At 39.5% G+C, this 144179-nt stretch overlaps 2 protein-coding genes and 1 pseudogene across 4 annotated transcripts; 1 reads left to right on the plus strand and 2 right to left on the minus strand.

Annotated features, from left to right (window-relative positions):
- The first annotated feature begins 345 nt into the window (after positions 1-345).
- VGLL2 (vestigial like family member 2) lies at positions 346-7409 on the plus strand. 2 transcript variants are annotated; one of them, XM_028510080.2, is made up of 4 exons: positions 346-573; positions 2901-3213; positions 5262-5810; positions 7063-7409. In XM_028510080.2, the coding sequence occupies exons 1-4, from the start codon at positions 493-495 to the stop codon at positions 7101-7103; spliced, it is 984 nt and encodes a 327-aa protein (XP_028365881.1). In that variant the 5' UTR covers positions 346-492; the 3' UTR covers positions 7104-7409. The 2 variants fall into 2 exon arrangements, with proteins under 2 accessions (XP_028365881.1, XP_035880506.1); XM_036024613.1 differs by lacking the exon at positions 7063-7409 and adding an exon at positions 6921-7054.
- Positions 7410-18541: 11132 nt separating this feature from the next.
- Positions 18542-118549, minus strand: ROS1 (ROS proto-oncogene 1, receptor tyrosine kinase). 2 transcript variants are annotated; one of them, XM_036024616.1, is made up of 45 exons: positions 118057-118549; positions 112028-112072; positions 108755-108814; positions 107108-107134; positions 102068-102128; positions 98359-98507; positions 97545-97683; positions 94614-94815; positions 93885-93961; positions 92310-92432; positions 91967-92151; positions 91134-91231; positions 87504-88000; positions 85936-86148; positions 85069-85179; positions 83603-83781; positions 81362-81553; positions 78233-78333; positions 76851-77068; positions 76369-76529; positions 75843-75987; positions 73391-73653; positions 71439-71502; positions 70922-71124; positions 69090-69295; positions 67954-68240; positions 67584-67586; positions 63724-63900; positions 62154-62356; positions 59998-60142; positions 58987-59219; positions 58712-58888; positions 55487-55655; positions 54692-54809; positions 51439-51629; positions 49677-49760; positions 46366-46501; positions 44999-45161; positions 43222-43286; positions 42169-42298; positions 36696-36793; positions 36252-36455; positions 34678-34812; positions 27131-27294; positions 18542-18958 (listed from the first exon to the last, which is right to left on the minus strand). In XM_036024616.1, exons 1-45 carry the CDS (start codon positions 118177-118179, stop codon positions 18648-18650), a joined length of 7035 nt encoding a protein of 2344 aa, XP_035880509.1. In that variant the 5' UTR covers positions 118180-118549; the 3' UTR covers positions 18542-18647. The 2 variants fall into 2 exon arrangements, with proteins under 2 accessions (XP_035880509.1, XP_035880507.1); XM_036024614.1 differs by lacking the exon at positions 67584-67586 and having other exon boundaries at positions 76851-77065.
- On the minus strand, positions 33306-34407 carry LOC114494072 (annotated as a pseudogene).
- Positions 118550-144179: the final 25630 nt, after the last annotated feature.

Consider the following 144179-nt stretch of genomic DNA (forward strand, 5'->3'; position numbering starts at 1 on the left):
TCTCTCAGTCCCTTGTTCTCTTGCTTTAGCCTGGGGGTAGCCCTACGTCTCCAGGTGCGGAGCCTCAAGGCTCAATCCCTGTGTTGTGCAGTTCGCTGAACACTCGACCACGGGGTAGCCCGGAGAAACACACCTGCATCTCCGCGGTTCCCTTCCTTTGCTCTCTATTGCACCCCGTCCCCGCCCCCCACTTCCCCTCCCCACCCCTCCCTTCTGCTGCCTCGGAGTGGCGTCAGCACGCCCGCCCCGCGTGGGGTTTAAATGCCCACTAGCCGGAGCCCAGCGCTTCTGTCCCGGAGCGCGGTCGGGGCTGGAACTGCAGGGTGGGAGGGGAGCGTGCGAACGGGATTCCCGGCCGCGGAGCACGCTGCCCCTCTCTCCGTCGCTGATGACGCGAGAGCTGGGGTCCAAGCGCCGCCCATGCAGCATCCCTGCACTCCCCCGACCTAGAGTTTATGATAAAACTCTAAACCGTCTCCGCTGAGGGGAGCCATGAGCTGTCTGGATGTTATGTACCAAGTCTATGGTCCTCACCAGCCGTATTTTGCAGCCGCCTACACTCCCTATCACCAGGTACGTGCCTTCTCCAGGCCGGGACCCTGGAGACGGGTGGCGCGCCTGGGCTTCTCAGAGGACCGCCTGTACCCCGCCGAGGTCCAGGGCCAGAGGCGGGCGCCGCCCGGTTGCCGGGATTGCCTGCTCTGCCGCCCTGTAGATTGAGCTAACCACTTTAGTTTGCTCTCTCGGAAGGCTACTAAGCCCTGCTAATGCGTGTCCGGGTTTTGCTGGGAATAATGAGACGAGGATCGCGCCTGTTGGACTGTTTTCTTAGTGTCTGTCGGACGCCGGATATGTCCGAACCTGAGCTCAGCGAGGGTGCAGGGAGATGGGAGCGAAGCTCATGCATGAAAACCAAACTTTGGTCCCAACAAAAGCAAAGGCCTCTTTCAGTTTGAGATGGAAAGACCCGCGTTCTCATCCCTGCAAACTTATCTATGGCAAAACTGTTTTCTGTTTCAGTTCTCAGGCGGTCAGGACAATTAATATCAGAACCAGAGAATCCGTTACAAATAGAATCGCAGGAAGTGCATTGTTTGTTTGTTTTTTTAATTTTGGTTTCGCTCAGTTTGGGGGAGTATTGTGGGCTGGGGTACAAATGACTGGGCAGAGGCAAGCTTCAAAGATAATACTTACCTTTCAGGAGACAGAGTAGCTGAATAGGGCTGCGCTGCATCAACAAAACCACTTTCAATGAGACCACTAAACCCCGGTTCTGCAAATTCAAGTTTCGTGGAATTATTCCTATTTCTCTTTTCTCTGGGCTCTGTCTGGTGAACAGTTCTTTCTGTTTCCACAGCTAATGTAGTGAAAACTAAGGACGTAGTCCAGGAAACGAACCAAATTTCACTGGGGCAGCTCCTCTTTTTCTTAGGAGGCTAGACCAGGTCGGAAAGTGAGGGCCTGCTTTGGGGAAATTGAAAGACACTCCAACTTCCGAGTCCATGCTTTCACTGATTTTGCCTGCAAATTCAAAATATCTGTTTGGCCCCTCTCCTCCTCTTTTCACTTTCCAGCCAGGATTTTGTTTAGTATCAATGTTAATTTTAGGAGTCACCAGTGTCCCTCATTGTAAGCCAAGTGGGAATAGGGTACAAGCAGTAAAATTGCTAAATAACTCCTTTGGCTTCAGTGTCTGAGATGAACTCCTTCACAGGCTGGGACTGCTGGGATGAGGAGAGGTGGGATTGCTTTCTGTCAGTTTGGTCCTTTCTCCTCCCTGGTCCTGCACCCCATCTATTGCATTAAGATCTCTGTTCATTTTTGTATAGTCAGAACATCTTTGCCGTAATGCGTTAACACTACATTCAATCCTTTGCTCATTTCTAAGAAATGTTTTCAGCAACTGCACTTGGCTTTTTAAAATCACTATCAGAAAGTCACCATTTACTGAGCCTCAGAGCCAAGATCTTCTGCTGCTCCTTTTTGTTACTTGTGTCCTCAATGTGCACGGAAATGGTGAGGGTGGAAATTCTCATAACTCACTGGTTTTTCTTTACTCAAAAGATCTCTCTAAAAACTGAGAAAGACTCCTAAATGGACAGTGTACGGGCAACCAAACAAAATCCACTTGCCTTTATTAAAATGGTCCATGTCAGGATGTCACTCACCTTTTTACACCACACAATTCTTTCCTAAGTGGAACTATTTCAAACCTTCCACGGCGCTGCTGGGTATACAGCCTGGTTGTGTGGAGTGGGTTTCTATATTTTCATGTTCCATCATGAGGATGTGTAATCCTGCATCTTGTGCTTCTGCCATGGATTATCAGTCAGGGAACAGTCAGGCCCTAATTGGACTTGGGTGCCCTTTACCCATGGAGGTTGATTTATAAAAATACATACAGAAGTAGACAAAAGTTGCTTTACGGTTATGAGTATGTGAAACAAAGAGTTTATTCTTGTGTCATTACTCATTTATTATTTTTTGTTTTTTTATTTCTTTTCTTTATATTATTAGCTTATTTATTTGTATTATGTAAATCTACTTTTGCCCATCCTTGTATATCTATCTGCCCAGCTCTGGGTCTGCGGTGGAACGCAACCCATAACCTGGTTGCTTAGACGTCTTCTGTGACCTTCACCCTGACACCTTCCAAGAGATTTGCCTGTGGCCTGGCAGCAATTCAGGACTGACAGAGACATCAGGAAGGGCAATCTTCCCCTAAGTGACCACCCTTGTTCAGTGGTAGGTTATGCAGCCCACAATAATAAGTATTGGGCTTAGACACCAATGTCAGTTATCTCCTGGATACCTTAGGAATCAGATGAGGAAGTGTAGCCTGAACCCAATTTGCCATCTCTTTTGCAAGTGACTACTCTATTATTTCTCTCTTTGAGCAGAAACTAGCTTATTACTCCAAGATGCAGGAAGCCCAAGAGTGCAACGCCAGCCCCAGTAACAGCAGCGGCAGCGGCAGCTCCTCTTTTTCCAGCCAAACTCCGGCCAGCATAAAAGAGGAAGAAGGCAGTCCGGAGAAAGAGCGCCCACCAGAGGCGGAGTACATCAACTCCCGCTGCGTCCTCTTCACCTATTTCCAGGGGGACATCAGCTCCGTGGTGGATGAGCACTTCAGCAGGGCCCTAAGCCAGCCTAGCAGCTATTCCCCAAGTTGTACAAGTAGCAAAGCACCGAGGAGCTCCGGGCCCTGGAGGGGTGAGTATGGAGTTCCACTGGCAAGAGCGGTTAGACATCCCTCGCAGCCTGGGGCCCACCTAAAGGGGCTAAAGGAGATGCAGCTAAAAGAATGCTTACTACTGGTCAGAGAAGAAGTGAGGAAGGGCATTTGGGAACGGCATAAGGGGCATAAGAAAATCAAAGGCGTAATAGGCACAGGCATAAGTTCTCTCCTTGAAGAGGTAGAGAACAGAAGAGCAGTGACCTAGAAAAAAACATGAGCCTTGGAATCCAGAGGCCTAGGTCAGCCTGTCAGCTTCCTAGCAATATGACCTTGGGCAAGTCTCTTAACCTCTTTGAGGTCACTCTATTTACTTGTCTCTAAAATTAGAATATAATATTTGGCTTCTTAACTATCCCTGGAGATGGTGGTAAGACAAACAGAAAAATGCATGTAAATGCACTGTAGAAATTCGAGGTTTCCAACACTCTCCCAGGCCAGGGTGTGCTCACAAGGCCCTTACCCAGTTCCTGCAGATTTGCCCAGAAGAGAAAGTCCTAGGCCCCACTGCAAGCACAACCTGGTGAAGAATGTCTCTGAAGACCTACCCTGTGCTTTCTTGAAGCAGAAAATGTCTTTCAAAAAGCAAGTAAAGTAACAAAGAAAGTAAGAATGTGGGTACAGCCAAAACGTTTCATAGGGCTTTTCCCCAAACACATCCCTTTCTATTGTTTTACTCTTCCCAGCAAGCACTGCTTTATCTAGTCTGGGACAGTGATTTCTTGGACAAGTCAAGTAAATTTCCCTTCTATTCTGAAATCTCAACCTCCCTTTATGACCAAGACAAGGAGAGGGTTAACTATTTGGTAAACTTTCTAACTAAGCTTAGTTTTTGGTGTGTACCAAGCTTAGAAATGAGGAGTTCATTGTAAACAAAAAAAAAAAAAAAAAGGAAAACAAATATTATATTTTGGGGGAAATGACAATCCTTACCCTTCCTTTTTTTTTTCATGAGTTTCAGTTTGTAAAAGCCTAGACAAACTCTCCCCCCACAAAAAAATTAAATGCAGAACATTCTTTTTATTCTCCAGTTACCTAAATATTTTAATAGCAAGACTGTTCATTGCTTAGAAGCAATTTTTAAAATAATTCAAATTCTGTAGTATGTGTACAGATGCATTCCCCATACTGTTCAATAAAGACCTCTTAAATTAAATGTCTTTCTTGCTCTCCCTCCTTACTAAAGGCAACAAATTTGATCCAAATGCTGTTCTCTTCAAAATGCTTCCAGACTCTAGGGGTCAACGGTGATACTGATGATGGTGGTGGTGGTGGTGGTGGTGGTGATGATGTTAGTATTAGTGTGGCATCCACACTTTGATGCAGAAAGTGCATGTCCCTTTGTGCAAAGATTACAGCTACGCTTTTAGTGTGTCTAGTTTCACTATTTTGCTGAAGTTCTTAAAGAAAATATTTGAAAGAAAGTTTCTAGAAAGGAGGCTAATAATAGCAAGACTTTGAAACATGTTGATGGACTTCCCGTCTATCAAAGACACATTTTCTAGAGCAAGGGAGGCTGGAACGCAAGAGGGGTTAGTGAGAACGCTAGGTGGTCTCCCAAGAGTGAGTGGGAAGTGGTGTCTTTAGCTTGAGAGGCTGCGGATTGGAAAGGTGAGGCCTTGTGTCTCCTGGAGCCTTGGTGGTAGCTCAGGTGGAGTCTGGTGAAACTCCCTGTGTCTCAAAACTGGGGCTTGGCGGGGGAGGTCTCTCCGCTCTGCCTCTCCCCGCCATTTCCTGGGTTTGCTCACTGGACACATCTGCAAAATCCGAGGAAGAGAACCTACACTCTAAAGGATTCCCGCATTTTGCGATGCCCTTACCTTGAGTTCACAGGCTATAACCCCCTTAGAAAGGCATTTCCCCAAAGGTGGGGCTGCCAATTTGCCCCCAGCCTCTGCTTTTCCGCCCTTGGACAGCCCTGCGCTTTCGGCTCTCCTGAAGTGGCCTTACTGGGTCCGCACTCGCTTCTCTCGGCGGTGACGAGCTCCTGTTTTCCTTTCCTCCCCTCCGGCTCTTCCACCTGCAGATGGCTCCTTCCCGATGAGCCAACGCAGCTTCCCTGCCTCCTTCTGGAATAGCGCGTACCAGGCGCCTGTGCCCGCGCCGCTGGGCAGCCCTTTGTCCGCCGCGCACTCGGAGCTGCCCTTCGCCACCGCCGACCCCTACTCGCCCGCCGCTCTGCACGGCCACCTGCACCAGAGCGCCGCGGAACCCTGGCACCACGCGCACCCGCACCACGCGCACCCGCACCCGCACCAGGCGCACCCTCATCCGCACCATCCCTACGCACTGGGCGGCGCCCTCGGCGCCCAGGCCACAGCCTACCCGCGGCCCACGGCAGTGCACGAGGTCTACGCGCCGCATTTCGATCCGCGCTACGGCCCGCTGTTGATGCCCTCTGCCTCTGGGCGCCCAGCCCGCCTCGCGCTCGCCCCGGCACCCGCGCCAGGCAGCCCCCCCTGCGAGCTCTCGGCCAAGGGCGAGCCAACCGGCACCGCGTGGGCTGCTCCCGGTGGACCCTTCGCTAGCCCCGCGGGAGACGTGGCCCAGGGTTTGGGTCTCAGCGTGGACTCAGGTAAGCCGGAAAGCGAGCTTGGCCGACCCAGGTCCCTCCTACCCTGTGCTCCACCCTGGGCTGAGCCCTGGACCCACTTTAGTTCTCCTTGGAGACCCCAGTGACACTGTGGCCTGAAGGTCTGCATGGAGGGGGTTGTGTTTCAGGGGACAGATGACCTGGGCCGTGGGTAGGAGCAGAATGAGAAAGCAGAACCCTGCCCTACCCTAGCTGGTAAATATTACAGAGTATTTTTTTAAATAAAATTTGTTGGAAAGGTTCTAGCTCCACACTGTTCAATTCTGTAGCCACTAGCTACCTGTATCTGTTGAGCACTTAAAATGTGTCTAGGCCGAACTGGGATGTGCTTTAAGTGTATAATACAAACTAGATTTCAAAACTTTGTGCCAAAAAGGAAAGTAAAATTTACTTCACATATTTATATTGAGTCCATGTTGAATTATTTTAAACACATTGCATATAGAATATATTAGGTTAAGTAAAATACGTCACCAAGTTTTACTTGTTTCTTTTTGCTTCTTTTCAACGTGGTAGAAAATGTAGAATTATGCCTGTGGCTCCCGTGTGTTTCCATTGGACAGTGCTGGCCTAGAGTTCCTGCTGAGAGTGCAGTTTGAAGTCCTCTGTGGCTTGGGGTGGGGGTTGTCTTGTCACCTAGTGACGGTTATAAGGAAAGAAAAATATGACTCTGATATCCACGTAATTGCCATATTACAGAGATCTCTTAAAAGCAGAAAACTTAACAAGAATGTGATTTAAAGGATAATATTGTTTCTTTTAAAGAGTTGAATTGGAAAGGTACATTCAAACAAGGGTTTACATTTTCTTTCTTTAGTTTTGAGGCAAATGAAAAAGAAAGTTATAAATACAATCATTGGCGTGTAGTTTTGCCCACTCCCCCTTCCTTCAGGTGAAGATTTGACATTCTGTTGGCTTTGCTTTTACTTTCATTCATGTCCTTTGGATGAATTCTGTGACTTTCACAATAAAACAGTGGTGTTTGTCTTTCTTTCTCTTTCTTTAAATATTTTGCCCCTTCCCTCCTCCCACCCCCTTCTCTCCCCTCTCTTTCTCTTCTCCCTCTCTCTCTATTTTCTCTCTGCTTTGCAGGTTTGCAGCCTCAGGACAAAAGCAAGGATCTGTACTGGTTTTAGACAGCCCACCTTCTTCCCTGTAGGTCTCTGCCTAGCGCCCTTGCTGACACTCAGCTGAATGGAGTGGGTTTGTAATGGCTTCTGATCTTGGTTTGCAGCTCGCCGTTATTCCCTCTGTGGTGCATCCCTCCTGAGCTGACCTGCTGACCCAGGGTTCCCCTTCCCTTTCCCTTCTGACCAGCCAGAAGGCTCAGCATCTGTGCCTCTCACTGCAAGGATGAGGACACGGGGAAAGGCAGAGACTTCGAACTTCTCCGTGTGCTGGGAAAACCAAAACATACATCTCAGAAATTTCATCTAACAATTATTCCTTCTCCCAAAAGAGCAGATCTGACGACTCTTAATTACGTTTAACGACTTTTGGGCAAATCACTGGAAATATCTGTGGCGAGATCACTTAGGTGATATGATATCATACGTTTTCTTGGAAGGAGGGAAAGGAAAACAACAAGACTTTTGGTGTGAATATTTTTATGCTGATGTGAATTATTTCATTAAGTAGTGTGATCATAGCACTACTGATGTCAATATCCTCAGATTTCAAATGTACTTGTATTTGCATTGAAGACTGTGGTAGAGAAGTAAAAAGAAGCCAATCTTTCTTCCTCACCTCGGCAGCCTCCAGCTCCCTTCCTGCCCACTCCCTCCCTGCAACCCAGACTCCAGGCACAAAGACACACTTCTTCCTTTGGACTGTGAACATGGAAGCCTCAGCCTGAATGTGAGTGGCAAGTGGTTCATCTGGAGCCACCTGCCCAAGTCTTACTGAAATGCAGCTGTTGTAGGACAACTGTTTAAAACTCCAGAAATACATCGACCAAGGTGGCACTTCCCAGTGTTTGGCACAGCGATTGCAGTCGCACTGGATATATTTTATATGTGTGTGTATGTATATCATTTTTTACAAGGAACATTTTACCATGAAAGAAGAAACCCTTCTCTGCCTTCTCTCCCACAAATTCTGTCCCTCACTCTTTCCTCCCCTGGATGAATAAAGGCAAGAGACCCCAACTGTCTGTCTCCATGAAGGAGTAGGAATCACCACAAGGGAAAGGAATGCTCCATGGACTCTCCAATACCTCAAACATTTTTCTCTGTCTCTGTGGTCATGAGTGGGACATGTTAGTGTTGGGACCGGGGGATGGGTCTGTGCGTGGGCAAAGCTACAGGTGATGAGGAAGAAGAAACATTAAAGATGTCTGTTTACTACAAGGTCGCTGTGTTGTTTCATAAAAAGAAAGTAAATGTCTTAGTTTTTCTTTAGTAGAATAAAGTAATTTATAGTAGTATGACCTGATGTCAGAAAGTAATATTCCTTTATGCTGTGTGTGTGTGTATATATATATGACTTTTCATTTTTCCAATGTATTTGCTGCACTGTGAAACCGGTTAACCCCTCTACTCTCACATCAAGCCTGGAAATTAGAAGTCAGGTATCTTTCTTTTATTTTACAAATGAGAAAATCAGTCATGGCCCACAGCAGCCCAGGGCTTACCTCTTAGCATTCACGAAGTCAGAAACAGAGTTGGTGCAGAAAGTACTATTCCATATACCGTTCATTCAGATACCCATCTATACTTTTTTGGAAAAGAATTATTGTTGCTCTCTTAAGACAGCAGAGTTATTGGTTTAAAGGTGTCTTTGAAATATTGGTTATTTTTGTATTTTAGTAACTAGGCTAAGAAACCAAAGCTACCACAGGGCAAAAAAAAAAAATATTATGCAATTAATGGTTTTCTCATGATGTCAAAATTACTTGTGTATCTCTCAGATACTTTGTGTTATGCCCAAGTTGCCCTTGTAGATTGTTAAAGCATAAAAATATTAGTTCAAATCTTGACCTTCATTGTAACATGAGAGGCAATATAATTTTTATCTTCACTAATAGTCTCAAGATTTGGGGGCACTTAGGGAACTTTACTCACTGCATGGCTTAACAAAGTTGCCTGTCCCCTCTTCCGATCATGTTGGTAAGCTGGGAAGTATATTATGATCATTAGAAGGACCCATTACTGTTTTTGCTCAGGTGGAAGGTACTACATCTTATGCTATACTAGCTGTGATAACAATAGTCATAGCTAATGTTTATTGTTTTTCATATACCAGGCATAGTCTGAGGGCTTTATATATAGGTCAACTCATTGAAGCCTCACAAAAATTCTGTGTGATATTTATTATTATGATCCCCTTTTTACTGATGAGGAAATTGAGGCTCACAGAGCAGAAATAATATGCCCAGACACATAGTTTGTCAGTGGCAGAGCCCGGGTGTCAACCCAGGCAGCCGGGTGTGGAGACTGCATCATGAACCACTGCTGTGACTGCCTGTCCACTTCTGATTAACTTTGGGCTTAATTTCCCCTCCCAAGTAGATGATGAAGAAGAGAAGAGTCAGGGCAGCAAAGACTGGCCCACTGTAGAACTTACAGAACCCTAGGTCTCAAAGGAGCTACCATAGGACATTGTCCAGACCCTCCAACAGATGCCACACTACCTATAGACCAGTCAGTCAGTCAGGTGCTGATTTCCATTCTCTCCAAGAGGAAGTTATAACTGCTTCTCTTAATTCACTGCAGTATTTAATTAGCCTTCACTGCTCTGAAGTTCTTCACACCCAACTGAACCAAGGCGTGTAAGAGTTGGCCAGAGGTTTGGACATTGAAGCAATAGCTAAAATTAACTTTGGACCTCTCTGTGGATTTTTTAAATCCATGTTCCATTGGCGTGGATCGCTGCAATATACAAGCATGAATAAAATTCATTAAGTTCCAGTTTGCTTTTCAGAAGGTGCCATTGAGTATGCAATGGAAACAGGGAGCACAGCAGTGCGTTCTCCCCTAGACATCTTCTCCAAGTAGTGCTCACTGAAAGGGACTCTCTACCTGTGCTCCGTCTTCTGTAGCTCTCACAAGCTCTCTGATCAGAACCCACCGGGAGCATTTTCCCAGCCGCAGGTACTGATTCCTGAAACCTCTCTCCTGAGCTGCATCTGGCCTGAATATCAGGTTGCTGGTGAGGAGACATTCGCTGGAACTGGCCTTTGGGGCAGCCCTGAACAGGCTCTCCAAACTGCTGAGCCGGGCTCCAGCGACGGGGCGATAGGACACAGAGCAGAGCAGAGCATTTCCCTCCGTGTTATACATTCCTAAAGTAGAAATACAAGATGGCCTAAAACTATAATGATTTGTTGTAATAAGAGCCTCAAAGAGAGCCCTGGTGAGTTAATAGACCTCACTGACATTCTTTAGGCCCAACAAGTCACACAACATAATGAATTCCCATGCCTGTCTTGCTAATATTCGTGAAGCCATGAAGATTAGAGAAGGCCCTAGTAGTTGAAAAAAAGGACATTCAAGGAAATGAGACGTGAGAAACGGATGACATGAGAAAAGGCAAACATGATGTTTTTACCTACATTGTGCCTGGTGAGGGGCTTGAGAGAGATCAGATCCTCCTCTGATCATCCCCATTGGGATCTTCGGTGTCCTCCCCATGCAGTTTTTCCTCTGCACTTGGCCTAGGCCCGCAGAGAAGGGGAGGTGATGAAAAGGGGAGAGACAGCTCTCCACCACCGAATAATCCTTTTGCCGATTGCCCTCTGGCTGAGAACTCAGTGGCCCAACTACAGGGAACTCTATCTGCTCTACTCCTTCAGTTGAAAAGGAGTTGCCATCCTGTCTCATTTCCCCTTTGAAGTTTTATTTCAATGGATGGCAAGTTGTAGCAATGACTTAGAAATCACTGGGCCTGGATGGGAGGGAGGGCTGGGGTGGTGGGTGGTGGGTGGTGGGACTCAGACTCCCTGACTGGAAGCTTCTCTGGCCACTCTTTCTGGGTAAGTGCTACATTTTCTCTGCCCCTTTTCATCAGAGGGAAATGACTCTTAAGGTGACCTTAACCTCCAGATCACTTAGAATCACAAACCCTGCCTCTATGTAGGGGCACCTATCCATCTTCTAGCAAAATAAACTAAGAGCTCTTTTTTAAAAAAGCACTTAGTGATTGGTTACTTTGGAGAGAGAGGACATAAAAAAGAAAACTTAGACAAACTGCTTTCCTTTCAATATAAATGTCATTTCCATAAAATGCATTTTTAAATGTAGTTCATTAGATGGCAAACCCTGGAGGAAAATGGAAAAATGTTTGAAAAGACTTTTAAAATAAAACTGGAAAGCATATGATTCCCTTATAAAACTGCTTTAAGTCTGATTGATAATTTGCATGGAAATAATTCACATTTTGAATCATCAAAGACTTTGCTCTATATTCCATTCTTCCTTGCAAGATGTTTAGGGTTATTATAATTCACCATCTCTTACATATTTCTGAAATCTGGAGAAAAAGAATAACGTAAAGGCAGCATGGTTATTACTGTTGCTGTTTGTTCTTAACAGTTTTAATATTTATACCAGCAACAGGGTTGGACAAACATAAATTTCACATTTTCTCAACACCTGCTCTTTCTCATCTGCAATGGATGAATAAAACTCGAATAAGACAAGTACAATATCTGCACAATAAAATCTATTTACCTACAAATACCACACACACATCCACCCTGGTACAGGCCGAAGAAATGAGAGAACCGCGCCTCAGACAGGCACAGACACAAATGATTATTCTCACTTGACAGACCAACTGTACCGCTCTTTCCTTGTATTTCACTCCAGCCCCACAGGCTGGATCAGGGGAGAGACACTTGATAGCTGCTGTTTCCGTGGTTGAAATATTTGTGAAGTTAACGCATAATCTGAAAGCAGAAGCTAATAAATTATAGGGTGCTAATTGGAACTAGAGTGGAGCTGTCAATCATGTTATCCTAAACACACAGAGACCCTCATAACCTAAAAAGGCAAGGCAGCCTTCAGGAGCAAGCTCCCAGTTGTTTCAGCCTTGACCTCCACTGCAGCAGAAGCATCACGTCCAGACAGGGTGGCCACCGGCAGTCGGCAGGGGTGATTCTGCTAATCGAAGCTCACTTTAAGAAGACAGACAAATTCCCTTCTAAGAGGGACTAGTAAACTATTTTACTGAAGCATTAATGTTTAGAGAAGTATTTTGTTTGGAGAAATATATTGGGTTTATCAGAATTATTACTTTGCTAAAACATTACCCCTTATTTGGAATTTTTCACTGTAAAAAATAAGTTAAACTCAATAAGGAAAAATATCTGAAGTTCTCCACAATATAGTGTCACGTCTACATCAAATTACAGTATTTCTATGATTTGCCAATGTACTTGTATGAAACTAAGCTCCTGTAAAACCAGAACAAAATGTCCAAATTTCCTTTGCCTTATGGAATTTATTTATTTCCCCTAGAAAAGCAGCCACAGTGTATTTTCTATTTCCTTGTCTCGTTGTTCAAATCTCCTAGTGAGCTCTCATTCTGCTTTTCCACCGAGGGGTAAGCCAGAGTGGTGATGCTCGAAGTGGAGATGCTGTCCTCCACTGCCACCATTATTTCCAGTTCCTAGCAAAACTGCATAAATGAATAAATACATAATAATCACAACAAAGGAGAAATTTAGGCTGAATAATTAAGCTAAATAATTAAAAATTTCTGATTTCTAATCAATAGTTGCATGACTCTAATCTAGTTACAAATTAGAAAATTTTACCAACATTTGCTTTAAAAGCACATACTTTAGTCTCTACAAGTATTTACAACTACTAAAGTATTCAGTTAATTTTATAATTTGGAACTTTCAAATAGAAGTCGTTTTCACTTAGGAAAAGCAGATCAAGTATCTTAAAAATTTTACACACACTCTTGCTCAAAACAGCAATTGTAAATGATGGGAATGTCATGAGCTTATTTATTTTCTAGCTAATTCTCATTACTACAGCCTTGCCCTTATTTTTGGGAACAATGTTATTGGCCCTGTGCCAATAATGATATTACTGAGAAATGGGAAGGAAAACAAAACAAAAAATATTTTTTGTTATTTCTGTTTATTTTTACTAGCTACAATCTTATTTCTTTTATCTTCTTCTAGTCCACTTTACTCAATGTGTAATCTGTCCCATGAAACAATTGGATATTTTTTCCTCTAGTATCATATGACCTTTTTAATTGTACCTACTTCTATGTAGAATTTTGTGATGTCTCTGTAAGTACTACCTAAAAGTTTTGTGTTATTAGTATTATTCCACCTTGCTTTGTGGAGTGTGAAATCTCCTCTCAGGCAATTTCTCCTCCAAACTTAGAAGTCAAGAGAAGGGCACTGACAGACAGATTTTGGTTAAAAAAAGAAAGAAACAGAACAGAGCTTATGATATTTGTTCTTCCTTGTTTAAAGACTTTGTCTAAAAACACATTCTCACTTGTACTTCTTTAAAGGAGTAAGGAAAGGATCTATGGCAATGTCAGACTTATACCTTTAGGGAAAACCATAATGAAGTTGCATTTGATTAGAATTGATGAGGAGAGCCACTGCTAGAGCAATGGACCAAGCAGACACACTATAGGTTAGATTTTAGCCTGGACTTAATTTAACACCTGGCTCCCTAAATCCCACTGTCATGGGGTGTGTGTGTATAATGATGCTTCAGGTCTCTAGATACCAGAGTTAATTCAGACCCAGGTTAATAGTCTGAAATGTCTGGGAATTCCCTCCTTCTCTAGGGCACAGTCACTAGACTGAGTGGCCATGGTCCCCTGTACGGGTGACACTACAGTGTATACTGTGATGGTGTTACAGCAGCCTTCTCCTAGGACCACTTCTCCAGTCAGTGAGTGACAGATTTGAAAACTGGCTCAGATCTAGGATCTGAGCAGGGATCATAATTTTAATTGGAGTGACCACATTGGCCTCTTGCTCCTCCATTTTCACCTGATTATAGATGTTAAACTGCCCATCTGTTTTGTCTTAGAGACAACATGCTTTATTAACTATCTGCATAACTCCCTATGGTCAACCCCATTGGCTGCCTCTCCACCATTACATACATGGGGTTCCCATGGCTTCTAGTGGTCAAGTACAGCCATCTATCCCCATACCCATGGATGTTAACAAGCCCAGATCTGGGATGGTCTCTGGCCTGCGGAGCAGACCAGCACTGAGCAATAGGAAGAATGGAAGTCACCACTCATTGAGATAGAGAAGACTTGCATGAGAAGGATTCATTTTGAGAGGCAGGGTAGCAATCAGTGGTTCAGTTTGGGGTATGTTAGTTTTGAGATATTGCTAGAGATGTATAGGAGAGCTGAGTGTGCCATTGAAGAGGAATTAAGGATAGATGTTCAGGCTAAAATGTTGTCAACATCTAGATAAGGCTGAGACTAGCCATTAGACTGATTCAGCTCAACCAAGGATGTATATAAATAAAGAGAAAGTGCAAGGATGGAGGCCAGAGCCACTCCCATGTTTAGACATTAGGGTGCTGAGGAGGAACTTGCAAACAAAACTATGAAGAAGGGGTTTAAAAAGTAGTCAAAAAATCAAGAGAGATTAGAATCCTAGAAGCCAAGTGAACAAAATGTTTGAAGTATGAATTATGAACTGTGTCGGATATTATTCACGAGTAGAGTAACGCATGCCCCAGTTTGCCTGGGAGAGCCTTCATTTGTGTCATGCAGTTCATGATCCCTTTTAAGCCTGCAGCAGCCTGTATGATCTGACCTCGGGTACCACTCTCTCCTCCCCTCACTTCACTCTTGGCCTTGGTGGTGCTCCTTATGCAGGCCAAGCATGTTTCCATCTCAGGGAGGGCTTTTGAACTTGACTTTTCCTCTACTGCGTATTCTTATGACCTATTTTAAAATTTACTTGAGGTCTTTGTTAAGTATTTCTTTATCAGAGTGGCCTTCCCTGGCTACCCAACATAAAATAGCACCTACCTTCACGCTCCATCTCTCTGTCTATACCTTGTCCCTTGATTCATATTCCTACTGGCACTCAGTATCCTCTGTCATGTGATATATATAGTATGTGTCATATATATTTTTGCTTGTTTATTTATTATGTTTTCTCCACTAACTATAATTCTGGAAATAAGCTCCATCAAGGCAGACACTTTGTTTATTACTTTCTTCCTAGTGCCTATAACAATGCTTCCTGTATAGTAAGCGCTCCATAAATATTTACTGGATGAGTGCAAGGATGAATGAATGGGTAGATTTACGAGTGAACAGGAAAATACAGCTTATCCATTCTAAGGGGTTTTTTTGCAGCCATTAGAAACCTTACCAAAGAATTTTTAATGGTTAGTGGGAAAGCATATGCAATCATGTTAAGTAAAAATGCTAGGTACAACTACTCCAGCCATGCACATATGCTCACATTTGGTATGAAAGCAAACTAAGAAAAAAAAACTGGGAGAAAATGTCCTAAATATTTGCAATAGAGTTTGGGCGGAGTATTTTGACTCACTAGTTCTTCTGGTTGTAAAGACACCTCTAAGGACTGAGATAGGTCATCTAACTGGGGCATGGCCCTGGCCAACTGCAAAAAGCAAGATTGGACTGGCTTCCTTTTACCAAGAAGAGTTCAAAGAGAGAGGTCAATGGCACCTTAAAATTTATTCCATTTCCATAAAAACCATTATGCAGATCAAAGGTGGGTTTGAGACAGGGAAAAACATAATGAGAAAATAACTTTTTGCTTCTTTTAGCATATGTTCACCACCATTTCAAAGCTTCCAGAATTCCAGGCCCCACCAAAGTCTGATCCAAAGCTCAGAGAAGTCCCCCAACTTCTATCATCTCTCTGTCTAGGTTTGGGGAGACAACTCAGCATCAAAATAATCTTCTTGAGTCCCCCTTGGCATTAGACCAATTTTCTGACCTCCCTTGTGAGCTATAGGGGAAGACTTTTTGTGAAATGTGTTGGAAAGGATGACAGAAAAATCAGCCAATTAATCCATTAAACATAAATACCTACTTAGGCTTTGAGAAGATACAGAGTATTACAAGGTACCGACCACCCTCTCTTCGGAAAGCTTGTACTTTACTTAAGTAGGTATGATGCATAGAAATAGGGTGGTCACTGCCAGATGACATGCAGTCACTGCCAGATGAGATGCAAGCACAAGAAAGGCAATAGTAATTCTGAGAAGGGAAAGAGGAGGGACTTAGGGACAAGCTTTTCCAAAAAACTGGGATATGAGCCAATCCCAAAGGATGAGTGGGATTTAGATGAGCAGAGAAGAATGAGGAGAGTGCAATAGGCCAGTGAGGACCAGTGTGGATGAGCGACATAGAGTGTATCTGGGGCTGGGGGCGGGCTCTTCTCTCAAGGGTGTTCCAGGAAAGCATTTTCATCAGAATGATATCGATGTTAATTTTATGTAGGTCAATCTTTGTTCACTTGGTTGTGTTAACTTATGAGAAATAGTTTTCATTTTCAACTTAAATATTTTTCTTATGAATTATTACTTCTTGAACAATTTAAAATGAAAATTAGGTTTATCGATTGGCTTTTGTTTTGTTTTTCATTTACCAATTACAGTTTCTGCTTTTAGGGGTAATTATTTGTCCCAAGTGGAATACTCCTAAGTCATATTTTACAGATAAAAAAATTCATCGGTAAGATTTTATACTCCTGTTAAATTTTAGTGAGAAACACATTTTAATAAGTGCCATTTGGTGCCACTGCCATCATTACCCTCTTAATTACAAAATCTAACTTTTACAGAATTAACTTACATGGTTTTTAATACCAGCCATTTGCATTATATCAATTGCTACTTTCCATAATAAATTTTACCTTTGAGAGTTTAGCCACTGTCTATTTCACTTTACATTGAATATTTCTACCAATATTATTCATTATGAATTATAAAAAGGCTACTAATTTGTACCTATACTTTAGCTGAAACATGATACTTTGGGGGCTGTTTCTCTCAGATAGTCTATGCATTTATTTACTGTCCAAATTATAATGAAAATGTATTGTACTGAAAATTCAATTCTTGAATACATTTCTGACCCCTTTGCGTTTTTCAAAATAAAAGTACATGGCACTGGCAGACCACAAGTCCTGGTTGCAAGCAATGGAAACTGTCTTCAGCTGATTTAACATTTATTGACAGGTTACTGGTAGAATCCCAGACTGGGGACTATGGAGCCTGGAGCCATGGGTAGAAGCAGACAGCCGAACTGGTCAGTCTGGTTACCCCAGCTGCCAGAGGCAGCAAGCTCTAGGTTTGATCTGCCGACCCTCCTGGCCCTAGATACTGTAGTTGTGCCAGACCAACTGCACACCAGGAAAGACTCACTGTGATCCGTGCCCCTCTGCATCCTCAGCTCTCAATCAGATGCCTGTGGTGGGTGAGTCTGAGGGGTGGGGGCCAGGCCACATGCCTTCCTTCTTTCAGCAAAGGATCCTGGAGGAGCAAACGGAGCATAGCTCCCACCTGGAAGATGAAGGCAGAGGAATTCCCACACTTGGAAAGGGGTGTCAGAGGCTGGGCTATCCAAAAGAGTGATGAATGCCCATTAAAGGGTCAGCAGATCAGAGGGAACATTTTGCCTTGCTCAGCAGAATACCAGATGTGGCCACAGACCCTGACTTTTACTTGGAAGCTATTCACCATAGAATACATTGACTTCCCCATGCTGGTCACCATTCAGCTAATCATCTGTGAAGGTCGTCATACACCAGGCAAGGTCAAAAATGAACTGAAGTCTCTGAGGTGGCAGGGGATACATGATCTTCTTCCACAGCAGATTTTAGCAAATGTTATAATCAAAATGTTCTTCTCTATATCTAGCGAACATCCTGTGTACAATTTAGTAAGATGCAGAAAGTTTTCATTAGTGTTGCTATTAGAGCAGTTAAGACTTTCAGGTTTAAATGGGTAGCTACAAAAAAAATGATTGACTTTAAATCAGAGCATTTCACTGAAAAATACTTTAAATAGTTCTCATTTGGGTATTTATTATTTTATGTAGTTTCTAAAAATCACACAGCTTTAATTAGCATTGTATAATCATTTATATTTAGTTTTAAGGACATTTTGATACTAAATGGAATCTTAAGCATTTTATATGTAAAATAGATACAGCAAATAAAAACGATTATTATATTAGCTCATTTCCATGACAGTACACAAGTCACAGAGAGATGTTTATACCACTCAGTGCTCAACTGTAGGATTTAGACATCTTCATGGCCCCACTTTTATTACTTCAAAACCTTCGAAATACAAAATATTTTAGAATAGTCATTAAAGGCAGCATTTTATTATAGCAGTAGCTTTTCCAATAGTTTCTTATGACATAGGTGCTGGTTCCTTCGGGAGGTGTGGAGTTAGTTATTTCTCAGCTCCTTTCGGGATGATCTGCAGTTCCGTTGGCCCCTGAACGTGCTTCTCACCGCCTCCTCCAGGTCTCTGAACAGTCGCGTTTGTCTCTCACCGTCCGTCAGTCCTACACGTTCTGGTTCCCGCCCAAATGAAGGGTGGGCGGGTCTAAGTGTCCTCCAGGGAGAAGGAGAGCAGTTTCCCTTCCAGACTCCTGAGTCTTCCTAAACTTTCTAACTGCTCAGCGGTCCACCTCAGAGTCTTGCTGAAGGTTAGGCAGTTGGTATAGGGATTGTCAGAACTGAAACCAAGTGGTTCTCAGAACCACTGTTAATTCAGAGTCATAGACCACCACCAGATTTATCATTTTCTAGGGTTCCTTTCAGTAACTACTTCCTTGGGAGCGTTCAGCTCAACTCCGAATTTCCCAGAGCTGCTAATCAGACCCTTCCCCGTGTCCGCTGTGAGTGAGACAGGCATAGTTCAGGCCTTCCGGCTCGCCAGGAGGGCGGTGAGCCACTTGTTTTTCTTGGCAGATGCCTTTGTCTGCATGTGGTTCCTTCTCTTCTTTCCTCAGACCACAAGATTCAGATTCCTTGGATCCTAGAGGACCCTCAGCATTATCTTCACTTTGGCTGCATTCTGTAGCAAGTACCATATAGTTTAACCCTTCTTGGTTCTTGGTCTCCATTAAAGCAACTGACACACCATCATCCAAATTCAAACAAATCATGTTGCCATCTTCATCTGTGAAAAAAATACATGTTATTCTAGTATCTATTTGATTTCCTTTATTTGTAATATACAGGCTGTATGAGAATTACAACACCACCAACCATATACATCGGTTCAGCAAACACTTATGCGGTCCACGGGGGAACACAAAGACGAAGAAGACATGCTCCTCCCTGTCCTCAAGGCAGTACTGTCCACCAGCAGGGGAGCAGATATAACACCATGGGGGGATGGGTGCTGTAATAACGGGATATATACAACATAGTGAGGCGCACAGAGCTGATTCTGCCATAACAAGTAGAACAGGTCGTGGTCTTTGTGATAGAAATTAAGAAATTATGGCCCCTTTTGTCTAAAGTGCTTACCCTTCCATCCTGCCATCTCAGCTAAAATATCTATCTTTAAAGATGTGTTTCTTTAAATTAAGTAATTTAATCATTTATTAAGATAATATTTATGGGATTCCTACTACGTGCCAGGCTGTGTTCTAGGTATTGATAGCCCAGCAGTGAATGAAACAACCCTGCTTGTTCTTTAGGGTTTACATTCTCATGGGGGAGAAAGAAAATACATTCACGGACCATTAAATCTACATCAGGTGGTAATAAGCACTGTGAAGAAAAACTCAGTGGAAAAGCGGCAAGAAGATAATGGTGGGAAAGAGCCTGTTATTGTAGATGAGGTGCTAGCAAAGTCCTCTCTCATGAGGTAAAATTTAAGTAGAGACCAGAGTTAAGTGAGAGAATTCTCACAAGAATATCTCAGGAAGAAGATTCAGGGGAGAGAGAACAGTAAGGACCAGAGTCCTAAGGCAGGAGAGTGCTGGGTGTGGACTGAGGAAGGCTAGACAGCAGACGTGGCCGGCCCTCCTCAGCCATGCCCCCGGGACAAGTAACTACGAAACCATTAACAGTAGTTGGCAAATTTAAAACAAGCATGTTTCCGACCTTCAAAGGCTGATAGGAAATGGACCCAGGCTTGGCAAGTTCTGATAGCAAGATGGCAGGAGGAGGAAAATGACATGGTATACTTTATTAATAATAACAATTGTTAACTCTTACAGAGTACTTCCTATGTATTGGGCACTATTCTAAGCTATAAACATATAACAATGCATTCTTCTATTAAGTGAATACAAGTATTATCCCAATGTAACAGATAAGGCCACTGAGGCACAGAGAGGTTAAATAATTTGCCCAAAATCACACAGCTGGAATTTGAACCCAGACCGTCTGGCTCAGGTCTGTGTCCTCTTACTCACTTTCCCCAAGGGAGAGGTGAAGTTGCTGTGCTGTACAAGGGGGCCCGCGTGGGTGAGCAGTGTGCCCTATGGGAGTCCGTGAGAAACGTGTGTGTGTGATGTCAGGGTGGCAGCAGAAAAATGCACAGCCAGCGGGTAGCTGGCCTTCTTCACAATTATGCTCATGCTATTTTTGTCTTTCTCTGCTGAAAGGCCAACCTTCTTACATAGAAAAGTATAAGAATTCTTGTTGAAACCTAATGGCAGAACTTTTGAAACATTTCAAAGATCTTTTTGATTACCTAGAATACAAGAGACACAATTGTATAAGACAAATACACAAATGTATATTACCTAGAATACAAGAGTACACAATACAAGATAAATACACAAATTTATGTTGAGACTTGTTTTTTATCAATATTTTCCGATCTCTGGGTACTAGTACCTGGATAAAAAAGTATGATCAGAAATACTAGTGTCCTTTCATAAAGTATATTTGAAAAATCAGAAGTATTTCAGTAGCTAGATGATGGTCCTGCCCTTTCTCCTCCCCATCCACCCAGCATGAGAGGATCAAAGTGGAGCGAGGCCTGTGGGGCTGCCAGCCTTTAGTACTGAACCCTAACATATATCCAGGTTGAATTTACTTGAAATGAATTTAAACGGAAATATGAGAAAATGTCAAAGGACTAAGGGAAGTATCATTGTATCTATGTTTTCTCATTGGAATTTAATGGACCTTCCTATTTACCAGGTTCCATACCTGATGCAAAGCTTATTTTATTACAAGGGCATATGAACTACTGTCCCTACTCTGTATTATTATGTGCTCATTTTTTTTTCCGCAGACCCTTCCACCGAGGACGAAGAGGATGGCCAAGCTGCAGGCTCACTTGCTCTTTGGCATCATCTCATGTTCAGACAGCATCAGAGCATATTTCAAACCACATAAATAGTTGAACAGTGTTGTAAAATACCTTCCCCACAGAAATAACTTTATCAGATGCCAGGTTTGGTTAGTGCTTAAGTGATGGGAGGATCTAAATGTTATGAGTATTTTCAATATGTATTAATTGCTATTGAGAAACTCATAAGATTAGCTGTATATGATAATAGCAATAGAAACCCAAAGTGATAGAAAGAAATAGGATATTTAATTTCAAATAGTCCAATGGCCCAAGGTATTGAAGAAGTTAGGCTATTCCTAAAAAGCATATAAAGATTAGGCTAAGAAAACTTTAGAATTTCAGCAAAAACTGAAATCTGCAGTATAAGCCTAGCTACTCACTGCCATATTTTTATCCCATTAAATAGCACATTGGAAAACTTTCTAATGGAACAGAATTTCATTTTTTTTGCCTACTGGTGAGTGGAAAAAAAATTTAATATAAGGCAAATAAATGTTTTATACAAATTCTGGCACATATGTCCCAGAAAAATCATTAGCTAACTATTTCATTGGTTCATGATACTTAGAGCAATATTTAGTAACCCGACCCTGGCAGGCTTTCAGCAATCAGTACATCTTATTGCATAAAGAGACATGGGATTGGGGGGGAGGGTGTTTGTTTATTTTTCTTTAAAAACTACTGATTATAAAGCCTGCAAGTCAAATCTTAAAACAGAGATTCTGAATAAAGACAGCATGTACTCAGCAACCCTCTGTTTTAGAGGGAAATATTAAAATAAAAACTTCAACTAAGACAGGGTATTAACAGACGAGACATATGCCGGCTGACTGGCTATGTTTAGAACAGCAGAGGAGCATTTAGATTTGTTTCCTGTAGAACTCTCTGGGACTGATGAGGTGATGTTTACACAAATGTTGGGATGAAGTCACTGGGATATTTTTACTAGATGCCCAGATATGTTACTTCTCTCTCTATCCCCTCTCCACCCCATTAGGTCAGTAGGACCATGGGATAGGCATGGTATTATTGCTCCATGTAATCCTAATACCCTTTATTTTTTCCAAAAAAAGTCCTTCCATGACTTTATCTTCTTATATGTGTCCGACAATAACAATGAAAACAGACATCGTACTGCTTTGCTAAATATGCCTACCAGTTTGCAAAGCAACAAACTGTTACTAAACACATTCTCTTTCATTAAAAAGGTAATTAAGGTTAGGCTTGACTTGAAGGGACTGTTCCTTGAATTCCATCCTTTGCAAATATGCAAACTCTAGCTTTCATTCTATTTCTTCTCTCTTCTCTGCCCCTTTGGTTCAATTACTTCTCTATCAAAATTTGTAGTTATTTCCATATCTCTTACTATTCCTTACCTTCAGGAATTACATGCATTGTAAATAACAGAATGAGATTTTCCCTTTCTCCTAAAATTATGTGTCTGTGGCAGGAAATTTTTTGTTTCTATCTAAATTATCAAAGTTTGGTTACATTCCCAGTTAATCTCTTTCTGCATCATTATTCTACATATCAATGTCTGCTTCTCTATGTTTTTGAACATTATTTAGAATTTTAATTAAGTCTGCCAAAACTTGGCACTAAATAAATTTCATATCCAATTGGTGTATCTATCCCAGTAGGCCATACGTAATGATTTTTCACTCCTGCTAGCTGAGCAGCCACTATTGATACCGTATCAGGGACAGCGTGCGGGCAGAGTCCTTCCCCAGCCACGGCTCTGGGAAGGCAGAGAGCACAGGCTCTAGAACAGAACCGGACTTCAGACCCATCTCAGCGGTACGGCTGTGGGCAAGTCGCTACACTTCAGCCTTCTCATCTGTAAAATGTGGTAATAAAAATACCCACATCATAGGCCTAAGTGTGAGGACTTAACGAATTTACCTACATAGCACAGCAAGTAGCACAGGAAAAAAGGGCTAAAATAAAATTAGCTACTATTGGCATTAAAAGCCACTTCAGAAAGGGTCTTGTTCTGTCTATTTACTGTGAGTATAGTCTGTTACTTATCTCATCCTCATAGGTGAATGAGATAATGCAACGTGGTAAAAAGATTTTCTCGAGGGTGCACGGAGACTTGTGGTAGAGCCAGAGGTAGAGCTGACCTGTCAGGGCCTATGACACCCTCTATGGCAGCCTCTGTGATTTTTATAAAGGAAAGAAAGGATTTGAAAGAAGATTCAGTGAGCAAAGAGCTAGATTTTAAAATATAATACAAGTCAACTGTAAAATCCTGCATTCGTCTGGAACTTCACTTCTGCAGCATCTGATCGCTCCCTCCTCCCTGAGCCACTCTCTGGGTTTCCATGACAATGCAGTCTTACAGTTTTCCTCTTTTCCCTCTCGCTTCTCCTCTCCACGCCCCATCCCTATATTACTTCATCAGTCCTTGCTGTACTGGCAGTTCTCTGTGTCTCACTCACTGATCACTTCTCTTCTTGGTCTGTGTACTTGAAATCAATGATTTCATCCACACCTTGGACATCGATTACCTATATTTACAAGACAGACCTTTCAACTGTATACCAGGCTTCTCCACTTACCCCACACCCAGCTCAAACCAAATATGGCCATCCCGTTCCTCCTTCTATGGCCCCATCTCTGGGAAGAGCATTGCTTTTCACCGAGCTTCTCCAATCACTAGGGCTCACCATTATCTCCTCTCTCTTCTTCACCAAATTAGACACCATGTCCTATAGAGTCTAGCTCTGTGGTAACTCTGAGTCTATTTCCTTCACTCTACACCTGTGACCATTCATTCATTCAGCTTTCATTAGTTTTCATTTCCTGCCTGAACCACCTCTCCAGTTTTATCATTTGCCATCCCCCCACCATGTATGATAAGCAACATGCAGATCTGTGCACACCCCCTTCTCTATTATTGCTTGCCTTTCTACACACTGCTCCTGCTATTCTGAAATACAGTTTTTTCCTCACCTCCCTGTAGAACTCAGCCTAGAAATAACTTCCTCTCACTGGCTTTTCTTAACTCTCCCTCTGCCAAGCAGTGTGGATTCAGCATCCTTCCTCCGGACTCTTGCAGAACATGATTTCCTCTCAGTGGCAATATGGAATGTCTCCTGGCTTCTATCAGAAGATACAATATAAAATCATCTGCTCACCAAATCTTTAAAAGTGAGCTTATTTGTAAGGAAAAACATAATGAAGAACTGACCAGAGAAACTCAACTCATGTATTCCTCTAGATTACCTAAATTTTATCTCTGAATTTAGCCCATATACATACAAACATACTCAAATGTCCAAATGAACATTTCTGTGAATGGCTGTATGTGCATACAAAATACCTGGAAGCATATAACCAAATTGCAAATTGTGGCTAGCACTGGGGAGCGAAGACAGGTAGGAAGCAAGAGACTTTTACTTTTTACTCTGCTTAGGTCATCTTAGGTTTTTAAATAATAAACATAAATTACTTTATAATGGAGATCTTTAGATACAGTTATAAATAGTATGACAAGAACCATTAATGAGATTAATTACTGGCAATGTTAAAAAGAAAATCAGAAAGAAATCAGCAATCATTTTTATGATTGATGTAAAACAACATAAAATTCTTTTTTTTAAGATTTTATTTATTTTATTTTTAGAGAGGGAAAGGAGGGAGATAGAGAGAGAGAGAAGCATCAATGTGTGGTTGCTGGGGGTCATGGCCTGCAACCCAGACATGTGCCCTGACTGGGAATTGAACCTGCGATGCTTTGGTTTGCAGCCCAAGCTCAATCCACTGAGCTATGCCAGCCGGGGCCATAACATTCTTTTTACATCTTTAAAAAGATAATTGTGTCTAATTTCATGAGGCCTACAAAAATAATGTTCACAAACAAATCTGCATCGGAGTCTTATCAGTTAAGTGCTGCTTTTAGAGGTAAGAGCAGTGATTTGGTAAGAAAACTGTGCTTCCAATGCCAAGTAAGCAAAACCAGGTGCTGCTGGCCTTTCATATGCTACACATTCAGCTCAACCCAGTTACTGCAATTTATCTATCTTAGGACAAAAGACTTCATTTACATACTAGCACACCACTCCAGATCGTGGTTCCTCTAAAATTTTCACATATCAGGTTACACAAATAGGAATCAAACCAAGTGGGAACAGATTCAAATGGCTTGAGCAAAACAGTATTATTCAGTGGTGAACCAGGATACTCATCTTTCCTGTGGCTAGAGACACAGCACTATAACAGAGACAACTCAAATTCACCAGTAGAAACACAGCTCACTATGAAACTTTACATACAAAATTAAAGAAACTGACTAGTCTCTCAAGAGAAAGAAATATTCCTGCCTCTTCTTTTTCTTTAAAGTAGCCCAGTGAAACACATTGAAGTCAGGTGCTTAACACTATGCCTTCAGCAAAAATTAATAACTATTTGTTGAAATAATTTTGAAAAATTTTATCAAAAATTCCGAGAAGTGCATTAAGTAAATGCTTAGAAAATGAGATGCACTTGATAGCATCTAGAATGCTTGCAGGTATGTTTTTCCTTACTTATCTTGTGTAATCTTCACATAGGCAAGTGTATGTCCAGAACCATCCACAAGGATGGGGCTGTACAGCAGTTACAACTCCCCAGGTCTTGGGGAGTTCAGCCCCACAATGAGAAGGCACTCTCATTGAATCAGCTCAGCCGCACAATGAGAAGGCAGGCGGAGACAGTGTGAGATGGTTAGCAAGGCTTATCTGACAAGGCTATGCATGAGAATATAAAGCAGGACCTTTCCAATCTGTCACCTGGCTGTTTATGTCACAGAAGTAACATGATCAGAGACATATCTCCATTCACGTCACCTATTCAAAGTTTCTCAAAATATGTAATCAGAAACACAGCAAACAAAACAAGAGTATATCCATCCTTGAGTTTCTTATTTTTCCCTGTTATTAGTCAAGGTGAAGGTCTCACCACATGCTGCAGTAGTGAGGAGACTCCACGACAGTCACCAGCCAATCACTGCAAAGACCAAGAGGCCTAATTTCTGAGACACTCTGAGTCGTAATCCATCTTGCCAGGTTTGTGTCTAAGCTCTTGGATTTCAAAACAAAAGTGGGGTGACTGTGAACTAAAATGGGAAGAAGTTCTAAAGCAGCTGGAAGGGATCATTTTAAAATTCATTTTGCTGTAGCCAATTAAGCAATTGTATTATAAATCTGGTTTTGGAAATGAATCAAGTGACCACTGCGTTTCAAATATGTTTTGTACTCTTCATAGAACTACAAGGTCTAGTCTCTCCATCACCGTGAATGGCTCCAGAAGATTCTTCTCTTGATTATTAAAACACTGAAGTGGTGGAATCAGACCAGACTGCAGCAAGGTATGACCCACTACAATAATCATTGCAAAATTACTCAGCAGTTGGAATCAATGGGTTAGATACACGCCTATCAACATGGATGGCTGCCAGTGCTTGATGGGAAAAGAAAAGAAGCATTACATGACACATTAGCATCTGTGCATACAATGTACAATTAGCAGGAACATATACAGATAAAAAGATAGACATTGAAAACATTACGATGGTTGTCTGGCAGGGGGAGGAAGACAGTGGAACAAGAGAGGAATGTAGTGGTAAAGGGACTGAACAAACAAAATGAAAGAGAAACCCTGCATAGACCAGTGATGATAATGGACGGCAAAGTGATGATAATGGACTACAAACTGAGAGTCTACACTTAGCTCAGTTCTGCACTTGAGGTCCAAACTGCTGTGAAGGGGGAGGGAAGAGAACAGATCTCATGACAATGAAGTGTAACCTGTTAATTTTTTTCCTTACTATCTGAGATTATAAATCTATGGACCACACCTCTTTTCTTAATTTGGTGCACAAATCAAAATTATTTTTAAAAACAAGTAAAATAAACTCTTGAGCATTATGAAGATGATGCAAGTACATTATTCTTTTTACCCACTGTAAAATGTCTTCTATTTCCCATTTCAACCTTGTTCAGTCCACAATGGAGAGAAAACCAGAACATCTTGACAAATAATCAAACTTACCTTCAAAGCCTTCATTTATGATTCCACTGGGTTTCACTTCTTCTCTGCACTGAGAAATACTATTTAAGGAGAAATTTCTGAACAACTGAAGCTGGTCTTGAATTTTATGGAAAGTGGGTCTTTGGTCAGGTTCCTGAGCCCAGCACTGAGTCATTAGTTTCCACCTGGATGTGAGAGTAAAGGCAGGAAAGTGAATGGTGACTGGATGTCATTAGGCAACAATCACTGATAACAAAGCCCAGGAAAGGTCATTTTAGGAGAAAAAGATTTTGAGTTATTGCCAGTTTTCCACAATTGATATAAATGAACCAGCACAAAGTTTTTGTCCTTATTTAATAGTAACCTGCAAAATTACTACCTTTACTGGATAACAATTTTCTTTTGAAAAGCTGACAATATAACAGTTATTAATCCAGGCATATAGATAGTCAGATAGATAGATAGATAGATAGATACAAAGAATAAGTGGACAATGTTCCCTCAACACATAGGGGAGCTAAGAGCTATAAAAGTTGTTGAAGGTTATAAAGACTTTATGCTCATACCTTAATATCTAAAACAAAACCTAAGGTTACTCCAGTCCACACAGACATTTACTGGTACAACCAGAAGCAGAAACCATATTTGGATTCTAATGTTTTTACTCTTCCTTTACTCTGTCAAGAGACTCAGTTTCCCCAGACATAAACAGCTGGTTGATTAAATATTATGTTTTCCTTAACAGTTGCCTAAGAAATGTCAGTGCAGCACTCTTAACCAGTGTCCATTTGTTCATTAAGTAATTAATTAATTTATTGAACATTATTACACTAGCAGTGTATCAAGAGCTAGCAACGTGACAGTGTGGTACCTGACCTCATAGGAATACATTTGTATTGTAAACCTAAGAAGATGATAAAATCTGTCTCACTACAATCCATACAAGCAGGAAAAGAAGTGTAGCTCTTTTATATTGTTTGTAACTAATTAGTTCTTTCTCAGAGCCCCCATCTGGCAGAAGAAAATTAACTTCATTTAATGAATGCAGTTCACAACCTAGCCCAATTCAGTATTTTAAATAATCTTGGCAGACAATGCTCAATCTATTCTGGATAATAGTTCAGTTTCTCTTATTTTTAGGCTAGTTCTGCTCCCTCTGTCCTCTTCTCTAAGATAATGCCAGGACATATGTCGGGTGAAAGTCTTGTGTGATGTACAGGGGCACAGTGAGGCATCCTTTGGACCCCACTGTCCCTTGGATCTTCACAAGTCTCCGAGTGGAATGATTAGGAATTCCACAGCAACGACTGGTTTGGTCCATCCTGCTGTGGGCACCAGCTGCTGCCTGCAGTCTGTGATCTCTTTACCTTGTCTTGGGGCCCCTCCCCAGTGAACCGGTCTTCCCTTTCCTCTTTCTAGCCATAGCCCTTTCTGGCCTGAGGCTGCACTGTGCATTGTATCTGCAGACAAGGCTCAGGGAATCCATTCCTGTTTCTGCTGCGGGCCTACAGGGTGCTCCCTGGCCTAATCTCCAGCTTTCATCAAAAAGTTCACCCATGTGGGAAACAAAGGAGGCTTAAAAGTTTGAACTAGATGTTCTCTCTGTGAACATGCCATTCCACCTCCTTCATGATGCTGGGTCTCCATGTCAATGTGGGGTGTCCCTTGCTTAGTGATCTCCTTGCCATCCCCCCACACGGAGAGGAGTGGACAGTTACTCCATGCCCTGGATGTTGCCCACACCTAATCTGATTGAACCCTACAGAGAAGGTTGCCGGACCTAGACATCCAACATGTTCACCCTCCTGCCTTTATTTGTCAAGGTCTTTCCTTCCTATGCTTCTCAAGGGCTTAGCAGGAGCGGTGTTTCTACTGACCTCCTTTTTATTAGATAAACTTCCTCTTTTTATTAGATCATCCTTACATAGAATTGTAGGTCCAAGTCACCCAAACTGGCATTTAATACACTAACAAGGAGCTAAAAGCTTCTAAATAACCCTCTCTTCTCCAGGCTTGGTGTTCAAGTCTACTGCCTTACTAAAAAGGTCAACTACCTGTTCTCACTCTATTTTTCTTGCTGGCATTATAAAGCTGATTGGGAGCAGGAAGAGAAAAACTCATAAAGAAACATCAATTGAGAAGTATTTAAACATATTAGAACTACTATATCAACGGATAAATATGAAATCACAAAAAAGAAGTTACTTAAAAAGTGCTAAAGTAAACCATGTAAAATAGAACAAAGATGGAACAGTCTGGGTAAGTTGCTCACAGAAGGCCCCTGTGCAGAGGTGACATTTAAGCTAGAGACCTTTGTTGGAAAATAAGATGCTGGTCATGGGAATAGGGTGGGGATGGGAGTCAGGGAACATACTAGAAGAAGGTAAAAGCATGTGTAAATTTCTAAATTTGGAAAGAGCTTGGCACATTTTAGAATCTGAAAGAAAGCCAGTGTGGCTGAGGAGCTGTCACTGAGGAGAGCAGAGGCGATGAGGTCAGAGGAGGAGGCGAGATCACACAGGTCGCACAGACCTGGCCAGGAGCTGGACTTGTGACACTACCAGGGTAAGCTGTTGAAAGTTTTTAAATAGGCATGATTTTTATATTTTTAAAGGGTTATTCTAGCTGATAGGCATGGAAAATGGGTGGTAGAGGGGCAAGGTGGAAATTAGGACGTGATTAAAGAAGACTAGGTGAGATAATGGTGGTTTGGACTAAGGCAAAGGCCAGTGGGCTAGAGCAAGGATATATTCAGTCAAAGGTGACAATGATCTGCAAATCACTGTGGGTATTGTGTTGAAGTTAGCTAGTATCCATTATAGGAATTATAATCCCCATTTCATTTTAATGTGGTGTGCAAATTCTCCTTCCAGCTCTTTCATTTCTTGACAAGCACCTCAGGTTGGAGTTAGTACTGAATATGGAGCACTGTGAAGAAACCTGATACTGGTCTATTTCCTAGTATTGATCTGATGGGTTTTTTTTCATATTTTTGACAAGGAATTCACATTCTGGATACAGAGTGCTAAATTTGTCTTGATTCTTTTAAAAATTAGAATCACGGCTGAGAACCTAATCTTTTATAGAACCCGTGGCATTTAGGGACAGGGCTGATACAATGATCCCAATGAAGAATGATTGGATTTGAAATAAAATATTTTTAAATATTTTAAGTAATAAAGTAGAATCTTGATGACTATACTAAGTCTTGTTTTAGGAGATGTAAGGAGAAAGTAAAGTATAATTCCCCACAGGAAGCATTTCTTTCTGAAAAAAAAGGTATTAATTCAAAGATATCAGCAAAAAATAGAATCTCTCAAGACTTCTCATACTTCAATTACACAATTTTTACTTATTTTACTTACTTATGACCTGCCTCATTCTACAAAGGATTTTAAAACAGTGAAAGGAAATTATTTAGGACAGAGAGAAAGAAAAAGCAAAAAGGAAAGGGAGGAGGAGACGGCAGCCATGTTTACAGTTGCCACTTAGCCACCCCACACCTCACCCCTTCACACTGCCCTCCGAAAGGTCAGCCTCTTGTTTAATCGGTGCAATTTATTTAAGCAGGTATTCCTATTTTTTTCATTGACAGAGACTTCATCTACATTGAATCTAATGATTGTTCTTAATTATCTGATGGCAAAAACATATGACCTTGTCACCTACAAAACCTTTCTGTCCCCTGATCCAGGGACAGTGAACACTGAACTGCAACACATTAAGCAAAGAGGAACTCTACAAAGCAACAGCCATTTAAAAGTAAAGAGTACAACTTGGGCTCTCAATAGCATTAAGCTGGCAGTGGAATAAAGTGAAGAAGCTTTCAAAAATTTAATGCTGAAAATGCATTTCTTACAGCCTTCGGATAAATTAATAACAACTATTCTTTTGACATAGAAGTTTTTCCTTACAAATAGGCACTTGTCACAATTCAATATCATTCATTAGATAGTTGCACTCACTTATAGTTACAAATATTCAAACATATTACTCTAAATAAATGTACAGGTACTTTACTGTTGTTAAAATTTATCTGGGCTGGTTGTCTCAGTTCCACACATATGCATACTCATTATACTTAAAATATCTCATTTAGCTAAGTGTTCACATTCAAATTCCTTCAGTCACTATGCCAGCCCTCTACTCCTCTTTGCCTTATTTTTTCAAAATAACATGAGACTCATTAACCATGTTCACTTTTTAGTGTCTGAGAGTAAAGGCCTTGGATTCATAAATCAATTAAAATCCAACTGAAGAAAATGCCATCACATCTTTCAGTGTTAAGGGGGTGAGTGTCTATAGGTATTTAAATGACGCACATAAAATATTGATTTTAAGAACTCCCTTACTCATTATTCTAATCCTGGGGAGACTCATTAGCATCTGGGTACACATATTTTTAAGGGGTAAAAATATTTTTAAGATGGTGAACCTCATGTTCTCCCATTGTCACTTCGTCCATTTGAGGAACTCTCTGGTAATTCCGGTTGCCACCGTGATACATCTGTCAGAGAACCCCAAAGAGCCGTCATTGAAGTAGATTGCCCTTTGATCCTGTTTCTTCTTGAGAGTGGTATGGTTGTTGTGTGCACTGAAAGCCTAAGAGAACACTGAGGACTGGGCTTTCCACCATACATCCCAGGCTACGGGAAGAAGGGGGAATGCTCTGAGCTCCCACATTCCATTAATAGCTGAACACAGCGTAGACATCTATGGGCTCACCTGACCCTGAGTGCATGCAGGTGCTGAGAATTTAAGCAGTGAATAGAAGGTGCAGCATGGCTCAGTGCAGACTTTCAACCCTCTAAGCTGGGCCTGTGATCTCATAGAACTACTTCAAATAAAAATCAGTTCCCTCAGTACTCTAAGGAGAGTAGTTAATCTTTATCGTGACAACTTAAGGCCTTGGCCAGATTGAATGGCATTGCTGAGAGCTCCATTTCTTAGCGCAGCTTGTTTTCCTGGTTGGCAATGAGTTAACCCTTCCTGAGCTCTGAAAGTTACACAGCACTCCGAGAGAGCAGGGAGCATTGTTTACTATTTCATTGCTGGCGTTTGAATGGACTTCAAAACCACCATTGGAAAATTTGGCTTCATAATAACTATATTTTTATAAAATTAGAATTAATGTATCCAACTGAATAATCAAGAATATATTATGTAGAATATTATCTTTTCCTACTTATAATCATGAATGTTTTTCTAGCATGCATTCTCCCTCCTCCTTCCAGTTGCATTTTGGATACCTTTGGATTAGAGCAAAATTCAACATACCTACATTTTTCTGCTCCACAATAGACAATTAATTATCTACCTCTCTGTTCCCCAAATAATATAAATGAACACATCGATCAAAATATATACTCAGTGATTCCTAAAGTGCTTATGCCTGGTAAATTTTAGCAGCACAATGAAAATTTAATGTGACTAAAATTCTGGGAAAATTTTGTGAGTGTTTGATATATATGTAAATGATGTAAAATAATGATTAGTTTGCTTATTATTTAATAAAATGTATTTCATATTTAGGTATGCTGGTTTTTTCTCAAACCTTCATCAAAGTTTTTCAAACTGTGTATAATTTCTCATCCCTAACTTACAGGATTCTTCCCACCTCTCCCCAAAATATCTGAAGCATATTTCTAGGCACTATCATCAAACTCGTTCATGTATGTGTATAACTAATCTCCCTGTAAATATCCCAGATGCTGCAAAAACTAAATCATAAATGAGCAGTGATTCAAGTCTTCCTCTTCTAGCTGGAAGGTTTAAATAATACAGAAACATCTACCAGGAAAGCATCCAAACAAGGTGCCCAGTTCTTAATCATCTTTTGGCTCCAGTCTGCATAATCCTCTAAATAACACAGCATAGTCAAGGCAGGACAATCATGGTGTGTATCCGCATACTGCTAATTCCTTTTGCACTTGCCTGTACCACACAGTTTAGCACTTTATTACATGTTGGCTGATCATCCAGCTGCTCCATCTGAGTGACTTTTCCTTCAAAATATGTTCTGAGATGCTGAAGAAACACGACCCCGGTTTAAATGCTTCTGAGTATCACACAGTCCTCAGTATGGTACTGTGCACAGAGCAGATACATTTATACTTGTTCCTTGCATGTTCTTTCAGAAACTTCTTGGGTAAAACTCCTCTTGGGAAAAGTCTCAAGACTTAATTTTTTTTCCTCAAACCAATACATGCCTTTTGTGGCATGTTTAAAATATTGCAAATAAATCTGAGGAATCATTTGGCACCTTGTTCTTTCTATAGCTGAACAACTTAGATCTTATTCATCAGCCTGCAAACTGTTCCTTTCTCAGGAACAAGATACCACTCAAACTTTTTGTGATATCTTTGTTTTTAACTGTCGTGGCTTGCTGAATCAAAGCAGCTGAATTTGATAGAAATTCAATGTAGTTTTCTTCAAGAATCAGCTCATCTTTCTGGTCTTGAGATAATGAAAATGCAATGCCTGAACTCATCCATACCCTGTGGATATATTTTTTTACCCAAGAAATTTCTGATTTCAACCAGAGAACCATTCTCCTGAATATCCACGTTAATGGGGCAGTGGATGCACACAGATCTCATCTTGCGACGGAAGCCCGGAGTATCACCGTGGGCTGTGTTCTGTGCATGACTGCAGATAGTATGAACAGTGGCCAGTTCCCTTCCATTTCTCCACCATTTGTCACCTCTCCTTTTTCCTTCCATGGAGACTGAGTTCTACATTGGTGTGACTCCACAGGGTGCCTCCACAGGGTGCCTCTGGGGCCCTTCACAATAGCTGTGCATGCCTTCAGAGTGATGTTGACATTTGCTGGAATGTCGACAGTCTGACTGCTCAGAAGGGCCTTCATCCTCACACTGCAGCTAAGAAACTCAAGACAATATTTCTGCTGAGGTGGTTCACAAGAAGGTGGATTAGTACTCAGCAAAAATAACTTGGCTTGTCTTCTTTTATAATTAGATCTAAATCATCTACTCTTTGAGGATTACGCATTTATTAGAATTCAATAGTGACCAGAATCAATTTGATAGAGTCACTATATTCAGTCATAAACTCATGTTAAACTCATAACATGTTAAACTCATAAACAGATAACAATTTATATAATTTTTATTAGTACTATATCCTAATGTTGGCTATATCAATAAATGCAATTCAACTTTTAACAATATATTCTTACTTAAACAAATCTTTTAATTTGCAGATTAAGATATTAACTAAATCATATCTTCCAAAGTAAAACAGTATACACACCCACACAGACAGAGCTTTTATTTATTTATTAAAATTCACCTAATCAGGGATATAAATATATTCTACTCTTCCAAATTTTGTTTCTGATGGTGTATGTATGTGTATACACACACACACACATACACACATACATATAATCATATATTTAGTGAATTGTAACAATTTATATTTTATGCGGGATATATAATGTATAAATACCAGTTTTTATTTTAAAATATGATACCAATGAGTCATAGGATTGCATGTGCACATGGTTTTGCTTTTTGGGTACTTATGTTAACGTAATTATAACTTACAGATCATCAGGACAATTTCTAGGCGGCTCCAGTCTCCCTCCTGTTTGCACATAGTTTAAAACATCGAGGTTAGAATGGGCTGGATACGGCTGATGGCCAAGAGTTAAAATCTCCCAAATCAGAATTCCAAAAGACCTAGGATATTAGAGAGTTTGCTTTAATTACAGATATTACAAACCTCATGTTTACAGTAGTTTCTCCAACATAATATTGCTGTGGTTATAAGCCTGTATTTTGTGATTGGAATGATTGGTTCCATAAAAGGTAAATGGGAGACTTAAAAGCAAGTTGATCACAAGAAAAAGTAGAACAAGCAACTGCCTACCAGGAACACTGCAAAGGTGACAGGAAGGCTCAGGGGACACACACACACACACACACACACACACACACACACGCTTTGCTCCTTTTTTCTGGCTGAACCTGGACTGCAGACCTCCATTATGCAGACATACTTAGGGTGAATGAGAAAGCATTTCAGCGTTTTTCTGTTTTTGAGTTTGAGTGCTAGTAAACATGAAGAAGGAAGGCATGAATACAAACAGGCAGCACTGAAGGCCAACTTTTCCCCATCCCGGGGCCATGTCAGCCTAAAAGTTTTTGAATAAATCTTCATGTTTTGAGCAGCTGTCACCGAAAGTTTGAGGTCAACAGCAAAATTAAGGAATCTTATTCAAATGCTGAAAAAATTTTCAAACCTCCTCAAAGTCCTAATGTTTTTGAGATCTGTGATTTAAGGTTTACTTTAATGAACAAACATTTCTAAATAATAGCTGTTTAGATACATACTTACACATTAATTCATAGGTACCAGTTCCTATTAGTCAAAGTCTCTATACCTCGGGGGAGTAGTGAAATATCTGAAGTAAATGCAGCTATTGCACACACAAGAGTAAGATGAAGGGTCAACACTGACTGCAGGGAGGGATGAGACCCAGGTAGAGTCCCACCTGGGACACCAGCTTGCACTTTAGCTTAAGGCAGATTACAGCCCCTTAGGTCTTCTGTGTTCTCACATAAAAAAAAAAAGACTAGAAGACATCTTTAAAATTTATTTTATCTTTTAAAGATTTTATTTATTTATCTTTAGAGAGTGGAAGGGAGGTAGAAAGAGAGGGAGAGAAATATCAATGCGTGGTTGCCTCTCGCCCACCTTCTAATGGGGACCTGACCTGCAACTCAAGCGTGTGCCCAAGATTGGGAATTGAACCGGTGACCCCTTGGTTTGCAAGCTGGTGCCCAATCCACTGAGCCACACCAGCCAGGGCTCTTTCTTTAAAAAAAAAAACCCTCACCTGAATATATGTTTATTGATCTGAGAGAGAGAGGAAGTGTGTGGGGGGGGGAGAGAAACAGCAATATGAGAGAAACCTTGGTTGCCTCCCGTACCTACCCCAACCAGGGATCAAACCTGCAATCTAAGTATGTGGACATCGAACCCACAACCCTTTGGTGTACAGGACCATGCTCCAGCCCACTGAACCACCTGACCAGGGCTACAACACCTTTTAAGATCCCTTTGAGCTCTGACATTGGATGGTTCTGCCCACATTTTTCTGTGTCCTTAAGCTCACCACACATCCGACTGCGTAGTGAAGATTCCATCCATCAGACTTTCTGGAGCCATCCACCGAACAGGGAGCAGGCCTTCTCCTCTCTTCCTGTAGTAATCATTTTTATAGATGTCCCTCGCAAGTCCGAAGTCCCCAATCTTCACTATCCGTGATAGACTGCTATAGTCCTTCACAGAGACAAGGCAATTCCGAGCTGCCAGATCCCTATGGCAGAAGCTATATTTAATAATAATAATAATAATAATAATAATAATAATAATAATAATAAAGATCCAGAGATCAGACAAGTGACACTAGCAGGTCTGTAGAGAAGGCAGACTTTTTAAAGAACTATTGCTATTTTGAAGGAATAAAATTCTTTAATTATTTTCTTGTTTTGCCCAAACTGCAGGTGGCTATTGTGCCAGTATCCATAGGAACCTTGCATCCAGAATATCGCCATACCTGTGAATAAAGTGCAGCTGCTCCAGGTAGACACAGCCTTTTGAAATATCTACGCACAGGTCTACTAGGTCAGCCAAAGTGAGTAAAGGACCATGAAGCTGTAAGAAATGAAAGGAAGATTACAGGCACTTGTTCAGTTTGCACAAAATGCACATGTTGACATACATGTATACATGGCCACATATATGTACATGTGCATGCATACACATGATGTTTTAAAGAAATGTTTAGCTATGGTTCCAAGGATTCAAAGAGGAAAAGAACAAAGTTTATATGTTTTCTTCCCAATAAAGATAAATAAGACTACATTTAGTAAGCAGAGGCAATAACAGGACCTTTGTTGGAAACAGGGTACTGGTTCTGACAGACCAAGGTTTGAAACTTAGTTTTGCTACTTACTTGCTGTGTGAACATGATCACTTTGCCTTATTCACTCAGAAACTTTCTCATAGGTATAGTGGAAATGATAGACCTGATTTCATAGGATTTGTGATAACATATATAACCTGGCTGGCATATAAAAGCACTTAATAAATAGTAGCTGCTCTCATAGTGTTAATAATGATAGTTTAACCAGCACTCACCAATTTAATTATTGGCCCAATGTCACGCTATACTGTCAGTCATGACAATGGGATTCTTCCTCATATGAGCCCCATATAAATTGTTAGCAACACAGAATCTATTTCAAGGTCACAGATTATTCTTCTTATCTAAGACAGCCAACACAGAAACTGAGAAACTGAGAACTGAGTAACTGAGCCTGAAGTGGCTACAATGACTTCTACACTAAAAAAAAAAAAGCCAGTTCAAGTACTTATTAGTACTACATGGAAAAAAACTCAAAGTCCTGCTCAGACACTACATATGCATACCCTCTGCCCCTTGGCATCCCTGAAATTACCCTGGTCCAGACCTTTATCATCCCTATCTGACTCATCCCTAACAAGGGCTGGTCCCAAACCGGCCACGTCCCCAGCAGCCTGTGCTTTAATTAGCTCTTTCCGCTGGGACCCACTGCCTGTGGGCTTCCTGACAGACTCCTGAGCACAGCTTCCATGGCAGCCCCAGCTGCACCAGCCTCTCCATATGTCCATCCATGTCCCTAGTTTCCCCTCTCACAATCTGTGCAGTGGTCACACTAGAACACTATAGCTGTTTTGTTTTGTTTTTAAAAATATTTGTATTTATTTATTTTCAGGAAGAGGAGAAGGGAGGGTGAAAAACAGGGAGAGAAACATCAGTTGGTTGCCTCCTCTTTGCCCCCAAATGGGGACCTGACCGATGACCCAGGCATGTGACCTGACAGGGAACTAAACCCATGACCTTTGGCTCGCAGGCCGGTGCTCAATCCACTGAGCCATACCAGCCAGGGTGACACTACAGTTTTTTATACTTTCTCTGCAATTCTCAGCCTCCCTTCTATATTCCTGCTGGCACTATTGCCTGGAATGCCTTCCTCAGTCCTAATTTCCATTCACATTCTTCACTGAGCACCTATAATGGTTCCCAACCTGGAAATCCCTAAATTTCCCATAGACAGGTGTTCTTAACTGCTGCTCCCTCCACATCCCCAGCAACCTTGTGTCTTATTCCTGATAGGAAGAATCCTGATATTCTGGGACTTACCTTGCCATGGTCCCACTCAACCACACCTAGGTCTGACAACCAGGGTGGGACTTACTCCCAAGAACCAGTCCCCTGAAGTCCTGTTCAGGTCCACTAGTCGCCTCTCACGGCCTGTGGGCATCTGAGTAACCCATGTAAGTGGAGCTCTGCTCTGCACTTGGCAAAACCTGCCCTACTTGTAAAGACTATCTTCACAGAGAATCCTGCTCCTGAACTTTAGACTGATGGCTAGCGGCCTGTACTCTGCTGACAGATTTTCAGAATGCTGCCCGCCTGCCTGGATTTCTAAATATCACTTGCTCCTGAGAGATCAGTGACAACCTGCTGGGATATCTCATCAGCCCTTGTTGGGTTTATTTGACTCCAGATGCTATCCTGGGCTACCAACTATCATTTCTTGCTAAACCCTCTGGAACATTGAATTTCCTTCCAGATCTATTCCTTGGTCAAAGCCTTTCAGAACTCACGCAGCTGTAGTTTCAGAGAGCTTCCTGTCTCCCGCCTGGCTTGCTGCTTCTCCACAAAGTCTTTCCAGGACTCCCCAGCTGGGAACCATCTCTCTGTGCTTCAGAGAGGGTTTCAGCAGTAGATTCTCTACTTCTCTCCACTGGGCCCTCCCCCTTTCCGCCTTAAATGGGTTATTTATATGCGACATTCCGCCCTACCATGTGGCAAGTTCTATGAAGACCGATATTCTTCAGAGTTGTACACTAAACACCCAGCAAAGATTAGATGAATTAAATTGTTTTGGATATGTTTTTGTATTATTTTGATAGCTTGGTTTTGTTTGCTAGCTTTTACTTTTTCTATCTTAACACAGTCTTGGAATATCAAAGTTAAAAATAGCCTGAGAAAGTTTTTTATTTAATATTCCATTTTATACATACAGAAACTAAGATCCTGAAAATGAAGGTCTATTAGGAGTGTCCAAGCTTTTGGTATCTCTGGGCCACACTGGAAGAAGAAGAATTGTCTTGGGCCACACATCAAATACATTGTGACACATAATCACAAATAAATCTCATAACATTTTAAGTAAATTTAAAAGTTTGTATCAAGGGCTAACTAGATCCTAGATGTCCTCACTGTAGCTGGAGGCTTTCCTCTGGGGAAAACACATACACATACACACACAGTGAACCACAGCAACACCAAGTTCAAAAACACCAAACATCCCAAGGTGCTCTGTTGAATATGGGGAGCGAAATTAAATAAGCATCCACATAGTGAGCCTTGAGACCTCTGGTCTCTGTCTCCCTCCTGACTCCTTGAACATAGGCTCAAGCTTTATTCCTGGACAGGAGACCTGCCAATCCTCCTCTGGTGAAGATAGGCATATGCCAGGGAAGACATCCAGGTGGTGTCATAGGGGACCCCAAACAGAACAGCTCGGTCCCACCCGACAATCCAAATGAAGCTGCTATAGACACATAGGTTCCAATCCGCTATTAACTATGAAGGTCCCACTATTAAATATGAAGACCAGCCACACTTTGCCGAACAGTAGAGAAAATCTCACATGACAAACAGATCCAAAGAAGAAAGGAGGCAACCAGGACAATTCAGGAACCAAAGTAACTATTAAAAAAACTATAATTAGCATCCTAGGAAAAATAAGATTTTGCATGTATGGGAAAACCCCAGATAATTATTTTAAGATGTGGTCAAAATACAGGGCTCAGCAGAAGTAAGGCTTGCTTGAGTGTGATTGGCAGGATAATAATATGGGTGTAATAATTTATAGTTTTAATTTGAACATTTGACCTAAAATGTCATATGGTGTGCTTGAGTGTGGTATTGTTATGTTACAGAATTACATGCTTACACTTTTGTAATAAAAGATCTCGTAATAAAAAGGGTCATTATTTGTGCCAGACCCTGTATAAGAATGAATCTGTAAAATTAAAATTTTAAACTCTATAAAATAGTCTAGGAAATCTACCAGAATCGAGAGCAAAAGGACAAAGAGGAACAAAGAGAGGGCAGCTAATAAAAAAAATGATGTAACAAAGCTGTCCATTATTCAACTAAGAGAATTTCTAGAATAAGGAAATAGAGGGAACAAAGGTATTTTTTATCAAAGAAATAAAATGAAAAAATCCCGGAATTGAAAGGGATGATTTTCCAGGCTGAGTATCAAGATGTGTAAAAGATACTACAGATAAGGAGAAGTTCCTACAATTTTCCAAAGAGGAAGGGCAAAATGCAGGTCATGGATCATCAGTCTGCGAACCAGAAAGACAAAAGACTTCTTAAAGGCAGCTGTAGAAGCGAGAAAACAAAGGTATGGTGGATTTAGTTTTGAGAACTAGGGGCTTTCAACCTAGAATTAACCAAGTTACAAATCCAGTGTGAGCGAAGAATAAAGGACATTTCCTCAGAAAGAAAAAGAACAAAAGGCAGTTTTACCCTCCTGTGCATGCTTTCTCTTTCCAAAACAATAGAGACATCGGACGGAGAAAACAGAGGCCCCACGCGGACGTTACCAGGGTGAACCTGAAGGAGGCCTCTAGGAGAACAGCCGTGTACACAGCGGAGGACAAGCCCCCATGTGAGCCCAGGAGGGAAGTGCCCAAGAAAAAATTTGTTACGCGCTGGATTATCCGATATATTTTACCATAGCAAGGAGAGTATGACAATTCTGTTGGGAAGTTTAGGTATATAGAAAACTAAGCTAATGGGAAAGAAGACACATTTATTAAATGAGCTTAAGGAAAATACACAAGCATAGCACTTGAGTAACCAGCTGCGAATGATACTTAGGCGGTCACAGTAATGTAAACCTGCAATAGTGATTTATCTGAAAATCGTGACACTGTTGGGGGTTGGAGGAAACAACGTGTGCAGAGTGGGTGGGTGTGGGCTGCTACATGAGGACATCTGAGAGGGTTAAATCCTCATCCTTCACAGAAGGACGTCCATAATTTCCCTCAAGGTTGACCCTCAGTGTGCGGCACTGGCAGAGTGTTTGGGAGCCTGGAGGTGAGTACAAGAAAAACGTGCAGCTGCCTGGGAGGCGGGGATAAGGTAGAACACGGGATGAGATAGTGAAAAACTCCTCACTGGCACAATAGCTAAACTTTGTCCCATATCTAAATTTGGTAGCTATATAATGTATACTTTGATATAAATGAAAACCAAATTTTTTAAATCTATAGATGTACATTCTAGTTTCCTGTTTTGTCTCATGTGTTTCTCATCTAAGGTTGAATGTAGGGGGTCCCCAGGTGCCTTCACAGGGTCCCCACTGTGCCAGGCACCACTCTAGGCACCGAAGAGAGAACGGGATGGACCCAGGCTGCATCCTGCGGACAGAGCTGGAGAGCCGACAGGACCTTTTGACGTGGTTGTAGGGAAAGAGAAAGCAAAAAATTGGATGGACGGCATGGAGGAGAATGTATGAAATGAATTTTGTTTTGCCCCAAATTAGTTTCAGTTGCCTATGAAAATCCAAACAGATATGTCAGCTGGGTGGGGACATGTAAGTCTAGTAAAGACATAAGGGCGGGAAATATCAGTTTGGGAGAGACGGACATAAAGTACAGAGAAAGATGTGCCTTTTTAAACTCCACACAATCTCTGTTCTCCAGAAAACACGATTCTGGCAGTGAGGGACCTATTTTTCCATAAAAGACAGCAATCAGGCTCAAATAACCAGAAAATGCCAGAAATTAGTTCAAGGTGCTAATTGTCCTTATCCAACATGAAGGATATTTCTTTCCAAGGAAGTATTCTAAGGTTCTCCCATTGGCCAAAACTGCAGCCTATTGAATTTAAATAAAACTAATAGTACATTACAGGGCACATGCATTACAAAACCAATACCGCGAACCTTATTCCCCACCTTCGTCATCCGGGCTTTACGTAAATAGGTGAGGAGGTCTCCTCCTTCCATCAGTTCCAGGATAATGTACTGGGGTTCGTTCAGCAGACAAACTCCAAGCTGCTTCAGGATGTTGGGATGATTAAACTTGCTAAACAGTGGAAAGAGACAGGCGGGATGTCGTGACAGAGAAGGAAGTCCCAGCCGAGTGCCTTTATGGACTAGAGCAATTGCTTATCTATAGTTTCCATCAAAAGCCCTGATTTTTTTTCTCTGATAAATGAAGGCTTCCTCTTCCAAGGGCTGTTCTGCGCTCTTGCCTTGCAGAGGTAATACGGCAACCTCTAGTGGCCAGGCACGTGGATAGGATGGGGTGAGTTTTAAAACAAATCATGTTTGTATTCAAGTATTTTGTGTTTTGGAAAAGAAAGTAATTTTAACTAATTTCCTTCTTCAAAAGACAACTGAAAACATTATATTTTTATCATCACAAGCATAAAATATTACTCTCTTTTTTTTAGAGTGACAACTCAGTCTCCAAGTGTTTTCTCAAGATATCAAAGCAAGTAAACCCCAATCTAATAACTAGAGCCCACAGCTCGGGACCACTGCCTCAAATCTTCCTGTTAAGAAGTCTTTGAGCAGTTTTTATGCCCAATGACTAATTCTGACATCGAAGACCAGTTTATCAAGGCAAGGGACATTTTCATTGGCATCATTGCACTCGAGAGAACTCTCTTTCACTCAGTCTACTTCAACCCTTATCGTACATTGAGAAGCCCATCAGCATGTTTAAAGTGGAACAGCTTCAGATGTCACTTGCAAAACACACTTCTTATTGAAGGTAAAAGGATGGAAGACCTTTTGCCTGAGGACAGCCTGTGCCCAGGCTGGGAAGACCGGCTTCTGCAGAATACTTGTCATTACAGACATATTTCCATTTAAACTTCGGCCATGTTCATTTTGGGCATGATTTATTGCATCAGGGGATTTTGAATGTTAAAAATCTACCAACCAGTTGCAAAAGCTTCCTGCCCATACCAAGGGAACATTATTTCAGAGCCTCCCTGATACCTCATCAGATGTGCCTCCTTCAGGAACTCAATCTTCTCCTGGTCTGTGGAGCCTTTCTTCAAAGTCTGTGCAACACAAAAACAAGCCAAGGATCAGTCTAGAAGACCTTTCTGTGAGCTCAGTGGGTTAGTGGAAATAATCTTTGTTTTGTTTTCTAATATCCGCCATGAAAGTTCAACATAGATCATGGATAATGAATGTGTATTGCTGTGTAAACTGTTCAAAAGATAGCTTCTGTTATTGAAAGTATTCAAGTAGAAAATCTGATCAAAGATCTAGTAATATTTATACAAAGTCTAACATGTAGACATTTTTAAAAAGACCAAATTTGGCATTTAAGCTAATTTCCTTTTTTTCTTTTTTTGTCCTCATTTGAGGACATGCTTATTGAATTTCAAAGAGAGAGGGGAAGCGAGGGAGGAAGAGGGAAAGAAGCATGGATGTAAAAAAGAAATATTGATCACTTGCCTTTCCTTTGTGCCCCAACCAGGGACCAAATCCATAACTCAGGCATGTGCCTTGACCGGGAATTGAATCCATGACCTTTTGATTTAACTTGATGATGCTATAATCAACTGAGCCACACTAGCCAGAGTTAAGTTAATTTCTTAATTTTCAAAATTTTCTACTCAATATCTGTTCCCCTACCTTCTTTGTTAACAATATCATAATTTGTTTTTCAGAGGCAAGGTGCCCAATCCCAGGCAATTGATCTGAGATAATTATGAAAATCATGTTCTGCAATTCTCCTGCCTCCCTTGCAAATATGGCTCCCTTCTGGTCAGTGAATGTTCTAGCCTGAATGAAAATTCAATGCCTGATTTTTCAGCAACCATTTTGGGACCGTGAGACAACACACATGTACAAAGTCAAGAGAATTTCACATATACTGGCACTGCACTAAAGGTAGCAGTCATCTGGTTATGTGAGAAAACTAAACATTTATTTAAACCCGTTGAGAGAATCTTGCCAGCTTTTCTGGTTGTATAGCCCACACTCAAAGCAACAAATTCCTAACAAGCTGTGGTCAGGGTATTGTTCAGTTACATAAAAGATTCATCATCTCTCAATCAAAAGAAAGTCTTACAAAAATCTGAGAATATATCCAGTGCTTCCTTAAAACCACATTAAATATAAATGATGAATAACTGTGGAGCACAGGACAGCGAAGTAGAGTCTGTGGACCAACTCCACCCACCGCCTATTTTTGTATATCTGGCAATATGAAAATAGTTGTGACATTTATATTATATTTTATTTTTTTTCTAGCTTTATTGAAGTATAATTGACATGTTACATTTTTAAATGGTTGAAAGAAGAAAATAGCACTATTTTATTATACATACAAATTATATGATATTCAAACTTCAGTTTTCAAAATAAAGTTTAAATGAAACATAACCACCCTCATTGGTCTACAAACTGACTGTGGTATAGCTGCAACTGCCATGAGATGACCACAAGCCTAAAATATTCACAATCTACCCTGCTACTCAGGACCTTGAAAGCGTGCTTAACAAGCCCAGTTCTCAATAGTGTATTTGCAGGGAAAATGTCTGGGTGTCAACTAATCAGAAACCTTAAGGTTTACTATCAATTTCAGAGTTCATGTAGGAAGAAGAAGAAAAATGTGATTTCTGTAGCCATGAATAGGCTCCTAGCTTCTACTGGTTCTCTTTTCAATTAATATTACTCATCTTTTACTGTAGTTGCATTCATGCAAATCCATGTAAATGTGCAGACATAACATATCAAGGAGTTAGAAGATCCACATTACCTTCACTGCTACTTTGGTTTCTCCACTTCCAGCTCCTAAGATGTCTACTGCTATCCCCTCGTACACTTCTCCAAAGGCCCCACTTCCCAGCAAGAGACGCAGAGTTAGTTTTTCCCGGGGGAAAGCAGGAAGACTTTCAATCTCCTCTTGCGTCGGAAGAGTACTAGAAAATAATAATATTTTTGATCTGCCAAAATATACGGTTTGAAAGTGGGTGTTGTTAGTGCTCAAGAGAGTATGAAAAAGAAACCCCACGGCTTTACAACACTGCAGTGCATTCTGCATGAGACAGTGATGTGGAAGTTTGCGTTCCTGTTCCTTCCTTATTCCACCATGCAGAGTATTCCTTCCTTATTCTGAACCCCAGACAGACCATGTCACTTTGCTTCCAAGCACCTTCGTTTGATAGAAACATGCCCTTGTGAGTATTGCCTCAAGTTTTTGTTTTTCTTTTTGCCATAGCTTGTTTTGTTACAGTTACCAATTATTAATTTCTTCAGGTTACCAATTTGCATATATAGCTATTGTAAATTAGTAATAAATACATCTGGATTTATGAGCTAAAAAACATTTACTTTAACAATTTCACACAGCTGGTCTCCTATATAAAAATTTACCATGACCACAAAAATCAACTTTGTTTCCATCAGGTTAACTTTTAGAAAGCCAGGCTTCTCACTTGGAATACTACAAGGGGGAAATGCATCTGCATTTAAAATGCTTTGAGTTTTTCAAAGAGAATGTCGAATGTTGGATGTGCTGAGTATTTTTCTCAAGGAAAGTCACCTCTGAGTAGCTAATTTAGATCACCTCTGTGTCTGCTCCAAATCCTTCATTTTTATGTGTTTAATTACAAATTTTAAGGCCTACGACTACATAACCCCTTTGTGCATAGGTCATATAATACAGTGCCTTGTATAAAAAGATATTTAAATATTTTCTTTAATTATAATGACAACAGAAGTTCAAAACTCATCTCTCTTGAAGAGTTTTTGAAGCCAACCAACACACAACTTCTGAAAACAGAGTTAGATTGCATTTGTAGCACACCCACATCACTCTTGAAATCCCTCTCGTCCAGATGCCTCCTGCTGACCCAACCATGTTACCATCTACTCTCTTCAATGTAGTATTTATCTCCTTGTTTCTTTTATTTTTGAACAATGTAATAAAACACTAGAAAATAACTGATATTTGCTTATTTTCCTTAGGATAGGGTAACCATGTCATTTGCCATGCACCCGAGGGCACATTTGAGGGCATTAGGGTGTGTTGTTAATAACTATGCCAGGAGAGTGGGCATGAAGCAGGGCAGCCCGGCCTGCTCCCCACCCAGGTGCCCCACCGTGATGGCCCCCATCACACACCGTATAGCACAGCAGCCATTAGCCAGTCCTACTGCAGTGGCCAGGCCTCGCAGCTCAGCCAACTCCTTGTCTTCGTTTATGAGAACTGTCAGCCCTTCTTTGGGAGGTTTTTGATTCTTTAGTCTTCTATGCCAGACTATAAAGAAAAACAGACAAAAATTACAAAATAAAGCATTGCTTCTTTTTCCTTTAGGAATGTTAACATTTTAAACACTTATCTATAAGAACACCATTAGTAAAATAATCAAATTTGATTGAAAAAGACACCCATAATAAAAAAAATATTAATTAGCCTTCGCCAGTGGGGCTCAGTTGGTTGGAGGGTTGGCCCATAAACCTAAAGGTCTCAGGTTCAATTCCTGGTCAAGGCACATATGTAGGTTGCAGGTGTGGTCCCCAGTCAGGGAGCGCTGGGAGGCAACCAGTTGATGTCTTTCTCACATAGCGGTTTCTCTCCTTTCTTTCCCCTTTCTCTAAAACCAATAAACATGCCTTCAAGTGAGGATTTAAAAATTTTTTTGAACTAATTAAATCTAGGTACAAGGTCACAGAAAAACACATAGCTTATACTACCTCATGTTTCATCTTGTATTATAATAATATTTAACATATTTCTTATTGCTATTATAAATAAGTTGAAATATTGTAACATCAGAATCACCCATAAACCAAAGCCAAACCAAAACACACTCACAGAATAATTATTAGTGAAACAAATTCATTTCTGAGTCCAGATACGTGCAGGTTATACTCCTCAGTAGAGCTGAGGAGTGCTTTCAATATAATTAATGGCTATAATGGCATGCTTTATTTAAATGCAGAGTACAACAATGCAGAGCATATATCCACTGTTGTTCCATATACACCTATTCATATACACACTAAGTGTCAGCAGTGGTCCTCCCGAGTTGTGAAATTATGGGTGATTTGTGTTGCCTTCTTCACACAATGAGCAAATATTTTTATAATCATAAAACATAAATGATATTTTAAAGATTAAAATATAATTATGTCAATAAGATCACCCATGTATCTTAGAATATTGGCTCAGAAGCTAAAAACAGCATGGCTCCTTTGTTAGATGGTCATGAAAATTTGAACTTTATTCCACAGTAGCTTCTGTATTTAACAGGTTAGAGTTTTATTCAAGTAAAATTCCATCTGAGGCACCACACAGGGATAGATCTTAAGTAATTTCTCTAATGCAATTTTTCAAACCCAAAATGCTCTCATTACCCCTCTTCATTCTTAAAGTCCCAGGTTAATGTCCCCCATCTTCAGTGATATCTTCCGAGACTTCTGCAACCTCTAAGTTGCATCTCTGAACTTATAAGACTAACTGTGGCTCTCAGCAATTCTATGTCACTGTCTTGTGGATTTCATGTACTATTCATTGCCTTTTATTGTTAACACATATATCACTATTTATCTTTTTCACACAGGTAGGTCTTACCTCCCTCATTAAATGGCAAGCTCCTGAGGCTGGTCTGTCCTGCTTTATCTTGTCCTCTGTTCCCAGCATATGGCTAATGTTGCACACAAGATGTGACTGCTCACCAGAGCAAAGACTGTCAATGCTTATTTTTAAACCCTTGTTTCAATTTTATATTTATAAGTATGAGTGACGAGAGCCTCCAGCACAATACAAATTTTAAAACAATTGCTACTTTTCATTACTTTAATAACTCTGCCTTTTCTCATGCACTTACACACCCCTACTTGTACAACCACATGCACTGTTCCTAAATAACCAGATTAGCTTATCTATACTGAAAAATCTGTGAGTTCCAAATAGAATAAAGACCTTTAAGTCCTGAGAAAGTCAGATATCCAGGGGATGTCTTGAAAGCACAATAGGTTGTCTGAAATTATCTCATGTTCATCCACTAGAGTTATGAGTTTAAACAATGGTGATGTACAAGTAGGCAAGCAAAGGTCAGATGGAAGATCCTTCATGTACTGTTCCTTCCCCGCAGGGAAGCAGACAAGCAGTCAAGCCTATATGCCAACTGCCAAATATACTGCAGTCATTCGTGTAACTCTGGAGGGGCTGGCTTAGTGACACAAACATCAGCTGTGCGATACTTAGACTCCCTGGAACCACAGGTTAATATCCTGGCAGGGTCAGCTGAAATTTTTAGCTTTCCAAGTTAGCAGAGAGAGTTCCATAAATTATATGTGTGGAATCTCTGAAAACAAATCTCAATTCAAGTTTTAATGTGCTCTCCAATAGCTTACAATTTCCATCAGTTTGGGGAAAAATAAAGATTTAGAACACTTAGTGAAATACCGGCTTTCTTTATCCTGGAGATTTCAACTTTATGTTTGTAACTTTTCCTTAAATGTTCTCTTCTACCTTTTTATACTTATGAAAAAAATAAGCCACAATTTTTGGAATATGTACTTCAGTGTTCTTTTCTGGTAAATATCATGCTTTTCTTGTAATGTTTCAGCATGTCAGGGACTCATAATATTAATAATGATAGAGTGACCATATATCTCATAATCCAAACCAAGGCATTATAGGGACTGAAAGAAAGAGCTACTAATGTTTATGCTGCAAGAACAGAAATGAACCAGGAAGTATGGTCACTGTAATAACCTTATAGGCCCAATATTTGACCAACCCTTTTGGAGTTGTCACTGTATTTTCTCATCATTAAACTAAATGTTTATAGGAAAAAAACTTTTAGGATTACATCGGTATAAAATGAATAGTGGGAAATAGCCAGTTTTCTATCCACCTAACTTAATTCTTCTGTTTTTCTGATCATTTATAAATGAGCAGGGATTTGAAATAAGCAAGTCAGACATCTGACAGTAAGAGTGCATCCTACAAGCCAGAAATGGATCTTCTGCACAAGAGGCCCTGCTCTTTCCAAACCAGGCTGTCTGCCTGGAGACCCACACTACCCCTACCGAGAATGTCCTCTGGGCTTGCATTAATCCTATCCTTAAAAAAATATATACCCAGAGCAGTTTTTTAATTTATTTCAAACTATAAGCCACAAAACACTTGTTACATAGTCAATCAGAAACAAACACTATTTTAAAGAAAGTTCAATTTGGTATTCTTGCCAGTAGTTTTATCTAAAGTATAATGTGAAGTGTAAATATAGATATATTATTCATAACATAGTTACTCCTATATCCAAAAACAATCCACAAAAGGTAATGGGTATGAAAGTATAGCCAAAGATAACATTGTAAATTTTATGAGTCTATTTCATGTGGAAAATTAAGTAAACTGAGAGATAAATCAATTAGTATAATCAAGTAAATAATTACTTATGAAAAATAATTTTACTTACCAAAAGCCAAGGGGATTACAGCAACCAAAAATATTCCAATTGTAATAGTAAGTATAAAGCTTGTTTCTGGCATCCAAAAACCATCTAATGAAATAAATGAGAAAAAGAAATTAATTCACAGGATAGTCCAGATAATCTGCCTGATATATCAGAACTAGATCCTATGATATTTTAGGAGGCAATTAAACCATGTAGCTTGAAATCATATTTATGGTGAAAGTGTTTACACTCTTGGGAATAAAAATCAATGTTTTTACATTTTTTCCAGAGAGCCAGTTTACCAGTACATCATAAGGATGTACCTGTCAAGGTTTCTACTTTAAAGTGACTGAGAAAACATGCATAGCCCTTGTAATGTTTCAGTCTTCAAATATATAGTCAGGATTATTATTTCTCTCTAACACCTTCATGCACATTTCACCCCATGTGTAGTGAACTGAAGAATGTGAACATGAAAACACGGTGTCTTCTTGCACACGGTTCCAGCTGAGTAGAAGAGACACACCTGAGCCCGGCAGGCTGCGCCTGGGGGGCTGAATCCGGCCGCAGCCTGATTCCCTGCTGCCCATGAGCTAAGAATGATTTCTATGGTGTTATTAAAAAAAGAAAAGGAAAGAAGAAGAAAAATATGCTACAGAGACCAGCTGCAGCCTGCAAAGCCCAAAATATTTACTATTTGGTTATTTTCAGAAAAAGTTGTCTGAACTCTTATCTAGATAACTGTAATTTTTTAAAAAGAGAATAATGCAAATTTTATATAGAATATTGGGCTGTGTGTATATAAAATGCAATTATTTATTTGCCTAAGGATTATTAGTTAAACATTATGATGGGTTCATTTAAGTTAGGCCTTGAAGGACGAGAAAAATTTCAATGGACATAAAGGAAAGGAAAGGAAATGCCAGGTAATGGGGTGAATAGTAGGTTCGAGGGTCCCGCATTTCAGGCTGATAAAAACAAAGGCTGAAGACATAGTGTCTTAAAGCTTTTTACCAATCTGATATGGACTACCAAGTAGGGATAAATACCGGGAAAGATAAACTGCAAACACAGGACAAATCATAGAAAGCCCTAAATGCCACACAAAAGTTTATACATGGACCTGAAGGCAGTGAATGGAGAGCCACTTCGGTCACTTCAGAGGCGGGTTAAGTGATCCAGCTGTGCTGTGGCTAGATTAACTGTCAGCATGTGATAAAGCCAAGAGCACAGCCAAAACTCAAGAGCTTAAGTTTGGAAAGCCAAAGTGGAAATAGGAAGATGGGACCTCATCACATAAAAATCAAGGTGGTAAAGCAACAGAACTTAGTGCCTGAGTAAAGAGAGGGAAAATAAAACATGGTACTGAGATTTCTAGCCAATGTGATGAGAAAGATGATGTATCATAAACAAATAGGATACACAGTGGAAAATGTAAGTACTGGGAAAGAGATGAAGCATAGTTTTAGACCTGTGGTACAGAAGATGGGAGTACTGGGAAAAGGACAATAAGCCTGGATAAGGACCAGGTTTTCGACAGCCTTGGAAGTCTAGGTAGGAGCATGGACTTGACGAGGTAGGCACTAAGCAGTAGCTGTTTAGTATCAAGACTAAAAATGACAATGATCTTGATGTTTCAAGAAGAGCACATCAGATGAAATGATCACTGTACTACTTTGGATGATAAGTTATAGTCACTCAATTATTGCTAATGTTAAGAATGTACTATCTTTATCTCTGAGCCTTTGTATAAGTTAGTATGTGAACACACACGGTAATATACCTCCAGCTAATAAAATATTCTCACTGATTCCACTGTATTCACCAAATCCCAGATTATTTGCAGCTACTACTCTGAACTGAAATGCTCCTTTCAGCTTTTTGGACTTCCAAGTACAAATGCTACCACAGGATCCATTAAATGCCATCTTCCACATTAAATCCTGGTTCAGTGAATCATTTGAAGTGCCCTTTCTGCAAAAGAAAGAGCAAAACCATGAATATAGAAAATATATGAGACAACATATATGTTATTCTCGATGCTCATAGATCATTTTAATGACAGAACTACAGAACATATACAAGTGCACAATTTACCCTTGATGTCATTCCTCTCACATGGTTTCAGCACAGAACACAGCATAATCTTATGAAGTCATCCCAGCAATGAATGGAGCCAACAAATTCAGCCCATCAGGAAAATAATGAATAAGAGAAAGCTGAAGTGCCTTTTTTTACTATCAGAATGTGTACACTTTCTTCAGAATTCCAAACACATAAGACAATTATTCCATAATGTTTAATTGGGATTTTTTAACCTCACCTGAGAATATGGTTATTAATTTTTAGAGGAGGAGAAGGGAGGGAGAGAGAGGGAGAAAAACATGGACGTGAAAAGCATTGATCAGCCACCCCTTGCTCATGCCCTAATTGGGACCAAACCTGCAACACAGGTATGTGCTCTGACTGGGAATGGAACCCATGACCTTTCAGTTTATGGGATGATGACACTCCAGCCAACTGAGCCACACTGGCAGGGGCTTATTGGAAAGTTTTTGTTTCCTAATACTTAGTCTCTATATCTGTAGTTTTCAAATACCATATCCAGATAAGATAAAATGCAAAATATAAAATTGATAAGGAAGGTGTAACAGCTCAGCTACCAAAGTTAGTATGTCTGGGATTCAATACAAGTTTTGTATTGGCCTACACTCACCTCAAAATCAACCCACATTATCCTTCACACGCAACATGGAAAGAGCACAAGAGCTGGATTTAAAAGGTGTAACTGGAATGGCTTTTAACAAATTCACAGACTGAAGGTCTTCCAGTTATGTTTTCTCTGACAATAAGAAGTTGAAAACTTTTCAGAACACAGCAGTTTTAGGACTTGGTGCCAACCCTCAGTAAGTGTGGGGATATGTAAGAGAAGCCAGTTCTGCTCCTGCTAACTGAGCAGCCATCCCAAAACAGCAACAATGACAGCAAAGGCTGAGCCTGTGAGGGCCCGGGGATGGGCAAGAACAAGTGGAGGGTCAGAGCAGCAGACTTTGTCACAGGAGCTGAATGCCCTCGGGAGCATCCTGAGTGAAGCTTCAGGACACAATGACTTTGTACATTTTGTCAAGCCTCATAGGTAATTTCATTGTTTAACCAAACAACTCTGATCCAAAAGAAAGAGACCTTGAAAAATGTATAAAGTGTCTCTTCACCGCTATTGGCCATTGAGAAAGAGAAGGAATTCTGACTTTGGTTGAACACCTTGTGTTTACAACACAAGATACTGGTGTTTTCCATATGTCATTCTATTTCACTGCCTTCATAACAGCCTATAGAGGTAGATATTATTATCCCACTTTACAGATGAGAAAATGTAAGTTTAAAGTGAAATAAAGCAAGGAATTAAACATGCTCTGTGTACTAGGTGAAATAGTGACCCCAAAATTCATGCCAGCCCATACTCTGTGACTATGACCTTGTTTAGAAAGAGGGTCTTTTCAGATGTCATCAAGTTAAAGAGATCGTATTGGATTAAAATAGGCTCAAACATAATGATTGATGCAATGCCCTCTTAAGAAGACAGAGATTTGGGCACAGATACACACAGAGAACACCATGTAATGACAGAGCCAGAGACTGGAGGGATGCATCTACAAGCCAAGGAATGTCAAGGACTGACAGCAATCACCAGCAGGTAAGAAGAGGCAGGGAAGGGTTCTCCCCTAGAACCTTCAGAGGGATGGTCATGCCGACACCTTGCTTTTAGATGTCCAGTTTCCAGAACTGCAAGAGAAAAGTGTCTATTGTTTTAAACCATCCAGTTGGTGGTACTTTGTTGAGGCAGCCCTGGGAAATATGGTCTGTTCGCTCCCGGGTCCATGCACTTGGCACTGCCACTGCCACGGTATTGTGGGCAATCCTCAGGGTATACCGGAGTGTCCTGACTGACGGAGTTACTTTGAGATACTGAAGGTACAGCAATTCATCTGTTATCCCATAGTCCTGTCCTGAGAGCAGAAACTTGGGGCAAGGAAATGTGAAGCATTATGGAGCAGCGTGCTTAGTGTTACTGAAGAGGACACACGAAAGGCGTCCTGCAAGACCAAGGTGACGCCTGATTACAGTCACAGACCACCAAGGCAGTACTGCAGGTCAGAGTGTATTTCACTCTATATGAAAAGCAGTAACAGAAATTTCAAGAAGGTTATGTTAGAAATAACGTAATCCTCTGGCATGAGCAGGGAAAATTTTTTAAGGTTATGGGAATGCCAGAGTAAGATGAAGCAAAAATAGATCTAAAGCTCAAGTAGCCAGGACTATAATTATGGAAGTGACTTTTGTCCTTGGAGCTTCTTAAAAGATGGCTTCATAGTCTCGTGAGAGGCGTGTCTGTGGAATTTGGAATTCTCCCCTCACGCTGGCATGAAATCAGCTCATCTGAGCCAGTGAGGATTCACAGAGCTCCTCATGCTGGCAGGGCCTGAGACTGCGTGTGTTCATCAGCTGATTCGTTTTCATCAAAGGCACATTTTCGGTGCCTAGGAACACACTGCAAACAGTAATCTTCCCAGTGAATAGAGAGTCTGGTGTGACCTACACCTGATTTTACATTCAGAAAAATACCTAGCTCATTAACAATTCTAACTGGACATTCTTCACCTAGCTAAAACAAATTAACATCAGAAATTTACATGCATCCCATCATCTAATATTAAACATAGCTCGGCTTCTGGAATAGAATAGATATTAAGTAAATATAAGTTATATGTGCCGATGATGGAATTATTTTCATAAAGTTTTGACAAGCAGTTACAGATTTCTGAGATGTGATCTGCCTATAACTGGAGAGCCGAGGCTGGCTGCTAGGAACTGAACAAAGAATATAATTATACATTCAAGGTCCTTAAACTAAAGATCCTTCATGTTTATTTATAAAATACACATGGAAAAACATTGTTAATTTTTATCTAATAACACCTTACAATTAACTACTTAGTTCCTTGCAGTTTACAAAGCACTTTTGCGAACAGACATACCTTATCTCAAGGATATAGTACATAGGCCGGCTTCCATTATCATCAGCTTTCTCCCATTGTACTGAATTCCTACTGCCTTCTAATAATTTTGGAATGCCTGGTTTACTTGGGACACCAGCTTTGGAAACAAAAGAAAATGCTAATTGATATGTTAGAAGTATAAAATATTCTGCACAACATATTTCTACAGACTATATTTACTAAAAGGAAAGACGAATATATTAAAGAAATGTTCAGAAATAGTCTCATATGAGTGCATATTTTTAAATGAGTATTTGAAGTTTTTATTAGTGATGATTCTTGATAGGAGTAATAATATCTTAGCTTGATATGAAATAAGTGATACACAAAGAAAGTATTGTAAGTTTTGAAGCATTTTCCCTTGATTCTTCTAAGGATCATGTTGGAGTTACGGTACTCTCTTTAGAATACTAGTTAATTTAAGATGAGTATACTTTTTAGATATTTTATCTTTAGCATGAGGGTATAGTAGTCACCAGATAAATATGGTAACATTAATTTCATTTAGTTCTTACTACAAAACATCAAGGCCAGACAAGAAATCTGAATCCTGAAAGGCAAAATAACTTTGCCCTGTTTGGGATCTTGCAAGAGCCAGTGAGTATTATCTCATTACTGGGTATAAGGACTCCTAACTCCAGTTTCTTCAGTCAAGTTTTAGAAATAATTACTTACTCACTTAAGAAAAATGTCAACTTCTAGGATTGGTGAAATAAGTGCTGAGAAAAGAATTGAGGGAATGTATAAGGTTTTCTGCATGCTGTAATTACTCACCTTTTGTCTTAAAACTTTCTGGAAGCGAGGTGCTGTTTTTTCCTGTCCCATAAACCACCACCGCACGGATACTGTATGAGGTGTCGGGCTGCAGATCCGTGATGGTACAGACATAAGCAGGACCTGGGCTGCATGAAGCTTTAACCTGGTAAAACTCATTGTACTTCCACTAGGAAGAGAAGACTCAATTAACATTTTTATTCCTTTAAGAAAACTTTCTTAAGCATAGAAATTCATGCACCAATGCAAACAATTAAACTTTACATACAATTTATTTTATATTAAAAAATAAGAACTTGTTAATGTTTGACCCCAAACATCATTCCTACCACTGACAGCACTTATATTTTTACAGCAAGCTATAACTGACTTGAATGACAGTTCTTAGGATAAGTCCAAGGTGGGACATATACTTCTGCCTATGTGTCATTGGAGAAGACACAGAGCTTGACTTCTTGTTTTCTCTAAGTGTATATGTCTGTATTATACATATCAGGATGGTTAAGTATACAATAATGGATCAAAACAATGATACTTTCAATTCCAGAGATTTATTAATTTCAAAATAATATTTTTACATGTTTTGATTCTATGAAGAAGTCCACAGTGAGTTACAGATTAAAACATTTAGTTTTTCTTTTCCAAACTCCTTCTGTAAGAACACTTCCCAAACATGTAAAGAACTCACATGACTCAATACCAAAAAGACAAACAATCCAATTTAAAAATGGGCAGAGGACCTGAATAGACACTTCTCCAAGGAGGACATACAGAGGGCCCAGAGACACATGGAAAAATGCTCAACATCACTGGCCGTTGGAGAGATGCAAATTAAAACCACAATGAGATATCAGCTCACACCTGTCAGAATGGCCATCATTAATAAATCAACAAACAAGTGCTGACAATGACATGGAGAAAAGGGAACCCTTAGTGCACTGTTGGTGGGAATGCAGACTGATGCAGCCACTGTGTAACACAGTATAGAATTTCCTCAAAAAATTAAAAATGGAACTGCTTTTTGACCCAGTGATTCCACTGCTAGGAATATACCCTAAAAATCCCAAAACACCAATTCAAAAGAACCTATGTACCCCAGTGTTCATAGCAGTGAAATTTACAATAGCCAAGTGTTGGAAACAGCCTAAGTGCCCATGAGTAGATGAGTGGAGCAAAAAACCGTGGTACTTTTACACAATGGAATACTATGCAGCAGGAAGAAAGAAGAAAAAATTCTTACCCATTGCAACAACATGGATGGAACTGGAAACTATTATGCTATGTGAAATAAGACAGTCAATGAAGGACATATACCATATGATCTAATGAACAAAATAAACTAATGAGCAAAACAGAACCAGAGGCATGGAAACAGGGAACAGACTGACAGCTACCAGAGGGAGGGGATGGGGAGAATAGTGGAAAGAAGGGGAAGGGATTAGTCAAAGAACATATATGAATGACCCACGGACATGGACAATGGTGTGGGGATGGACTGTGGTAGCAAGGGGGTGGGCTGGACAGAGGAGGGCAAAGGGGGACAAACTGGGACAACTGTAATAGAATAGTAAGAACAAAAGCACATATTCATCCTTGTTGCCTGCATCAGAGTTTTCATATAGAGTTATAAATTCATTCCCAGGTATTCTATTATTATAAGGTAGGTTCAAAAGGGATAGAAGCTTATGACTAGATATCACTCATTAACCATATCAGAACATAGCCTTCTACTGTGCTCATCAATTAGGACCTATAGAGGGTCACACATATAGAAATTACTGTATTAAACAATTTCAGCTTCATGGTTTCCTAGGAGGTCTTTCTGAAACTTGTGTTGAGCAAGTATAGGAATAATGGAAGTTTTGAAACAAAAAGCATTGCACGGAAGTCATGAGGACTGAAACAGGCAGTCCCTATCTGCTGCCCTTCTTTCCAAACTTTGAAGACTTGGGTGACTTAATGACTCACATTCCTTCCGTGGAGGGCACCCAAGGAGGAGTGCTGTGGGAATGAGTCAGGCCCTGGGGTCCTCCTCTGCCTGGCTGGTGGTATCTGACTCATGTTGGCACCTGTCTGGGTCTCTGCCTTCTCATTAGTAAAATGAGAGGCTAGAGATCATCCTCTCTAAGGTCCTTCTCCATTTCATGTCTTTGATCTGGGAAATGAACTTTACATCCCTCCTTTGACTTTAAACTAAACTGCACTAGGGCTTACTTAAATCAAGGTCAAAGAAAAAAAAAAGGTGATCCTCCTATTTCTCCAATGAAACTGCATTTTATAAGATGACCATTTTTTTTGAAAAGCAACACATCACCATAAACATGCTTAATGGCAAAAGTCCCGTTAAACTATGGCCTTTGGTTTTGTCACCTCAACATTCACTGTTGTTTCACATTTTCATAGTTTTTATCTAAAAGTACAAGATCATAAAAAAATCTTACATAGTAAAATCTAAAAACATCCTTGGAATAACTTCATTTTTAAAAGGAAATAAAGCCATGACTATACTGAATAGTTTTTAAGTTACCAATGAACAAGACATTCCTAGCCAATCTTTATTAATGAGGACACACACATATATAATGATGAAAATGAAATGTAGCAATTAGACAAATGTAATAATATATTATAAGTGTAGCAATATAAAAATTAATGCCTACTTTCCCTAGCAGTGAATTAATTAGATGAATGATATTTTAAAATTCAGTGGATATTTTTATATCGGTTAAAGCATGAAGTTTTTAGATGAGGAATACATAGTTTACATGCCAAGATCAAAATGGTCTTACATTTTACTCTCCAGTTGCTCCACAGCCCTTAATGGTTGAAAGAACATTTCTAAACAAAATTTTGGGTTTTGGGTTTTTTGCTTGTACATATCTTCCATTTTTTTTCATTAGAAAACACCAAACTGCTATCGACTTTAAACCAGAGAACTGGGCCAGTAACATCTAAACTAAGTAAAATATTATGAAATCAGTAAACCATAATTTATACCCTTTTACATGGGGCTTTTTAAGAGCAAATTAATCTCTCTGGGAGTTCTTTCTATCAGAAATCAGTCTAGGCAGCTCACCACTTCCATGTGGCAAACCTGAATGAATGAGTGTGGTCGATATATTGTTGACTTAAACAGAGAATGCTCTAGAGATATACAAAAGAACTTCCAACTTATTCTACAGCACAAAAGAAAAACTGGCATTAAAGGTGTACAGTGTGATCTACCTTCTGGAGCTCGAACCAAAACCTGGTGAGGTTAACACCAGATGGAGCCTTCCAATCTAACTGCAAACTCGTGTTCTCCGGAACCAAGGCACAAGGCTGCTCCGGTGTGTCAAAGGTTGCAACAGTGACGGGGCGACTCTCAGCACACCACAGTTCCTGGGCGTGGCAGGCCAGAACCTTTTTGTTGAAAAAATATAAATAGATAAAATTGCTTAACCTGTCCTAAACCTTGTGCTTAAGAATGGCAATCAAAGTACCCGGTAACCTCACTGTACCTTCAACACATACAGTTTTCCACCAGACAGTCCTGTGACACAGAGAGCAAGGCTTCCATTTGGGTATTCACTTTGTCTGAGAGGAGTCTCTGGAATCAGGGCCAGGTGTGAGACTGCCAGCTGATAGCGGACTGACTCCTTAGGTCCATTTGGCTTGAGAGTCTCTCTCCAGGATATAACAAGGCTGGTGTCTGACTGCACAGTGGTGTTAATATGCCAAACAGCCTCCGGTACTGAAATAAATAGCAACGCATGACAAGGGATGTTGCAATAGCACTGGAAGATGGAAAGAAGTAATGGGGTCTTGGTTGAGGAATAGTCGTATCATGTGAGCAGAATGAATGACAGATGTTCCGAAGGAAAGCCAGCCTCTTATATAATGGTAAGCTACCAGGCTGTCTGAAAGGCTCTCACTTATTTTTGCCTAATGACTAAATCATTCTCTGACTCTAGCTCCAGGGTTTAGCCAACGGTGCTGAAGAACCAAATTTGGGTGACTTTTATGAATGTCATCAGCGACATATGAAAGAAATGCCATCACCTCATCATAACCACCGCCTCTAAAACCACCTTTTTAGATTCCAGATCCATTTACTTTAAGGCAATGATGTTATTACTTTAAATCTCAGTGGCTAGTAAAATCCACATAAAGAAAAGTCTTGTTTTTCCTGTCTCACTGTGTGTGCAGAGACCTACGAATTTATGGGAAGAGGGTGACACTGTGTGGTGAGATGAAAGAATGGGTTTCTGGGCCAAACAGTATTCGTTCTGATGTACGGCTTCTGGTTGCTTTTCATTTGGATGGAATATTACTTATCATCTTCTGGTGTTAGAGCAAAAATCAGGTCATCAAAGTATTTTTCAACCAATACATTTTTTTATGCTTTAAAAAGTTCACATAATAAACATTACTTAATATTCAGGTAAAAAAACAACAAACAAATGTAGACACACACACCACACATATCACAAAATTCCACTCTAGCAACCCACACCAAGCCCATCACTCACCTCCACTTTTAGTTTTTCCCCAAATCTTTTTTCCCAGAGGTGATTGTTCCAAAGGATCTGAGTAGTAATTCTTTACAGCTGCCTGTACCATGTATGTTGAAAATGGTTGTAAACCTTCAATAAGAGCTATCCTCTCCTGAAACTCCTGTAATTAATTTTTAAAAGTCAACATGTGATTCTTACTTTTTGTACAAATAGGAAGAAATTATTTCATCAAAGAGAAAAAAATTAAGACTCAAAAAAGTTTATTTTTTAAAATGTGGATTATGAATGATAATGGCCGCTGTTCTAACCTGCCCGGGCCTGAGTTGCTTATCTACAAGAACAAATGCTAATTGACTGACAGCCTTCAGTCAGTTTTTGTGACATCCTCATTTCACACGGGAAGCTAGACTTGCGTGGGAGAACACCATTTCACTATCATCGCACTAGAAATTCGGGCAGGTGGTACTGGAAGGATGTGACACGTGTGAGTATGATAAAAGATTAAAGTACATTATCTAGTCATTCTTAGAAATCAGGTTTAAGTGAACAACTTTCCGTGGACCAATGGTTCTCAACTTTAGTTATACTTTGGAATCCTTTATGAAATTTTAAGATAATTCTGACTGCTGGGTCCCACCCCCAGAGCTTCTGGCTGCGTTGGTCTGAGGCAAAACCTGAACCCAGAGACTGTAAAAGCTCCAGGGTGCACAAGGTTGAGAGCCACAGGCTCTGATGCATATTAATCAACATGAAGACAACGTGATACGTGAGCTCTAGGAGAGACGTCCAGTGCCACAAGCCCAACCTCGCTCAGCCAGATGATCCAATCTGCCTCTGAAACGGCTCCCTTCAGAAATGTGTAAAGATTAAAATAGACAAAATAAAGGTATTAGCTGTTCTTTCTGGCAAAGTATACTGTTCTTAACCTCAAATAGATGATGATCAGTTTCACCTTTGGACTTGGTTAAATAAATTAAACAAAATATTGAATGTATATGATTCCATCACAAGGACAACTAAAACATCACTGCCCATGATGGAAGGAATTATGCCAATTTATTCATTCACTCAAGAAATATCTCATGAATTCCTATACAATACCAAGCATTGGGTTGGCCAAAATGTTTGGTTTTTGTTTGTTTGTTTGTTTGTTTCCCATAAGATGGCCCTAGTAGGGCTTAGTTGCCTTTAACTTCATTCGAAATAATTTTGTTAGATTGCATTGTGACAGCTGTCATTTCAGCTTGCATTCTTAAAAGACTTATCAAAATTGGTAAATTTTTGCGCAGCCATTTTAATATTGAAGATGGAAGAAAGTAAGAGACATTTTCAGCACATTATCCTTTACTATTTCAAGAAAGGTAAAAATGCAACTGAAGTGCCAAAAAAGATTTGTGCGGTGTATGGAAAAGGTGCTGTGACTGATCAAATGTGTCAAAAGTGGTTTGCGAAGTTTTGTGCTGGAGATTTTTCATTGAACGATGCTCCATGGTCAGGTATTCCAGTTGAAGCTGAGAGCAATCAAATTGAGACATTAATTGAGAACAATCAATGTTATACTATGTGGAAGATAGTCAACATAAAATATCCAAATTAATAAAGTTATTGGAGAAAAATAAAAATGTGCCTTTAATTTTATGGAAAAAACTAAACAGATTTTTGGCCAACCCAGGATTGTGCTAAGTGCTAGAAATAGAATGATAAATCAAAACATAGTCCCTGTATAATGGCACCTTTCGCAACACAAAGGAAATAACAAAAAATATAACATACATTTTTTATATTAGATATATGCTATGGAAGAGAGAGGGGAATGGCAATGTTCTTTCTGTCCAATTCATCTCTCACCCCTTGATCTGCAAACTGCTGGAGAGGCTTTATAAAAACAAATCTGTGTCCCTTCCTAGGCATCATTAGATAACCAGAAAGGGCAACAAACCCAGTTTTTTGAGGACATTCAGGAAATTGTTACAGTGGTGATCCACCCACTGGCCAGTTTAACTTATTCCCAGACAAGAAGGCTAATGCACAGTTATGTTTTAATGGATCAGCTATAACAGGTCGCATAATGGCACATTTCAGAAAACAATACAGAAAATACTGTGACTGAGAATTTCATATCAGAAAAGGTCATCTTATGACAAGATTTAGATCACCAGCTCCAATCTTACCAGCACTCTATATTTTGCTTCAGAGCTGTTTTTCCCACCAGTAACGTCTTTGTAATAAACCAGGTACGTTGGTGTAGAGCTGGTAATGCCATACCAAGTGAGGTTTGTCCTGGGAGGCGGTAATCTGATTGTGAGGCTGGTGTTAGTGGTATTAAGTATTGTTGGCTCTATGATATCTGAAGCTAGAGACAGAAATGCTTTATCTAAAATAAGAAAAAAATTAATTATATACACGTATATGTATAAAAGAGAAACAACAAATTTATTTAACATCAAGGGTAATGTAGTCTTTTATGTTTATTTAACTTATAAGATATGATGTATAGAAGTATTGGAAATGTTTTTCAGGACAGGAAGACAAGTTTTTTGCCATACATCTTGAAGATGCTGTATGTCAAAAAAAGGAGAGCAAGGTAACCAATAAATTCTTAAAATTTCCAACAGGTGGAGCTACAGTACTCTTAATAATGCCATAGTAGCAAAGCTTGCTTTTATTCTGAAGGCAGTATTTAAACGAATTCCAATTATGACAACTCACAGTAGCTTTAGGACTTTTCTTTTGAGGGGTGTGCGTGTATGTGCGTGTCTGCTCAAATTTAAACAGACATTACGTGAACTTTTCAAGTCTCTTAAATTTCTCCAAGTGGAAAATGAATTCTTTACCCAAAATGTGCATTTGATTTATCTACAAAACCTTCCATTTTTAATATTTTGTAACTCACATACTTTATAAATGAATACATTTAAGCAAAGATTATTTGAGCTCGTTTCATTCATTTCTGTCCCTCTCTAGTGGGGAGTTATACTTAATTTGGAATGACATAGGTACTTTAATGAGAGAGAACTTGAGAAAACAACTCAAAACCATTTTAGGTTTGAATGTCACCCATGAGTCTATGTAATATTGTTTTTATTGTTGGTTGGTTGGTTTTTAGATTTCAAACATTTTTTAATTATGACACCCAGTAGTAAATATATAGTCAATTTTACCTATAATGTGACACATGCATGCCTAAAAGCCATTGCATTATATAAAATTGTGCAATAAAATCCACAGGATTTATGGGGGAAATAGAGTCAGAAGCACAGCACTAAAATATTTTATGAGTGGCACATCTAAAAAAAGATAGGAACTTAATAAAAATGGTTGCACAAGTGTACGCATGTTAAATGGTTGGTGCACCTAATGCTATTATAAATAGGCATTTGACTTTGGAAAAGACCTGAAATTTTATGCAGTGCCTTGTGAAAATATTGTCAGAAGAAAAAAAGACAGAAAGCAGGGTGCTTTCATAACTGAGAAGGGAACGAGGAACAGACAGAGAGAATGACGAGACAAGGGTTTCCTACCACAGCCCGAGCCGTGTGCGCACAGACACACACACACACACACACGGAGATATGTGATGCAGGCAACCTGCAATCACAGGACACACCCCATCCTCACAGTCTGGAGCTACACTAAGAGCACAACAAACCAGTTGGAGAAACAGCCTAGAGAGGGAGACATTCTGAGACTTTTCAAACCCTGGACTGGAAGAACAAGCTGATTAAGAAGGGACTTTATTACCTGGAAAAGGTTGCAGCAGTGAACTGTAAGCCAAGATGCGCTCACTCCTAGGGGCTCTCACCTGAGAGAGGACAGCCCCTCCACTTTTCTTTACTTGATAAATCCGTGTGCTGTCCTTTGCTGTGGAGATCCAGTACAGAAATTCCCCATCCACGGTTAAGCTAGCAATTGTTTTTCCTGTTTATGAAAAACATAAAATAAAGAACGTATCGTATGTTTTCTACTCTAAACAATATGTGAAATCCTTTTCCTACATCATAACTGCTAAATTTTGAATCTTCTTAATATGGAGAAATAATACTTATTTTATGTCATTAGGCTAAGGATTTCACAGAGGTGTTCTCATTTTAGCTCCATATCAAGCCATAAAATAAATACTATTATTATTGGCCTCACTTTGTAGAAGCAGAAACTGAGGCTTGGGTCGGTTAAATAATGTCAAGGCCGCAGGGTAAGTAAAGGGCAGAGCCAGGCTTTACAACCCACCTGTGGGGCTCCAAGTCAAACAATGCCTCCTGAAGGGAGGTGTCAGATGAGGCAGAGGACTCAGCGCCTTGTTCAGTATTTTATCAATGATTTGGGATGAATGCACAGCAAACGTATTTACCAGATTTGCAGATAACATACAGTTCTTACTGGCACTAGTATATTCTGTCACTGACTTGGAATTCAAAAATATCACAACAGAACTAAGACATGGATTGAAATTTAACAGGAACAAACATAGTATCCAAAATCCAAGCTTAAAATCAACTCTAGAAATAACAAATGGAAGGCAGCTGGCTTAATAATAGTTCACATAAAAAAGACTATGTGTTTTCAAATGGCAGGCAGCCCAAAGGCCCAATGCCACTTTTAGCTGCAGTAAAGCATGACCTAAGAAGTCAGGGGCTGCCTGCACTGATCAGAACACACAGAGAGTACACCATGTCACTCTGGGGATAACATTTAAGAGGACATTGAGTAGCTGAAGTGAAGCCACAGGAGGGTGACTAGGGCAAAGAAAGATCTAGACACCACATCACCTGAGGAGTAGTTACAGATACCTGAATTTTTCCTCTGAAGGAAATGCTGAAATTGGGCTATGACAGCTCAGTGGCTATCATCTAGCAAGTAATTAGTTTATTCTTTGTAAATTCAGAGGTCAGAACTCAGATTATTGAATGGGAGGGATAGGGAGAATTTGGTTAAATATAAGAAAATATATCCCTGGCTGGCATAGCTCAGTGGATTGAGTGTGGGCTGTGAACCAAAGCAATGCAGGTTCGATTCCCAGTCTGGACACATGCCTGGGTTGCAGGCCACAGCCCCCAGCAACCGCACATTGACGTTTCTCTCTCTCTCTCTTTCTTCCTCCCCCCTTCCCTCTCTAAAAAAATAAATAAAATCTTAAAAATTAAAAAAAAGAAAATATATCTAATATTCAGGATTGTCCAAAAAATTAAGTGGACTTCCTTATAAAGTAGTCATTTTTTAAAATTAATATTCAGTCAACACTGTTTTTGTAGAGGGATTTCTTCCAATATCATGTGAGCCAAATGATCTTTACAGTTAGTCCAATTTTAGGATTAGAAGTTTAAGTTACAGCTTCACCAGTTCTGTACCTGTAATACCCACTGGATAATTCTCAAGTATCAGATGTTAAAGAAAAATTATTCTAACATATTAGAATGGTAAGGAAGTCTTTAGTCAAGACAATGGCAATATTGTAGAAAGAGATATAACATGGGAAATAGATGCACTCAACTCTGAATCTAACAGAGATCGCCGAAGATTACTAACCAGCATGCACAGTGAGAGGGCCAGTAGCTAAAAAATTGTGAAGAAGAGACATCAAGGGTGAGGGGATTCTTGCTAGACTGGCCCTTCGGCAAGCCAAGGACATCAAGGCAGGAGTACAAAGAGCTTAATCAGATATCAAAGGTGGAGGAGGTCCCCTCTAGACTGACTTGGCAGGTCCTTGCTGAAACCGGGCTCAGCAAGGGTGGACCAGGAAGACTAGGGTCCAGGCCTAGTTGAGAAGAGGGCTCAGAGAAGCCTGACCGAAATCTGCTCAAGCAAAGAGTCTTTGTCACAGATTCCATAAAAACAAGTAATTTTCTAAACATTATCTCTACTCCAAAGCCTGTCGCAGGTACAGCGAACTGTCTCTGAAACACTGAATGACATGCCGACAAACCCATCAGGCAGCTATAACTTCCACATTCAGACACCTGCAAAAACACATGCGTGCACACATATTTCTGCAATTTCCAAACTTCACTGTGTGAGTCAATGATGCCCAACAGCACTTTTGATGATGGAAAGATTTTATGTCGGTGCTGCCCAATACAATAGCCATTAGCCACCTGTGACTTCTGAGTATTTAAAATGTGGCTAGTGTGACTGTGCAATTAAAATTTCAATTTTATGTATTTTTTAAAGATTTTATTTATTTTTAGAGAGGGAAGGGGAGAAGAAAGGGAGAGAGAGAAAACATCAATGTGCGGTTGCTGGGGGTCATGGCCTGCAACCCAGGCATGTACCCTGGCTGGGAGTTGAACCTGCAACACTTTGGTTCACAGTCCGCACTCAATCCACTGAGCTACGCCAGCCAGGGCAATTTTATGTATGTTAATTAATTTAAGCTTAACCCACCACTTGTGACTAGCACACACCATACTGGACAGTGACAAATAGACTCCAAAAATACATGGGGGCATTTAGAATGTATATTTTTCATGTTGCAATTACTCCTAATTAGGAGACTTCCAAATAGATTTTCAGGTATTTTCTCCCCAAGCACGTGAATTTCAACAGATAAACCTGTCAAATTTTTACCAACTCATGCCAAATGTGAGTCAATGGAATCACCAAAACTGAAGTAAAATAGGGTACTGGGAATAAGATCATGAGTTGTAGTATGGCCCAGTTTCAAATCCCAGCTTGTTTACTAACCAATTGTAGCCCTTTGGACAAATTAACTTTCTCAGTCTTAGTTTCCTCATCTGCAAAATGAGGATACTAGTGTGGTAGGGAGTGAGACAGACATGAGCAGAGCCGAGTGCAGAAGGTCACCAGGGTAGAAAGCCCCAGGTACCTGGCAATGAGCAAAACTGGGAAAACTGGGAGCTCGCCCTCAGGGTAACTTTTCCTCCCCCAGGCCTTTCATATTGCTGGTCCTGAAGTTCAGATCCTCCCCTGACCTTTCCTCTCTTGGCTTGCTATTACTCATTTGGTTAGACCCCTTTAAAGGGAGAACAAACAAAGGAACCAGAGAGCAGCCCTTAAGCATCAAGCCCCCAGGGCAATGAGGTTGTCACTTGCATCAGATACATCTAGGTCTCAGTCGTGTTTCAGCTCCAGGCCCAGAAAAGACCAAAACAACACAAGTGATACCACAGCTGACCTCAGGACCAGCCTCACTGACAAAGAACACCAACCAACCAGTGAAGACCATGACCCTGGGAAGACACACCTGGAAAGCTGATGAATATTCTGAGATTTTCCCCTGGGACCTCCCCTAAAATCTTCACCCTTAAAAGCCCTTGTGATGGAAGACCCTTGGAGCTTTCCCTTCTGAGAGCAAGCTGAATCTTTCCCCTCCTCCTTTTATCCCCACCCAAACTCCCCTGCCAGGTGCATTGATGCACTGATGCATGGATGTGTTGCCTTTACCCTTAACTCTCCTAAGCTCCAAGGGCCTCTTCTTTTGTCTCTGTAACTTGTTTCCTGAGCCTATTTCTTCTACCAATCACTTCTTCTACCTCTGTGACTTTCTAAATAAACTTTCTCTTATAGTTTTGAGTCTTGACTCTGACTTCTTTCTTAGCCAGACTCAAGTACCAAGGTTGCTAAACCAAGGTTTGGTCTGATCCCACCAGCTTAACACCTAGTGTCATTCTCACCACCACCAACACTGGTACCTACTTCATCAGGCTGTTGTGAAAATTAAATGAGATCATGCACTTAATAGCATGCTTAGAATATGTAGTTAAGCTCAATAAATGCAGCTCCACTGTTAATTACAAAATAACAACAAAAACATCCCCACAGATCCAGAAAACTATGTTGGATGCCTATATACAATTTGCCTGGAAACCACTCTAATTCTATAAGAGCATTTGGCATAGTCCAGAGTAAATACCAGGGGTATTTATTTTCAGTATATGTGGGATGTAAGCACTTTTCAATGAGACAGGAGGCATTGCCATTGCTAATCAAGATCTACATACGCACATGGTGTCTTACCAAGCAAAGCAGGCATGATGATAACTCGCCAACACTGGCATCCTTCCAGATCCATGGCCCAGATCTCTTGTCCTTTTACAAAGTATATCTGCGGGTTCTTTAGGTGAGTGGTATCAATCGTCATTGCTCCACTTAACTCGAATTCAGTCGCGTTGCAAGAACATTGGCTCCTTCCATTTGGATGGTTTGTTGCTGGGGGTTGCAGAATGTGGTGCAAGGACTGGTTGATAATACTGTAGTAGAACATCTGAGAGCCCAAATCGGAAACTTCTGTCCAATACAAGCGACTATTGGGGGAAAAATACCCTCCAACTTAATGAGTAAAATATATCATTTCAAATATCAGTTTATTATGAAGATCAATCATTTCTAATTATTGGATGGACAAATATAGTCTTTGGAGAGAACACGTCCATGTGCCCGGTAACCTTCTTCTGAGATGGAAGAGGTCACAAGAAATCTAGTTTGTAGCATTTTGCAATGATTTTTTAATAAATGTGTTTATAACTAAAGCCTTGGACTATAAGGATCTTAGGCATTGTATTAATCGGTTCACTAATGATTATAAATATAAAATATATTTGCAACTTTTCATCAACACCCATATCCCTTCCCTTCATCTCAATTTTGTTTCTGCTTCTTAATACTAATTAACAATCTAATTTTAAGATAGACAATATCCATGCTTATGGCACAAAATATATCTTTCCAGCCTGAGAAACAATTGCTCAGTTGCTGAATACAGGCCTTAAAACTCATCTGATGAGGACAGCAATTAAAGATACACGAGTGTAGAATAGAATTTACTGTGTAAGACATGTGGGCAGTCTACCTCCTACTCATCTTCTGCCACTGTCTCTGTCCTGTTCTTGTCCTTACCAACTGAGGATTTCATTAAATTCACTGATATAAAGGCTAGCTTTGGTTTCCTGGTGGTAATTAACTTAACTTCAGATTAGTTAAATTATCAGTATGAGTTCATTCCATATATTTGTGGGTGTGGCTCATAATTTATAAGTAGAATTAATTATTAAAAGTTAATGTAGTGAGTCAAGAACACTAAGTATCTTATTTTCCCAACATTGACTTCTAATATTAAACCAAAGATATTATATTAAATATGTCTCTTCACATACCTTAAAAGAGGATACACAAAAAAAGAGATTATTGTTGAATTTCTGTTGCAAATTTTCAGCTTCCTGGGATATTTCAGCTTGTGTTCAAGATCAACATCAAATATTTGTGTTCCATTTTGTGAATCTTTCAGCACAAAGTAGAGGTGCCTTGAAATCCAGTCAACTGCAATAATTGTGATATCAAGAAGCACTGCATCTCGGAAAATCTTAAATCAGGTAGAAAACATAGCCAAGAAGATAGTGGTCATTTTTTTTTTCAGATTTGAGGACTTTACTGTAACCACTCATATTACGTATTTACTACACCTCTCTTTCATAATCCCAAACCTCAATAACTGCATTGCATGCCTTTGTAACTTCGGTCCTCTTCTCACATTGTGTGTTCTCCCTGGGTGATTTCAACTGCTGTGACTTCAACTGTAATCCATGAAGCACTGCTACAGATCCACACCTTGAGGCAAGATCCCTCACTGCATTACTGATTCAAATAAACTGCCTACTAAACATATATGAATCATCTCAGGAAACGGAACTCATCACTCTGTGCCCCAAATGCCCTGTTCTCCTGCATTTTTGTCTTTATGGGTTCCCAACACCCACCTGAAAAGCAATCCAGTCAGCTGCAGTTCATCCTTGAGTTCTTCCTCCCATTGTTACCCATTGTGAATTGGCCTCATTTTGAATATTTCCCCAATTTGTCCTCTCCCTTCTCACCTCAGTGCCTCTCACTTCCTGCCTTTCTTCTCTGGATTTCTGTGATAGCTTCCTAGTTATCTCAGACTTCACCTTCTCTAAGTCATTAGCACACTGTTAACAGTAACGTCTTTCTACAACACAACCTGATCATGTTATAATGACCCACTAAATTGCTTTAATGGCTTGCTCTTGGCTTTGAGATTGACACTTGATTCCTTAGTACAGTAAAGGAGGCCCATTATATGCAGGCTCCTGCCTACCACTCCAGCTTTACCACATGCCTTTCATTGTGTCCTCACCTCCTTCTCCTTTCCAAGCTCCCTCTATTTATAGCTCTCTGAACATGCCATATGACTCTTGTTTTCCTGACTTTGCACTTGCTTCTTCCTCAGCTTTTCCCCACCTTCACCTGGTTCACCTTCTTTGTGCCCAAGATGTCCTTCCATCCTACCACAACCATCACCACTCACTCCAACCTGGATGGCACATCCATTCTCTGTGATTCCACCATATCCTGCCCCCAGCACAGCACTTACACTATCTTTTGCCTGTCTCTTTCACTAGCTAACGTTCAGTGAATGCCTACCACATGCTGGGCATTGTGCTAAGTGCCTTACATATATTATCTCATTTGATCTTCACAGGAACTCTATGATGAGGTACTACCTAGTGGTTAAAAACTTGCTGATGGTAACAGATCTAGTAAGAGGTGGAGTCAAAATTAAATCTAGGTTGTCAGATTTCAAAGCTCATCCTCTTAATCACTATGCAATACTGTCTTCCTAGTGTTAGACCAGTACTAGACTGGTATGTTTAAGGACTGTAATTTTCCTTTTTCATCTCTAGTCCAGGAATTTACACAATGCCTCAAACCCAACAATTGTTTGCTAAATTAATCCTTAATGACATTTGCCCAAAACCTAATCTGAATTCATTTGTGACTGAATAGTTGTACAGCATCCGTCTGTCACAACCATTCTAGGTATAATGGCCCACCCACAGGCCAGTTTTTTGAATTGCAGGGCAGTGTGATATGTAAATGCTCTACTTCTTTTTGCAGCTCTACTGAAAATGCTCTTAATAACAACCATGTCAGTTAACATCCTTCCTTTCAAAAGAATTACATAGTGACATACCTCAGAGCTAGACCGATTGTGCATGTTCAGAAGGAAGAGTGAGTCTCCTTGAGCATAATACCCCATTGCATTATCAGCTGTGTAGCCCACAGCATGGATGTCTCTTTCTGCCGAAAACACCCACACAACCTGATTTCGATCCATATCTAACAAAACTATCTTGTTGCTGAAAAGAGTTATGAGATGTGGAAATGGTTTGATTTCTGAAAACAAAAAAAAACAAGTAGGCAATATGTGTGAGAAAAAATAACTTTCGCTTACCAAAATCCCTTAACTCAATATCAGGTCATTTTGAAGTCCATGGGTTTCCTTTGAGTTCATCTGCTGTATCAGGCTCAATCCAGACAGACTCAGTGGTCTACGCCTAGATTTTTTTTAAGCATTTTTAATGAAGATAAAATTGATCACTTTATTTGACTTTAACTTCTGTGAGGACACAGCTTATATCCTGAGAATACCAATGGTTAAAAACTTTTAAAAAACACTAATTGTTATTTACCTGGGTTTTAAACAGTACCTGATGTTTGGGACTTTACCAAGTCAGAAAATGGTCCAGGTCCTTTGGATGTGAAGACTCTAACCTAAAGAAAGAACAAGATGCCAAAAATTGCACTCAGCAGTGTCCATAGGGACAATACTTAAGTTCTGGGACTAATAAATTATTGAATGTTTCATTTCACACCCTTAATACACATTATTAAATATTTCAGATATTTATATCTAAGTATATAGTAATAAATATCAAAAGGAAAAATATTGCCCTATACCCTTGTTGATGGGTTTTCTTGTCTAGAAAAGGCACAAAGAAATGGCACAAATCTCTGTTGCAAAAATATTTAATTTCTAAAAAAAAAATTCTTTAGCTAGTTCCAAAACTAAGTCACATAGAACATTTAACAGAAATAAACTTATACAGATTATGGTAAAATTTTACTTACCTTGAATTCAACAACTATAAGTTTTAAATAAGTTTATGTACTTTTAAAAAGATTTATAAAAAAAAATAATTAACCTTGTATTTAAAAGTGAATTGTGCATTTCAAACCACTTTTACACATGTTATCTGTTTTGATCCTCACATCTACTAAGAGTATAAACTGGACAAGGATCACAGCTAAGGAAAATAACTCATCCCCAAAGACGCGTGTAGAAACAGGCCAAAGAACCAAGTATCCTAAGGTCTATGTATTTTCCTGCCACTGTGCCATTCTGCATCCTAACAGCAAAGTGTTTTAAAACAATCTTTATTAGATGTTTTTCATCTCCACCCTTGCACATGTACATACAATAGTCATAAAGAAAATTGACATCCATAAGATGACCTCAAAAGATAGGTCCTCAAGTGCCCCCTCAATTAACAAAGCATTGAATTATTTTGATCATACTTCTAGCTTTAAATACACTTTACTATATTCTATATATAACTACCTGGGTATGATAGTTATACATCAGGGGGCACATATTATCAAGCAGTCTTTACTTTTGCCCAGAAACCTCTTAAGTGAAACCTATGCATATTCATGCTTATCACTTTGCACAGGCCTATAGTGACTGATTTTGAAATTATATGTGCATATAGACATACACTTAACCAGAATATTTATTTAAACAGAATATGCACAACTCTGCACAAATGGGAATATACATTGTCTTTAACTTTTATGTACAAATTTTAAGTTTTTATAGGTAGACACAATATATTATAAACAATTGAATTAGAATTTTACAAAAAAAAAGATACTTAGGAAACCCAAACCTCTAAGACAATCTCCAAAACATTGTGTTACCGAAAAAGAAATAGAAACTATCTCTGAATATACACAACATTGTCACCAACTTGGTATGTAAGGAAGATATGAAAATCACCAAGCCATCTACATGGCAAGTTATTTCACAGGAGATCTAAAATGCCAGAACAGCGTGGCAGTAGCTTTTCCTGATTCCTGTTCTCTCTGACTTTCCCCTCTATCAGCACCCGGGTGATGACTGAGAGATGTCCACTGCCCTCAGTTTTTATTTCCATTGGTAGCTCTGTGTCTGGGCAGCCAGGTGATTCACGGCAGTGATGTGATATGGAGGGAAGGACTCTGGAAGTTGGACTATAGGACACCACTTCCAGCCATCCAGCTTTGCTAATTCATTGGTACACCCAGGGACATGGCTTTTTCTTCCCCCTACCCCCAAAAGGATGAGGATCAAGTCAGATAATAAATATAAAAGAACCTACTGGAATAATGCCCTGTGGTGAATGCATCAAAACTAATGTTTTTTTCTTAATCTGAAAGCAAGAAAGTTGTCAAGGTGCCCTTTACCCTCTCTCCTTAGTACCTTTGTTGCCCACTTGACCTCCGTGATCACAGTGAACCTCAAATTATTGACAGAGTGGCAGAATTTTTAACCTAGTCCTTTAATCAACATTCTGTGCACTACTAAGGCCCCCATACCCTACCCCTGTTTTCACTCTCATACCTGGAAGGCAACGATGTACCCAGGACTTAGGCCCTCCAGCTGAAAAGACATCACTGAGGGAGTGACATTGACGGAAATCCAGTCTTCAAATGTTTTGTTTGTGTCACTTTGGTTGGCTACTTGATAGAAAACTTCAAATCTTGTTAACACGCTGTTTTCATGCTTAGGCTTATTCCACCTAAATTCCACCACAACTTCACTGTTGCTGTGGTATTTCCCACTTGCTAATATAAATATTCTGGGATTCTCTGGTGCTGTTGGAACTAAAAAGCAAAGACACAGGCGGGGCGGACAAGAACAGAAGGTTGACTTTTCCCACTCGTAATGAGGGTGTGGAGCAACTTAGCAATAAATATTTCTTATTCCAGACAGTTGAGGTATATCTATCTTGTTCTTAAATACCTGAAGGTAAGAATATTCCATGGATTTCTTCAGGATCCTATCTCAGTATTTCAGCAAACCTCCCATACGTTCAATCCAAATCCCTCTTACTACCTCTGAGGCATGTTTTTCTTGTCTGGGCACTGTTCAGATGGAAGGTGGCTGATTCTCCTTATAAAATACAGTATTTACTCTCATCCCGAAGGAGTGGTTTAGCTGGGAGGGGAAATGGCAGTCACCTGGGAGGAAGGCAGGAACTCCATCTGGCCTTCAGCTAGTTTGGGCTCAAAATACAGAATCTCAGGCATCCTGGGCCTTCTCACCTCGAACCCTCCGAGGAGGCAGGACGTTTCCAAAGAGTATGATTTGAGGGCCACCATTTATTTTACAGCCAAACCAAGCAATTTACTCTTGCTCAGTCTTTTAATTAATTTCTCTCTCAGTCAAGAGAAACTTTCCTGCCTGATTTTCAAGTCATTCCATCTAAGATATGCTTCTTCTTTCTTCAGACTCTTCCACAAGGTCCCCTCCTACTCTCTTCTCCAATCACATTGCTTCTTAATGTTCAACACTCACATTGCTATCCAATCTCCAGGCCTTCTTACATTGTACTCACATGGGATACCCACTCTTCTGGCTTCATTGCTCAGGGCCCAGCTAGCATTTCCACTCCCTAAAGGACTTCCCTGGCCATACCACTGCCTATATTGCCCTCTCTTAAAAATGCTGAGGCAGCTTGCAGTCTTGTCTACTTACTCCATGCCATTGCTACTCAGTTATCACTGTCTTGTTTCTCTTATCACTAGCAGAATGTGTTTATGTCTCTACTGTTTTATGAGCTCTATCAGAGAAAGCACCTTTTCTTATTCCTTATCAAATCCCCCCAGCTCTAGTATAGCACTGGTACACTGTAAATGTTTAATAAACATTTGTTGATTTGAATAATTTCCTGACTGCATTATAAATTTCCTAATGGCCAAGGCCAAATCTTATCAGTCTTCTTTATTGTCCCCAATATCCAGCAGAGTGCTGCCTGCCCTCACTACATCCCCTGATGAATGCAGTCAAGTCCATTTCCACAGAAGTATCCAACCAAGGATGAATCCCCAGACAATCTCAAAGGTAGCACACTTGGACCCAAATGCTAACTGCTCTGAACCTGCCCAAGCTGCACTATGTTCCTGTTATGAGACCCATGGTAAAACATTGTTGAAAGAATCTTAACAGTTAAAAAAAATACAATGGATGACCATGTTTACTGAGATTTTACTGCCTGCCAAGTCAGTATCATACTGATATAAAAAAATCAGTATGATACTATCATTTGCCAACATTTGCAAAAATGACAGAATGGAGATTTGGTGAAACTATAGTAAAAAGTCCAGATTAAGTCCCAGCCCTGTTACTTACTAGCTACTAGCTACCTCACATTGGGAAACTCCTGAGCTTCTGTTTTCTCCTTCTCATAATCAAAATAATAACACTGGTCTACCTGCCTTACAGTTGTGTGTGGATTAAATGAAATGATATTTGTGACACATGCTAGGTATGTAATAAATGTTTAATAAAAGACTGATACACATAAATATGCTTTTAATACTTTAAAGTGATATACACATGTAAAGATATAGCTAGTATATATTTTTAAGTATATTCCAAAGAAAAACATCAAATTTAGACATCAGCTACTCACCTAGAGATGACTGTGAGTTACAGTCTCTGAGAACCCTCCCAATAAGCTGGCCTTCCTCAGAACTGTCTCTGCTTTTAAATGCCCATTTTCCTTACGAAGCATTTCACAAATTACCTGAAACATGTTTCTGCATCTTGTATATCATTGCAAATAAGTGAAGTGCTTTTAAAGAAATCTTTGAAATATATTTGTGGAATAAATTATGTAGATTTATTTTAATGGTGCTGTTCTAATCTCCAAAAAGTCATTGAAAGGGCATTGAATCTAAACACATCTACAAAACTGAAAGTTATTGCAAAAAAATTGGTAATTATCCATTGTAGAACATGCAAAGTGAGATTCTGTCTTTTTCTTTTTTAAAGATTTTAAGCACTGTACCTGTTTCAGGTGCTCGAAGTGACAGAGATGTTTTGGGGCCCTTTCCCCAGTAGGTGTAAGGAGTGACAGAAAGATTAAACAAGGCGTAAGGCTCCAAACCTTCCACAGTAAATACAGGTAAAGGCTGTTGCTCACTGGCCAGGAACTAAAATGTAAGTACAAAACATTATTTTCTTAGGGAGAAAAATCATAAAATCTTTTATTCCCACTTAACTAAAACCTTAAAACTTTGGTTCACATGTGAAGTCAAACCTTGGAATTTTGGAAATGCTCTGTTGGTAAGTTCCACATGCTTCCACATTGACCAGTTAAAGTGTCTAACACTAGTTTCGAACACTAACCCCAGAGTGGTCAGAGACTGGCCGGAGACAAAAGACGTCAGGAATAATCGTGATGGCAGATGCCAGTGGCACAACCACGGAGATGGGCTCCGCTAAGTGAGGAAAGTACAAATCAGTGTGGGCAGGGCGGGCACAGATGGCACGGCCTGTCTGAGAAACGGGAGTTGCTAGAACCAACACCATACCTTAGGAGGAGCATTAAATTCCACACTGTAGAAAATCGCACCCCAATCCACTGCTGGGACAGCATCCCACAGGATTTGAAACCTTGAAGCATTTCCTTCGATCCTAAAGGAAGACTCTTGAACGGAATCGGGGATCACCTTAGGGGTGAAAGAAAAACTCCCTAGGAGGAGATGAAAGGAAGAATGGGGGAGAAGCAGTTTAGAATTATCAATCATAATAGAAAACACAGAAAGTTAATACTAATTACTAACAATACCAGAACAAAATGTTCCTTTCTTTTAATGTGTCCTGAAAATTATCTTTTTCTGACTATTTCAAGCTGTAAATTTGAATTAAGAGTAAACGGACTGCAAACAAACCAACAGAAACTGCTAAAACCTTTTTCCTCTTAAAACATAATTCTTAAGAAAAAATCCCAACCCAAACATTTATTTAACAGAAAGTGAGGAGGAGCAAGGGTAAGCAGAATAAAATGTTATACCTGGCAGAGGCTTAAGGGACGTCTGAACAATTGTGAACTGATTACACCTGGCTGGCTCCAACACAGAAACACTGGTTCGCTGGCCTATCTCTTGAGTCGTTATAATCTTAAAACCATCGATCCAGAAGAGCCGACCACTGTAGTACATCAGTGCATTCTGGGAAATTTCGGACGTACTCCAGGCTGCAAATTCTGTGATGGTGGTATTCCCAACACTGCTAAAACATGACACCCGTGAGTGTCAGTGGATATGGAGTGGGGAAGGGCAGGCACATTCAAGTACTGGAGGAAACGTGTGTTTGCTTGTGTGTGTATAAAAACAAAGAGAAAACACCTTGCAATAATAATTGTCATTATTTTTAGTTTAATGTTAAGTTGATTTACACATCTTTTAAAAAGTATTTCTCAAGAAAATTTTCTAGGGCTTTTCTTATTAATGTGACACTGCAATGGCAATAGTGCTACACAGGTGTTAATAAACACTTGTGATTCTTGGTAATACCCTACTATCAAAGGCACGGCCTATTGACTGGTTTCTCATCAAGGCATGTCTCCCTCCTGCTCTTGGTTATTTACTTGCCTTCAGTATTCTAGCCTGTTTGGTCCTTCTCTGTATACCACTCACAACTCTGTGGCTTCTGTGATGCTTATCAACTTCTACAGCTCAGCCAGAATGCTTCTTTTCAGACCAGGGAATTAATGTAGACAGACTATTGTTTAAATTGCCTTTAGAGTTTTTCTCATTGACAGGAAATTTTGCAAAGGTGCTTTTACTTTAAAAATTTGTTTGGTTGTTTCTAAAATTACTCTAGTTACCTAGTATTCAGTAAAAACTAGTAATGTTCTCAGCCTTTTAGAGTAGAGGTTTGACCTCTTTTCAAAATGATTTCTCTAAATCTTGTTAAAGTGTAGGCATTTCCCTCTTTAGAAAATTATAAAGTATGGCATTTAACATAAAAATCAATGAAAGTGTTGTTTTGAGAATTTCACAATACATCCTTGAAAAAAGTAGAAACTACCTTGGAGGACCATAGCTGAGAGTTGTGAACCTTGCAGAAAGCAAGATCACTAGTGCTGTTTCCATAGTCCTCGGTCTAGTGAAGCACCATTTACTCACACCTACTCCATTGTGAGGACACCATCTGGTTTGCCTTGCGGACCTCTCCACCCCCTCTGTGTCTCCACAGCACTCTCTTTGCACCCCATCACGGTAAGCATATATGCTACTGTAATTTGTTATTTATAAACCTATCTTCCTTCACAAGCACAACGCCTACAACTGAATGGGTAATTAGTAACTGTTTACTGAAAGTGAATTCTTGTGCATCAGCATTTATAAGTTATCCTCCTCCTCTCAATTACCTTTGAGAGACATTACGTACCTCTGCCCCCTAAGAACAGCTCTGTACAGGTGAATACATTGACTGTCTTGAACCAACCAGTACAGGAACCCATCACTGAGATCTAAAGTTAGAGCAATGACCTAAATAGAACATAAAGTAAGAAAACAAATCAAATATACTTTTAAAAGATAGCTTGGTAAACAAGTCACACTTTAGCTACAGATTTCTCTTTAAGATCCTCTTTGGAATAATAAACTCACTAATTTTTTACCTTTCACTGAATACAAAAGTTATATGAATATGCCTATTACTATGTAATTTGGCCATAAGTGCACTGGTTTCCTGAAAACCTTCAAAAGCTAGGGACGTTACTCATTTCTATGTACTTAACCCCAGCAGCTTCAGCATCACCTGGGAACTTGTTGTAAATACAGACTCTCAGCCAAACTCCAGGGCTGGCTGCATCAGGAACTTTGAGCCTCTGTGTCATGTCACAACTTTGGACCCTTCAGCCACATAAGCCAACAAATTTTACTGTTGTTTGAATCAGATGTTCTCAAACATCGCCACACATTAGAGTCTCCTGTGGAGTTCTTTTAAAATCTCAATTCCCAGGTCGCATCTTTTAAAGTTTGGTCCCTACAGATGAAACCTAGGTCCCTGTATGCTCTCTAATTCCCTGGATAATTCCAACAGGTCAACAAGTTTGAGAACCAATGGTTTAAACCACTTTAAATTGTATCTTCTGTGTATTATAACCAAAAACATCCCAACACATTTTGAAAACATAATACACACAGAGTTTTTATGTATTATAATTGAATAGAGTCACATATATATAAAATCCTATATCCAGCTGACATCTGAAAACCACCTCTTACTACTCTCTCTTTGACCTCTTGTTACCATCCTGTCTTAATTTTATGTCCAATTGTTTAGGTGAGGAAAGACTGCTTCTCCTATGAAATAGACTGCTTCAGATAGAAGGTACAATCCAGGAGATCTTTTTTGCTTTCTTGGCTTTATAGGTATTTTTCAAATAGCCTGAGGTTGCCAGGAGTCTGACCTCAGAGTAGTGGATTCTCTCTATAGCAGACAAAGAGACCAAAAGGTATTATATGGGGTTAAATTTGATGACTACGTCTTCAGCAAGAAACAGCAGCATGTAAACAAAATTGATGAGCCAGTGGAAAATATAAATAGCATACAATAATGTATCCGAGAACTGAAAATACTTGCTAACATGACCCCAGGCCTTCTACAAACACAGGATGTTGAAGTGCATGGCTGCAAGAACCTTCAGTGGTCTTGTAAGTCACAGCTTTCAGTTTTCAGAAAAACTCAACCTACTCTTTTCCCCAAAAGCAAGGAAAACCTGTTCTAGCAATTCCCAACCTTCTGGGAATTGAATCATATCCAATATTTCAGGGTAAAAGAGATTTACTAATTACTTTTTCAGTTAAAGTGAAATTAGGTCAATCTTGTTTGGTTATTTGTAATGAGATGCACTAGAGTTTACTAAATAACCAATTAACTCTTTTATCTCTTTTTAAATTTCTTTTTATTAAAGTATAGTTGACCTACAATATTATATTAGTTTCAGGTGAGCAACATGGTGACTTGACATTTGTACACCTTATGATGTGATCACAATAAGTCTAGTAACCATTTGTCACCATACAAAGTTACCATGTTTTTTACTATTTTCCCTATACGGTACATTATTACATCCTTGTGACTTTGTTTTATAACTGAAAGTTTGTGCCTCTTATTTCCCTTCACCTTTTTCTACCCACCCTCCTACCCCCATCCCCTCTGGCAACCATCAGTTTGTTCTCTGTGTCTATGAGTCTCTTTCTGTTTTGTTTTGTTTGCTCATTATTTTTAGATTCCACATATAAGTGAAATCATACGGCATTTGTCTTTCTCTGACTTATTTAACTTAACGTAATATCCATGCCCATCCATGCTGCTACAACTAGCAACACTTCCTACCTCTTAAAAAAGGGGATTCTACAGCTCCCTTTTCTGGAATACAGGAAACTATTCAAGCTATAAGTAAAGTTTAGGTGTTGAGTCATTGCCCAATCCTTCAGTCACTTGCTTCCATATTTAAAGAGTCAGAGGGTGTTCCAAAAATCTTTGGCACCATTGTTATGTCTAACAGTGCATATGCCTTAGAAATAATCCCTTTGGTCTAAATTAAAACCTTGAAGTTTAATTCTGGTGTAAAATGTACTATGTACTATAAGCCCAACCCAGCAGATGGGGCAAAAAGTGTCTTTTAATTTCACATGAATATCTCACTTTATACCCTACTTCATCACACAAATATTGTAAGTTTTTCTATAAATAGCTAGCTCACTATTTCATCAGAGCTGTTGACTGCAGTGTGTCTTATGATTCCATGATAAATCTGTGAGTAACAGATTTATCTGGCAGTGAAACGAAGAGAACTTCAGACATATACTACTGTTACAGTCAGAAAAAATTCAGAAATTTAGATGGCTATGTAGAGGGTAGCTAAACAAGATCAGGAAAAATAGGCACTGATTCTAGAAGCTGAGGAAGTAAAAATAGCATTTGTTTTAGAAACATTCTGATAACTGGTTGTTATTTAGACTCAGTTACAATAATGAAAGCTTGACTATCGAACAGTTACCACGTGCCTGGAATTAGTCTCATTATTTCCTGTGGATTATCTCATCTAATCTTTGCAACAACAGTGAGAGGTGGAATAATTGTTACTAGCCCCATTGTTCAGATAAGGAAATAGACACAGAGAAGTCAAATAATTAGCTGTGGAATCAGCCAGTTTTCTGAGCAGTCAACATCCAAAACTAATCAAAAATAATAAAACACCTAATCACTACCCAACAAACTCTAATGTAGCCAATAGAATTCCTGAGACTATAAAAACAATTAGAGATTAAAACACTTTTAAGTGTGGACCATTCAAGATAAGGCAAACTAAAAAAGATTTCCATATTATGTTTTAAAATTTTAAATCAATAATGATAATCAAATAAAAGTTACAGAGATTTTGCTTATACCAAGTTCTTACTATAATAGTATTTCCTTTCAGAGTGTACCTTATCCATTCCCAATGAACAGAAACAGTTTTATTCATAATTATTAAACAATCAGATCTTATTTTTAATTTGCCACCTTTTTCCCTGAAAACCAAGGCTGCGCCTGGAGAATGAGGGCACTTTCCCCATTGAGCCTGGTGCTTTCCACCGAGTAGAGTGTGGTCCAGTAGAGATATCCACCAACTGAATCCACCACCATGTCATTCACCAGCAGCTTCACATGAGTCACTATGTCTGTGTGTCCTGTCAACACAGACTGCCTTTGTATCTGTAAAACACGGTCATATGGTCAGTTAATGATTTCAAATGACATCATGATTTCTGAAGAGTTGACTGCAATCATTAAATTGCTGCCTGTATCCATTCATTTGTTCAATCACAAATATTTATTGGCAATATGTGCTGAGCAGTGTGGTAAACTTGGTAAGCACAGTAGTCATAGTATCTGCTCTTGTGTAGCTTATCTCCTTTCATGTATCTAAAGGGAAGGGAGATGAATTTATTTTGAGTTAAAATACTTGTTCTTCCTAGTCATATATCCAGACAGTTAAAACGTTGCTGGGTAAGAATGTATAATATTAGATTCCTGAGGAAGGTGTATATGTTCTGATAAACAATGATGTCTCTCCTTGCTCCTTTTTATCAATAGTTTTTCCTAATATTAACTACTGCCATTATTACATTATACAGTGAGCATCTATTATGTGCCAGGCACTAATTTTTTTCAAGCTTTAAAATATAAGCTCTTTTTTTAGAGAGAGAGGGAAGGGAGGGAGAAAGAGAGAGAGAGAAACATCAATGTGCGGTTGCTGGGGGTTGTGGCCTGCAACCTAGGTATGTACCCTGACTGGGAATTGAACCTGTGACACTTTGGTTCGCAGCCCACGCTCAATCCACTGAGCTATGCCAGCCAGGGCTAAAATATAAGCTCTTATAACCTTCACATTAAGCCCATAAAGGATTTATATTCCCTGCTTTTTCAGGAGTAAACTGTGTTCAAAGAAGTTAAGCAAAGTTTTCTGGAGTTAAACTGTTTTATAAGAGACTAAGCAAATACTTGAAGCCAGTTTTCACAACCATTCTTCCACTTCCTCTTTCTAAAGTATTTCCAGCTAACCCATTTTAGGAAGCTTTCTCTGATGAACTCCACTCAGCGCTACCTACAAGTCATTGGGATTTATGGATTCAGATGATACCATATTGCTTTGCCCCTAAATACACTGCTTTGTATGTTTCTTCTATTATCTCATGTATGTATTTTTATGTCATTAAGAGATCAGGGGCAAGTGGGGATGGTTGCACAACACTAAACGTATTAAAACACCATCCATTTTCCATAACCAAAGGGTGAATTTTATAGTGTGTGAATTATATCTTAATAAAGCTGATATTTTTTAAAAAAGAGCAGGGACATATCTACTATTGACATTCCCTACTATGCCTATTCTCAGGGATCTAAACACATTGTTAATAGGTAAATGATTGTTGAGTGAATAAAAGCACCAAAAATAGCACCCTCCTGATTAGAAAACAGTTTCACTACTATATTCCTGACCTGTCCGACTAGTGTTCTCATTATTAACCATCTTTGTTTTCAAGATGGCATCTTTTGCCAGGCATCTTTTGCCTCAAGGTCTGCTCTCAACCCTCTCCACCCTCCTCAGGGACCCTGGAGGCTGCTGTCCATGAACTGCATCAACTGGCCTCCCTTGTTCTCTTGCTTCCAGGGAAGTTCAACCAGCGGAAGTTCAACCAACAGAAGTACTGACGAGAGATCTGAGGGCAGAAGGAAAGAGGGGTTGGGGGACCCATTCCCCCAGCCCATACACTTTGACAGTGATTGGGATCATGTCAGCAACTATCCTGGAGCTACAGCCCTTGCAGCTCTTTCTTCTTTCCTTTGCCCTTTTATGCCTGGGGGTAGTTGTGTCTTTCCACACTTGCTAGCCCAGGGCATGCTTCCTCATCCTTTGCTCCTTTTCCTCAGCCCTGTCCACGCCTTTGAAAATAGTCCTTTCACTTATTTTCTTTTAATCATGCCTTTGCAATGTGCCACCTTCCTCCAGGAAGGGGACCCACTAGTGAACATTTTAATAGATTTATTTTAAGATATTGAAAATAGTACACCAAAGACATACATTTCTTTTACACATAAGTGAATTCTAATTTTAAAATATGAGTAAGCTTGTAGACAAATACTAAATAACTAATAGCATATGTGGTGCACAAGCATGAAAAAATCATGGAAATAATGCTGCAGTCACGGAAGTGGGTGGGCATTGCTCTAGAGCATCCAGAATGCCAGGCTTTCACTTACCACATATGTCTTTCCAGCCCAGTAGAGAAAGTGACCCAGCCACTCATAAGCTATTGCCCCTGCTCCTGCAATGTTGGGTATATGGTAATTCCCTGAGGTGTTGGTCCCATTCAGCAGCCACACGTAAACATCACCATTCATGTCACTGTAGTAGAGGCTGTTGTTATACCAATCCATGTCTCAAAACAAAGCAAATTTATAGCAGTTATTTTTTCACATGTGTTGACATAAACATAGCAACTCAAGGAATCACACATTCACCTGAATCTAATTTTAAAGTATATGTTAACATAGATAGTCACTAGAACTTCAGGGATTGGTCAAGAATATTTCAGTAATGTTATCCCAAAACCTTTACCCCTGGAACTAAACAGAGGAACTAATACTCATTAAGCATCTCCTCTTTCCCGAACATCACCCCAGACACTTCTACACGTCTCACTTAATTCTTCACACAAAGTTATGAAACGGGAATTATCCCCATTTTCGACATGGCAAACCTGGGACTCAGTGAGACTATCTATCCTGCCTGAGGTCTCACAAGTGAAAAGGGGGAGCTACGATTTAAGACAACCCCACAGCCTTCTTTCCATCAGTACCTCACTGCCCTCCAAGCCCAACTCCTTTGCTGGTCAGAAATGCTGTTGTATTTTTAATGGCCAAGCAAGTAGGTCAAATAATTAGATAATTATAAAAGATGCCATCTTCCAGCAAGATCACTATTATATCATCCTGTAATGAAGATTTTTCTTCATTTTAACATCTTCCAGGTAAAATTATCCACTCATTACTTAATAATCCCCTTTGACATGAAATTCTCATTCTTTATTTATATTTTCATGCAGCTTTTCCATGTTTCTGTCTTACTGGTAACTCATAAAAAATGACTAAAGTATAGCCACCTTAGTGGAACAAGGTAGTTTGTTACTATTTAATCTGTAATGTTGACAGATTAAAATACATAAGAAGAATATCAAAGCCTTTTTGAAATGGACATAAATCAACATGTAATATCACATTTTGTGAAATAATAAATAGCACTCCTACTTAAGAACCAACATTTTTTTAATCCTTATCCAATGACATTTTTTATTGTTTTTAGAGAGAGAGGAAGGGAAAAAAAGAAAGAGAGAGAAATATCGATATGAGAGAAAAACGTCAATCAGCTGCCTTTTGTACGTGCCTTAGTACCAGGGATTGAGCCCACAGCCTAGGGATGCGCCCTGAATCAAACCTGCAGTCTTTTGGTTTATAGGATGATGGCCCAACCAACCAAACCACACCAGCCAGGGCAACAGAACCAACATTTTCTTAATACTCCCACTGGCATTATAGCTTAATCCATTTTTTTACTTTCATTATTGACCTAATTCCAAAGAACTCAATACTCTTGACTTATTGAATAGCTTAGGAAGTCATGTGAGTAGAAACCTGTCATTCCAAGTGTAAAAGGACTTGGCATTTACCTGACACATTTCCTATATCGGAGGACAAGAATTCTCCTGGGCCAAAACTATTTAATGGTTTACTCCAAAGCCCATCTTCTTCGACAGCCATGATAAATGGTGGTTCTGTAGCTATTTGGTAAAAAAGAAATTGAAAGAAATATCATAGAAAGCATATTTTGGGGGGCACACATCTTATACCCTAGGATTTCTTTTATAAAGTAAAGCAATATCAACATTTTGAAAATACTCTGGAAAGGTATAAACAATTGTATCTGCTTAATAGAACTATATATAATAGTAAACATACTTTTTGATTTTACATAAATATTTGAAATGGAATGTGAAGAGAAAGGTGTGGTAATATTGCCTCTGCAGCAATGTCATGGTCATGGCAGATTTTTTTTTTTTTTTTGCTTTTGCTATTGGTTGCCACAGTCCCATTCAGAGCACCCAGAAGCAATTGTGATAAACGCAGCAGGATAAAAAGATAAATGGTACAATTATCTTTCCATTTTCTTCCTGCCAAGAGGATGGAATTTAGTATAATTCAAAGGCCCTCAACTCCTCTCCCCATGACCTTCAGAGTTCAAGGAGCGCTATTGCTTAACAAACCATGAGAAAGAAGAAAGCCATGAAGAAGAAGAAATTATGTTGTTTCCACAAAATATCTTGGAAAGCTTAAAATAGCAGGCTAGACACAGGAATATCACACAGTGCTGTCTATGTGCTTTCCTCATCTCAGATAAACACATACTCAAGAGCTCGTCACACCCTCATTCTAATTTCTTCATCACATTGGAGGTAATTCATTTTAAGGGACACAGGGAATAAGTCATTTTTTTTGTTTGGTCAGAATCATTCCTTAAATCAGGAACATTTTCTCACCTGGCACCAGGGTAGTGCCCACTGAGGGCTCTGCCCAAGGGCCTGGCCCCTTGGGAGAACTTGCTCTCACAGAAACCTCGTATTTTGTAGCACTCTGCAGCTCGGGGACGTTAAGCACGGTGTCATTTATGTTAGAGAAAACACGAGCGAGTTCGGGGAAGTCTTGGGTGGATATCTTCACCTCGTAAGTCCAGTTCTGCCAGGCGGAAGGGCCTGATGGGAAGAGTTAGCCCGTATTACTAGCCAGGATGGTATTAGCAAGGGCAAACAAAGGATCGTCACCCTCACCTTGGGTGTAAGGGTAATCGGGCAGTAATGCCTGTTACACAACCCATCATCAAGGTTAGTTTGACCACTTTGACAGTATGACTAGAACAGTGTCTGTCCCACCCAAGCCACTCATTTTGCTTATTGACGGAGACACTATCCCCAGCAAATCAGAGGACAGTGTTCCTCAGTCAGAGCTGCATGTTTGGCGGCAGAAAGCTGTGAGAGACGTGCTCTCTAACACCACCAGGTGGAACCAGGCTCCTAAAAACAAATGGTCTGTGAGGAATCTCTAATGTAATTCCCACTGCTAGCATAGCACCTTTCTCCCAGAAGCCCAAACAATACAAAAAAAAAATGCCTCTTTATTTTCAGCTGTCTTTGAGATATACAGCAAACAAGCATAATTAACTTTGTCTCAAAGCAGAAAATAGACAGTTTGCTAAATACTCTAGGAGACCAGTGGTTGTCAAACTACAGTCCCGGGGGCCCAAACTGCCTGTTTTGTAAATAAAGTTGTGCTGGAATGAAGCTTTAGTTACTCAGTGATACTTTATCTGTGAACGTTTCCATACTGGAGGCAGTGTTGTGTAGCTCCATCATAGACAACATGGCCCACAAAGCTGAAAATATTTACTCTCTGGTCCATCATCTGTAGAAAAAGTTTGCTGACCTCTGTGCTAGGTACTGTTTCAAGTGCTCTGTTTATGCATTTCAGCTTAATCTGTATGACAATCCCATAGACTGGCATAATTAATACCTTCCTTTTCCAGCTCTGGAGGCTGATGCACAGAGTAGTTAAGTAACTTGCCCAGGGTCATGCTGCTAATAAATGGCAAGACCAGCCTTTGAGTCCATGCAGGCTGGCTACAGAGCCCACTTACTTAACCCACCACACAAACTGCCTCTCCAGAGATAGAAGTTCAAGCTCATAGAGTTTAAGGGAGTTGCTCAAGGTCATTCACGATTATGGCAGATACAAAATCTCAACCCAGATGTTCTAGTCCCTTGGCTAATATTCACTCAGACTAGAATGTGAATGCCTGACTCCTAGTAGACACTCAGTAAACATTTGCACCATTCTTTTAGAATAGAAATGGAGAATATAGAGATCCTCCCAATGCAAAACTAATAAATGCAGAATAAATGTGTAGAAACTTTCTTTTTGAGCTAAGTAGCCTGTCTGGTAGATGAATGAATAATCTCATATGTGCCCTCAAAATTGAGCCACAGGGGCAAGCAGTTTGGGCCTCCCCTTCCTTCCAGTGAGGCCATAACCACGCTGTGGAGAGGGCACTCACTGGCTCCTATGGCGAGGGCAGGAGGCTTCCACTGAACCAGGGCCTGGTGGGAGCCAAACAGCACAGAGAGCCGCTGCGGGTGGGCCGGCAGCGGGTATGGCTGGGTGTATGTGCTAAAGATGACCAAGTTGCCGAACCCAAACTCTTCTATGTGTATCAGGTCACACCCCACGATGAACTCATTAAAAGACAAGGCGTGCTGTTGGAAAACGGCCTTGCCATCTGTGACCAGGAAGTCATTGTTTTCACAAGCAAAGCTCTTCACATCGGCAAAGGGGACGTGAGGCAGGACAAGATGGGAAGCAGAGCCATCCAGAAATGTTGACATGAAGACCTGGGCAGTGTCATTGAAGTAAATGATTCGCTTGGACTGTGGCTTCACTGCAAAGTCGCGTAATGTGCAACTCTCCACAATGCGCATGGCTTTCGAGTCCCGACCAGGTGGCAGCGGGAGATCTGCTCTGTAAATGCCGTCTTTCAGGAGATAGAAGACGTACCTGGCACGGAAACAAAAAAAGCCTGGTGTTACGCACTGCAGGGGTAGATGAGCAACCTCCGTGACCCATTGCTGTATCCGATCGTGCAATCAGAATCACGTATCTCCAGAGTTGCTAAGTACAGGGGTTCCCCAGAGGGTAAAGGAGTAAAGATATTTACTAAAGATATGCCATGTTCATTTAAGTTAGAAGTTGGAACACTGGGAAATTTCAGCCTCGCTTATAATGCTTACTTAGCATCTTTATCATTATGCAAGACGTTTTAAGGAATTATGAAATTTAAAAACAAAAAGTGCCTTTAAAGATTTTCTAATGCAACCCACTCTTAAAGGAAAGCATATTATATAAAAGTTACACACACAGCTAAACATGTTATTTATTATAAAATACTTTCCTCCAAAAAACGCAAATTGTTGTCTAATTCTGTCAATAAATTTTCCCACGCATTGCAAATGATAAAATGGAAACAAGCAAAACTATTTCAACCATTTTTAACATCTCAGTTATTATTTTGCTATAAATATCTAGCAAAACTACTTTGTATTTGTAGTAGACTGAGCTTTTAAAAATATTTACAATTGACACAACAGGGCTACCATTTTATAAACCATTAAGAAATACCACGCAAGTGATCAAAGCAGAGGAGGGCCACCCAGTAATCAGAAGGAAGGAACCAATGGAAGAATCTTAAAAAAAACACACATCATTTGGAGCCAGACATCATGGTAGTGATGCCAAAGAATTTTTAAGAATGGAAAAGGAAACGCCACTAAAATATTTCATTGAGAATCAAATCTGTCAGAATGTTAACTAAAACATAAAACTATGAATGTGAGTTAGCTAATGTTGGATTTGTGGTCATGGAGATAAATGCTAACAAAAGTGGACTTTTACGAAGTACATCTTTCTTATCACAAACTCACGGACTGGCAGGGTTCAAACCCCTCATCCCAACTGTCAATCATTGTGCTTGTCCTGTTTAGCCCCACCCTTGTTCTCTTAGCGACTATTCCAAATCTTTATCGGTATGCTCGAGACCCCCGTGCTAGCACAATGTCCTGAGGTATAAAGTCCATGTTGACATGTGAACCTATGTTCTTTTTTTAAGGGAGGGTTCAGGCAGGCAAAAAGCGGAAACAACTTGACTCTTAACTTCCCGCTTTTGTTTCCCAAATTCACATTGCTAAGGGAATTTGGAGGGATTTCAGAGTAAATAAAAGGAAAACGATATGGGGTGAATGGGGCGAAGATTACAACTCTTGCACTGAAGCAGGGAGATGTGCATGTTTCTAATGCTCGTAGCCACTTCGGAGGGGAAAGGAAGGAACAGTGAGGAAAGCTGGGCCTGGTAGGATGAGCACACAGCTGAGGGGGATGAGGCAGCGATGGGGGAGAAGGGAAAAGGTTTATAGTAAGTACGAACTCAGGGAGTGAATAATTCAATGGTGCAAACTGACGGCATAAAGAAAGTCATTTTTAATAGCAGGAGAGTCAACTATTTCACACACCTGGAATGCTTAAGGTCATTCTCTAAAAGTATTGCTAAAAGTTACATCTGATTTTTACAGAAACTCTGTCATTGTATGAGGAGACAATTAGAAGACCCTGGAGCAGGAAGTTATGTGCTGGTTTCATCCCCAAATAGCTGTGTGATTTGGGGCAATTACTAAATCAACCCATCATTTGCTTTCCTATCTATTAAATTAGGATATTAAAAGTACCTACATCACAGGGTTGAATAAGAGTTAAACAAATGATTGAAGTAATGCACTTAAAACCACAAATTGTCTAATAACTATTAATTATCATTATATTCCCAGTCACATTTCAAAACCCAAGCACAAATCAATTTTATCCTTATGGAAAAAAGAGCCACCAAAGACTGCATTGAGATGCACTTTGAAGGGTTGGTTTAGGGGGTACAGTTCGTTATCCTAAGAATGAGTCATTCTGTGTAATTGCCAGCAGCAAAGTTACACTTCAAAGGTTTTAAGATTTTTACAAATGAGGAAAATAAGATCTAGAGAGTCCAAAGGACTTGCCCTACATCACAGAGTTTTAACATTTTTCTATAATTCAGTAATCCTTTCAAACCTAATATATTAAAATAAGCATCTAGTAAACTATGAATTAATATTAATAGAAAGGCTTGATTTTAAATTAATGATGAGCAATCTCTTATTAAGAAGGTCTATTTCTGAAAATTAGAATGTATTAGGGACTTTTTTCATTCAAAATGAAAACAACTTTATTCTTACAGGAAAGAAAAATGTTTAATCTTACAAATATTGGCCTTACTTATTAGTTACTAACCTATAATTATGTGGTCATAGTTAAGAAATAAACTCTAAGAAAATTTCCTATGTTTTCATACTGCACATTTATGTGCATTTGGAGATCACAACATACATTCACAGTGAATACCTCATTCCATCCTCAAAATAGCCCAGCTTGGCAAGTATTATTCTCATCCCCATAATGGATGGATAAAATAAATGTCATAGACATGAAGTTACTACCTGGAGGTGCTATTGTAATTTAGCAGCACAACTGAGCTAAAATGTGTCCATTTTATTGGTAGCAAAGAGAAAAAATAGTTATTTGTAATGAAAAAGTTTTGCTTGCTCTCAACTATGGAGTCCTATCTCCTAAGGTGGATGCTGGCAGCATTCTTGATAAACCGGGCTCTTGATAGGTTTAAGAGCCAGACCAGAGAAATGAACTGGTGCAGAGTTGCTCAGCAAAAGAAAGGGGGCAATGAAAGGTAGAAACAGAGCAGGAAGGGTTTCTTTGAGGGAGCATGGGGGCAGGGGGGCAATGAGACCTTGAGTTGTGCCATAAAATAGTGACAGTACTAGAACCCAGGTCCCTGAATTCTTGACAATAGGTCTGTTCCATATGCTCATATTTTGCTGTGAATGAGAAAAGAAAAACTGTTTAACCAGAGAAGTTGTGGATCACATTTGAAAGAAATTCCCTTGTGGCTCTATAGAATGAAAACTTCGCCTGGATTTATTTAAATAAGATACATAGACTGGCTTATCTGGTACAATGATGTTTCATTAGCAAGCAAGTTTCCCAAAGTTTCTCACCAACAGAAGAGAATTCACGCTTATGAGGCCAACTCACTTACCCATTGTACGAATCAACCGCAATTTTTTGAGGTGCAGTGATTGAGGGAGAAGTAATTTCTTCAATGTTTGAACAGTTCTCTAAGTCACAGACATACACCTAGAGAATCAAAATTTCATCAGTACGATTAGTGATTGTATTTAATTTGGCCAATAAGCATTTCTTGAGTGTCTGTTCGGTGCTTAGAACTGTGCTAGTCACTGAGCACTTTTTGAAAACATAAAAATGCCCTTAAAAGTCAGTTTTCTATCCCATATCCTAATGAGTGTATATGCTACTGGCACCAAAGAAACACAAGTACCTATTTTTCTGGCTTATGAAGGCACTCAACTATTTTTAATATTTAGGATAATCCAAGCTGTGGACACCAGCCATAGTGATTGTGACAACCCTGTCCCTTTCAAACAGGGACACTTGAAACACATCAAGACTGTGTCTTCTCAAAGACTTCAGTAGTCTTGTGTTTCCAGGGACCTACTAAAGTTACCCCTGGTTATTACATAATTTACAATGCTTGTAGCTGATTTTGACCATGATTGGCAGCCTTGACCAGTAATTAATTGCACATGTACCACCACTACCTTGTGGAAGATGAATCATTAGTAGTATAAACTCACAACTTTGAAAAATCACAAATAAGATAAGTGAATGGTAGGTCAGGACTAGAACTAGGTAAAGCCTAGACCATATCCAAGGTTCATTGCTAACCTAGTATGTAAAACAGTAAGTAATCAATGAGTATTTGTTGAATGAAAAGATGTTTGCTTGTAACTATACCAAACTATACATGTGAATATCAGGATCTGGTTATTTACTTTAAATTCTCAGACTGACCAGTTCATCCATGATGAAATACAGTCTCTGATAAAGCCAGTCTATGGAGATGGAAGAAATCAATCCTGAACCTCTGTAAAAAATTCTCAGGTCAGACACGTCAGACATGTTGGAGGCCTCCTTCACCCATATGAGAGTCCTTTCAGAGAAATAAACAACTTGCTGGTGGACATTAACTGATATTCCTAGAAGAACCATGTAAATATATGTGTGTTATTATATAGACAAAAAACTTACACAAAATGTAATTTATTTCTTTAACTCTTCATAAAGGAATTAAAATAGAAGTCAACCCTGACCTTTCTTTTCACACCGAAGAAACATTTCTCTCTATTATACTGACCTGTAATGTTATGGTGTATAGCATCTGACTCAAGGCACTGTGCTTCATCTACTAAATGCTTTAAAGATCTCTTTCTTAGAGAAGATTTTCTGGATAAAAAGAGCCACTGTTCCTCTTCTTGAACTAAAACAACACAATTTACAGAGAGACAACCCCAATCATAAACACATTGACACAAAAAGATCAACACCATCCTCCAAAGCAAGGGGACTAGCACCTGAAAGAGGCTGCCCAGCTTTTCTCTGAAGGCGCTGGGGCATTCCAGCTGCTGCATAAATCACATCATTCTGTGAGTGGGGTAGGGAGTCCAGTGTCAGTCAAGTGGGTTGCATGTGTATGTGCCCCTCAATGCCCTCAAAATAACACCATATGGGGTATCACCATTCTCAACAGCCTTGTCCCAAGAGAAGTTCAGCTCATTATGCTCAGCCATGAGAACTTGACTGCTTGGTGGCAGTGGTCCAGCCCAGGCCAGAGTGGTTGCTACAGAGCACACACACACAGACACAGGTTGTCTTCATTTTGCCTTCAATTTCTCTTCCTTTGAGGCAGGAGAAAAGTCTTTAGAGGAATGCAATTTCAGGACCACAGAACTGTGCTTGATGTCCTGTTCCATTGGAGACTGATGAAGTGTGTGCTGGTGAACACTTTAAGGGCAATTAATAAATGTTATGCAATAATCACAGTAACGACAACCTTAAGCCTGCTCTATATTTAACTTGCCCTTTGGACATGTTTTTTGCATAGCAAAAATACCTCTTCTTGTCTAGAGTCTAGTAGCAGCCAAAAAAAACAAAGACTGGTGGTAGATGACATTCAATATGCACTGGCACAGGTGTGTGCAGATTAGGTTAAGGGGCAGTTGAGTCAGCAAACGGGATTTCTAGTGAAAACAGACAACAGACTCCTAGGATTCTGAATCTTGGTGTGTTATTCACAACAACTCTTTCAGTAGTTGCCCCAAAATATTTATGGTGGTTCTTAGAAAGCATTTTCATTTATTATTTTGCACACCTAGGCACCATGTAGTAAGTATTCAGTCTCTCAAGGCAATTGTTAAAGGTCAAAGTCCAAAAAAAGGGTAATTATACAATAATAATAAAAGCTAATTGGTAGACTGAATATTCAAAATGGTAAAATGGAAATTATTAAGTCCAGATAGAATTGAAAACCTGAAGAAGACGGGAAGAACAGATATCTGATAGGTATTATACTAAATAACAATACACAATATAAAACAGTGATTAAGGCAGAAAGGTTATATGTATCCCCTAAATGTGGAAGTGTGAGTCACAATCATTGGTGATATCACCTGAAACCAAGGCCATTTTTTTAGTCCCTAAGCTTTTTTATTTTAATTTTTAAATTCCTAAATTCTAATGTGAAATCTTTCCACCTAACAACTTACTTCTACTTGTCAAACTGAAGGCTTACTAAGTACCAAAGAAGACTGTCCTTTTGGGCAGAAGAGGTGGAGTCTGGACAAACACCAGGTGACCCGGGGCCTCTAAGATCTGAACCCACCCTTGCCACCCCCTCAAGTTCCATGTACAGAAGAGCACCGCTGGGCCATACCTGCTGGGGATGGAGTGGTAATGCTAGATTCTGCTTCTGGCCCCTCACCAACTTCATTTACTGCTGCAATGGAAAACCTATTCCAAAAACAATTTGGAGAGATGTGTTTCACAGGGCATGGTGTGAAGAGGAAATAAAAATAGAAGGAGCAATAATGTTTCTATTTAAAGGATGACGTGACAATGTGTGTATCTAGGTACTTGGTGCCAGTGCTGGACACTAAAATGACCATCAATCACATCCTTGTTTGCATTTCCCATAGAACAGTTCAGGGTCACAGAGGTCAAAATCTGAACTCTGCTATCTGCATGACCCCCATGCCTACCTCCATTTAAAGGGTCTTAGTAAATGCTCAAAAAGCTAACATAATAAAATAACACCTACTAATGGTTAATAAAAAATATGATTAACAGAGTTTCACTCCCTTAGTTCTTTATGATGTATTTAATTAAGGAATAATATTCGTGGTATTTACAATGGCTTTTATTGGCCCATATTTATAAAGGTCCTCTGAATATAATAGAAATACTTGAGAATGTTTCTGCTTAAGATGGTGTGACCTAGTAAGCAAGCAAACTTGAGGAAAAACACAATGACTTCCTCTCAACAGTACAGAATCAATAGGGTTTCTCAAAATACATTTAAACTACCTTTTAGCCATATTGCTTAAATAATGATCATGCCTGTAGCCATGCTGGTTACATTTTCCTTGCACCACTTAATTCTTACCTGTAGGTGGTATTTGGTAGAGTAGAATAAAACTGGAAACTGGTTCTCTGTGTTCCTGAATCTAATTTTTGATTTTTGCTGATCAGCCTTAAGTTATAACCCAAAATAGGTCCGCCTGGGAACTGGGGTGGAGCCCAGCTGACTTCCACGGTGTCAGGACTTGAGCTCTCAATATTTGTAATGAGAGGGGCGGTTTCAGGAACTGGAAGAGATAATGGTGACAAAGTGAGCAGAACACTGTGCAGCACTTATGTTTTTAAATAGGGTAGAAAACAATGCCAAGTTTTTTTGAAAGGTTAACACAAGTGAAATTCTTTTATTGATATTCAAAATAAAGGATAGAGAGAAGGCGGTAAGATATCTGTGAGCTGCAGCTCCTGATTCCTAAATCTTACCCATTAGTTACTTTCCTACGGGACTCTTTCAAATGTCATTTTCCTCACTTCTAATTTATGAAATAGAATTAATTACATGCAGTGTGAAAGTGTACAAATAGGATAAATATTCCAGGAAAAAAGTTGTCAAAATTCTCCAGCGGGTTAAAACAACTGTGTGCGGGGTGGGGCCAAGTTGGGAAGGAGAACAGGATCTGTAACAAAACTGGAGTCAATGATTAACGTGAGTTGAAAGAATTAAGGCCCGGGGCCTTTTCACTCACTATAGTGCTGTGGCCTGACTAGTTCCAGCTAAAGATATAGGTTCAGATAAGCCTGGATCAGAACAGCCTGCTTCACTTTTGCTGGCATCATCTCTGATGAGCCAGCTCCCAAGATCTCTCAGAATCTGGGTTGACTGTACTTTAGCTACACTCCTTCCCTTGTAAAGAATTAAAGGAGCACACATTAATTAATTAGGCACCCATTCATGGACTTCAGAAGCTGCCTAAGTGGCAGAGAACAGAAAACAAATGATCTAAGTCTGTCTTCCATTCATGTCTCCACCTACTTTTCATACCTTCCACCCCTTGAAACCACACTCCTTTATTTCCTCTTTCCACAGAAAGACCTATATTGATGTCACTTTGCTCTTTAGTAGACTTCCCTCCCTCTGAATACTTTTGGTAAATGCTCTACATCACCCCTGATTCATTAGAGTTGTGAGAAATGAGATCGTTCAGCCTTCATGCTGTTTTTTAAAAGGACTTTAACTGATCTCTCAGCCCTTCTCCAATACAATTCCTCCCCACTCTCAGACTGATCTTTGACAAACAAACATCATTGCATGCCCCTGCTGTTCCATGCACTCAGTCACCGTGGGGAAGAAGGCAATAAGAATCATGGACCACCGAATTACGTCAAAAAGCCTAACTCATTGGGGTTAATGCCCAGATATAATCTCCACTTCAAGCAAGTTAGATGCCACCTACATGGTGTGATTATTGTCTAAATCTCCCCGACAAAAACCCTCCCTGAATGGCTGGTCAGGTTGGGCAAGGTACTCCTTGCCTTAAACCACTCTTCTTGGTTAAGAAATTATCTACATAAGAACCAAAATTGAAAGGCAGTTGTGCCATCTAAAATCATGTATTTCCCATAGCTAAAAGAGAATAGGGCCATGATGCAATGGAGCACAAAACAGGGAGCTCTGTAAGTTTTGATGTGGCTAGAAAAGTAGGAGAGACGTGCAGCATGAGACTCTGTCCACAGAGAGGACACCCAGTTCAGGGTCTGCAGCACCTGGAGGCTACGTGGGCTTACACATCCAGGGGAAAGGCCCAGAAATGGAGAGCAGAGCTTGCTTTCATTATTTTGATTTGACTAGCCATGGGCTCTGGGCCATGGTGTCTCTCCAGCACTGGAAAATAATCCAGCACAGTTAAAGTACATGAGACATTTCTCTGAACAAAGGATTCTTACATCTGCTCCAATGTGGAACATTGCATACATGGTCTTAGTTCAGTGTCAGACTGAGGGCATGGTCAGGGAATGGTCAGGAGGGGTGGCCACACATACCCTAAGATCTAATAAGCAAGAAGAGGATGCTAACTGGAGAAGAGGAAAATGCTTCAATCAATTTCATTAGCTGTCCAGCTGTGCTTACCTAGGTCCAAGGCCTAGTTCAACCTCAGGGTCTCTACACTCAGCTGAGTGTCCAGAACTGAGGGGTAAGGACATCTCACATCTGGCCTGGAGTAAGTCCTCACAGGTACCCTCAGCTGACTCTGAGGCTGAGGGCACCAGACAACTCACTCTGGGTGTCTGGCCCAGGCATTCACCTCCCTGAATGGCTCTAGGCTTGAAACCGTTCCTGATGTGAAACTTATGTCTTCAAAAAAAGAAATCAAGAAATGCTCCAATATATGTACTATGTTTTCCAGCAATCTCTGATAAATTATATTATAATTGTATTTTTAAATGTATTATTATAACCTCCCAGTCCCAGTTTGTCTCTCTACCTCTATACTTTCCAATCGCTCTTATTCCTTCAATCCATTCCAGGCATAGTTGCTAAAATTATCTTTTCAGGGAGCATGTGAAGCAACTGCTCTTGTGCTTTAAAACCTCCCCAAACTCCTAACTGCTTACTGAGCCTTATACTGACCATCTTATTTATACGGCAGCCTGACTCCCCTTCCCCTCAACCCCCCATTTCCAATCTTCTGAGGGACAGACCTTGCTCGAAACCTTCCTCTTCCTATAGTGCACAGCACCTCTCCACTTACAAAACACTTTCCTTGTTTATTATGTGTACTGCTTAACTTCTCTTCCCCGAAAATGTGAGCTCCACAAGGTCAGGGCTTTTTTTTTTTTTTTTGCTTTGATCACAGAGGTCTGGTGAGCACCTAGAACACTGCTAGGCACATTGGAACTCAATTGTTAAGTGGTTTAATTAATGAAGGAATAGATTTTTTTCATTGTTTAAAATAAAAAACAAATTAAACCAAGGCTTTAGAGTAATCTCCTCTTTTGTGAGCAACATGTACATGCATACCTCCGTAAGGATGAGTCCTGTAACTGGGACTCGGGGATGAGTACAGCTGCAGCTGGGTGGTGAAGATCCAAGCCACTCGAAAAATGTATTCAGTGAAGGGGTGCAGGGGCTGCACCACATACGACAGCCGAGACACTGCCTAGATCAACCAGAGAGCAATTGTCAGCACTTGCAGCTTCACCCTCACCCTCTGGGACTCCAGGACACAGACTAACTTGGAGAAGGTGGGTGGCCTTTGGATATGGGGTGGCTTGGTGCCTGCAGACCAGAAGAAATGAAGGTCTGGGGCTTAAAGCTGAGCTGTCTAGATGTCAGTCTGTTTCATTCACATAGAAACCCTTTCCTTCTTAAAAACTGTGAAATTATGGATTCAATGATTTGGCATCAACCACAAGATTTTACTTTAATTTTTTTATGTCAGTATAGTTGGTGTCTTGGGAATATTTTTCTCTGAGCTGGCTCATGCTTTCCTAAAAGGGGCAGTGCTGGTGACCTTCCTGCCCTCCTTCCCAGTTAGAATCCTTTAAAATGGGATGGGCAGGTAATGACCAATAGGATGAGTAGTTGATTATATGATGCTGTGCTGCAGGAATAATATGTATGCCCGATAGCATACCTTCCTCAGAAATAAAGGGTATAGTACTAACACATGACAGAGTAGCAGAGATTAAAATTCATCTAAACCAAACCACTAATTTTATGCTTGAATCTTCTCCAGCATGTCTTTACACCTATAATTATGTGTGGTAATATGGCTCTCGAACTAACCTGGGGAGAGAAGATGGTGTTTAAGTACATAGGCAGCTTTTCATACCTCGGTGTAAGTCCAGCTCCCCAGCAGTCGTGCATATTTCCACTGAATGATGTATTTTATTCCAGAAATGTTGGCAGATTTCCATCGTAATGTCACACTTTGGTTTCCAATGGAAGAAGCAAAGGGTGCGGTGGGGAGGTCTACATGTTCTGGAGAGAAACAAGATTTCATTCACCGTGCAGCAGCATTGCCCCAGCAGGGGGCAGGATTCCAATTTCCCCACACCTCTTAAACACTTTTACCTTTCTGGGTTGTTTTTTTTTTTCTTATTTTAAGAGTAGCCATCCTAATGGGTGTGAAGTGGTATTTCACTGTTGTTTTGATTTGCATTTCCCTGATCATTAGGGTTGTTGAGCATCTTTTCATGTGCTTATTGGCTTTTATTATATCTTCTTCAGAGAAATGTCTATTTAAGTTCTTTGCCCATTTTCAAATTGGATTGCTTGGGGTTTTTGTTGTTGAGTTTTAGTTCTCTTTCTATATCGAATATGAATCACTTGTCACATACATTATTTGGAAATATTTTCTCCAATTCTGTTGGTTATTTTTTTTAATTTTTACTATGTTGATAGTATCTTTCTAGGCATAAAATTAAAATTTTCATGAAGCCCAATTTGTTTATCTTTTTCTTTTGTTGCCATGCCTTTGGTGTCATATCTAAAGAATCATTGCCAAGTCCACTGTCTTGAAGCTTTTGCCCTATGTGTTCTTCTAAGAGTTTTATAGTTTTAGGCCTCACATTTAGGCCATAAATCCATTTTTAGTTAGTTTTTTTAAAATTTATTTATTTATTTTTAGAGAGGGAAGGGAGAGAGAGAGAGAGAGAGAGAGAGAAACATCAATGTGTGGTTGCTGAGGGTTATGGCCTGCAACCCAGGCATGTACCCTGGCTGGGAATCGAACCTGGGACACTTTGGTTCCCAGCCCGCGCTCCATCCACTGAGCTACGCCAGCCAGGGTAGTTTTTTATATGACGTTATATAAGGGTCCAACTCCATTCCTTTGCATTTGAAAATCTAGATTTCCCAGTATCATTTGTTGAAAACACTGTCTTTCCCTCATAGGATGGTCTTGGCAGCCCTGCCAAAGTTATTTGACCATATATGTAAGACTTTATTTCCAGACTTTCTATTCTAGCCCATTGGTCTATCTGTCTGCCTTTAATATGTGTCCAAAGATGAGTTTTAAACAGAGTAAGGAAACAGGAGCAATGAAGCATCAGAAAATATATAATTAGAGCTACGCAGAAGGCACTAGAATTTTGTAAGTATTAGTAAATATATATTTCATAGCTAACAAAAGGACATGTTTCAAACCGTGGTGATATCTATGGAAAAACACAGGTAAAGTAGGTTTATTCTAAAATATCAAGACAAAAGTGAACCAAATGAGAAAGAGAAGCTAAGCTGAGCTATATATTACTTTCAATACAGTACATAGCAGAGTGAGTAAGAAAAGGCTTTGGGTTGAGAGAGCCGGGTTACAACTGAAATCACATCCCTTTGCAGCTATACAGCCCCAAGTAACTCCAAGCAAGTATTTATACTTGTGCCTCATTTTTCTAACTTACAAAATGAAAATGATGATAATATTTATATCTCTGAGGACAAAAAGAGCTAATACCTGTAACTTAGAACACTTGACTCATAAATGCCTAATAAATAATAGCTATTTGTATTTCAATATATTATTAGCTATTATCATTCCTTGTGCCCTGTAGAAAAGGCACATGGAGGGTACCTCAGATAGAAGATATAGCAGACCCAGAGGCAACTGGATCATGCGTGAGAGGCAAAAAGGCCTTAGGTGCATGGGCAGAAGGATTTGTTATAACAAACTGAAGATACAGTCTGCAAGCATGAATGCCTTTATTTACATGGGGTGCATCTCATTTGTCAGTGGTATGTAGACACCGATTCAAAGCCAGTGAGAAACTTAAAATAAAGCACCAGTTACACTTGTATTCTAGCTGGACTGTATAATTCGGTTGGTAGTATAATTTCAGAATATAAGAAAAGGCTATAAATCAAAGTTTCCAAAACTTCTTCAGTTCTGAAATCTTTAGTTTCTCACTAATTTTTTCAGGAGTCTCTGGATCAAAAGAATTACCTAACAATTCCATTTATTATTATAATTTAAGTATACATGCTCTATCAACTTAGTAGATGTTTGAAAAAATAACACACATAAGCTTAAAGACAAAACAATATATTCATTTCATCCTTTAATAAAAACAACTGCGAACTAATGGGGTCTGTGTGCTTATTGGGCACTGCACAATGTCTCCCATATTGTAATCAGATTGGGTACCACATCCTCATTTCCTGTTCCATGTTGAGTTTCTTATGGCACTCATTTTTTTTTTATCACAGCAATAACCAAAGTAAGCCTGGCACCACAAAGATATGAATGATATCATGGAAAGGAGTGTAGTGCAATCCATTGTTTAGACCGCTCGCTAACTACCTCCAGCTAGTAGTTCCAGCAGTGTCCAACAAATGTTAACTATCCCTGCATTTCCCTCAATATTTACAATTCTCTGTGCCTCACTGGAAAGTAGATGTGATGCCCTGGGGCACTTTGGTGCACAGTGTGAAAATCATAGAATATAAATTTTATCCACAACTGACTCCTAAATACACAAAAGGAAAAATATGTGATATCACTACCTTTCCATACTAAAGGTCAGAAGCAAATCTGGACCACAAGGCAAGATCTTTTTTCCAGTTGCCAACAGCCACTGAGAGCAATGAGTAAACCCATTGAAACAGCTTAAGGAAAAGCCAGTCCCCTCCCAGTCTGGAGGGGACTATTTCTCAGTGGGAGGAGGCCCTGGGGAATTCTGGAAAAGATAGCTGTGGACTCCTAGGCCAAGGCTTAGCAAAGCAAGGTCCTTCGGAAACCACTAGAGAACTAACACCCTAGGGCAAAGTCACCTTAGACACACCCAACCTGCTCTGAAATCAGAGGGAGCTGGTTGTACGGAGACGACCAAAGTCCCTTCCTTACGAAGATCTAACACTGAGAAACACAGGTTTTATACATTCTGCAAATTCCCCAGAGCCTTGTAGGAAGACATGCCTATGGCAGGTACTTTATTGAATAACTGCTAGCTGAATTATTAAATGAACATTAAATTTAAAAATTCCTATACTCTTGCCCTGACTGGTGTGGCTAATTGAATGCTGGCCTGTAAACTAAAGGGTCGCCAGTTCAATTCCCAGTCAGGGCACATGGCTGGGTTATGGGGCCAGGTCCCCAGTAGGGGACGCTCGAATGGCAACCACACATTGATGTTTCTCTCCCTCTTTCTTCCTCCCTCCCCCTCTCTAAAAATAAATAAATAAATAAAATCTTTAAAAAAAAATTCTATTCTCTCAGTTCATTAAAACTGGCATTTCCTGACTGCTTCACATCTGTTTCTCAGTGATAGGAGTGATTCCATCTACTGAACTGAGGGCAAAATCTCAAGTTCTAAACTTGCCTCTTGCGCTAGCTATGTTTGCCCTATTTTGTTCTGAAAGAAAAGTCTCACTGAGTCCCTATCAAACTGGCTCCCACACTTGAAATTATTGAACTACAGATAGATAGATCATGATGAGATCTAGAAGTCCAGCTGATTTAAGAGGGGGCTCATTATCCTTACAGAAGCATGGGTTACTGGAGCGGTACAGATTATTTTTGGTAGTGGCTGTCTGTGCCTACGTACCCAAGACTTCCTCTTCATATGCACCTTCAGAACTGCTGCAGCCAACCTCACATGATTCTCTCTGTGGGAGACAGGTAGCGCGCCAGTCAGTGCAGCATTGTACAGCTTTAGCTGATATGCTTCAACTAAATTTTGAAAGCTGAATGCTTGACATATAAGTATACCTGTACCTCAACTATTGCAGATGCAATACTTAAAGATGCCACTTGCCAATGGGATTAGAACAACACCTTTAAACTTTCTTGATCATGTCCCAGATTCCAAAATACATGTAATGAATCTACTTAGTACACACATACATGTTGTGGCAAAGTACATTCTTAAAACAGTATCTACTTTTTCCCCTTTTAACCATTTTATTGAGATATATTTCATATATCATAAAATTCACCCATTTAAAGTGCACCGTTCAATGGTTTTTAGTATATTTACAGAATTTTGCAATAATCGCTGCAATCTCATTTTAGAACAGCTTCATCCCCAAAAGATGTCCTGTAACTGGGATGCAATCTTTGTTCTATTCTATCTTTTAAGTATATTTTATTGATTATGTTATTCCAGTTGTCCCATTTTTCCTCCCCTGTATCTCCCTCCAGCATTCTCCCCCTCATCTTAGTTCATGTTCATGGGTTGTACATGTAAGTTCCTTGGCTTCTCCATTTCCTATACTAGTTTTAACCTCCCCCTATCTATTTTGTGCCTACCATTTATGCTTCTTAATTCATATACCTTTCCCCCATTCTCTTCCTGTCCCCTTTCCGCTGATAACTCTCCAGGTCTCCATTTCTGTGATTCTGTTCCTGTTCTAGTTGTTTGCTTAGTTTGTTTTTGTTTTAGGTTCGGTTGTTGACAGCTATGAGTTTGTTGTCATTTTTACTGTTCATAGTTTTGATCTTGTTTTTCTTAGATAAGTCCCTTTAACATTTCATATAATAAGGACTTGGCAATAATGAACTCCTTTAACTTTACTTTATCTGGGAAGCACTTTAACTGCCCTTCCATTCTAAATGATAGCTTTATTCTGTTCTATTCTATTCATCTTATTATATCTTATTCTACTTCATTTGCTTATTGAAATTCTATTCACTAAATTGATTTCATGACTCTCTAATGGGTCACACCCCATCATTTGAAAAAACATTGAGCTCAATAATGCAAATTGTTTGCCATCTCAGTCAAAGGTTTGGTGAGCTAACAATTGAGAAGTCTAGCTTAAAATTATACTTATTTATTTCATATGTCTGTGCTTTCTTTTAAAAATGAAAACACTGACTACAATCTCTATAGTAAGTAAAGATTTTAATGGAGGTTTAATGCCAACATTAAATGTTCAGGTCTACAAAAATGTAATAGTAATTAACATTTTACCTCATTAACTAAAAGCAGACTAAACATTTTGATGACTGAGACACAGGTGCATTAATATTAACTAAGAAAAAAAAACTTGGAAAAAAGACACACAGTGTAAAACTACAACATAATGATGATCAATCTTCCTGTTCTCATTCAGTGTATAATACCTGGGACAGCGCACTGCTGTTTCTCATGATAGTGGAAACCATGGCATAACGCATTTGCCCTAACACCCCAGCCCTGAGTGCACGTCCCAGGGCTGTGATTTGCAAATACTAGCTGTCCAATGTTTGATCTGTGCGCTCAGAGGAAGTGGGGCCTGATAAGGCAGGTTTGCTTAGTTAAAGATTAATTTAGATACCTCAGTTTGGGCTCCAGATTATTCAGTTTAAGGGTTTAATATGCTTTCACATCTTTTTTCAGTAAACACATTCAACATGTTTATTAACTACAGAGAATAAATATACTAAGTGGCAGCAAACTTATCATGTAACACGAGATTTTTTTCCAAGAAAGAAAACCAAGGAAGAAGAAAGGAGATGCAATAATGTTTATTTGGAAGTACAGCTAGTACTGACTATTGTAGAAAGAGTGGGTGTATTTTTTTCCTGCTTTTTTTTTCAGGGGAAAATACATAACAAAATTCTAATTTCTCTAGGCATGCAAATGTTTAGTTTTGTTTACTTTTCATGAAATTTGTATTTCTCCAACTTTAGTAAAATACATTTGACATATAACACTATGTAAATTTAAGGTGTATGCCATGTTGATTTCATACACTTTTATACTATCATATGATGACCACTGTAGCATTAGTCACTACTTCTATCTTGCACATAATTACCTTTTCTTTAAGATTGACTCCTTTAGCAACATTCACATCTCTCTCTCTCCCTCCCTCCCTCTCTCTCTCACTCTTTCTCTCTCTCTCTCAGGAGAGAATCTAAAAGTTATAAAACTTAAGAACAAATTTAGTTCAGAATCTGAGCTAAAAACCTATATATACTCCAGGCCATTAAGCTGTCATTCACAATGCAGAAGCCAAGTTCACACTTCACCGGGGCTCCACCAGCCTGCTGTCTCTGCACCACCTGTACTCTCTATCACTAAGGCCATCTTTATTATCATCTCTCTGGCTCCACTCCTGTGTCTACCCAGACTGACGCGTCACCAGTGCCTTTTCGTACCCTGTAACAGAAGGAGGACACACTCACAACCCACCTGGGATGCCCCACCTGCATCCTCTTCATATGAATTGTGGCTTCATTTCCATAAAAAAACACTCATTTATTTATATATATATATTGATACCTTTCCTGTGCCCAGTACTGTTTTAGACTCTAAGGATATGGCAATGAGCAAGATGGGTAAGTTCCCTGCCTTCATGGAATTTACATTCTCTTAGAAGACAGTAGATAATAGCAGAGTAACAAGTGTAAAAATAAAGCACGTTCAGATTATGAAACTGTTATGAAGAAAGTAAAAGAAGACAAAGGCATGAGGCCTGACTAGGCAGGAAGGAGACTTAGCTAGTTAGGGAACTCAGGAAGAACCGTGCGGTGGTGGCCCTCAAGGCAAGACGGTGCGATCCGAAGGAGCTGAGTGTGCAAAGCTCTGGGCAAGGACAAGAGCCTTGGGGCAGGGTCCACACACTGCAAGAAGAGGGCAAGGCCAGCGTGGCAAAGCACAGAGAACAAGGGAGGGGGCAAGATGAGGCAGGGAAGCTAGCAAAGGTCCATAGTTTGTAATTTTTCTCAAACTGAGAAGCCATATAAGGATTTTTAGGACCAATACAATCTGTGTTTTAAGTTATGAAGGATAAGCCACCTCATTTGCTAATATCATTTTCCAAGTTATATTTTGCTAACCTGTCACTTCCAAGACTATTTCCTCCAAGGAACATGTGCAAAAACGCCGAGCTTCCTAGGTTAAAACATGAATGGTTGCAGTGTTTGATTCCTGAAGGTTATTTAAAATATATCTCTATCTCTATCACTATGGAGCAGAGATGTTCAACCAGTGCACTGCAAGAATTGTTAAAACATGAACTACCTACTTGTCAGGGGCACTGACCTCTTTTCCCTGCGATTGTCAAATTTAAAAATGGCCAGCACGACATGGAATAGTCATCCGAGGTGAATGAATCAAAATTATACATATTTTTTGTCAAATCAGCAAAACCTAAATATATTTTTCTGGTGTGCCACAGAATTTTAGCAATTTATGTGCGACATGACATTAAAAAAAGTTTGAAAATCGCTGCCACAGAGCATGTAGTACTCTTTAGTTCTACATTATTTAAAGTATAACACTTTAAAGTGTAAAGTAGCCAAGTAGAAAAGAATAGAATAATTATACAAGTTTTAACACTAAAAGAAAAGAGTTGCATGATGTAAGCACAGACAACTGGGCAGCACGATGAGTAAGAGGGCACTACCATGTTAGCAATCCAATTGCTGGCTGCATCAACGCTTGACAGGCTTTAACTCTCTCTGGCTGTCTACCCACAATCCTCCCTGGACTCTTTTCTGTATTGTCGCTGTTTTTTGTTTTGTTTGTGTGTGTGTGTGTGTGTTTTGTTTGTTTGGTTGGTTGGTTTTGTCTAACTGCTTTTATCATATCAAGATGTTCTCAGGCAGTTTTTTAAAAAAATCTTAATCAGAAAAATCTTTGTCTACTTAAATATGGGGCAACTTTCCCCCTCTCTTTTATCTCTTCTTAGCCAGGCCCACCACTACCCTCTCCCAAAGAAAAATCACTCAGGTACACAGGAGTTACATGCTACTGAGAAAATAGTCTAATTTAAACATTTTGTTTTTATTTTCATTGTCTAGTAAGAGGGAATTTTTCCATTTTACTAATGGATGATCATTTGTATGCTTCCCTCAGGTGAGACAAGTGAGTTGTGTTCTCTGGTTTTAAGGACATGTAAAAAGAATACAACATAAATTTTAAACTGAGAAATAATGTAGTCATAAATACCTATTGTCAAATAATCTAAAATAAATTCTAGGTTAAGTTCTAGGTCTAGGAACAGGTTAAGTTCATTTCAAGAAGAGTGAGTAAGAAAAGGCCAAAGTCCTCAAGTCTTTCTGAAGGAGCAGAAAACAATTAAGTGCAGTGGAGGGAGCTGGACTGGGGGAGGGGACCTCAGTAGCCAGAGTCAGCACAAAGTCGCTCATTAGCATAGCAAGAGGGGGAAAAAAGCTGTGTTTCAAAATGTTGTCAAAGGAGTTTGTTGAATAAGGAAAAAATCTGCAACTAAAGTGTTCTTTTTTAAAGCACTGTATTTAATGATGGAGCATATGCTTTGTGGGGGAAAAAATAAAATCAGCAGAGATAAGGACGTCCTTGCATCTGCTCCTGCCCCCCCCTGCCCCCTCTCCTGCCCAGGCTTCAGGAGTTAGAACCTTTTGAACCAGATTAGACGGATGTGTGTACACACATCCCTATGTTTCCATATATACATTACACAAATGCAGATAGATATATAAAGCACAGAAAATATTTGTGTCCGAAATGGAACTACACGGTTATCTTTACACCCAGAGTCATAACACTCCCAAAAAGAGTGTCCCTGTGCTCTGAGGATGACGCAGGTTTCTTCATTTATATTTCGCCAGCTTTTTCACAAGAGATAAAGACACCAAGTTTGATGACATCTTTTTAGAAGGACTGCCAACTTACCTCATCAGCTGTAGCGTAGGTATCATTCTACATAGAAAATAAAAAGAAGTAAACTACTTAAAATCTTTAAAGCTATAATACTTTTAGTGACACTTAATGATACATTTCTTCCAAATTAATTTATTATTCCACCATCAGCAAGCAACCAATAAAAAAGCAAGGAAGTCCAGAGCTGGGCCTTCTGTTCAGACAAGCCACTGAAGAAAGGGCTGTAAAAACTGGGTTGTTTGCTCCACTGATAAAATGGTGAGGGTGATGTCTGCTAGAAAGTCCCAGCCAAGTCAGAGGTAATCTGTGATGGACCAGGTTAGAAAATGAAGGGATGTTGGCAGATGCTCTGGGAAGACAGAGCCTGAAATGAGAACTCCCAATAGCTCCAACTGAGAAAGGCCAGCAGGTTCCTCTGCCCAAACGGGCCATGCTGGTGGCCACTCTGCTTCCTGGATGGTTTCTGGCAGCAAATGGTACATACTTCCCCTTCATTCACTCATCAGTGCTGTCAGAGCACCAGCTACCAGCCCCTCGCTGAGTTCAGTGCAGGAGACGCAGTGTGAACAGGACAGAGAGCGACCTGCCCCGACAGGCTTACATGTCAGAACAAAACATAACTAGACGAATAATGACTTAAATTGCAATTTGTAAAAAGCACTGCCAAGGAAAAGTAGAAGCATTTTTAGAGTGTATGGTAGTTCCAAGGTCCAACTAGCACCTGCCCCACCTTTTGGTAACCTCTGTTCTAAGCACAGGGTCACAGACAGAGAGCGTGCGTGAGTGACTCCAGGGACAGAGGTCTGGGAGGACACACTGTACCAGATAGCTATGAGGACGATAGGAGAAGCTAATGTCCCTATTTAAATCTCAGTCCCTCAAATTTGAGTAATTAATAGAAAAATGATAAAATGATTAAATGATCATTTAATCTCTGACCTGAGCAGTTAGTGATACAACACTTTTAAATTACACAAATTTTATCCCTGGGATTGAGTAATGACAGTGTATCAGGCACTGTCCTTGGGAGAGAGATTCAATCATTATCCTAATTTAATAATGAGAAAAGTAAAGTACCAAGGAATTGGTACTTTAACTAAGTCATACACTAAGTGGCAAAATGGAAACAAATGAAAAATAAAGTATCAGGGATGTATTTCCTACATAAAGAGAAATAAACCTAGGTGCTTGTGACATCTGGATTAAATTGTTACCATGTTGCCTACAGAGAAACTCTGACCATGACCGAAGGTCCTGGTACCCAGAGAAGGGTCTGGAGCCCACCCGTGCTGCATCACGTGGGAGCATGTTATCAGTGCAGAATCTGTCCCACCCACGATCCACTGAATCAGAACCTACCCTTTAACAAGATCCCCAGTTCAGTGTAAATTAAAATCTGAAGTGCAGGACTAGGACATTTAACAAATACCTAACATCCTACTGAAAGGCCTTTCTAGGTGGCAGCAATTGGGCATCCTCGGGGTTCCATGGTTTGTGTGAATCTTGCTTGGTCTCCAGCTGTATTAGTAATGTCGGTCTCCATTTTTCCCCACTACTGGGTTATGACTCAGGCTATGGAAATTCAAATGGGAATCCTCTTAGATGACTGTTCCCTACGGGGAACGTTAGTATCCAAACAGAAACATAGTTAATACTTACACACTTCAAAGCACAGTTTTCCTGATCTACAGAGTTCCAAAAATGACATCCTTGGATGCACTGCAAGAGACAGTAAGAGACAATGGTGACTGACAAAAGTGACCCTTTTGTCACCTGAAAATACAACATAGTAACCAAAGGTGTTTTAGAAACAGAAACCCACTGAGGAATCTGTGGCCTCAAAGGAATCAGGACCTTTGGGGTTATAAGTAGAGCTGCCCTATCTCCAGACCACAGGGCAGTGTGGTTCACAGAAAGGCAGCAAGGGTGCTGCTGAATAGATTCAGCCTGGGGTGGGCAGGTCAAGAACCCAGAGAGCACCCGAACTGCAGGTAGCACACTGTCTGTGGGTGGCTGGCAGCAGGTAAAGTGTAGGACAGCATGGCATTGAACATATCGTGGAACCCATGAGGTGACATGACAAGCAAAACTCAAAGTTGGGACTCAAGCAAAAAGCAACCTATCAAAACTTAAATAGAGGGACAGTTTGAGAAGTCTGCTGCCCACTGGCCAGCTTTCATCCCACAGCTGCCCTGAAAAGCCCTCTCCCAAAGTTGCCCTGGCCTCCTATGGACAGATCCGGCCCGTTTCTCCTTGCTTTACTTGACCTGCCTGAGCCTGTGATCATGTAGACACTCCTTCCATGGCCACAGTGGTGCCTGGATGCCCCTCTCCTTCCTCTCAGTTCCTTCTCCTTTAGCATCTCTTATTTCCTCTTCCCACAACTTTTGAGTTTATAGCCTATCCTCAACTTTGTTTCTTCTCATTCTTCAAGTTCTCCACAGGTGAGCTCATCCACTACCTCAGTAATGGGAGAGTGTATGTGTCTCGGACTTTATCTATTTCTTCCAGGTTGTACAACTTGTTGGCATATAGCTGTTGGTAATGTTTTCTTATAATCCTTTATATTCCTTTGGTGTCTGTTGTTACTTCTCTTTTATTTCTGATTTTATTTGGTCTCTCTCTCTCTCTGTCTCTCTCTCTCTCTCTGTCTTTTCTTGATGAGTCTGGTTAAAGGTTTATCAATCTTGTTTATCTTTTCAAAGAACCAGTTCTTAGTTTCATTGATCTTTTGTATTATGTAGATTCTATTTTGTTTATTTCTGCTCTGATTTTTATTATTTCCTTTCTTCTACCCACTTTGGGCTTTGTTTGTTGTTGTTCTATTTGCTTTGAGTATAAAGTTAGATTGTTTACTGATATTTTTCTTGTTTCTGGAGGTAGGCCTGGAATGCTATGAATCTCTGTCTTAGGACTGTGATCTCTTTGTCCCACAGATTTTTGGTTGCAGTGTTCTCCTTTTCATTTGTTTCAAGGTATCCTTTGATTTCTTCCTTGATCTCATTGTTAACCCATTCATTATTTAGTAACATGTTATTGAGCCCCATGTGTTTGTCTGGCTTTCAGTATTTTTCTTGTGATCAATTTCTAGTTTCACACCCTTATGGTCAGAGAAATGCTTGGTATGATGTCAGTCTTAAATTTATTGAGACTTCTTTTGTGTCCTAACGTGTGGTCTCTCCTAGAAAATGTTCCATGTGCCCTTGAAAAGAACGTATATTCTGCTGCTTTGGGTGAAATGCTCTGAAGATATCAAATCCATCTGATATAGTGTGTCATTTAAGGCCACTATTTTTTTGTTGGTTTTCTGTCTGGAAAATCAACCCATTGATATCAATGGGGTGTTAAGATCTCCTACTATGATTGTACTACTGTCCATCTGTCCATTTATGTCCATCAAGAGTTGATTTATATATTTAGATGCTTCTCTGGTGGATGCATAAATGTTTACAAGGGTTATATTCTCTTGTTGGATTGACCTCTTTATCACTATGTAGTGTCCTTCTTTGTCTCTTATTATAGCTTATTCTAAAGTCCATTTTTGTCTGATGGAAGTATTGCTACCCCAGCTTTCCTTTTCCCCTTCCATTGCATGAAATATCTTTTCCCATCCCTTTATTTTAGTCTGTGTGTGCTCCCTCAGCTTCCACCATCCTAGGTGTCAATATCCCCACATCAAACTTCAACTGAAGCTCCTTCCTGAACACCAAACCCAGATTTGCAATTACTCATTAGACACATCTGTTGAAGTTCTTATAATCACTGCAGAGTTGGCATGTCAAACATCAAATTCCTCACTGTCTACCTTCAATTTGCTTTTTATATTGTGTTTCTCATTAATATGTTAAAATCTGAGTTGCCTGAGACAGAAACCAGGGTGTCTTTTCTTTCTCCCATCCCACTCACCCCATCACCAAGTCCTGCCGACTCATCTCTTGATTAACTGAAATCTACCCGAGTTCCTCACTCACTCACTGCCCCTGCTTTCCTTCAGTGCCCACCACCACTTGCCAATAGACTCCTGAGAGACCTCTTGTTTCCACATTTGAAATGACCCTTTAAAAAACAAAACCTGATCACTACCTAAAACTTTGTGCAATTGAAACCAAATTCCCACCTGGTATACCGAGTTCTCCATGATCCGGCCCCTCCTCACTTGGCAGTCTTGTCTTCTACCTCCTCATCCTCCACAGACATGCCCCATTTTCCAAGCAGGCTGAAATAGTCTTACTTTCCTGAACAAGTTAGGGCTTGTTCTGACTGGTGTACCCTTTCCCCTCTAGTCCTTCTAGAAAATTCTTTATCTTTCTAGTCTTAGCTTAAAAGTCATGCAGGCAAAAGAGGTACTTTTACTCTTGTGTATTTTCTTTGTCCCTCTCCCACACTGCTATTCTAGCTCCCATGATGCCCTCTGGTGATGATTTTAAGTATGCAAGAATCCTTTAGAACAGAAACTCTATTTTATTCAGTCTTAAGTCTCTATTACTAGCATGGTGCCTGCTTCATACTTATGTTTTGAGTCACTAACTCTTGTTGAACAAAGAGACACAGGTGCAGAAAAGTAATAAAACTGTAAATGTAATTGTTAGAAGAAACATTGGAGACAATCTAATCCAACCTTCCTAGATAACATACAATAAAATTATGTCTCAGAAATATTAATTTGCCTGAAGTCATGCAAGTATGTAGAATCAAGGTCAGGGGCTTGGATTGGTCCTGGGCTCTTTCCACTTCAACACACTGTCCCTGGCTTCATTTTCGAATATTCTGTAATTCAGACTTATAAGTGTTTTTGATTGTCCTTCCTCCAGCAGGGATAAATAAATGAGATCTTTCTTAGGAATTAGTCTCATTGTGATAAAACCTGACCATTGCCTCTTTCCCATCAACACAAGCACTTAAGAGTTCTCAACAATAGAAGTGATTACTCACCGGTTCACTCAGGTTATATGGCATGCCACTGTCCAGGTGCCTGCCCTGCAATGAAGAAGGAGGTAATAAACACCAGCTCCCAATAGTGTGTTCAGCAATAACTACCACACCTTTAAAAAACAAACAAAGCAAAGCTTCCTGGAATAGCACTGCCTCCACAGTGCCTTCTAACTATAAAGAGAAAAAATGTCTTAAAGTCATCAAATCAGTCATGAAATCAGACAAAAAAGCCAGTGTAAGTTATAAGATGTAATATCTAAAAATTCTGCAGAAATGACAAAGGTGGGATGGGAGTGTGGCTTTAGGAAGTGGCAAAGGACAATGGAGAGAATCTCACACAGTATGGAAAAAGTCCATGATGTCACTTAATCACATCAAAGGACTCTTGGATTAAACACAAAATTTTTCTTTTTTAAAAGTAGCCTTTTGAAAAGCAGAGAGAAAGTAAAAATTCAGAATTTTAAGTAGAGTAAAATATCAGATTACTCTGATTGTTTCTCATGTTTCCACAAATTTTAAGAACTTTTTTTGTGCTGGGGGAAAATGAAAGAAATAGGAACTAAGGGAGGGGGACTCCCTAAATTGCTCACTCTCTCCCTGTTCCTTACTTGAAAGCGTCCTTCATAAACAGAAGGGCTCACAATGGAGGGCAATACTAGGCCTATGACAGTCGGATAAGTATTCGAATAGCATTGTCTAGATGTGATCCAATTGTCAACCTGCCTCACTGATTGACTTGGAATTATAAGCAGAGGAATACTAAGTGAATTTTGCTTGTGGGTATTGCTCAGAACCTCCCCTTGAAAGTTGATGAATTTGAACTACTGAATCAAAGAAGTGATTAATCCAGCAAGAGGTGTACCATCTGTCCCTAACAGACTCAGCATTATTAGCAAGATATGGTCCAGGAGGTGATAGAAAACCCAAGGGGCCAGGGGGATGCGGGACGGGGGTTAAGCATCTGTTGTGTCCTTCTGACCATCCTATGCTTTCAAATGGAAGAAAGACAATGTTCGTCCCTAAATTGATTGAGCAGTCTCTCTTCCTTCCACGTAAGCACCATCCATTTTCTCTTCTGTCTACCCCCTGTGCCTTAAAACAGTGTTTTAGGGATAATAGGTGTTCAGTAAACATATGCTGAAGAAATAAACCCGTGGCACTTCCCAGGACCCAGGCATGTGGGGGTTACTTGAGAAGTAATCAGATATAAGAACCAAAGAACTAAATGTTGCCCTTTTTCCTCTCATTTGATGTGTGAGTGAAGATTACTCTAATTGTCACTCCCTAACCACTTATATTTGTAAAGAAGGATGCTCAATATGTTTTTGTTTTTAGATAATGAACACTATGAACTGTATCTTTTAGATTAATTGTGCAACCATGTGCTTAATATTACTTTGTTCCCATGATTTTGTTTAATAGGAAGCTTTGATTCTCCTTTATATGATTGAACCACAATCATATACAATTGAGTGTAAGAAAGTGAACTTGCAATTAAATATTTTTCTATTTCTTCAAAAATCTGTTGGCTCATAACAGCAACAAGGTGGAACCTGGGTAGTCTTTGTGTTCCATTCTAAACAGTAGGACAGCAGAGCTGTTTCTTGGTGACCATAAAGTCATATTGTAACAGTTCTGAGCCCTTCTGTTGGCAGCTTTCAAGATTAAATGTAACAGGCTGAATGGAGGGCCCACCGAGTGGTCTTGGGCAAAGGCAGCCTCATGAGTCAGGTGTACAGGGCTCTGAAGTAGCAGATTTTATCAACACTCTCCCAAAGCACAGATGCCTCCTGTAATCTGCACCAAGTTCACACTTTAGAGTCAGGAGGTGACTAGTTTACCTTAGTTCCACCGGCTCCAATCATTTGCTTAAATCACATAATTCCAGTCCTCGACTTCAAGCCCCCTTAACCCAACACCTACTTCTTGGCACAAGATTTTCTGCCCTGCCCACCTCAGCCGGAACTAATTTCATTCACTTCCTACCCTAATAAATGAAACAAAGCAGAATGATCTGCATTGCAGTCTCACTGCTCCTGATGTGACATTTTGATAGTTAACCTGTGCTGTCTGTACTTAGTATTCTCACCTGAGACATAAGCAAAATAATACTTAATTCACAAAGTTCTGGGGGGATTAAATTAAATAATACATTAATACAGTACAGTACCAGGCACTTAGAAATCTATTATTAATATTATGTGCAAACTTGCTATAAACAGACTTTTGCTGACATATCTTTGGTTCATTATGCAATAATCTCTCCAGATACATTTCTTGATGTTCAGGATTATAGGTATTTTTCCTTTTAGTTTTGGTATTTTCTAACTTATGTTTTCTAGAAATGTATCAATTTACATTCTAATAAACAGTACATGAAATTGCCAATTTATCCAGATTCTGCCAACTAAATGTTTTTAACTTTGCCAAACTGCTAGAAAAAAAGTTGATAATTCATTTTTACTGTAAATTTCTATATTTCTATGAAATTGAAGATCACATGCTTTTTAGCCATTTACATTTCTTTTTTTCTGAAGTAGGTCTTCTAAACTTATAAGTTCTTATAAGGTCTAAACTTATTTTAAAAACTTTTATATATGTAAGAATCGATAAAATTCTGTTTATCATGGGCAATCCTTTTTTCTATTTTTAACCTTGCTTTTACTGTCATACAGGTTAAGTTTTTAAGCAGTCATATTGATCAGTAATTCCTTTTAAGGATTCTGGATTTTTGAATCACGTTTCTTAAAGTATCCCCACTCCAAGATTATAGAAATATTTGCTCTTAATTTATTTTAATATTTTTATAGGGTAAAGTCTTATCTTGTTTTTGCTTTTTGTCTGGATTAAACCATGCCATTTTTTTAAATACCTCCTGGAATTCATTTGAATCTGGTAGCAATGTAGGGAGTTGTATGTGTGTGTGTGTTTAACTTTTGTTAAGGACTGTGTTTTATAGCAGTTTCAGGCTTACAGCAGAATTGACATTAAGGTACAGAGATTTCCCATGTATGCCTGCCCTCACACATGCACAGTCTCCCCCACTAGCAACATCACCAACCAGAAGAGCGTTTTTTACCGAGGATGAGCCCACGTTGACACGTCATAATCATCCAAAGTCCATACTTCATGTCAGGGTTCGCTCTCGGTGGTGTACGCTCTACGGGTTTGGGCAAGTGTATAGCGACGTGTGTGTATCGTCATACTCTCATACAGAGTATCTCCACTGCTCAAACAGTCATCTGTGCTCTGCTTGTTCCTCTTCTCCCTCCCCCTACTCAGTGATTGCTAGCAATCATTGATCTTTTCACTGTCTCCACAGTTTTGTCTTTTCTAGGGCGTCACCGAGTTGAAATCTTACAGTATGTAGCCTTTCCAGATTGGCTTCTTTCATTTATTAATAGTAATAAATTTGAATTCCTCCATGTCCTTTGTGCTTAATAGTTCATTTCTTTTTAGCTCTGAATAAGATTCTATTGCCTGGATGTGCCACAGCTTATTTATTCCTTCACCTACTGAAGGAGGGAGTTATTCTTTATTCTAAATCAATAGCCCCACTTTGATCTGAATTGTCACCTTTATCATATTCCACACTCCCTTACGTACATGACCTTATTTCTGAACTGTATTCTGCTGTACTGGCCTGTCCGCTCCTACATCAATACAGACTGCTAATTTCTGGGTATTTTATGGAATTTGGGATATGGCGTTATTCCATTATCTTGTTATAAAGTTATATACAAGAAAAGTATTAATGCTTGTATATTTTTAAGCAGCTGAACTCTATTGCTTCTAATAGCCTTTTAGTGAATTAAATTAATATTTCTAACAGAGCTCTTCTCAACAGTAGCTCCACAGCTGAGAAAAAAGGGGTTTTGTTGCTGAAAACGAGAAAATTGTGATTAAACAAAGCTACTCATATGCTATTATGTCATGTGGATGTACATAAGAAAGGGTATGGCAAAAAGAATTTCCATAAATTATTTGATCATAAATCTCTTTTGTTTCTTTTTCATAATGGATCTCACAATGCTGGTGTTCTGAAGAATATTATCTTTTGTTCTTTGCAGCACATGGCATATATAATGCAAAAATATTAAGTCAGTTAATGTAAAATACCCATGATCAAGCATAGGACTATGATTTGTGCATTTTTGGACAGCAGTTCTAACATTCCTTTGCATAATACCCTCTTGTTTTTCATTAAAAGCAAAGATGCCTCAACATTAAGAACCTCCCAGTGAAATCAAAGATGACCCTCACAGCAAATGTCCAGGCTGAAAAGGATGGCACAGAAAAAATAAATGTAAACAGTGTAATAACTTGAGCACTTTATGTATCCTTTCCCCTAACCCAGGCTGTGTTCACTGTCCATTCACTTAGCTGCTGTCCCGCCAGCCCCTGTGTGGGAGCCCGGGCAGAGAACCTTCGTTACAGTCACCGGTCAGATTGCCAGACCATGTCTCTGGCAGTTCCCACCACATCAGCTGTGCCTGTCTCTGTAGGTGGTGAACGGAAGGCAACTCAGCAAAGGAACAAACTGTCTACTCCTACTGCCAAATCCTGAAATCAAAGAGCCCACACAAAGAGATAAGATAAAACTAAACTTAACTAAAAATAAAATCAAGTAAATAGAAACTACAATAAAGGAAACAACCAGCATCAATTTGGATAGTAGCGACATTAACAAATCATGGTAACATATTCATATGATGGAATATTCTAAATACAGGTACATTAAAGATCTTATTTCCATAAACGTTTCAGGAGAAAATATAATGTTAACTGAAAAAGCTGGGTGCACAGCTGTGTATAAAACTATATACATGTTTCAGGAAAAAGCACTGAAAAAAACAATCAGAGATTAATAATGTAGATTTTTAGGGTTTTCCCTTTTATTTTTCTCTATTCTCTATCTTATAAATACTTTACAATAAATATGTAAGTATTCTTATTATACACAGATAAAATTTTCAAATTCTTAACATATAAAACATTTAATCATCCCATTCTTTCATTTTTAAGTTTGAATTACAACTGCAAAAACCTAAAGCATATCATTATACATTAATGCCAATGAAGCCTTCAGCATATTTATATAAAATACTAAACTTTTTTTAAAAAGTGCTATTCTGCATAATAATGCCCACTATAGTTTAAATTGAACCAAAAAGAAAATAACACAAATTTATTTTCTAATCTACTCTTGACTTCTATCTCCAATACTTTAGGATAATAGTGAGTACTGTATTTAATTTGGTATTTTCATTATTTTTTAAATATTAACTCTAAATAGTGTCACACGTAAGCTATCGGGCTCTTTCCTTTGTCTGTACATGAGTGTATCTTTTCCTGGCTGGGCTGCATTTGGCTTTCAAAGTTGATCCAGTGACTGTTTTAAAAACTAAATCACAATAACTAAAAAGATATGAAACAATACATGCAAGATGGATGACACCCAGAAATGAGAAGAAAAACCAATTTAAGTTTCCAAAAAAAACCTCTTATTACTGAAAAAATTGCAAATGCATACATAGCAATAAATGAATATACAAACAATTCTCACTTTTTAAATAAAATGCTGTTCCCTATGGCATTGTGTCTGCTCCCTCGATCACTCACTCCCCATGCAATCATCCCATCCATCCACAATATGAATACTACTGACGTTTACAGCTAGAAGGCATTGCCTTGAGTCCAGACCCTGCCCATGTTTCAAGGCAAGTATAAGTGAATTTGTAATAAATGAGTTTTAAAATTATTGTTTTTTAAAGCATGCAAAATTGATTCCATTAAGCCTGAGGGAATCAAACTTACTTAAATCCCAGTCTTCCCTAAATTTCTGAACAGATAAAGAAATAAAATAGCCCAGCCCTACCTTCTGTAATTACAAATGGTCCTAACATGCTTTGAGAAGAGCCTCATAAGAAAACTTCTTATAAAATGAAAATAATGTAATCCTTTATAACAAGATGAATTCTGTAGGTATTAGTCCCTGCAAAGATGAATGTTAGACCAGCAAAACTTACCAGGTTAGCTACACATGACTTTAGGCAGCTGTTTAAAATTGTGCACCGAGCCACAGACATCCATACGCAGCCCAGAGTCACAAAATCGGCAAGTTTCGGGATCAGCCAACAAGTGTTCTTCATCACTTCAACCTTGGTGAATTTTTAGATGACCATCCTAGTTCTCTCCATTTTACTATATGAATTCTTTGGGTTTCATCACTTCAGTTGAAAGAGTGGCTGGTGGATTTGTTTTAAATAATATATTGAGACCTTTTAGTTGAAACCTTTGAATCTTAGATAGCTTGTAACACGCACATAGCAGCTATTCATACCTCAGTCTTGTTTTACTCCCATAACGAAAATCACCCACTGACTAAAGGTTACAGCTTAGAAGAGCGCTTCACATGGAAAGTAAATAAAGCGGAAAATGCAACTGCATTTCAGCAAGCACGTGACACCCGCATCGTCTGAAGCCAGGATGTTTCGGTGGGTCACCTACCCTTCACTTTCTTGAGGTTGGTTCCTCTATGCAGGAAATTGAGTTTCATCATCTATACTTCAGCAAACAGTAGCATTATTATAATAGAAAATTATGTATAAAAAAGTAGAAGCACCTAAATCAATTTGGCAGAGAGGAAAAACAAAACCCTTTAAAATCAAGGGCATATTTTAAAATGAAAAAGCAAATAAAGATGAAATTAATAGACAAATACTCTGAGGGTGAGGTAAAGACAAGGAAGTGTGTTAGAGTGCTTTCAGAACTTCACTACATATTAACTAAAAAATACTGCCTTATCAGGTCTGGTGAGACAGAATGCTGAAAGGAGCCACCATGGAGACCTAAGATGTGTACAGGTGTAGCTGCCTTGAAAAGGAAATATTGTACACAGTTCAATTAGCCTAGCATCAAGATAAAGTGAAGTTGAAGCTTAAACAAAGAATTTGAAATCTGTAAAGTACAGAAGTGAGTCATTCTGGGTAATTGCTTTTTTGATTGCTGAGGGTTAACTCTTTAAAGACAGATATTTGGGGGTTGGTGTTCTTTCCCATGACAATCTGAAACATCAAGTACACTTTCTTACCTTCTTAAATAAACTATACTAATATACTTAATGTTTTCTTAATGGCACAAGGTTCTCATTATAAGCAATACATTCATAAGGCTTTGATTTTAGCTGAACATCTTTTACTAAATGTTGACAAAACTGAGGTACAGCATAAAGATGAATGGTACTGACTCTGGAATGGACCCCTAAAACTTGTTTTCTTGAACATTTTTTCCACTGTCCACTTGTTCTTTGTTCATTTCCTTCATTTTAAAGAATGTAGATTAAAGAATACCATATTTAGAATATAGAGAATTGCCCTGGCTGATGTGGTTCACTGGATTGAGTGCCAGCCTGTGAACCAAAGGGTCTCTGGTTTGATACCCAGTCAGGGCATATGCCTGGGTCGCAGGCCAGGTCCCCAGGAGGGCACATGCGAGAGGCAACCACACATGGATGTTTCTCTCCCTCTCTTTCTCCCCCACTTCTCCTCTCTCTAAAAATAAATAAATACAATCTTTTTTAAAAAAGAATATAAAGAATATACAAGGTGGCCCCTTTTCTACAAAACATACTTTTAAATCAGAGAATAATTTACCTTGCCTAGGGGGTTTTCTCATCCCAACAAAACTTATCTTCTTCACTGTATTACCAGTGCCTTTTCCCTTATTAGCACAAATAATATCTGTAACTCCTACTTCACTAAGAAAATGGACCACTAAGTACTTCCTTGAAAACCTAAGTACATTTTTAAATTTCATTTAATGCAACTTTACTGGTAGAATGTGAGATACAAAGTCTTTCCAAATTCAAGATTTTGTGCTTATTCTGGTTTCTGGAATTTAAGCAGCACATAGATTTATACTCGTGAGAAATAGTCTGTTCAAAGATACTTGTTGCAGAATTACTTAAGTTAGCAAAAGATTGGAAACAACCCAAAAGCCCAATAATATTATGCTGGGTTGATGACTCCACATGTCTTCTCCAGGGGGCTTCTCCGGGGGGCTTGTTTGGACTTCTCCATAGCACACTGTCCTCCAGGCAATCGGGCCGCTTCCACGGTGGCCCGGAGCTTTGGCCAAAGTGCTCCAGTGTTAAGCTGTATTGTCTTTTATGATTGTGCTTTAGAAATTATTTTATTTTTGCTGCATTTTATTGGTTATCAGAGAGTCACAAACTGCCCAAATTCAAGGAGAGGGACCTAGACCGCACCCTTTAATGTGGGAATGGGAGGGTCCCAGAAGAACATGCAGGTAGGAGAGGCTGTGGCACCACCTTGGAGTATGTGATGTGACATTGTATAGGCAGCCCTCGTCTGCTTGTTTTTGAAATGCAGGAATTTCAGGCACCACAATTTAATTAAATAATACCAGTGCCTGCACTGCACAGTCCAAACTTTAGTTACTATGATGGATTAACTCTGAGATGATTGCATGCCTTTGGCTTGGTATAAGGAAGGATAATGTCACAGTAAAAAGGCAGAATTTGGGGTTTGGGGGGCTTTTCTCATATGTTTATTTACCTCTGACTGCTCAGGGGATATTATTATCATATTTATCGTTATTGTTGTTTTGTTATTGTTGTTGTCTGAGCCTTTTCCCCTCATGCTTCTAAGTCTGGAGCTTTTTTAGAAACATAAAGTTCTAGAAGGCTACTTTTTAAGTGGTTGTTCTTTCTATGGGTGAGTTATTTAACAGTTATTAAAAATCATCCCCATGAAGAGTTTTTAGTGGGTTGAGGGAATTAATGCTGTGACAGTAGGTAAATAAAAGTATATTTATACTTCTGTATATTTATATACTAAGACTGGTTGCAACTACAAGGGAGAGCAAATACAAATAAATAATACAAAAATAAATTAATAATAATACAAGAATAAACTGGTGTACTTATAACTATAAAACTACTTTTGCATACCCTGTGTGTATAATAAAACAGAAAAAAATGGATAAAAATATACCAAAGTATTTTTCTTTGAGTGGTATTTTTTAAAGGAAAATATATTTCATGATAATTTTCTCTTTTTCACACATTATCTAGAAGACATACACTACAGTAAGAGCACATTAGTTTTATTACCGTCTTTATACTATGATTTCACAGTTAAAAATGATTGCATTTTATAGCACCTTCCTCATCTGCCTCCCCTGACCTGCTGCACCCATAGCCCGCAGTTTCTCACAGGTGAACTGACTCACCGGTGCCACCCAGTCTGGGCTCCCAGTCCTCCCATCGGCCGAACTGAAGGCGCCCTCCTTCCTTAGGTGAAGGCTGCCCTGAGCCAACTTTGCTGGATAACTCACTTTAACCTTATGACTCACTTCCTTTGCTGAGTTTCTGCCCAGAGTGCAGGGTACTTCTGCTAGACATCTCCAAGTTTGTATCTTTGCAAACAGTCTGCTCCTTGACACCTGGCTCCTGTGCCCTGGCTGGGGCTGAACTTTCTCCAGTCACACCCAGTAGCCTCCACAGTGAATACTTGCCTTCCACTTGCTGGCACCCCTACAGTTTACCCAGAGTTTTAGGGTGACGTACCGCCACCCCTTCCAGGCACCCAGCCCCTCCTTTACTCCTGTTCGTCACAAACGCATTCATTTTATTTGTTGAATCTCCCAAATATTTGCATTTTAGAGCCTTTTACATGTCATTGTAGACTAAAGACACTGTCTCGGTGGAAGATATTTCCAGACATGAGACCAGATACTGGATGACCAGTTAGGCATTTTACCTAAAGCTAGCCCTCAAGTGAAAAGCCCTTTGGTAATAAAGTTAAGATGTTTTCAACAGCAAAGGCGGGCTCCTGAACCTTTTCCCTTTCTCCCAGCCCTCAGATATCCAGGAACCAGAGTCTACAACAGAGTTTTCACGGTTCTCCCTACAGGCGCCCCCAGCCTTTGGTGTTAGTGCAGTTTCTCCAGCCCCTGGGGCACTGAGGCCAGGTACCAGGCGGCAGAGCACCACCAATGGTCTTGCAGGTCACCGCCCACACACCACCACCGCCACCTCTTGGGCCAGAATTGCTGCTGTTTCAAACTCTTACTCCAGGCATGAAAATATATGAACAGAAAACAGGAAACCACACCCAAGGACAGATGGTGGGCGGAGGGCCAGGAAAGCACAAAGGAGCCAGTTCAAGGAGGGAGCCTTGATTAGAGATGGGCAGCGGTAGGAGGCAGATGCTCTGACCCCTGAGAACCAAGCCCCAGGGCTTTTGTCTTTCAGTGAAGTCAGGTGCTTTAAGAAATGTGTGACCATAATTGTAATTATTAAGCTGTGAGTGACATGGGAAAAACTCCAACACTGGCCTTATTACAGAGACTGAGAAATCAACTTACAGAAGAAAAATAAAATGTTACTAATAACTAATTATAGTCATACCTCGGTACTCATCGACTTCAGAATTTATCGAAGTCTGTAATTCGTCTCATTTTGACGAGAAAAAAATGTTTCAGCATTTGGCACTTGCTCAGGACTCACAGCACCTGCTAGAACTTGTATGAGTCACCACCTTGCAAGAGAAAGTACTTCATCACTTGTCACCTGCTTGGTACTCATCAGTTTCAGCACTCACATGTGTTCCAGAATGAACTAATGACGAGCACCAAGGTACCACTGTGTATCCTTCATGAATGCTTACCACCCATGACTAATTGGTCTGAGCACAAAAACAAGTAGCTTTGAATATTGACTTCAGACTTAAAAACGTCCTTCCAAAGGTACATCAAATTCACCTAAGAAAGAGGAGAATGTCAATCCTTCAGATTTCTTGGCTTAAAAAATTATTGCAGTGGCAAAGTGAGGTTTTTGTTAAATCAGGAAATGGTTCTTGACCTTTAATGTGTATAGAGAGTTTACTAGGTGGTAGACATGGTGGTGGGTTTCAAAGACCTTCATTTTTCTTGTCCCCCACAACAGGTCTCTCATGCCAGAGCCTCACCCTTTCTGTCTCCTGGACCTACACAGCACAGTGATTCCAGCAGGGACTCTCCTGTCAGCCTAGGTCCGATCCTGGCTGCTCCTGTGAGCTGAGCGCCCTGGGAGGCACCTGAGTTCTGCTGGCCTCAATTTCCCCTTCTGTAAATGGAGATATAATAACAGATTCAAGCTCAAAGTTTGAATACCTGCCACGTGGTAAGTTTTAATCAATTCCTCACATGCTTAAGGATTTTGTCACTTTAGATTTTCAGGTTGCTCTAGTTAAGGCTTAAATGCAGCATAAGGATTTCTTGAATGAACATCCAACAGTTATTGAGCACATACTATTTTCTAAACATCATGCAAGGAACTGTGAAGACAACAGGAAACCGAAAAGTTAAAAATCCTTGTCCCCATGTGGGTCGGAGCTGCTAGTGGGAGACAAAACAGACACAGGCAGGTAAAACATGTCCTCAGCTACAGGAGTGCCCTATGGCGATAAGTTCTAAAGAGGGAAAAAGGACAGGCTTCCAGGGATGGGGGCTTAAGTCTGTGGGCTGCTATTTTAGATATTATAATATTACATGAACTTTATATGATTTTGTTACTAAATGAGGGATAATATTGTGATTTTAATTCCAGCAGTGAACTAGCCTTTGCTAATATACCAAAGTTATCTGCTCACAAATTCAAAGCATTTGCACATTGTTTTCTTTAGCTATTTATATTTAATAAAAAGTTTTCTCAATCTGTCTCTCATACTTTCAACAAGAACACTTTGACCACTTATGGGTACAAGCAAAGAGGCCAGTGAGAACAAAGTGTTACTGTTAGAAGTTCTTATTGCTACTATGATAATAGACATACTGTCTAAACTCAGAACTCAGAGGAGATGAAGGACTGGGAAAGCATGACTGCAGATTTAGCAAGGATCTGCATTTCTTTATCTGCAGCGTCGCATTTGCAAACAGCGCACCATATATGTTAGACAAAGGTTCCGATGAAAGTAACTTAACAGTGAAAATGGTTACAAAACTCCTCTAAAATAGTTTAGAATTATATAACTTTATATTTAAAATAATTAATATTTATTTAAATATTATTTAAATATTTATATTATCAAGTGTTCTAAATATTTAAAAATATTTTTCATTAAATACTATCAAAACATAATCAATACCTCCATTATAATGTAGTGATATAATTAAATATTAAATATGCTAAATAATATTTAATATTACTAAAATATGTTTACATATTTAATGTAATTTAGAATACTAAATATTTAGTTTTCTATTTCAAAGGACAGGACTTGGAGAAACAGGTGAGTTCAGACCACAGACATCGGAGCATTAACAGCAGGAAGCCCAGAGGCTGGAGCTCCGCGCAGAGCTGCCATAACACCAAGGAGGCCTGGCGAGAGGGCGGTAAACGTCTACCTGTTGAAACAGGGTACCTGTTTAAAATAATTAAGGAAGATCGATCCTGCAGTTGAAGTTCTGAAGAGACACTATTTGAGTTTTTATAGTTATGTATCAAAGTTTAATTTCCCCGTTTTAAAATATGTGTATAACTCAGCACGGTTCGGGTGGTGCTCTTCCTCCATGAGTTTTGGAGTGACAGAGAATCCTGGCTGCGGAGAAACAAGCAGGAGGCACGTTGTCTTGACGCGCACCTAATGAGCAGCGCCTGCGCACCGCACACTGAGAAATGCTTTTTGTGTACGACCTTGTCAATTATCTTACTTTTCAATAAAATCATTACTAGCATATCCATTTTAGAGTTGAGAAAAGTGAAGCCTGAGAAGGTTTAAAAAGTTTCTTGGGTTTGCACAGATAGGAGGTAGCAGGAGAATTGGGACTGAAATCCATATTTATTGTCCCTAAAATCTATAACCTTAACTTTGACGTTAAATTGCCTTTGACCAGGTCATATTTGCGAATGGGCCATCAGCATTCTTTTTATCTTTCTGGACTGGAATATCTAACTAGAATGGTCTTGCTCCTTTTAAGGAAGAAATGTATGTATTTTATTTAGTATTGTGCTGTCAATTTAAAGTTTAAAGTAGTCCAAGGATCTATTTACTTAAAAAGAAAGCTTTATTGCAATATGATTCACAAACCATGCAATCCACCCATTTAAAGTATGTTATTTAGTGGCTTTTAGTGTATTTACAGAGGTGTGCAGTCATCACCACTATCTAATCTGAGAATGTTGTCATCATCCAAAAAAGAAACTCCTACCCATTAGCAGCCATTCCCCCGTTCCTCTCCCTCCAACCCCTGGCAACCATTAATCTACTTTCTGTTTCTACAGATTTGTCTGCTCTGGACACTTCATGTAAATGGAATCATACATGGGGCCTTTGTGCCTGGCTTCTTTCACTTAATAGAACATCTTCAAGGCTCATCCATGTTGTAGCATGTACCAGCACCTCATTCCTTTTTATTGCTGAGGAATATTCCATGGTGTGAATACACCACATTTTACGTATCCACTCAAAGTTGACAGACTTCTGGATTGCTTGCCAGAAGCAATCCAGCTGGCAATGCCATTGTCTCAATCTACTTTTAATTCCTGACTCTTCTTTCTCCCTAAAGAGATTACTAAGATCTCCCACAAGTCTGTGACTAATTACTTGAAACTAAAAATATCAAAATTACTGGGCAAAAGAGTAATATTTGTCATAGTTAGTGTAATCAGCTTTTCCTGGTTTTCCCAGAACTTTTCCAGCTTTAGCACTGAAAGCCCTTTGTTCTAGGAAAACATTTAATTTCAGGCAAATTGGGACAATGGGTCATACTAGACTGGGATTAGCTCAGAAGGTAATTCTAGAAAAGCCAACTATCTGGGATGAGATTTGTGGTTTCTCTTGAAGGTATAGATACATATTTTTAAATTGGCTTGTGCAGTAACTACCATTTTACATACTCTCATTTTATTAGGAAACAAGTATTCTTTTAATTCCTACATGGTGACCATAAAAAATTTCACATATACTAATTTTAAAGCTATTACCTATATATGTGAATACACACACACTATTTTCTCTGCTTTGTGTGTGTGTGTGTGTGTTATTTTAAAGACACTATTATTACTTTGTTGGAATTTTGGTTTCCAGCAAAATTAAGAGGGAGGTGCAAAGGTTCCCTTTGCCCCAACACATGCACAGCCTCCACCATCATCAAATCCCCCCCCCCACCCAAGTGGTACATTTTAAAAATTATAGTTTACATTCAGTATTATTTTGTATGAGTTTCCGGTGTACAGCATAGTGGTTAGATAGTCATACACTTTAAAAGAGTTCCCCGAACATTTCTAGTACCCACCTGCTGATGGCCCTGCCTAGATTTTAGGTGTACAGTAATTAAAAGACCTCCCTAAAAGCTGAGAAGTCTTGTGTCCACAGGGTGGCAGTGTGACACCCATAAACCTAAAGCAAATTAAAGTAAGCCATATTTATGAAACCTCACCTTTTGTTTGGACTTTGGACTTTTACGGAAAAATGGATAGGCCAATTAACTACTTGTTTGCACTGGTAAGCAAGGTTAATTATTGATGTCCCCTACAAGACAAGAAATACAAATGCATATTCAAGCCTTCTCTAAAGCTTTTTATTTTAATTGCTTATGACAGAATTATAGAACTTCAGAAACCTTAGAAAGCACAACATTTAATCCTTTATCTGTTCTTTCCACCAAAACACCCCCACAGAATAGATCACATTTTCAGATTCTGTACAAGCCTATGCCATTTCATGGAGTATAGCTTTACGCCTTTCCCTCCACTTAAGAAAGGTGACCAAAATTCAGGTGAGAAACAGGGATATTATAAAGATAGTCTCAGGTCTCTATTTTTAAGTTAATCTCTCACTAGCTTCAGTACTTGAACTTTAAAAATAAATTACTTTTACAACCAATCCCAACACATAAGTGTGCTAAAATTCTTAAACTGAGAACACATAATTCTTTTTTAATTTTATTTTAGTCATTGTTCAAGTACATTTTTCTGTCCTTTACTCCCATTCCAGCCCACCCACCCATCCCTTCCCACCTCCCTCCCATTTCTACCCCCACCCCTAGTTTTTGTCCATGTGCCTTTATATTTGTTCCTGTAAACCCTTCCCATTCTCCCCTGAAATCCCCTCCCCTTTCCCGTCTGGTCACTACCAGCCTGCCCTCTGTTTCAGTGTCTTTGACTATATTTTGCTTGTTTCTTTGTTTTGTTGATTAGGTTCCTGTTAAAGGTGAGATCATATGGTATTTGTCTTTCACTGCCTGGCTTATTTCGCTTAGCATAATGCTTTCCAGCTCCATCCATGCTGTTGCAAAGGGTAGGGGCTCCTTCTTTCTTTCTGCTGCATAGAATTCCATTGTGTATGTACCATTGCTTTTTGATCCATTCTTACTGATGGACACCTAGGTTGCTTCCAGCACGTAGCTATTGTAAATTGTGCTGCTATGAACATTGGGGTGCATAGGGTTTTTTGGATCGGTGTTTCAGGGTTCCTATGATATAGTCCCAGCAGTGGAATTGCTGGGTCAAAAGGCAGATCCATTTTTAGTTTTCTGAGGAAGTTCCATACTGTTTTCCATAGTGGTTGTACCAGTGTGCAGTCCCACCAACAGTGCACTAGGGTCCCCTTTTCTCCACAACCTCTCCAACATTTGTTGTTTGTTGCTTTGTTTATGATGGCCATTCTGACCGGTGTGAAGTGGTATCTCATTGTGGTTTTAATTTGCATCTCTCTGATAGCTAGCGATATTGAACATCTTTTCATGTGTCTCTGGATCCTCTGTATGTCCTTCTTGGAGAAGAGAACACGTAATTCTAGTACAACCTCTCCTTGAATGCTGAAGTCCCTTCTAGAACATTCTTAACTGTTACCTATCTGAGAAATGGACACAAAACAAATTACCTTTAATTTGCATTGGTTCTATTATCATAAACCCGGTGTTTGTAGGCCTGATATTCATAAGTTATATACATTTCCTTATTAACAGAGAAAAAAAGGAGACTGAATGAAAATGTATGCTTCCTCCTACCAACAGCAACTTTAGAATTTGGAAACTGTTTTAGTGTTTGTCCACAGCATTAAGGTAAGGGTCAGGGAAAGCATGGGCTGCTCTCTTCTGCAGGACAACACTGACGCTGCTGAGCAAGCCACCTGCCTCTTACAGTTTCTAGACCATGCTCCCAGTCAGCTTTCACCTTCTGCTAATAAGGAGGCACTGTATACTCAACCAAGTAAACATGAATTGGCAAAGGAGGGGCAAGAAAAGCACAGACTAAATATGAACCTAGTGATATATATGCACAGCCTCTTTCTTTTTATGTCAGGTCTCAGTGCCCACGGAATGAAAAGCAATCTGATTTCTCAGGGCTTTTCACGCTGGGATCCGTTTTCTTCCAGAGGTCTTTGGTCCCGATCTTAGTTGTTTGTCTTTCATTTGCCTGTGTTGACTCAGACATGTATGATGGCATTGCTGAAGTTCAGGTGGGTAGACAGTGAATATCTAATCCAAGAGATAGTGAACATATGTTTACAGGCTTATCCTGCTCTATGAACTGTTGTTTTGAGATTCTAAATGCCCACTCCTATGACTCTTCTAAACACAACCACTGTATCATTACAATTAGATGGAACAGAGTCATTTTTGTTTGTTTTTAGTATTAACAAGAACCGTCTGGGACCTCAGTCCACTTGCTGCAGAAGATCTCTAGGTCATTAAATACATATCTAGGACTTTGAAAGCTGCTTTCCTTAAAAAACCCATGTATTGTCTGGGTTCAGTAATATGTCCTCTAAATCGTGTTGCCTGATACATGTGAAGTAATCAGTTGCTAATTAGTTAACACCATTACTTTCTCCTTTACAAGAGGCCAGCGACTTCCTATTGACAGTTTCTTAATAGATCCTGAAGTTTATGTAATAACTTCCTGTTTGACAGCGTAAGCAATGCAAACATTCTTCTGATATGACTGATGCTTTTGAAAGCTGTGTCTTTGGTATTGATAGTGTCTTTAGGTATGGTTGTTCACCTTGATAACAGGTTTCAAAGGCCCATTCAGATAACTGGCTTGTCATTGGTTGCTCATTAAGGTTTGTTCCCAGGAACTTTCCCAGAGAGTCTGGGTTGCTATTAAAAGGGTCCTGAAAGTCAAACTACAACTGCCTGGAGGTGCCAATCATAACTGTCACTTGAATGCTTTACTAACAAGGTTACCTCTCTAATCCTCACAACCCTGCAAAATGGCTGTTATTCACAAGTCCAGATGAAGAAACTCAGGCTGGGAGGCCCAGTAACCTACCCAGTGCAGAGAGCGGTACGAACCTGGGTTTGATACTCTCCTGCAGTACACTGCTGCCCTGGGGCTCCTCATACAAGGGATGACAGGGACTTGTCTGGGAAATAGCTATTCCCCCAAAGACACAGCATGACAGAGTGACACAGGTCCTATTTCACAAATCAGAAAGCTGAAGAGCTCTACCCCAGTCCTAGAACTACTAGAACAGAACACTTCCCCCCCATCAAAATATAATCAATGGGGTGTGTTTTTATTTGTTTATTTATTTTCGGTGGTAAAAAAGCATGTTACAGAGGGTTCCAGTCAAGAAGGCAAAGTAGGTAAGCATGGTGCTCGCCTTCTCTCATGAACACATCAAAATCACAGTTAAATTATACAAAAATCAACCTGGAGAATCACCTGAAGACTCACTTAATGAAACTCCTAAAACTAAGGATATAAAGAGGACACATCAAGACTGGTGAGAGAGGTGAGATGCAAAACAGGCTTGTCCCATAGACATGTGTGGCAGTTGAGAATCAAGAGGGATGTCTTGGCTGTAGAGGTCCCCACCACAGAGTGTATGGTCCTAACCCCATGCCAGGCCCTCGTCAGCTAAAGAATGTCCAGCATAAGAAAAAGCCTGAGAAAACATTCCAGATAATAGCAGTTTACAGCTTATTTTATATACTAGAATCAAAGGAGAAGACACGGGGGAAGGGTTACATGAAACCCATTGGTGGTAGATTAGGGACGTGAAGGAAAGCAAAATGCAGAAATATCTGAGATAGGATAAAAAGCAAAACAGAGATACACATACTTTTTTTGCATTGGTGGGTACAGGATAGTTAACATTGATAGCATATAGAGATGGTATTTGAACAACAAGATAAAATGAGGAATTCTGTGGTCTGGTGCTCTGGTGTGAAGTTATACCCTGAGGGGTCTGGAAGAAAGGGACTATTTTGACATTCCAAAGGTATGTGATATTGATACAAACAGATAATAGACAGACTCACTTAAAGACTGACCTTTGACAAGGAAGCTACCAGCCTAGGACTGGACTAACTGCCATGACTCACTTTTTGATAGGATTTTTTTTTTATGTTTAGACTATCCTATGTGTTTACTTTGGTCTCTGAGTTTGTAAGGCCTTCCATGCAGGTGTCTCATGAGCTTATCAGGTTTAACAGGTAGCCCCTTTTCTGTCCACATTGCCCACCTCAGGAATCTGATGCCAGGAAGGGTAGTCCATGCAACAGCTGGCTGTGAAATCAGTTGCAATTCCATCTTATCCTGGTAGGATGTAGAGCCACTGAGAACATACACATCCTCTTAGAGGTACACAGACTCACTCAATGGACAATAGCTCAAAGATGTACAGGGAGAAACTGAGCTGTGTGGATTCAGGGTGAGGGCTGCTACTATCACAGTGCTCAGGCCACCCCTCATGCAGCCAGATAAGCAAGCAGTCATCAAACCTGGATCTGCATTAACCAGATAAGCACCACTCACCCCATTCCAGTGACTCCCTGACACCTCACACCATCCAGCTCATACACTACCCTTAGCTCTTTCAGCAGCTATGCCTCATGGGCAGCCTCAGCTTATGCTGCAAGATTTCTTAAAAACTCTGCAAGGTCGGTAGGCTCCTGACAGGCAGTGGCCAGCCTCAGCATGCCCTGTGCCTTTTGCTGAGTGGCCTCAGGCCTAGTGCAAGTGGCAACCAGCCTTTGGTCACAGTGCGGGATCTCCCATATGCCTCCAGGCTCAGCATAGGGAGCTTCCAAGTAAGAAACATCCCGTAGCTCCTACCAGGTGACCCTGGGCTGAGCACAGGCAGTGGCTGACTTCGGTCTGCATCTGAGCCCTTCCAAGAGGCTTCAAAACCAACACACCTGGTGGCCAGCCTCATACCACAACAGAGCACCACCCAATGAGCATCCAAATGGTGGTTTCCATAAGCACCAGAACCCCATAGAGGCAAATTCCACTCCAGGTATTCAGTTTCCATGGTAGTTGTGTCCAGTCCTCACAGCCCATTAGCCTGAGGGTCAACCCCACCCACTGACAAGGAAAGAGCAATGAAGGCTCAACCACAAAAGGAGGGCACACATGATCTACACAAGGGGCACCTACTGGGCACACAGGATACCTACTACACAAAGCCACACTATTGAGCCTGGAAGATATAGCAGATCTACTAATACATAGAAACAAACACATAAAGGCAGCCAAAATAAGAAGACAAAGAAATATGTTCCAAGCAAAAGAATAGGAGAAAATTCCAGAAAAAGAACTAAACAAAATGGAGACGAGCAATTTACCAGATACAGAATTCAAAACACTGGTTACAAGGATACTCAATGAACTTAGGGAAAGAGTAAATCAACTCAGTGAGAACTTCAAAGCAATAGTGTGTGTGTGTGTGTGTGTGTGTGTGTGTATAAAGAAACCATAAAACAGCACAGTCAGAAATAAAGAATACAATAACTGAAATGAAGAATACAGTAACAGAAATTAACATCAGATTAGATGAAGATCAATTGAATGAGCAACTTGGAAGACAGGTAGTGGAAAACACCTAATCAGAACAGCAAAAAGAAAAAGAATCTAAAGAAATAAGGATACTTTAAAGGGCCTGTGGGACAACACCAAGCATACCAACATTCATATAATAGAAGGCGAAGAGAGAGTAAGGAATTAAAAACCTATTTGATAAATGATGACTAAAAACTTTCCTAGCCTAGTGAAGGAAATAGACACACAAGTCCAGAAAGCAGAGTGCCAAACAAGATGAACCCAATGAGGCCCACACAAAGACACATCATAATTAAAATGCCAAATGTTAAGGACAAAGGGAGAATCTTAAAAGCAGCAATAGAAAAGCAGTCAGTTACTTACAAGGGAGCTCCCATAGGACTGTCAACTGATTACTCCAGAAACTGTAGGCTAGATGGGATTGGCATGAAACATTCAAAGCGATGAAAAGCAAGGGCCTACATCTGAGATTATCCTACCCAGAAAGGCTATTATCTAAAAGTATAGAAGAGATAAAAAGCTTCCCAGACAGGAAAAAGGTAAAGAAATGTATCATCACTAAACTAGTAGTACAGGAAAAGTTAAAGGAACTTCTTTAAGAAGAAGGGGGGGGGGGACATAAATATGTATAATGAAATGAAAATAAGTAAATATCTTCAATAATCACTTTAAATGTAAAAGATTAAGTGCTCCAATCAGAACACATAGAATGGCTGAATAGATAAGGAAAGAATATCCATACATATGATATCTACAAGACACCCATTTCAGATCAAAATACATGCACAAACTGAAATAAAGGGATAGCTAAGGATATTGACATTTTTTATGCAAATTGAAACAAAGAAAAGCTGGGTAGCAATATTTATATCAGACAAAATAGACTTAAAACAAAGCCTATTACAAGAAAAACAAAGAACACTACATAATGTCAAGGAAGTCAATCCAAAAAAAAGATAAAACCCTTGTAAACATTTACACATCCAACAAAGAGCACCTAAATATATAAAGCAAATCTTGATGGACATAAAAGGAGAGATCAACACCAATACAGTAATTGCAAAGGATTTTAACACCTCATTGCATTAATGGATAGATCATCAGACAGAAGATCAACAAGGAAACAGTGGCCTTAAATGACATATTAAACCATATATATTTAATTGATATTTTTAGAGCATTTCATGTCAAAGCAGCAGAATATATGTTCTTTTCAACCACACATGAAACATTTTCCAAGACAGACAACAAGTTAGGACAAAAAAATAAGTCTCAGTAAATTAAATAGGTTGAAATCAGCCCTGGTTGGGGTGGCACACTGGGTTGAGCACTGGCCTAGGAATTGAAAGATTATCAGTTCAATTCCCAGTCAGGGCATGTGCCTGGGTTGCAGGCCAGGTCCCCAGTTCAAGACATGTGAGTGGCACTGATCGATGTATCTCTTGCACATTGGTAATTTCCCCCTCTTTTTCTCCCTCCCTTCCCTCTCTCTACAAATAAAGGAACAAAATCTGTAAAAAAATTTTAAATCAATTAAAATCATGTCAAGTATCTTTTCCAACTACAATGACATGAAACCAGAAATCAATTACAAAAAGAAAGCCGAAAGATATACAAATACATATAGGCTAAATAATATGTTACTAAACAATAAGTGGGAGTCTTCACCAAGAGTTGCTGTGGTTTCCTGCTTCAACAGTGCTTGAATGAAGCCCTGGCTGGCGTAGCTCAGTGGATTGAGCACAGGCTGTGAACCAAAGTGTCGCAGGTTCGATTCCCAGTCCGGGTACATGCCTGGGTTGCAGACCATGACCCCCAGCAACCACACATTGATGTTTCTCTCTCTCTCTATCTCCGTCCTTCCTCTCTCTAAAAAAATAAATAAATAAAATCTTTAAAAAAAACAGTGCTTGAATGGAACCCAGTGCTCAAGTTCCCTTATTCCAACCAGCTTCCCAGAAAGTAAATAACAAAAAATAAATTTAAGAATGTTGAAATCGAATCAAGCACCTTCTCTGACCACACTGCTGTAATCAATCACAAGAACCTGAAAAATAGGCAAAGACATGGAAGCTAAACAACATGTTATTAAACAATGAATGGGTCAACAACAAGATCAAGGAAGAAAGCAAAAGATATCTTGAAACAAATGAAAATGAGGATACAATAATCCAAAATCTGTGGAACACTGGGAAAGCAATCCTAAGAGGGAAATTCATAGCATTAAAGGCTTATCTCAAAAAAAAAAAAAGACAAAGCTCAAATAAACAATCTAACTTCACACTTAAAGAAACTTGAAAATGAACAACAAAGCCCAAAGTGAGTAGAAGGAAGGGAATAATAAAAACCAGAACAGAAATAAAAGAAATGCAGTCTAAAAAATCAATAAAAAAGATCAATGAATCAAAGAGCTTGCTTTTTTTGAAAAGATTACCTTTAACTAGTCTTATTAAGGAGAAAAAGAGAGAGGATCCAAATAAATAAAATCAGAAATGAAAGAGGAGGAATAGCAACTGACACCAAAGAAGTATAAAGGAGTATAAGAAAATATTATGAACAACTCTATGCCAACAAACTATACAACCTGAGAGAAATGGATGAATTCCTAGAAACATACAGTCTTCCAAAACTAAATCAGGAAGAATCAGAGAATCTGAATAAACAGATTACACGTAATGAAATTGAACCAGTAATCAAAAAACTCCCAACAAACAAAAGCCTTGGACCAGATGGCTTCACAGGTGAATTTTACCAAACATTCCAAGAAGAACTAATATGTCTCCTTCTCAAACTATTTCATAAAATTCAAGGAGAGAGAAGGCTCCCAAACTTGTTTTATGAAGCCAGCATTATCCTAATTCCAAAACCAATAAAGATACTACAAAGAAAGAAAATTATAGGCCAATATCCCTGAAGAACATAGATGATAAAATCCTCAACAAAATACTAGCAGACTGAATACAGCAATGCATCAAAATGATCATACACCATGATCAAGCGGTATTTATTCTGGGAATGCAAGGTTGATACAACATTCACCAATCAATAAATGTGATTCACCATATAAACAAAAGGAAGGACAAACTCCACATGATTATATTAATAGATGCTGAAAAGCATTTCATAAAATTCAGCATGTGTTTATCATAAAAACTCTCAGCAAAATAGGATTAGATGGAACATATCTAAACATAATAAAGGCCATCTATGACAGACCCACTGCCAGCATCATACTCAACAAGCAAAAACTACAAGCATTTCCCTTAAGATTGGAAACAAGACAGGGATGTCCATTTTCACCTTTTTTATTCAACAAAGTACTGGAAATCCTAGCCACAGCAATCAGACAAGAAGAAATAAAAGGCATCCAAATTGGAAAGGAAGAAGTAAAACTGTCATTATTTGCAGATGATATGAACTGTACATAGACAGTCCCAAAGATTCCACCTAGAAACTATTAGAACTGATAAATGAATTTAAAAAAGTAGCAGGATACAAAATTAATATCCAGAAATCAGTTGTATTTTTATTTGCCAATAATAATCTAATGGAAAGGAAAATTAAGAAGACAATACCTAGGAATAAACCTAACCAAGTATGTAAAAGCTCTGTACTCAAAAAATTATAAGACACTGAAGAAAGAAATTGAAGATGATATAAGTGTAAGCACATACCATGTTCATGGATAGGAAGAATTAACTTAATTGAAATGTCCATACTACCCAAAACAATCTATAGATTTAACACAATTCTTATGTAGATTCCAATGACATATTTAACAGAACTAGAACAAATATTTCAAAAATGTATATGGAACCACAAAAGGCCCCACATAACAATAGTGATCATGGAAAAGAAGAACGAAGTTGGAGGACTCATGCTACCTAATGTCAACCTATACTATAAGGCCATAGTAATCAAAATAGCATGGTGCTGGCATAAAAACAGACACATAGATCAATGGAACAGAATAGAGAATCCAGAAATAAACCCACACCTTTATAGTCAATTATTTGACAGAAGAAGCAAGCACATAAAATGGGCTGAAGATAGTTAATTCAATAAACTGTGTTTGGAAAATTTGGACAGATACATGCAAAAAAATGAAACTACCCCACCTTTTTATATCACACACAAGAAAAATTCAAAATGGATCAAAGACTTAAATGTTAGACCCCAAATCAGAAAAATCATAGAAGAAAACATGGACAGCAAAATTGTGGATGCTGCTCATAGCAATTTCTTATCAGATAGATCTCCATAGGCAAGGGAAACAAAAGAAAAAATAAACAAATGGGACTACATCAAACTAGAAGTTTTTGCATAGCAAAAGAAATCATCAATGAAATAAAAAGGCAACCCACAGAATGGGAGAATATATTCACCGATACATCTGATAAGGCACTAATATCCATAATTTATAAAGAACTTATAAAACTCAAAACAAACAAACAAAGCCTCTGAAAATGTGTTTACATTATTGAAGTACCTTCAAGGTGACTAATACCATAGAACTATATAACACATGGGAATCTCAAAGGTTCTCATGTACAGTGTCTCACTTAATAATCCTCACAAGCCTGAGAGGTAGGTTTCATTATCTCTCCAGGATATACGGTGAGGAAAGCAACGTTGAAGAATAAAGAGATTTGTTCAGGGACTCAGTTAGAACCTGGCAGATTCAGACCTACTGAATCAAGATCTTCTAGGGTGGGGCTTTGAAGTATAAATTTTTACCTCTAATTCTCTTGCAGACCTATATAAATGAGTGTTATGACTTAGAAAAGAGAAACGTTACCCCCAAAGTCTGCTTTGGGAGTTGTAACTAGAAATTGATGGTTAGCTCCTTGGGGATGCCGCTGATGTTTCATGTGGGTTTTTTGTTTGTTTGTTTTAATTCTCTTACATTTCCACCTTCAGAGAAGGTGTTCAAAAAATACTTTTTGAGAAGATGGTTGGAGAGAAAGATGAATAAATGGATGGATGGTTGGAGGTACTAACCAAACAACAAATGAGTGAATGAATTAACCAATTAATGAATAAACCTAGAACCATTTGTCTTTTCAATTGTTAGTGAGAAAATATTACATCTTTGTTAGAGTCATTTATTTATCCATTTATTTAACAAGCACTTTAATCCATTTATTATTTTCTCACTTCAATTAAACATTGGTAATTGGAAATATACCATTGAAAATTACTCTTCTACTTATATTCACGCAACCTCATTTGTTAGGCCAATAATTTGGGTTGCAAATTCACAGGGATCAATGACCTACCTCTTTAATGTACTGGAAGGTCTAAAATGACAAGTTGTTAGGCTTTTGTATCCATCCAGGTGCTGAAGAGCTTGGTACAAACCATCCCAAAAGCTTTTCTTGCTTTGACAAGAGCAGCTATTGCTTTCAACAAGGTTTAAACTACTGTCCATTCTACCTATTTTCCTGCCAAAAAAGTAGAAAAGAAACTTATTCTAGAATTATTAACAGTAAAAATATACAGATAAGTACACAAGCAAGTTTTAACTGGACATGTAACAATTTCGGGTAAAGCTGAATTGAGCCAGGAAAAGATCGTGGGAACCAAGGAAAACAGGCCCAACCAGCTCTTCTTGTTCGAAAGAATGGAATCTAGAATAAGTCAGGACTAACATTGTAAAATGATTCCTCAAGCCCTGGCTGGCGTAGCTCAGTGGATTGAGCGCGGGCTGGGAACCAAAGTGTCCCAGGTTCGATTCCCAGCCAGGGTACATTCCTGGGTTGCAGGCCATAACCCCCAGCAACCGCACATTGATATCTCTCTCTCCCTCTCTCCCTCCCTAAAAATAAATAAATAAATAAAAATCTTAAAAAAAGTATGTTTAAAAAATGATTCCTCAAAGGCCATCTCATAAATGTATATATGTTAACCAAATTTTATTTGCATTTCAAAATTCTGTCTATATTATGGTCAATAGACTCATGATATAATAACTGTACTTAAATAGTGACATTCTTATGGCAAAATGAGGGCTCCATTCTGAAGAAATACACACAAAAATGTAACAGGTTATCTTGGGAAGGAAAGAAAAAGAAATTTAGAAAACAAAAGACCTTAATTTTGTTCTTTACTTATAAAATTTTTTCCCTTTTTATAATAATCACATATTGCACTTTAAGTAGTAAAATAACTAAAATTTTGTTTATGCTTGGCTCCTGGAGTTTATGTGATTAACCATTCCCAGCAGATTTCGACTCTGTGCTATGAGGATGCCTGCCAGTACTCACACTGATTTCTTCTAGTTCAGTGTGTGTGAAGGCTCAAGCACCTGAATGAACCTGATGGCTGCAGAGATTAGACTGTGGACCCCGGAAGATGTATGGTCCCAACCATGTTAGAAACATTATTGCCAGCCAAAGATTTCACAGTCACAGTTTCCTCAAACTGGAACTGAAAAAATTAGAAGTTAAAAGTCATTATGCCCTGGCCAGATGGCTCAATTGGTTGGGGCTTTGTGCTCTACACCGCAAGGCTGGGGTTCAATTTCTGGTCAGGGCACATTCCTAGGTTGCAGGTTCAATCCCCTCTTGGAGTGTGTATAGGAGGCAACTATCGTTTCTTTTGTCTCTCTCTACAATCAAGTTAAAAAACATATCCTCTGGTGAGGATTTAAAAAAGTCATTATTACCATTCTAAGCTGGAAAGAAATTTTGCAAATCCAGATATAAAGGTAATATAAATTTACTACGGATTACTATTTAACTATATATTTCTGATCAAAGTCTACAATTACATAATATGAAATACACATATTGCAAATTCACAACATCCTGTAAAACAATAGAGCATTTAACATAATGGCTTAAATTGAAGGCACTCCTGTGTTTAAAGCACTTCCATGTTTAACTGACTTTAGTAAAGACTTTAGAAACCATTACAATGAACTTGGGTTTATTAAGTAACTGTGGAAAGGAATAAGGTGTACATTTTCAGAAGAGTACAGAAACTAGACTTTGTAAACATACCAATGATTTTAAACCAGTAATATCAAGTCATAACTCCTTTATCAAACAAGAATGGGGCACTAGGTGTGGCACATTAGTGATTTTTCAAATAGCTCAGGGGAACCATTTTAAGTGGCATTTTATTTTTAATGGCAATCTTTAAAATTGAGCTATTTTCTTACCTAACCGAACAGACCATATTAAGCAGAAATCACCTTTGTCCTGCCTTCAAGGACATCAGTTACCCTGCAGCATGAGGCTCTCCATGACTACTAAGGTTGTTACACGCAGTTTGACTCCCTCGCCACCTCCCCTGCTGTCCCTAGCTCCCAGCATGCCACAGCCCCCTTTTCTTTTTTCCTCCCAGTATACCACACCCTAGGAACACACTAGTAACTGAAAGTAGCCCACAAAAGGCTGATAAGCAAGCTTGTTTAATCCGTAAACTTTATTTTGCGCACGACCCTGAGTCAACAGTCTCTATTATGACGTTCTGATAACTTCTCTGGTGATGGGAACATTACCTTTATGCCTCAACTGCTTTTTGCCAAGTACAGGCTGCACCTTGATCCAAGTGGGTAAGATGGTAGGGAAAGTGGTTCCCAAATAATAAAAACCACACAGTTCAAGTAAGTTGCATGCCTGTGACAGCTGCAGTCTCCAGGAGTGCTCCCGATAAGTACTACTCATCTCCCCATCCAGTTATAAACAATTTAAGTCATAGAGTAAAAATGGAAGACATTGCCAACAGACCTTGGCTGGAAGTGTCAGACCCAGCTGACTAAACTACAGAGTTAGGAAGTTTTGCCCACGCAATTCTAGAGAGCCCTGGGCCTAGGAAGGCCTGTGTGATGGAGGCTCCCTCCCCAGGAAAAGGAAAGAACTGAGCAGTGCACGCCTAACGTGTCCCTCCTGATTTACCAGTTCTGTGTAGCTGATGTTTACCTGAAGTCATCTCAGCTTTCAGGTTCATAGACAACCTGCCTTCCGTTACTTCTTTATCTCTTCCTTCTTTAATTACCTCAGGTGCAGAAACCATATTCATCCCAAGGCCCATTATCATCAATGTCAAGTGTCTATAACATACCCCCTTTTCTTATATATTTATACCTTGTCCCTGTTTTTTCCCCCACAACAGGGGTAGTTGATGTTCTCTTAAGCTTGTAGGCAACCTTACAAAAAGTGTTGTTGTTTGAGTGTGTATTTTAAAACTTTATATGTATTTGCCCTGGCCGGTGTGGCTGAGTTTTGGAGTGTCATCCCTGCACTGAAGAGCTGCAGGCTGGCTCTCTGGTCAGGGCACATGCCCAGGTTGCAGGTTCGGTCTGGGCATGCATGGTGTACTGGAGGCAACTAATCGATGTTTCTTTCTCACATTGATGTCTCCCCCCCCCCACCTTCTCTCTCTAAAAATGAAAAAAAAACACAAAAACTTTATGTAAATTTATTTCTTACTCCGACACAATGCTTTTAAGATCTGTCTCTGCTATTATATGTTGATCAAGTTCCTTGTTTCTAAACGTTGCATAGTATTCCAAGGTGTGCAATCACCACGTTTCACTCATTCCACACTTCAGACACCCTGATTCCTCTGCATCCTATACATGGCCAGGTCCTGGCCAGATCACAGGGCCATGGATATCTAATTGATTGAACACTGCCAAATCACTGTCCACAATGTCTGCTGCAGTCTCCATTTCCTTCCACAATGCAGGGGGAGCTTCCTCTTACGCAACATCCCACTAAGTAGATAATTTTGTATTACCTACAGCCTGGCTTCCAATAGGAGTTCTGCTAATAAGGTGTCAAGTCTGCCAGATGCCTTATAACCTGCTTCTCAATCTCCTAATTGTATGTTCTCTATTCAAATAAAAATTCCATTAACTAAGAATTGTTGTCTAAAATAAAGAGTTCAGAATTGAACCCATAAATGGCTCTCTATTCACTTAGAAACTTCTGTGCTAATGATTACCCAACTTCTTGATTTCAAGATTTTTATCTCTCTTTTTTCCGGCTTTTGTGATCTCTTTGTGGTATGGAGCCATGAATTTTGTTTAAAGTCATATGACACAAACATTAAAAGAAAATGAAAAACATCTTTGAAAAGGCAAAGCCTGTCTTTCAAAGAAGCTGAAATTCAATCCTTCACATATTTAACTGAATGAGAACCTTTTCTTAAGATAAAGCTTGGGAAGGTAGGAAGTAAAAGTCTTTAGAAAAGTGGATAATAGTTTTTAATAGGAGTAGTCCCATTTCCTACTCATCATGAGGACTTTAAATTTTAAATTTCATTGAGTTTCAGCATTCAAGACATTTATCAGGATAAAAATTGATAAGCTTTTATGAAATTTACAAACCACTGTGTGTAGAAGGGCTGAAGGGACCATAGGAAAGGCCAGACACCACTGCCAAGATACTCCTGCTGTAACATCTATTCTTTTACTTAAAACAAACAAACAAAAAATGCATCTCCTGTTTAAATGGACTGGTGTCTACAATGATCTTTTTTTTCTTCAAACTATAAAGTCAAATCATACAGGGATGTAGGAAGAAGGAAAGAAGATGAAAATCAGACTCTAATCTCTTAAAAGTGGAGAGAAATGGGCCAGGCTTTTGATGGGAGAGCTGTCATTTGTCTCAAGCATCATGATTTTCCTCACTAAGAGTCTTCATGCGCACCTTCATGGAGCTCTGCTCTCACTGCACCCGCATCCCATACGTGTTCTTTGAAACCCTCAGCCCTCAGGTCTAAATATCCAAGAGTCACAAGGAGAGGCCAGAGGACTGGGAGCCACTTCTCCTTGAAAGTTTCTGTTTAATATTTTAAACTTCTAACAATGTTTCCTAGAGATGCCAACAGATCACCTCCACTTCCCCAGTGGCTCGATTAGCATCAGGACAGCATCTTGGATGTTTAAGTCAATCCAGTCCAGCCAGCTTCCTCCCTGTAGAGAGGAGTAAACCAAGGCCCAATGAAGGGGAGCAACTTGCACCAGGACACAGAGTTTGTGGATCTAGAGACAAACTCAGTTTTTCTTGACTCTTTTTCAAGAGCTTTCCTCCTGTCCCATAAATCACAAGACCATAAGGGTTGGAGACAAGGTGGGCTGAGCTGGGCACTGCTCCTTTCTTCTATCCCTTTTTCTCAGCTTCCCCAGCTCTGATCACATTGGCTTGAATCTCAGTAGTCAGAGCCTAAAGGTCAATTTCAGCCTTGTAGCTCTTTGCCCTATGCCCTATGGCTTCCTCTCCCCTTGTGGCACTCTCTGCAGGGAGCTTATTATTTAAGAAGCAGAGCATTAGTTATCCCCTTGCTCCCCAATCTCTCTCTCTAGCTCTTCCTCCTTCCTGGGTTTTAGGCACAGATGGAGTAGCCAGAGGGAAACGGAGGCACTGGAGCCTGTTAGCTGAGCCTGAGATTCAGCTGTGGGTCTGATTCTAACACTCAAGTCAATAGTTGGTGGTTGTTATGAGTGAGGTGGAGGGCTCTCCTCCTTTACCTCGGGGTTCTGAATGACACCTGTTAGACTCGTGGGATTCCAGGAGGACTTTCCCAGAGTGTAAGGACCATGGCTCAGCCTGCTAGAAGGAAGTGAGCTTCCAAGTTCCTTCCCCACCTTCTTCCCCAGGCAAATGACCCAAGTCTCTGGGCTGAAGGTGGGAACTCTGTTGAGAGCAAAGCCTGGAACTCTCCTCCAGCAGTCCACACTTGGTCTGTCCCCTTCCTCTCAATCTCACATGAAGTTAGAGCGTGGAAAGGAGCCAGGTTGTTGTAAATGGCAGTATTTCATCTTCTCTTACAGCTGAGTAGTATTCCATAGTATATATGCACCACATCTTTTTAGCCAAACATCCATGGAAAGACCCTTCAGTTGTTTCTGTATCTTGGCTACCACAAATAATATTGCAATAAATATAGGGGCACATATATCTTTACAAATAAATGTTTTCAAAAATTTCAGGTAGATACCCAGAAGAGGGATGGCTGGGTTATATGGTAACTCCACTCTTAATTTTTTTAGGGACCACCAGACTGTTTTCCATCATGACTGTACCAGTTTATATTCCCACCAGCAGTGAGTGAGGGCTCCATTTTCCTCTACAACTTAGAATTCTAACACTTGTTACTTCTTGTCTTGTTGATAACAGCCATTCTAACAGGTGTGAGGTGTTTATTTTGATTTTGATTTGCATTTCCATTATAGCTATGGAAGTTGAGCATCTTTTCATATATCAATTGGTCACTTGTATGTCTTATTGAGAGAAGTGTCTGTTCAGGTTCTCTGCTCATTGTTAGGATCTTTTAATGTTGAGTTGTATGAGTGTTTTATATATTTGCATATTAGCTCCTTATCAGAGGTATTGTTTGAAAATATCTTCTCCCATTTGGTTGTTTACGTGTTTGTTTTGTTGATGGTTTCTTTTGTTGTACAGAAGTTTTTTAGTTTGATAAAGTTCTATTCATCTAAAAAATGTCACTTTTTGCAGATAGCATGATTCTTTATGCAGGAAACCTTAAAGACTCCACCAGAAAACTATTAGAAACAACAAACAAATAAAGCAAATTTGCAGTATACAAAATCAATGTATAAAAATCCACTGTATTCCTGTATAATGGTGATTTACAACCTTTTTAAATCTCATGGCACACACAAACTAATTACTAAAGTTCTGTGGAACACCAAAAGATGTATTATATTTTTTTTGCTGATCTGACAAAATAGATATAATTTTGATTGATTTACCAAAATAGTAATTACCTACTCTTTTTGCTCCAAAGTGACTTTAAAAAAATTAGGTGTCTATACTTGTATATAAGTATTTCTGGTACCAAGAATTAACCAATCAGATGCAATGTTATTATGCGACATGATCAAAAAGATGCAACTCTATTATATGACTTATATAGTTATAGTTCAAGACAGGCATTCACACCAGAGGGCTATTGTTGTGTTAGTTGTTGTCACTTTTTAAAATTTGACAATCTAAGGGTATAGAAGTCAGTGCCCCTGAGTAAATAGTAAGGTATTGCATGTTTAAAAAATTTGCAGCACACAAGTTGAAAATTGCTACTGTATACTAACAATAAAATTTAAAAAAATAAAACACAATTCCAGTTGCAATTGCAACAAAAACTATGAAATACCTAGGAATAAACTTAACAAATGATGTGAAAGACCCATACAGTGAAAACTACAAGACATTATTAAAAGAAATTGAAGAAGACACAAAAGAATGGAGAGCTATTCCATATTCATGGATTGGAAGAATCAACATAGTTAAAATGACCATTTAACCTAGAGCAATATACATATTTGATGCAGTCCTCATCAAAATCCCAAAGGCATTTTAAAAATAAATAGAACCA

Source organism: Phyllostomus discolor, chromosome 4 (genome assembly GCF_004126475.2).
Source record: "Phyllostomus discolor isolate MPI-MPIP mPhyDis1 chromosome 4, mPhyDis1.pri.v3, whole genome shotgun sequence".
In the NCBI taxonomy this organism is placed as follows: domain Eukaryota; kingdom Metazoa; phylum Chordata; class Mammalia; order Chiroptera; family Phyllostomidae; genus Phyllostomus; species Phyllostomus discolor.

What these genes read in the sequence shown, in the direction of transcription:
- VGLL2 (XM_036024613.1), top strand. Translation starts at nt 493, where the DNA reads ATGAGCTGTCTGGATGTTATGTACCAAGTCTATGGTCCTCACCAGCCG. An exon ending in CCTACACTCCCTATCACCAG is followed by an intron (nt 574 to 2,900) that starts GTACGTGCCTTC and finishes CTCTTTGAGCAG; the next exon opens with AAACTAGCTTATTACTCCAA. An exon ending in GAGCTCCGGGCCCTGGAGGG is followed by an intron (nt 3,214 to 5,261) that starts GTGAGTATGGAG and finishes TTCCACCTGCAG; the next exon opens with ATGGCTCCTTCCCGATGAGC.
- ROS1 (XM_036024616.1), bottom strand. Translation starts at nt 118,179, where the DNA reads ATGAAGAACACTTGTTGGCTGATCCCGAAACTTGCCGATTTTGTGACT. An exon ending in CTACCAAATACCACCTACAG is followed by an intron (nt 93,962 to 94,613) that starts GTAAGAATTAAG and finishes TTTTTGGAATAG; the next exon opens with GTTTTCCATTGCAGCAGTAA. An exon ending in GGGCACTACCCTGGTGCCAG is followed by an intron (nt 85,180 to 85,935) that starts GTGAGAAAATGT and finishes TTTACCAAATAG; the next exon opens with CTACAGAACCACCATTTATC.